Below are 134,316 nucleotides of genomic sequence, written 5' to 3'. Positions count from 1 at the left end.
TGCAAACGTTGTAGAACATATACTTGTGCAAAAAAATCAGTATTTTGTTCCTTATAATATTCTCGATAATACGATAAGTTTTGAAGGAATTTGTTTATATCATTTACATTGATATCGTTATTTATAAAAATTCCTCGTTTTCTGATCGTTCTGGGGGAACATCCGAGTGCGAAGGGTTAAAGAAAAATTAAAAAATAAATTAAAATAAAAAGAAAAGAAAGAAAAGTTAGAATTGAAAAAGAAGAAAAAGAAATTACTACCAAAAAGAAAAAAACGAAAAAGATTACAAAATAAATTAGAATCAAAAGAAAGATTAAAATCTAAAAGAGGAAAAGAAAATTAAAAAAAAATTAAAATCAGAACAAAGGAAAACAGAAAAGGAATTAAAAGAAAGAGATTAAAGGGAGAAAAAAGACAAAGAAGGAAAAAACAAATAAACATGCATTGGGAAATTGTAACGATCCATTTCATATTTATTCCGAGTGAGTGATATCTGTCTGTAACGGGCGTAAATCTACGCGATGTCGGTGTTATAACTGCAAACTGAAATGTTAGTCGATATTTGCTATTCCTTCAATTATCTACGACATTTGAATATTTTCAATCTGCCACAGAATTTGATCTTAATTTCATTGACTCAAAAATCTTGATTAAAAGCTCGAATTAACCTGATACCTCAGGTTAATTCTCTAATCAGTTTTGCTACACAGAATATCGATAAATCGTTTATTGAAATATATTTATTATTATTATAACATTTAATTAGATATAATTAATTACGTGTATGATAATCTATATGTAATATAATGATCCTATCAGTAATGTCATTCATTCACATTGTTAAGCAAGATAAATACCTTTGACTATATTACTGAAATAATTCGAATTAATTTCCATAAAGGAATGATATCAACCAATGACATTACTAATCAAGATATTAAGTTAGAGGAAAAGGTTTCTTCGTATTTCAATGCAAAAGCAAATCATTTTGCGATTGTTTGGAGAAGAGATTATGATCAATAGTTTGAACGGCGCGACAACGGTTGATTCTCCTTCCATGGATCATGATCCTTTTCATAGATTATCGTACATAATGGCCCGTTTCAAGAGTGCATCGGTTTCGTTAGGTCCTAATAACGATTCGCAGACAGAAATCCATTAAACGCTTCACTATTTGATCATATGGAACATGAACATTGGATATCTTTATATATCCAGCATTCTTCAAATGATGTAGAACTGTTTTGTGACCGATGGTTGGTTCCTAGTCTATGTCTTGCACCACTACATCATATCTTCCGTATTGGAAACGTTTGATGTAACCATGTGCGATGTCCATTTATAACGCATCGATTCTAAATTTTTTCAAGAGTTGGATTGGCATTATTCTTTTCCTCGTAATAAAATTTCAAAATACATCTTCTTTGTTCTATCTCACTTATAAGGCGTGATAACTTTTAAACAAATACACGAATTCGAAAAAACCTCTCGAAAAATATTCCACAAAAACTCAACTTTCAAACGCGCGGCGCTTGATAACCGCTTGATAAAGCGCTTGATAAAAATTGATTGTTGGACATTACTAAAGTTATGAACCCGGAATAATGTCATCAGCCAATATAGGAATACGAAGAAACATTTTTCCCGAATTAACTCGACCTAAATAAGGTAGGGACATATAAAATGGAATGACAATTAGGTTTCACCCATTTTTTTAAATTACAATTATGCGTATCTGACATCGTTGCTTTTCCACCGACTACTCTACTCTTACGGTTATTACTGTGTCTACGCGGGACTATTCCTCGTGCATACAATTCAAGGTTATCATCTATTTCATTTTGTCATTATATATGCTCACTAGCGGAGTTATTATGCGTAGAAGAAAAGAAGCTATATGCGAAACGCGTGATGTGCCAGAGGAATAAAAAAAAAAAGGAGAATCTGAAATAATTAATATCTAGAAAGTAGAGTTGCTTTTATAGCTTTTATATATCTTTCTCTAATAGTTGGAACATTTCTAATAATTGTTCCCCTGGTTCTTTATTCAATATTATATCAATATTATCATTCGTACCTTTCTGAGAAGCATCGATATCACTACAGGAGTTGATGCATCTTTGGCAAGTCTTGCCGTTTCTTTTTGTAAATCCTGAAATAATTCAATTGCGAATATACATTACACCATTGCCATACAAGTGGTTGATTGTGTTCGTCACTTTTGAAAAAGCAAGTTTGTCAAACCTCCGGCAACACCAAACAAGTAACATAGGTATATTAGATTTCCAAAATTTAATGCATAGTTTAAAATACAAATAAATTCGAAAGAAACATATCGATAATTTTTGCAAGCTTAAGTGCTCCAATTGTTACAGAAAGACTTGGTCCTACAAAAGACGATCAACTTTCTTGACATTCATCTGTCGCAGCCTCACAATTTCTTTACACTTCCGGTACGCCACGCGCTTCGCGTATAAACTCTTTTTCTTTTCGATCAAGAACTGTCTGTAATAAAATATAATAACAGAAATTAGGAAGCTTTGTAATTCTCTCACAGAAGTAACTTTTACTTCTATAATAAAAAGAAATTGATAAAGGTTATAGATATATAAAGCATACGATGTGAAATAAAAACTATCTTTCTTTAATACATAGGAAAGTGTTTGGTGAAAGAAAATCTGGCCCATTGGTCCTTGATTGACCAAAATGACCAGTCTTTCTCTTGTGAGAAGCATCTACACAAGCGATTGATGCACCTTTGGCTGTGGCAAGTCTTGTCGTATCTCTTCGTAAATCCTGAAATAATTCAATTGCGAATATATATTACGCCATTGCCGTACAAGCGGTTGATCTTAAACATTTTCAATAGACTTACGGACGGTGTTTCCAGAAGGATTATAGATTGACATGTAAATCCTGCATAGGGTAGACTAGCCGTTTTTGAAGAACCAAGTTTGTCAAACCGTCGGCAACATCTAATATGTAACGTAGGTATATTTGATTTACAAAAGTTAATGAATAGTTTAAAATGGAAATAAATTCGAAGGAAAAATACCGATAATTTTTGGAGGCTTAGATACTCTAATTGTTACAGAAAGACTTGATCCTACAAAAGACGCTCTACTTTCTAGATATTCATCTGTCACAGCATCATCATTTTTTTATTCTTTCGGTGCGTATATACGCTTCGCCTATAGCTTCTTTTTCTTCCTTGTTTAATAACTGTCTGTAACAAAATATAATAACAGATATCAGGAAGACTTTCTTATTCTTCAGAATTATCCCAAATTCTCAGTGGCAACTTTTCCTTTTATAATAAGAAGAAATTAATAAAGGTTATAAATATGTGAAGTAATGTGTAATAATATAAAAATTAACTAACCTTCTTTAATAGATTTGTAAGTGTTGCTTGTTAAAAGAAAGTCCGGTTCTTTGGTTTTTGCACCGTGCGATTCCCCGGAGTTACACTTATCTTCCATATCTTTCAACTTGTCGGCAGATGACAATATTAACATTAAATCGCACTAGTTTCTAATCTTAAATTATATACATAAATAATAGTCGCGAGAAAAAACAATAATAAAATTAACAGTAGAAATCAGTACAAAAGCAACCATCCCAGTTATGTAAGATTATAACTGACAATAATTGTTGAAACCTAGTTCTTCTACCCTTTTGCGTCACATTCCTTATTCAAATGTTTCCTAGCATTCTACCGGCTAATGAATAATGACATCCGATATAATTTTGTTAATGTTAAACAATTAATTTGGCAATAGTGCCGCGCGATTATCGAAAGGCGAGCTTCCATCAAGTATTTCGAGCAAGGTCGAATCGAAGAACGAAGAAGATACATTTGAATATTTTATTACAAGAGAGATAATGATGCCACTCCGGCTCTTAAAGAAATTTCTGACATTTATTGACCAATCCGTTATCAATGGACGTTGCACAAAGCTGTATCAAACGTTTCCAATATAGATGGTATCATGTAAGTGATGCAAATGATGCTGTCAAGGAACCAACTGTACACAAAACAGACATAAATCATTGAAGAAGAATAAAAATCCAATGTTTGTGTGCCGCATGATTAATTAATGAAACATTTAATGGATCATATTTTTATTTGCGAATCGTTACTAAAACGGAACGGAACGGAACTGAAGCATTCTTGAAAGGATCCATGAAGCACAATTCTGGGTGAAATTGATCATGACCTATGGAAGGGGAGATTCAACCGTTGCCGTCCGTTCAAACTATTAATTATGATCTATACTCTAAACAATCGTAAATCGTAACCGCTTTTGCATTAAAATGCAAAATAGGAAAATAAAAAGAAACTTTTTTCCCTGACTTAATATCTTAATCAGTAATGTCGATAATTAATATCACTCTTTTATGAAAATTAACTCTATTTATTACAATGATGTAATTAAATGTATCACGTTTAACGAATGATTAACATTACTAATTTGATTGTTATATCATATAAAAATTATCTTATACCTAATCAACTATATCTGATTAAACAATATAATAGTAATAAGTATATTTCGATATATGATTTAATAAATTTTACTCGAATTTTTAGTCGAATTTCTAACAAATTTACTCGATTCTATATTTTTGTGCCTCGTACTGCTTAGAGAATTAACCTGAAATATTCCGTTAATTCGCATTCTCAATCAAGTTTTTTAATCAAGCTAATGAAATTAAAATCAAATCGTACAGCCGATTAAAAATATTCAAATATTGTGAATAATTAAAGAAATAACATATATTCGGTTAAAAGTTGGGTTTACATTTGCGACATCGTTATTACAACGACTCACAGAAATTAGATACAGATATCACTCGATATAAATATGAAATATATCCGTACAATTTCCCAATACGCATTTGTTTGTAATATTTTTCTTTTTTGTCTTCTTCATTTTTTTTTCCTTGAATTCTTTTCTCCATTTTAATCCTTTTTTCTGATTTTCCTTTTTTGATTATTCTAATTCTTTTTCCACCTTTTTTCCTTTTTTTGAATTTTAATCTTTTTTTCGATTCTAATTTCTTTTTTAATTTTTTGCGTTTTCTCCTTTTTGGTATTAATTTCTTTTTTTTTTCTTTTTCAATTATAATTTTTCTTCCTTTTCTTTTTATTTTAATTTATTTTTTAATCTTTCTTTATCCCTTCGCACCCAGACGTCCCCACAGAGCTCCCCATCAGAAAAACAGAAATTCTTACAAGTAACACAAGATATCAATGAAACTGACGTAATCGAATTCCTTCAAAACTTATCGTACTACCGAGAATATTATAAGGAACAAAATATTGATTTTTTTGCAAAAGAATATTTCTTCAATGTTTGCAAATTCGTCTAAATCAAATATAAATAAATCAATTGAAGCTCTGAACGTTCGAGAGGACATCGAAAGCAAGGGGTTAATTTTAACTTTTTCTAAATATCTACATGTATACAGATGAATACAAAGGCAAATTATAGTTATACATCAATATTAATACGTACACACACACATGTATATATGTATTTTTATGATTATACACACATATACACACTTATATACTTATACATATATATACATCTATTAACCCTAAATACATCCTACATATAGAGAGGTTTTCCGTTTAAACATTCGTAATAATTAAAACATATCAACACATGTTCTGTATGTGTATCTCTACATGTGTGTGTGTGTGTGTGTATAGGGTTAATTAATCTGATTCACACATTCACGAGTATAAAGATAAATAGAAAAAGAAGATGAAAATACAAATGTAAATTCACTTATATAGATACATTCGCGTCGTTAAACGATCAAACGTAATGATTTGGACGTAATTTTAGATATAATTGAATATTTACTTTTGCTTAATCCTGGTCCCGTCTGAAAAGAATAAAGAAAATTGAATTGATGTACGTACGTATAAGAGAAAATATTATATAAATTTATCTCTGGGTTGATTAAACAAAAATAAAATGTAATGATTTTACGACAGGATAGCGAACATAATTCTATCTCTTTCTATTGATAATTGTAATTAAGCAAGTTATCGTTTAATAATAATTTTGCAGAATGGTATTCAAGATAAATTTTAGCATATAATATTATATCACGATTGATCGAATGAAATTTATTTTTGTAACTATTCTGATTAATTGCAAAATGAGTCGGTTTTCTGATTTTGTGCAACATGATATAACGGGAATATGGGATGGATTTGCGGAAAACCAATATTTACAGTCATTGCTTCCACAGCAATGAAATTATAATATTGTAATATTATAATATGATGAAAAATTTATAGCAGAATTTTAAATTTCATCGCTATTATTATTACTCGTTATTGTTAAAGGAAAGAAATGAAAATTACTTACGGCATTGCTAGGAATCCATGCTCGTTCTTGCTTATATTACATATGTGTTTAAACAATGTGAGCATTCCGGTCATCTCGTTACGTCCTGGACATTAAACGAAATATTAAGTTCTTACTTAATTTCATTTCTTTCCTTGAAAATTGGTTTCATTAAAAATAAAACATCATTATTCTTTACCATGTGGATCAATCAAGCACGCTCACGGTAGTCAAGGAAAGATACTTTCAGTGCTCTTCAGACATTCTTATTTCGTGTTAATTCCGTATTTTAGTTTTATGAAAACTTTTAATAGTTTCTCCCATCGCCGCGATCTTGTGAGACACTGTTAACACAGTCGTTTAGGAAGAAAAATTATAAATAAGTACGTATTTACATGTACAGATGAATATCATTTGTTATTATTATTTCGATCGATCTGGTTCATAAATTTTTCTAAGAATAAATAATAAATAATAAGCTTCATATAGATCGTATTTCGACATGAGGCGCGTCATTTAAAGGATAATATTAATGATGATAATATTAATAGGACATATTTAAATGGTCGAACACTTTTAAATTACTCTTTTCGAATAATTGGTAATTATTCCAATTACACGATCTAAACGTTGACAGAGCATGCTTAAAAAAACTCTATTAAAAGATTTTGATAACTTTAGTGTTTTATCTTTATTAAAAATACTTCAAAGTCTTTCAAAATGTTCGATAAATCTTTCGATATACTTTCCAAATGTTCTAATTATTTATGGAAAAATTTGGACCAACATTCAGAATTTTATTTTAACTTTACATAGAAAAAATGTCAGAATCTCCTTGAAACTTTTTCAATATTGCACGAACTTTTTCGTATCGTGCAAACGTTACGAAATATCCGTTTAATAATTGAAACCACAACAACTGAAATGTTTAATCAAAGATCCATACGATTCGTTGAGAACGTTAAGGGACCTTTCTATTTTTCTTCTATTTTTCATTTTTCTGTTCTCTTCGTCAATGAATTAAATCATGTATCTCTGTTCCAATTGATTAACTAATCGGCAGAGGAACGATTGAACTAGTGTCAAACCAGCAAATTAGCTAGTATCGTGGATTTCTCAAAGGATATTTTCATCGGGGATTACGAAACAGGATAGAGCTACGCAACAGTTGGCCATATATACGATTATTATAATACGACATATAAATGTATAACAGAAATATCCTAATTCAGATAACTCTAATTATATTTTCCTCTCTCTTTAATATTATGCGATAATACGTCAAAGACAAATTACAGATAAAATAAAATATAATATAATAAATGTAAAAGAATAGATAAAATATAGTATAAAGTAATAATAAAGAACTATGCAATTTTCTTTAGTACATTATAAATTGCTATATCGTAGTATCGTAGTATTGGAGACAAAGTATAAAATAGTGTATAATGTAGCGTTTCCAATATAACTCATATATACATATATAAAATTATAGAATTTTCTATAGCGAGACGTACAAAAAATTTTTAAATCTATGAAAATAAATCCTTGAGTTATGTATTAAATGTTAATATTAAATTCAATTATAATTTATTATACCAAGGCCATGAAGTGTAGAACGTCGGCGATTCTTAACGTCACTTTCTAATTTTTTGGCATTTCTCAGCTACTTCCGTTTGCACACTCGTCTTCCTTTTTAAATCGTTTTTCATCTTTTGGAATCTGTTAGCACTGGTCACATTAGTGTCTCCAAACGGAATAACTTTCGCTGGTCCAACTCTCATCGAAAAGCTTTTACCCCGACTCCCAGACACAATGCAGGCGCAACCCAGTTGAGAGCATGCGTTATTCATTTCCCCCTATTATTTTTCATAGTCCGACGAGAATATCATTTTCTGTAATCTCACCAGTATTGCTAACAAGTTTAGATCAATATAGCTATTACGGGAAATTTTTTTTTGTTTTCAACTTCGTTCTCTCTTTTTAAATATCACTTCTTTTGATTTTCCCTATCTGTCGTTTTCCATATACATATCCTATTCATCATCTTATTATTTAAAAATCGAATTTCGTTTATTTTCCTTTCCGGGAGGGAATTTTTTTTTCTTTTTTTTTTTGAAATTTATTTAGTTTACGTGAAGACAACATCGACATTGCATAGAAAATAAAATTTAAAAGATTGTATTTAGAAGGAATGGTTATTTATTTCATTGAAAATTTGTCTCTCTATGCCATTTATAACTTTTGTTTTTAGCGATGTTAATCGGTTAATCGAATATCTACCATTATCTTAAGGAATAATTAGAAGTAAATATTGGGTAAAGTATTATTTAAGTGCTTTTCGAAGAATTTATTCATTTGGATAATACAATCCGAAATGTTATATTGCTAGAAATATAATAAATGCCATAATAATGCTATGCACATTTATACGTAATAAGAAATAGACGATTAGAGAAATGTAATATTTTTCTAGTAAATTACTTGTTACTTTTGAATTAGTACAGTATGAATTATTAATTAACCGAAAGTATGATTCGATCATTTTTTTTAAATTCTTCAATAGAGAGTAAATTTTTAGGAAAATGTAGTCGTTTATATCATTGAAATAAATTAGCGATGTGATACATAGTTCTGTAAAAAAAAAACAAACAGATAATTAAATAATTAGATAAAACCAATCGTATTATCTAGATATCTGTTATTGTTTAATACAAGGAAAACGAGTGAAAAAATAATTTTTTTATTTTCAAAACATGCAAGATACACAGACGCACGCATATATCTGCGCACGCAGTCTCGCCCGCTTGACCAGAACGCATGCATACGCGTACAAATGCATGCACAGAGGGAATAGGATTATAGGCAAAACGAATAATAACTAATGAAGGTATGTGACGATACATAGGAGACTATGGATAACGAAGACGTAATTTCATTGAATTCCTATTCAAATTTATTGACAATGGAATTCGCAGTATGCTATGAGTTTATTAGTCTATATTCTTATATTTTTAGGAAACGTTGAATATTATGATTATATTAAACATTAATAGTATAAATATTTATAATATTATTAAATGTTATGAATATTTTATTAATATATGTTGTGAATATTATAACAAACAATTTGGAGCATTGAATTTATAATTTCTTCTACGTCGACTTATATTGAATAATTACTTATATCAAATTGATGCAACTACGATTAAGACACGGTAGAGGAAACATGGAATGGACATTTCTCGTATAATTTCAAAATATTCCCGAAGAAAATTTTCTTGAGAAACGGTACACCTTGTTCGATGAAAAATTCCTCTTTGATTCGTGTAACTGCCATTATAAATTTTTTCTCTTTTATCTTCCTCCTTAATTTCAATCACATAACGAATACGATGTGGATTTTACGAATCACTTAAAAACGAAGATGATGTTTGAAAAAGAAATATCTTGCCTTTAAATCCTGTATGTTGATTTATAGTATTAAACCAAGAGTAATAAAAAAGTTCAACAAGCCGCTGATAATCTTCGATAGTATAGTACCGCCGACCGTTGCCATGTAATTTAATTTATGCTTTTGACGCATGAGATACATAGAATTACCCGAAACTTTTATAATAAATTTTGTGCATTGAAAAATCAATAAAACCACCCTTAATTCCCAGTACTTTACCGAATTTTTTGATATATAAAAATTTAAGAATTTTTTTATTAAGTATCCTAAATCGCACTGAATTGAGCTGACCCTGCCCAAAACTTTTATAGTAGATTCTGTACCGTAAAATGAATGGAACCATTCTTTAATCTCGATACTATGCTGAATTTAATTGAAATAGTACAATTAAAAATTTTTTGTTAGGCACTTTTAATCTCCTCTGATTGAGCCGACCGCTTGCGAAACTTTTATAATAAATTTTATGCAACGTAAAATTAATAAAGCCTCCCTTAAATCCCAACAGTTCGCCGAATTTTATTGTATATTAAAATTTAAAGAATTTTGCATTAACACCAAAAATCGCCCCTAATTGTGCCCGCCCTGTACGAAAATATTATAATAGATTCTGTGCGCTGTAAAAAAGTAAAACCACTCTTAAACTCCAGTACTTCATTAAATTTTTTTGTATATTAGAATTTAAAAAATACTTTATTAAATTCGGCAAAATACCATGTTTTAAGGGTGGTTTTATTAAATTTACTGCGCACAAAATCTATTATAAAAGCTTCGGACTTAGCCGGCAAAATTAGTGGTAATTTAGAATACTTAATAAAAAAATTTTTTAATTTTAATATTTGTATTAAATTCGGCAATGTATGGAGATTTAAGGATGATTTTGTTAATTTTACCGTTCATAGAAAGTATTATAAAATTTTCGGATATGGCTGGCTCAATTAAGAGCGAATTAGGATGCTTAGCAGAATAGTTCTTTAAATTTAATTACTGAAGTAAATATGGCAAAGCACATGTGTGTCAGGATGGTTTTGTTAATTTTACGATGTACAGAATGTATTATAAAATTTTGGACAGGTCTGTATCAATTAAGGGCAACTTAGGGTGCTTTATAAAAAATTCTATAAATTTTTATATTGTAAAAGATTCGAAAAATACTTAGGTTTAGTAGTAGCTTCATTAATTTTACAGTGCACCGAATCTATTATAAAAGTTCTGGACTGTCCCGGCTCATTTAAAGGTGATTTAGGGTGCTGAATAGAAAATTATTTAATTTTGTTTATTTCAATAAATTCGGCGAAATACCAAGTATAAGGGATGGCATTATTAGTTCTACGGTACACAGAACTTGTTATATAACTTTCGGAAAAGGCTGACTCAATTAGTATTGATTTAAAGTGCCTAATAAAAAAATTTTTGAATTTTATTATTTCAATTAATTTCGGCATAGTAACGAGTTTAATGGTATTTTTATTAATTTTACGGTGTGCAGAACCTATTATCTAAGTTTCAGACAAGGCCGACTGAATTAGGTGCGACGTAGGGTTCTTTATAAAAAAATTCATTATATTTTAACATCTCAAAAAGTTCGACAAAGTACCGGGGTTGAAGGGTAGCTTTATTTATTTTACGGTGCACAGAAGCTATGATAAATGTTTCGGACAGGGCCATATCAATTAAGGGAGACTTAGAATGCTTCATGAAAATTTTGTAAATGTTATTATTTCGAAAAATTTGGCAAAGTAACGGGGTTTCTGAGTGGTCTCATTAATTTTACGGTGCACAGGATGTATTACAAAAATTTCGGACAGGACCGGTTCAATTAAGGGTGAATCGAAGTTTTGATTAATTCCAGTCCAATTAGCAGTGAATTAGGGTGCTTAATATTAAATTCCTTAATTTATAATATTTGAATTATAATCGGCAAAGTAGCGGAGTTTCAGTATTATTTTAATAAATTTATGCTGCTCAAAATCTGTAATAGGAGTTTCGAAAAGGTCCAGCATAATTAGAGATGAATCAAGTTGCTTAAAATAAAATTTTTTAATTTTCCATATTTCAATTAAATTCAGAAAAGTACCAGACTTTTACGGTTGTTTTACTGATTTTACGAAGTACAAAAAAAAATATTAATTTTGGACGGGGCCGATTCAAGTAGGGAACAATTAGTGTGCTTAGAAAAGAATTTTACAATTTTTAATATTTCAATTGAAATCGAAAAATTGCATGGTTATCGAAATGGTTTTATTAATTTACGATGGATATATAATTCCATATATATTATAAAAGTTTTTGACAGGTCCGGCTTAATTAGGGTGAATTAGGGGTGAATTAGGGTGCTTAATAGAAAATTATTTATATATATTAATATTTCAAATTATATAATATTAATAATATAAATAATATAAATAATAATATTAATATTTCAAAAAATTCGGCAAAGTACCGGTGTTTAAGGGTGGTTTTATCAATTTTACAGTGCACAGAATCGGTAATAAAAGCTTCAGACAGATCAAATATCAATTAGGAGCCATTTAAGATGTTTAATAGGAAATAATTTCAGTTTTAATATTTCATTTAAAATCGGCAAAATACTGGAGTTTCATTCCAGTATTAATAATAACTTGAAATATAAAACATATTACTAAATTATAAAAGAATACAACTATTTAACATATTTAACACTAAAATTTAATAAAATTAAGCAAAATTGAACAAACAAATTAATAATTAAATTTTAATATTTAATAATAATATTTTCTAGTGTGGTATTTGACAAAATATCTAATTTTATATATTAGAATTTTACAAAATCTGTAAATAAAAACAGTATTTTTAGATTTCCTTTTCTATATATCTAGTCTACATTGCTTTTGTAGCTATTTTGAGACCAGAAATTTTTATTATTTCCAAATAATGTGTGTTGATGCCTCTTAACAAACATTGCAGAGGAGCGTTTTTAGTTATTAAATTTGAAATAATTTACGAATATATTATCGGTAATCAGTTACAGATTTTGGCATGTCATTACATTACTGGTATTCAGTTAAATATTTTGAGATAGCCTAGGATTATGATATTAACACTCTCGAATTCGATGTTATCAGTCTCTTTCTTTTCCTTAAGTAATTTAGAAATCTCTAGTTGTATCATCATAAAATCTAAAATGTTGCACATTTTCAAAAATAAGTTTGAACAATAGAAATTGTACTCTATATTATTGCTCTAAAATCCTGGTTCATGAAAAAATGTTTTATATATACTGATAATAATATCATGAAAATTTTAACGATCGTTATTGTTATTAAAATTGATCTATCTAAGCTTCAATGTTTTGACTCAATTAAGTATATTCTGAACATTATTATGGAATAATATAAATTACTTTTCCAAGATTTTCAAGTTTTCTAATTATAAGTACTTTTAAACTTTACTTTTCATTTCTATTAAACATGAACACAAAACTAATCTCACTATAAAATAATTTTTCTTTGAAAATATATCATGCAAAAGTATAAAGCCTTTTCAAAAATTCGAAATAGCGCCGTCTTTGATTAAACGTTCATCTTTAAAATAAGACCTTGTTCATCAAAATCAGTCAGTAACTACGCCTATTACCATTGTAATATGTACATAGTAAATGCTTCTTTCGACATCTTTCGCGAAAAAGAAGTTTTGTACAATGCCTGTTTCAACCTTCGAAATTTGTGGCAAAAAAGGAGCTTGTATACCCACTATTAATTTATATATACACGCTTGAATGGTGTTTGTTTTATTTTCGTGACGATTGTTTGCTTGTTGTGTAGTGGAAGCTGATGATGCTTAGATTTTCTAAACTATTATATTTCAAACGCAATGAAATGCGTTTCACGATGCTCGCACGGAAAAGCTACAGTAATTCACTCGTGCATTTTAATGAGCTTTGGATAAATAATTCTAGGACAAAAATAAGAATATACGAGTCCAATCGTTCATGTCAATAGATCTGTTTCTAAGATACTGTTCAATTTTAGAAAAATTTGTAGTTCCTTCCAGATTTTATATAGAAATGCAAACTTCTTAGAAGTGTGTAGTAGAAGTGTGGCAGGCATATTAGTTTTGTAATTCCGTTATACAGACTTTTATACTATTGTATGTTGTCAAATAAAAATTATTTATATTTTTATAAAAAAAAAGTTTCATAATACAGGGATCGCAAGCTCAATGACCTCTTGTGTTTTTTATTGTACTTATATAACATAATCAACTAATTTATTCTTTTTCTTTCCTTATCTAATAATTTAATAAGATATACAATTCAATCTCTTACATTTATTTTCTTCGCTGATGGTGATGTGAATTTCGTGATGTTTTGTAGTAAATAAGATACAGTAGCGGTACGATTTGGTTTGATGACAAATAGTTATAAAGTATACACATTTATTGATTATTTCTTCAAAAATAAAAATTAGTGATCATACACTTATATATTACATATTATTTTGATAAAGATTAAAACATGAGTTCCATCCACATTACGCATTTTTTCTTCCAGCGCTATTTTATAGCTTCGTATTATTTTTATTATTCACTGATTTTACATTATATTATTACTATTACTATTACTACTACTATTACTATAATAATAATATATAATATAATAATATAGTAATAAGAACAATGATACAAAGAAAAAGTAGAAAAATATGCCTATATGCATCATATACATATATGATGATAATTTATGATAACGGAAAAAGAACAATGTGTTCACTTCACGGGACTCTCAATAAATCCTGTTTTTGATTATCTCGACACATAACCACTCGTTGATAGATACGTGTAATATTAACGACCTATAGTAAGTACAAAATGTTTGTTTTGTTTTCGTCCGTTATTGATTTACTTTGTCTTTTTATCTTAACGTATCTATCTATCTTATCTATCTTACGTAACTTATCTATCTAAACGTATTTGTTTGTAACACATTTGTTTTTATAGCGTTTCTTACTCACAATCAATCATCACGATCTGTAGGCTTAATAATTTTGTTTGGTAAGTGATTTAAAAATGCCAGCAAGAGAAAGCAATATGAAAATAAAAAAAAGTAAGACCAATCCATTGGCCTTGAAAAATTACTGTAGGAAGAAGGGAGAATGAATTTCAGTATTTCAAGAAAAAAAAAAAATAGAAATTAAATTCCAGTTCACCGGACACACCAAGTGGAAATTCACAGAATATATTTTTGAATCTCTATAGATAAGCGCAAATATTTTTAATTTCTTCCCATCTCCTCTATAAATAGAACGTATCAAATATAAATACAGATAAAAATTCTTTTCAATTATCAAGGCGTCGAGTATTATATATTTTATATTCTATAAACATTTAAATGGTGTGGATCTGCAAGTAGATCTTCCTTTTTCTTGTGCAATCACGGATATGTATTAATTTTAAAATCCCGCAATGATTTTATCAGCATTATAAAATTAAAATGTAGTGTATGATAACTGTAGTATATTTATAAATATCCTAGGTCAATATCGAAGATATTAAATTATAGAAATATGTGTTGAATATTTCTTACAATTACACTTAGTCGTCATCTGACGCGAAATGAATCACGGAAATAAAAATAATACATGATTCGACATACACCAATTAGTAATGTTTCATTATGAAAAAAAAAGCAGTACGAGAAGTCGCGAATCTTTTAAAGATACCCAAGAATATCGTATAGGATATTATTAGAGATATCGAGACGAAGACAGAATCGAATTAAAATCTGAAATAAGTCGTCCAAAAATTTTTAACACGTTTGCTACCGTTTTCACAGCGGAGAAGAAATTTCGTTTACAGCCCAGTATTATTTTTGTAAAATTCTTCAAAATATAATACAAGTTTCTATTTATTTCTGCAAAGATAACAATACAACTTATGAGTATATATTATTATACGTACATATATGTATATTATATTATATACATACTTTATAATATATTATTATACATACATATATGTGCGTGTGTACATGAGCAATATACATATATAATCGAGAGAAAGGAGGTAGAGAAAATAAAGAGAAGAGAGAAAATGAAGGAGAGAATTTGATTTATTTTCACGAATGAGTTTTGAATGTATTATTTATTTCTAACACTTTTATTAAAATGTACAGGACTTTTATAAATTTTATCCTAGGAATAATAATTGAATTTATATTAGTATTAGCTTACAATGATAAGTTATTAAAGCTGTGTCTAAATATACATCTTCTAATTAAATATTCGGTTGCTTATACCACAACTTGCTAATCGGTTATGTTTCAACGATATTTTTAGTATAAAAATTGTACAAAATAATAATGGAAAATTGTAGGGACTGCAATAGCAAATCTTACTTTTCTTGATATTGTTTTAAAACAGTACGTCAGAAAATTTAATTGTTGCCTAATATTCTATCTGTTAACTTTGAAACCAACGAAAACAAATGAACTGATCAATAATATTTGAAGTAATAATTAAAGATGAATAATATAATATAAAGATGAATTAATATAAATTTTCTCTATTCGAAGTTTAGACTACTTATTCTGTTTGTTAATAGAAACAAAAATTATTAATAACAATAATTAATTATTGTCTACGATCTTTACTTTGCACTGTTTATCCAGTTATTTCTATTATTAAGAAGTTTTTAATTTTGCTTATATTTTACTTATAATAATTATTGAAAGTAATTAATTGGAAATTTTTACATAGTTATACCATAGGTGACTGCCATGGTCCCGTTAACAAAATAATAGGGCAAAAATAGACAGAAAGTTACCAACTATCAAAGATCCGAAGTCGAGTAAATTTTATTAGAAGATAATTCTGACAAATCTCTGACAAAATTATTCTGTCGCTGGTCTCTGATATTTTTCTGTTAAAGAACTTTTTTACAATATTAGTTGCATTAAAGAAATCTGAAAATTCTATTCCATTCACAATAAATTCATATATTATTACAATTATATATATATATTTATATGTATATATGTTCTATTTTTATCAATTTGTGTGTGTCTGTATATATGTATTACTTATAGAGGTTATAAATTATTAATATTATATAATTTTTATTCCTTTAATCCGATGATATTTAACTGATTGTAATGGAACAGAGAAAAACAAACAAAAGTCATTTCTCAACAATAGAAGATTTCTTATCTTAACAAAAAATTTTCTTTTCTTTGACGAAATATTTGTCACGAATCCCAGATATAACAATCGAATTTATTATTTTTTATTTAATGGAAAATTTCAATCATTTAAAGCTTAATTTTCTTTTTTAAATAAAAAAAAATCCTACACTTTTTATGATATATTAGGAAACAATATGAATTAAATATTTCCGCAATTCACCAACGAAATTACAAACCTTTTTGTATCCTTATGTGTTCCTCCAAATTCATAAATTCATTTCTTTCATGTACATTGAGGCTTTCATCTAATGCTTGCTAATTGCCTACCTCGCTCCAACCTCACTACTTACTTTCCTTGTTCAAGACTAACTCGTTCGCCCTTACTTTCGACATATTTTACGGTATGCTACTATACGTAATTAATTCTTCATAATACAAGATGAAACTTTTTATCATCAACCAGATAGCTTATTCATAACTATAAATTCTGTTGAAATATCAAATTCCCATTCGTGATAATCGTTCGATTAATCTATTCGTTTCTATCAGTTAATATCCAAGGATAATTTGAACATCAATACATCGATTAATATCACTAGCAATAAGACCGATAACAAATCAATACTATCGATATCAGTTTACAAATTATGATGTCGTATCGAATACTAATTCTAAGTCGTAAGTATTATGTTATGAAAATATTCACGTGTATGCGCGCGCGTGTGTGTATATCGAAAGAGTGCTAAGATTAGTATCTATAAGATAGAAACGTAATACTAGTAATATAAATGACATGAGCGGTATGTAAGCGAGAGTATATGACCGATAGAGATGCACGTGAGGAGATTACATGATGTCTAGGACTTTGTTTGAAAAGGCCTAAAAGATATATCTGGATACAAGAAAGCGATAATAAGGGAACGAAAGAAAGAAGCGGTAACTAATATGAGAGACTAGGTACCAATGCAGAGAGAGCAGAGAATACAAGAGATCAGAGCAGAGAGTAGAAAACAATAAAGAGTACAAGAGAGTAAAATAGAATAGTTGAATATTATCGAGTATTGACATTGTCGAGCAAATGTACAAACGAGAGAAAGTTTGTATATCTCCGGAAATAATAGAAAAACTGTTAATATTTTTATTTTCTTTGCTGTATCACGAATATTTATACGGCTATCGATACGTCTGTGGAAGTATTAATACCCGTTCCGTACTTCTATGAAAATATAAAGACGATTTGTCTTTCAGTCTTTCATCTTTCAGATTTTCGTTCGTTAATCCAAAAAATCGCTATTCGTTTGTTTCTGTGTCAATATTAAACATCATCTCCTTTTTATTAAATTATATTATTATTTATTTAATAAAAAATTTATTTAATAAAAAACAATATTAAACATAAGTATCAAACGAGTGTCAATACTTTCATTAGGTATCATCAAACGGAAATTGATTCAATATTATTAGGTATCATCAAACGGAAATTGATTCAATATTATTAGGTATCATCAAATGGATATTGATCCGATATAAACGCTTTTCAACTTGATATCGATTCATTGAAGTATGTCAGTTTCGAAAATTGATATCAAGTACCTACAATTTTAATATATATCGACTCTTCCCATTGAGTGCTTTGATATTGAATTGCTTGGATATCATCAATAATATCAGTATCGATCCGACCATTAACTATTTTATACATAAAGAATAATGAAAGTTTGTAGAAATCGATCTTCCTTTTCGATAACCGATTGAAATCCAATTTTCAATTAACCATTTAACATATAATACTTTGTAAGTAGACCTAATATTTGTTTGACGACACGAGTCCTCTTTATTGACAATTTTATACGCAAACGAGTATTAAATGGACCTGTACTGTTATATTTACTAATCAAATTCTTATCTCTTAAAAAGATAAAGATGAAAGAAACAAGTTACTGTTGCTGAAATGTTTTCAAGATAAGATGATTACGCGCCGTGCCATGTTTCAAGTATCATAATCAATGAATTTTTTATTTCTTTTGAATAGTATTTAATATAAATAAACAACATATTTTTAACAATGTGTTTCCTAATATAAAAAAAATAAATATTAAAAAAATAAATATTATTTCTAAACATAAAATGTTTCCCATAGAATAAATAAAATAAATATGTATTATAAAAATAATATCCTTAAAAAGGTATAATTTAATAAAAAGGAGATGATATATATATATCATTTTGTTAATTGTGACAAAATATTAACTATTAAAAATTCATGTTTTCTACATTAAAATGTCTGTGTCACGCCAATAATAATCATAAACTGGTAATATTACAGTTATTATTGTAAAGAATTTATTATAACTAATTTTTTAATAATATTGTATTTCTTTTAATCATGTACTAATAATAACAAATTTATTTAATAAAAAAAAATAGATAAGAATGCTTCTTTATAATGCCGTTCAACTTCTTGTTAACCTCCAAAACAGCTCGTTGGTTTATTCTTTTTCGAAACCAAACTATTTGACTCCGTAGCTTTTTCTAAAACTCCTTATTCCTTCATGTCAGTAATTAAGTGCTGTTTCTCCTACTGTTAATAAATTTGAAACCTCTTAGGTGTTTATTTAATAGCAAAAAATCATCTGTGTCTATCTAACATTACGTCTCCCTATATCAAAAGAAGATTTGATAAAAATATCTTAATGATCCTTTCTAAAGAATTTTGTTCTATTTGTTTCGTCTTTTTCTCTGGAATTTTTTCTATATTCCTTTAAAACAAACCTTTCAAATAATAAAGTACTTCCCATTCTTTTCCTTTTTCTAAATTCTTCTTTTTGCTTCATAATAGCTTGTTTGCCTGCTATACGTATTTTTTCCTCCCCACCCATTAATTTTACATCTATTATACAATTATTCTTCTTAATAAAATTCGAATCTAATATAATATTCTCTGCTATGTTCGCTAAATGTACATTCTGACTTAAATAAAGTTCCCAATACAAATCTATATTAATTTTTGCCATATACCATTTTCAGCCCCCCTATTATCATCGTAAATTCGATTTTATCGAATTAAAATGCTCTATATCTATTGTCCTGAAGTGAGGCTGACGGATCTGTGAGGAATTTTCGTTTTCTGAAAAGGAAAATAATTTCCTTGTTTTCTGTCCTTCGACGAAACTAGGTTATCCCTCTCGTCCTTACCTCGGTGTCACTTTTGAGCTTCAAATAATTCTTTTTCTTCTTTTAGTATTGCAGATACTAGTTCTTAAAATGTCCTCTTTTTCTGTAACGCCAACATTGCTCTATCCTTGTGTTACAGAATTTCTTTCTCGTCTCGTCCTGCTTTCCTGAAATTTTTTCGAAAATTTGTAGGGACGTTTCATCTTTCTTTCATTTCTAAAAACAGAATCATTGACTGATTTGAATCTCACAGGCTTCAACAATACTTCATCAAAAGAACGGCACTTAAATTAACAGAAAAGAAATTCAGCAGAATCGTCACTTCAATACGTAAATTTGATATTTACATTTATATTTTACAATGATATAAATACGTATATGTATTATTTTTCTAAGTAATATTATTGTCAATTTATTGTTACAACACATTTTTTTAGATAGTAAGAGCAATATGGCAAGATAAACGAAAGATGAAGAAATACAGTACTTTTTGCAATAGGATATAAATATATTTATTAACATCTTTTGATAATATTATTACCTCCTAAATCATATTATTATAATATTATTATAATGAATTGTTTTAAGCAGATGCAAACAAAAAAAAAATGCATTTAGTTATTCGAGTATCTGAGGAGAAGCTATGTCTAACTAGAAGACATACGAAGAATCTATATTGATTTTGTACCAGCTGTTCTGTAAAAATTGATAATTACACTGATATCTTACAATCAGTTTAGTTCTTCAATTTTTGTTGTGAATGTACTACAAAATAATGAATACAAAACGTACTGGCATAGAAGCGTTACTACCGATAAAACAACATTACACAATAAACTGGAGATCACACTAATCCACAAACACAAGAAAATAACACAACTAATTGAAATAGCCATAACAAATACAATAAACATATAAAAGAAAACAGGAAGATAGTAAATATAGGAAGAAAATAGAAAAATACATTGAAGCAGCTAAAAAAATCAGAAAATTATGATATAAACAAAATAGTAGTAGATCATATTATCAACCAAAGGAGCCATAATACACAACATATGCATACTGTCATTATATACAAACATATATATACAGTTACGGCATTTAAGAAAGTCTATTACTCGTATCGTATAATAGATCAGATTTATAATTTCGTAATATCTTTATCGAACAATATTGATTCAAATATTTTATTAATTCCAATAGCAATTTTAAATTACCGAAAGTATTGAAATACTACTGTATTTAATCCTTTTCTAATGTACGCTGCATTTCAACTCCATTCATATTATCTATGTCAATAATAATGTATTCGTTAGTTTTTTATATTTAAATAATTAAATAATTAAATTCTCATGAAAACGCTCCTGAAATATAATATATTCCGACTTGCTTTTTTCAACTTAATAGTAGTTGTCTACTTTTCTTTTCGATTTTTTTCAATAATTTTGATTACTTATTATCTTTTATTTTTTTCCAATTCCGAATTCTTTTTCTACTACATTCTTTTCATCTACATACTTTTCATCTACATTCTTACAAAGATCGATTGTATTTTTCATTCCTCCCAACTATTGCTTTTAGCTTTACCTTTATTTACAACAAAAGCAATATTTGCAGTATCGTCGGTAGGAAGAATCTAATACTCCGAGAAAGCCAAGTAATGTTATTAATCCTCCTCACTTCGATATAGTCAATTTCCTCTTTTTCTTAACTTCTTAGGAAAGGATGAGTCACGAGTAATATCACAATCTCTAAGTGAATTTATCCTATTCAAACTTATGGAACCATATTCTATAAAGGGAAGAACCATAACAACTGACAATTTTTTTAGAAGCTTACCGTTTGTATCAAAATTACTAGCAAAAAGAATAACACTAGTTAGTACTATATGCGGAAAAAATAAATTATTTTATAAATAAAAAAATTTGTAAAACAAAGAAAGATACTATGGCTCGTTTTTCGTCATTACTTTCTAGATGAAATGGGATTGTTCTCACAATTCTCACAATTCGAGACTCTAAGCATTGTGTGTCGGGTCATGAAAAGGAGCAATGAAAAATCATAGAGTACATCAACTCCTTTATAACATTCAGCAAACCAATGTTCATGCAATTGACTATGTTGATTTATCTACTAAATCGATTAGTAAGATTCGGAAGGAAGGTTCCAAATTTGTATAAGAAGAAAAAAATATAAAGGAAAATGGAAAAGGTATTTCACTTTTTTGAAGATGAAAAAGTAAAAATAAGGAATATTATGTATGACTACATTAAATAAAAAATTTTATCAAGTACGTCTCAATTACGAGTACCTATTCGGGAAAAAATACATTTTCCGTGAGAACTACACAGTCTCCAGAAATTCTTGAAAAACTGTTCAAGCAGTGGAGGAATAATAACAGTATCTGTAAAATTTTAAGAAACAGGCCAAATATTTGTATTTCCGTAGCGAGGGAAATATATAAAAACGATTGATTATTGCAGATCTCAGAATAGAAATATGATATATATTGACGAAGAATACGCTAGTTAATAAACAATGCTCTATTTAGTTTCGATAAATATAGACGAACGAAGAAAATGTTTGATGTTTTAAAAAATACAAGTATCTTTCATTGTTATATAGTAGTCCACGATGAAGGAGAACATGGATTTATGGATGGAGCTAAATTAATTTTTAAAACAAATACTATAATTGGCGACTAATATAGCCAAATGAATACGTAGAAGTTTGGAAAATAGATATAAGAAAATTTAATTCCAAAGATCCCAGTTAATTCTGTGATAGAATTCTAGTGATAGATAATATACCGTCGTATCACCTGACTGAAGTTAATAAAGCAATATACTGCAAAGAAAGACATGATTAAAAGACTCTTAAAAAATAAAGTCCCTCATTTATAAAATACGAAAAAATATCAATTATTTGCCCTGATAAATCGAAATAAAAATAATGAAAAAATATTTATAGCCAATGTAGCAGTTCATAAAACTGCATGGTCATAACGTTTTAAGAGTACCTCCGTGTATGTGTAAGCTAAACCCCATCGAACTACTATAGACAGAAATGGAACGAAATCCTTCTACTTTAACACGTAATGAATTGACTGATAGATTAGCTGATCCAAATAAATTTATCATATCAGATAGCTGCAAGAAATACTGTCAGCACACATCAAAGGTTCAGAAACCCTACTGAGATAAAGGCAGTTTAATGGAGAATGTATTAGAAATGTTATCATTACAAAATAATGATAGCGAGAATGACAATAAAAGTGATTCAAGTGACAAAGATACTATTTCTGAAAATTCTGAGGGAAAAGCAATTTACCTCGGAATTTATTTAAATTCTGACTAAAAAATTAATAAACCTTAAAATTTATTTCGACATCGAATTTATATTGAGAATAAAGAGAACTTAGTATTGAAGAATATTTTTTCATTATGTTAATAGCTAGAAATCCGGAACTATATTCATGATTTGACATTGAATTCATCGTTTGCTCTGTCTCATTTGTTCCTGATAGATCTTATTTATTATCTACTAATCTAGTCATTATCGTCACTTGATATAATTAGTATGTCTGACTGTTTCAACAAGACAGAGCAGAAAATATGTGTGAGAAAAGACCTCTCCTTTCATTCTGATCAATTAGATTCATATTCCTTCAGCAGAACTCTCTATCTCTACACAATAACAATCTAAATTTATGAGAACGTAACAGACATTCCAAGTAAAGATCAATGATAGACATTAAAGAAATATGATGAACTTCGGAGAAAGATAACTGAACTCGACGCACAGTTCTGTAATGAAATTATTTTTATTGTCGAACATCGATGTGTTGTTAAATAAATGAAAATACGATGTTGCACGTTATAATTCGTAAAAATCAATATTATCAAAATAAAAATTACAAATCTGGTTTGTTATGAATTTTATGAATGTGGGAGATCAGATTTCCGGTGCCTTATAGTCTCTATGCCAGTTAAAACTGTGTTTTTCGGCTGGCGATTATTTGTTTGCGGTAGTTATTAATCCTTTTCGTACGGTACTCATGGTCGCGATAAATTAAAATGGTTCACCGATAAATTAAACAGCGAATAATGTTACCTAGATAAAAAATAGTCGATCTTTTGCGAATTTTTGCAATATTTTAATAATCATTTATTATATATCGTTTACTATATCTTTTGTTATACTTCTTGTTCCTTTTATAATACATCCTATATTATTTCCTTATTGTAATAGTCGAAGCGTCGAACTCACAATAGTTTTGTCTCACGAATGATTTAAAAATGCCAGCAAAAAAAGGAAATCTGACAAGAAAAAACAGGCGCAATTCATTGGTCTATACCATCCGGTGACACTACGTTGATGCCACACGAAAATTTTCACACAGATGCTGGTAAGACCACGTTGGAATCTGCGAAGCTATCGCATAAATGCCTATAACATACTGGTAGTGTTCTACACAAGGCAACAATTAATTACAGTTTGCAATACGATCATATTAACACATTTTCTTGTTTCTAACTTTTTAATAAAACAAGAAATTCTACTCTCTGATAATAGCAAACGAAGAAGTAAACTGGATAATAATTTATCTGATGTTCCTATTAAATTTTGGGATACATATTCAGATAAGGAACAAAGCCAGAACATCTTCATGGCTCCAAAACCCGAACTGATCCGACTTCGCACCATAAAATGTGTTACCAAGTGACATAGAAGAATCGGATGAAGATAACGATATAAAGTGATAAGATTTTGATTTACTGAAAAACAATAAGAAATTCGAAGACTCTACAGAACCTAATGTATTCTCCAAAGAGGTACAAAACGTGGAAGACTTCGCAGATTTATTTATTGAATCGGAATTGATTGAACTTATTAGCATGGAAACATACACACAGAATTCTAATAAGAGTAAACAATATAAAAAAGTTTTTTATTTTTTTTTATTTTTATATTATTTTTCAAAGTTACTACACGGGAACTTAAAGGTAGGTTGCCTTAGCGATTCTTATGGGATTGATAAAAAATCCGAGGATGAACAATTTATTCGTCAACGAATTCGTTACTGGAAACTTCAATATTTCGTGAAATTATGACTCATAATAGAATTACAGAAATATTATCAGTTTTACATTTTTCCGATAACAACAGTATGCCCAACAATACTGATTGGCTCTTTAAGGTGCAATCCATAATAGATTATTTCTCAAAAAAATTTTGCGAAACCTTTAATCTTAGGCAAAACATTTTCATCGACAAAGGTATGATACAATATCATGAATAAATGAGTTTCGTAGTTTATATAGTCCTTCGCAAATTACTAAATATGGTATCCTCATCTGAACGTTATGTGATTCCACCGTGGAATATATTTCATGCTTCAAAATATACTCGGATATTAGACAGACCTTAAAGAGTACGCTGAAATATGGAATTACTGACATATTTTTTTAAATTGGTATCATTTGTAGATGAAAAATTATTACAACAGCGTTGAACTCGCGGAGAATTTACTTAGGAAAAAAATCGGAAACTGCGAGAATATGTCTCAAAATTAGGATTTCCGACTAAATTAAAGAATTTTTAACTGAATATTTTCCAAACTCGATTACAACAAGTACATGAAAGGAGTGGATCAAACTTTTCAATTTCTTAAGTATTCCTAATTATTATAGAAAAAATATGAAATGGTAAAAAAAAGGCTTTATACCTTTCCAGAGTGCTCTATTCAATTTGTTCGAAATATATCAACACTTTAGTGTAAGAACCAAAAATCTACGTTTTAGTGATTTCTTATTGAAAATATCTGAAATTTCGTTAAAGGATAATTTACCCAATACTGAGAAAAACTTGTAAATCTCTGCAACAACACATCGTGCTTCACATCGTAATTGGACTGACAAACTTTCCGGGCAGCTAAAGCAATACTAATTGACACAAATTACTCAAACTTATAAACACAAAAGAACATGCAGCGCGTATTATGTAAATAAAATAAGCAAGGGAAATTTACTATGTAAATCATGTAAAGTTTCTTTACATTTCTGAGATTGTTTTGCCGCTTACCATTTAAGAAAAAAGTATTGAATATTCACACAAATAATAAACATATATATATATATATATATAATAAGAATGAATCACATTTATTTACATTCTCTAAATTTCGCAAAAATGGAAGGACAGGATTAAAAATGTAGAAATTAGGAAAATAAGACGTCTTACGATCTTTCGAAAAATACCGGTGACAAGCAGGAAAATCTACACGAAACTTATGTATGTCAAAAAAAGAAATGTTAATTACACGTATGAACTATTCAAAGTTAAAAAATTATTATAAAAAGAAGAGAAAAGATATATTTCAAGAAAATAGATACAAGTCTACCTAGCAAATCGTACATCTACAGTGTAATTTCACAGAATCCATTTTTGGAATCTGCACAGGTAATAAGTGTGAATATTTTTAATTCCTTTCCATGTCTTCTGCAAATTGAACGTAATTACAAATAATGATAAAAATTCATTTCAATTGTCAGGCTTTCGAATAGTGAATATTGCATATAGTTATAAATACCATTCGTTCTATAAAAGTGCATGTTCCTTTTTCTTGTATAGTTGTAGACATGTATCGAGTTTCAGAATGCTACAATAGTTTTGTTAACATCATAAAATTAAAACGTAGTATATGAGATTTGATATGAATATTAAGACTGAAGATACATTGGGAAAAAGTTCAAATATTAACGCCTGCATGATATCCGAAATAATATTTACATATATACCATGCTTCTCAAATATTACATGGGTATATACTATGCTATTGTATTTGAAAGTATCTGAAACTTTCCGGTATATGGCGTACAGGTTAATCAGAAGTTGCTAAGGTAATTATTCGTCTAAAAGAAGAAATCGATTATGACGATATTCCTTGCATCGTCAATCTGGAGAAATTGTAGAAAAATATTCACAACACGTCGTACTGTTTTCGGCCTCCATGTGAAATGTAAAGATTGCGGATATCATTGTGTAGTAAAGCAAAAACTAATCACCCACGGTGGATATTAACCGATATTTTTTATGAAATACAATTGGCAATGCATTGTATTGCAGTTAACGCATTCGGTTTAATATAACACGTCAATAATGATGTGGCAGAATTATAGAATTTTTATATTGTCAAATTTATAGGTAGCAAAAGAGTCAACTTTTCCCCATGCGGTTCATAAACAATGTAAAGATGCGGTTCAAACTCGATGTAAAGATGCTCTCATTAGTAAGAATTCCGGTAGTGTGTTGCATCGTGAAATAAATAATAAATTATCCAGTAAAGATATGAGCAACTTTATTTTATAATATATACGTAAAAAAAAAAAAAACCAAGTTCGCTTTTCTCAAAGAGGAAGAAATCGTCTACATCCCGCAAAGAAATTTTATACTGAAAATATCGACGGTGATTATGCAGCAAACGCGTCTTGCCCTCAGACATATGATGTTTGTAATGAGAACTTAATCTATGCTAGAAATTACTTTGTAAAATTTTTGAAAAGAAAAGACCCCTTCAAAACCGAACGCGAAATTAACGAACAAGTAATTTCATTCCATCGAATACAAGCTCGATATTGAAGGTAGTGGTCTGATTATTGATAAAAATCATCGTTGAAGTCAAATGCCCAACTTCAGTGAAGGGTTAAAAATCAATGAAAGGAACTTAAAAAAATTACATTCATGCATATAGATAAAATGAAATGCCGAACATAAAAGACTTTGATAAATACATGTACCATTTGCAAAATCTTTTATTCATGACGTAAAGACAAAAACATTATTTTATTGCTTAGACACCATAAGAAATGGTTGTCCTTAAGATCGAAAAAAAGACCACTTTTTGTCAGCAGAAATAGAAAATAAATTTACGGTTTTTTATCTTGAGTGCTTTTTACCTGATTCGAGAATTGACCCGTATTTTATAAGCACAACGTACTTATAATTAGCAATTGTTGTTTCCTAAATAATAAAGTGTCTACAAAATGAAAATGAGTAGCCTTAAAAAACAAAAATTGTAACATTAACAAAAAATGTTATTACACGATTTGTATAACAATTTTGTACTTATTACAGAATGAAATAATAATCGATGAGATTCGGATATACATATCTATTGTCAAAATTAGATATATTTTAACATGTCGATATGTAGATGAGGACAAAATAAAAGTTAATTTCTTAGATTTTTTTCGAGACAAGAATAATGCATGCTAACATATATACTAATATTTCGAATATGCATTATGTAAACATAATTAGTCGTTATGAAATATTATTCAGATTTCTATTAAGAATGTAAATGTTATATAGAGAAAATACAACTTGTTTGCGTTTGTAGTATAGGCTTCATATTGAAGGCAATTATAACGTTGGTTACAAGAGGTACTAAAGATAGCGAGAAACAAATGAACCTATATGCTGCGCAAATAATATCAGAAGAGCAGCTACATCGACTAGATGAATGGTCTGAAACAAATCCTAATGAAATAAAACAATATTTTGCTCTTATTATATGGATTGAACTAGTGCGATTACATAAATTTCATTTATAAAAGTAGAAATGAAGGATAGAAGAAGACATGTACAAGTACAGTGATATCTAGAAATCAATTTGAATCACTTCTGCAGTTTATTAATTTTAGTAAAGATGAAGAAAACGATCCTAATAATAGATTATTTAAAATTATTCGTATTATTGACATCTAGATGATTATTATTACATCCAGATTACATCCAGAATACATCCATTATTACAATCCAAATGAATCATTAAAACCATCTCAAGACTGAAGAAAATTTCGATAATATTTGATCAAACAAAAATGTCATAGATACGAAATAAAAAATTATAAATTATGTGGTAGCGCAGAATACACTTGTTCCTTTCAAATATAAGCGGGGAAAATTGTAATGTCGTTTTGCAAGGATATATCTGGCAAAGATAATTGGTATACAAGTGTTGATCTGGCGAAAAAATTAATCCCAATACATACGCGTTTAGTGGTTATTCTATGGAAAAAATTGACGAAAAAATCCGCAAGAAGTAGTATTTCAAAAATTAAAACGTGGAGATGTTATGCCTTGGTAAAATAGAAAAAAAGTGAAAGTCTTAAAATGTAAGAAAAAGGGTGATGTATTGTTGTTCTTTACGAAACATTCGGCAAAATGGCTATTGTACATAAAATATCTTATATATATAAAAATCCAAAAATAGTTGTGGAATAAAAATTAGGGAAATCTTCAATCGATTCATCTCACCAAATGATCGCATATAGTTCACCACTGTGTAGACCACAAAGTGATACAGGAAATTAGCAGTAGAACTGTTATTAAATACATGCATTGTAAATGCTATGTTATTATTCGAACAGATAATTCGCAGAAACATTGAAATTCCCGATTTTAGAATGAAAATAGTTTCGTATTCAACGAAATGTCGTGAAGGTAAAATTGAGGATTACATTTCTCCACGTGAGAACTTATTGAGAAAATCAACTCATGAAATGAAAAAATGCCCAAAAATTATGATTACTTCGCCACAAAAAATTTCATCGCAAGTGTTTATTCCAACTATTTATGTTGAATTTTGTACTAGAACAAACTTTATTGATAGCGTTTAATTTTTCTATACGAGTTTAAACTAGGCAATAATGCTGCGATAACCACACACACCATAAACCAGGTATCTGGGCAGGACACTGTAAAGGAGAGGGAAATTTCATTCTAGAGATTTATCACTACTAAAATGAACTGTGTGGAAGATCAAAGTTGTTTGTGGATAATGATGATTTGAAATCATTGATGGAAGTGAATCCAAGTGTAACAATAAAACAACCTTCTGTCAGAATGAAGGATACCATCCCGCTATTGGAAGAATCAAAAAATGAATAAATAGATACCGCGTGAATTGATTGATCAATATAAGCTTAATTGATTAAACGAATGTGTCCCATGACACATCATGACAGCCATCGAACAGACCTTTCTTTATTATTATCAAAAATCCATATTTTTGATAATAATAAAGAAAGGTCTGTTCGATAGCTTGACAGAGATGTGACACTTGCTCATGCTCCGAAATCATCACTTTGCCTATGTAAAATTTTAATGATAATTTCGTGAAATGTGAGTGGAAAGATTCATTATTCATATCTACGAACTGAGGAACGAACTCGGCATTACTGATCGGCAGAACGACAATACATTGATCAAATGTAGAAAAAATTAAAAATCGAACGCCCATTGTACACCCATACTTCTTCACGACAACGTTCGACCGCATACATCGCAACATATAATCATAAAATTGATTGATTTAAAGTATGAAATTTTGCAACATCCACCGCATTCATCCAACCGACCTTTAACGTACTATCATTTCTTTAAACAGTTCGAACTATTTTTACGCAATAAATACTTCAAAAAAGAAGAACGGGATTTATTGACTCAAAAAACTAAAACATTTTTAAGAAAAGCATTAAAAACTCATTGGGAAAAGTTTATCGAAGTAAATGGAGCCTATTTCGATTAAATAAACATTTTCTAGGAAAAGATATGATTTTAATATAAAAATATAAAAATAAAAATCCGACATTTCTTATCCATCAATTTAATTGTACACAGTGTAATCAATCAATACATCGACAGATCCATACTAGCCCTCAGCGAGCATTACATTCAAGAACATATGACCGAACTAATAGCATTTAAAGCATTTCGGTTTCAATATTCGCGACTTACAATTTTTAGACAAGTATTCTATTATCGCCATAATTATAAAATAGCATTGTCTTAATTTGAAGCTCCGATCTTTTCGAGAATTTATGCATTTCCTCGAGCATTTTTGAATTTGCGCTTTGTTTACTTCTCAAATTTTCCTCATAAACTTGTAAACGTTCCTTAAAATCATGCAATTCTTTCGCTCCATACAAGATAGGTTTCTTTCTTTCGCCATCAGTAATTACATGGAATACATGCTTTCTTAATGCCTCATCCTGAATCGTTCCTACAACAACCAACTGTTTCATTACCAAATAGTATTCTCGTTATATTTTTTTCTTTTTCATTCTTCTTTCAGACAGCATTTAATGTAATGAAATATTATTGATTTTAATAGAGAATTCGTACTTCAGAATAGCCTTTAAATGCATATCGCTCAAAATGTGACTTCAACGATAGATACGAAATATAATAAAATAATAACGTGTTAAAAAATGTCCCTTCTCTGGATTTATCATATCCGTGAATGTGCTCGTTAGGTACATTCATTCCCTTCACAACGTCGGAGCACGTGGATTGAAGATCTAAGTTGACAACGAGATATCAAAGAGAATACATGATAATCGATTTTTACAGAACAGCTAGTCCAAGTCAATACGTATTCTGTAAGACAAACGAAACGTATGATTTATACACAGACATTAATGCCCTTGACAAACTCAATTGACCTTAGGTGCAGAATTTTCTTCCATTTGCCTACAACAATTCAAGATATAATAATAATAAGCTGATAACAATATTGTAAATAATGTATTATTTATATTATTATATATTTAATAGTATTGTTAAAATAATTATGATATGTTATTATAAGTATGATATGATTTTAATAAGCCTTGAACAAATGATTCTACAGCCAAAATAAGGAAATACGTATTCAGCTCCTTATGTCGATAAAAATAAGCGTCAAAGATATTGAGATTGTTAAATTTTTCAAAAATTTGTATAATAGTTATCTTCACATAGAAACGTAGCTAAAAACATAAAAATTTCATAAGTAACGTGAAACACAATGGCAATAATAATTTAGGAATTGTGGCTTCAAGGCTATATATTTCTATTAGTTATTCTTTATTGAATAGATGTAAACAAACCTGACGAACTAATTTATCCTTTTCGCAATTACATTTATAATTATATTAAAATTCAAGTTTAAAAACTAATCGCTTATCAGTTTATTGAATTAATCTTGGTTTATGAATTTCTTCGGTCTTATTACGTTAACTAGCTTTGTTATCATATCTGCATGTATATCATTATTATCCCAATATATTATATCAATCGTACTATTTTCCTAGGTCTCTTATGAAATAGTATAAAGTATCTATATCTTGCTAGAAATTACTATTTTAATCCCTTATAATTTCAATAGCTAACTCATTTTCTACTCGTGTGACATCATTTGTACCTTTTGATGCTATTAAGATATTATCTACGTATATAATTATATAGCTTTCCATTTTACTGATCTCTTTTGTATATAATCGCTTTTACCTTTCTTATATCTACAGAAGAAAAAATATGTCATCTTACGTGATGGTTTTTCGCACAAATTCAAAACAAATTATGTCCTTGATAATTTCAACACATAACCATCCATCGGTAGATACATCTAATACTAACTACAAAAAATGACAAATAAGAACCTTTTTTTTCTTTTTGTCCGTTTTAGTTTTTCCTTAGCTTTCTACATTACGATAGTATCATTAGTTCGTAATGCATTTATTTTTATTCAATTTTTTAGTTACAATCATTCAAAGCGTTACTTACAATAAACTTACTAGTTTTGTAATACGTAAATCTACAAATGGCGAACATTCGCAATTAGAAAACATTTCTGTCGTAATAAATATACCATACTTTTACACGAGTAAAATACCACGCTATTTGTATATGAAGATTTATGTGATAAAGACATATAAACTGAAGTTTTAATCTGCACGAGAGAAGGCATCGATTGCTTCTCTGAAAGCAGAGGTTGAATACGACTATATTTCTTGTATCGCCGTCGTCGCTGATGGATAAGGGGTCAAAAGATCGTATAAAATTCGTTATAATCCGATATTAGGTATTACCACAAACGTCGGTTTCGTAAGCAAAAAATTTTATATATTGAGATTCGAAATAAATATGGTTCTTTTTGCGACAGGTAAATCGTGTGTAAGTCGCTCTTCAATCAATGTTGTAAAAAATGTTTATATCAATCGACATTGCGAAATAGAACGCGATAATAGAGGATTGTTTTACCCACATCTAATGGTACATTAAAACGTTGATAAACGTTGCTATTCGGAACATGATATACTGAAACGTCGATATTCATGGTCTTAAATATATCAAATTGATCGGGAATGGGGACAGCAATTTCACAATTATACATTACGAAATTATAATAGCCGTTTGGAGGTTCTTTGTTTAAATAAAAATTACGGTATCGTCATATAGTGGAATACCTACCATCATGCAGTGAAATTTAAAACGTTTACGAACTACTGTTACGGCAGCAATTAAACATCGTAAGGGCCAAAAATCAACTTCATAGTATATAGTAACGTGGAGGAATTGCAAAAATAACTATATAGTAACGTGGAGGAATTGCAGAAAGATATTTGTAATGAGCCTTACCATGTTTTCGGCCATCATAGAAAATGTAGAAATTGCGGGTAATACTAAAGGGATGAAACAAAGCCAATTTGAGATTAACCACTTACAGAGAAGGCAAAGCACTGGCATTGTTTATGAAGTAGAATTGGTAATTTATCGCGATTTAGTCAACGCGTCCAGTTCTACATGTGACGTCGATAATAATGTGAATTATTCTCCTATATTGCAAAATTTATAGGTAGCAAAATGGACTGTTATTAGTATAAATTCCAGAGAGACGTTGCATCGTGAAATAAATAATGAATTGTCAAATAAAAATACAGCCAACTTTACTCTACAATATGTATATAATGAAAAGAGTCCAGTTCGTGATTCGTGAAGTCGAAGCTCGATTTCGACTCGCGACCTCGTGTCCCGCGAAAAAATTTCATTTTCATATTCAAACCATCGATGGTGATCACGGATTAAACACAGTTTGTCTTCAAATATTTATGAGACGAGAACTTAATTTATGCTAAAAACTAATTTACAAAATTGTTGAAAGAAGGAGATCTTTCAAAGTCAATCACGAAACTCGTAGACAAATGATTTCGTTTAAATGAAGTGAACAGTGTCGAAAATGAGCAACTTAGAAGAAATAAACAAAAGCAGACTGCCCACTTCTTATTCAAAATTAGTAGAGTATTCGATATATCTGCTTCAAGGAAAGTACTAATACCAGGTGTGGAACTGAAAAAGTGCTATTAGCAATTAAACAATTCTCCATCGAGTATAGGTCCAATATTGAAAGTAATGGGTTAATTATTGATAAAAAATCAACCGTTTTGCCGGTTACTTCAGAATTACTAATTGACGTCTCACTGAAGTCAAACGCCCAGCTACAGTGAAGGGTTTAACACCAATCAAGATAAACAAATTACGTTCATACTCCGACAAATGATATGCCGAAGATAATAAATCTAGACTTACGTATACCGAGTTAAAGATGTTTTACACGTTACTCAAAGACAGTGTTATTATATTCTTTGGACATCAAAAATAATGGTTAGCGATGAAATTAAAATAAATTACCTCTTTTTAATAAAACAACGGAAGAGAAGCTTATGATTTTTTATAACCAGCGTCTTCCGTCGAAAATAGTTTATTCTCGTAAAACTCAGAAATTCAGATTCGGGAATGGGCGCTTATTTTAGAAAATCTTAACACTAGGTGTTTAAAACCATTAATCCTAGGTTTCAAATAAAAATATGCATTTACTGACTTTACTATTATAATATCGAATGTAAATAATGTACATAATACTTAAATATGTTCTTAATCATATCCTTTTCATTACTATGGGTAACTATAGTCGTTCTCCATAAAATGCCATTGACGTATTTTATGGTTGACTAAAGTTGCTTTACATAAGATGCCACTGATGTACTACGGGCAATTATAGTCGCTTTGCATAAGATGCCACGTATTGTACATATGACGAGCGATTGGAGTTGTTGCACATGGAGTATCTTTTTGTGGAACTGTATCATCAGTCTTTTGTTTTTGTCATTTGTTTCTTATGAGATTGCTCAATCATAAAAGTCGCCATAACAATTTGATTGCGCTCGTCCGAATGTTCGCAACGAATAAAGTTAGTGCCTACTGAAGAAAGATAATTCGCTTTGTATCAACAACAAACACAAAGGTATACTTTGTTATTTTTTTAATTTTTTCACCATTATTTAGATTTAGTACTTTTAACAGATTTTATCCCACCCCTTAAAATGATGAAAAATAAGACAAGATTAAGGACGATACGTCCGAATCTGAAGAAGAAAATTCAACTGAATCTGGAAAAGATAGCAGAGAAATTACATGGACTACCGAATTATTCTAACCGAATATTCACAAATTTCATTACGAATATTGGGAGATATAAACATCAATTGGTTTTCCGGCATCAGTTTGAGAATTTTTTCAAATTATTCTGCTTCGAAAATTTTATAAATTTCATTATTTGCATGACTAATAAGATAAATTCCCGAAACGCTTCTCTTCCAAAAATTTATTGCTTTCTCGCCATAAAATTATTAATGTCGCGAAATAAAAAATTATCATATTATGAATACTAGTTGAATTCAACGATGAATAGTTGAAGAAAAAATTGATAGAGAAGTTATGAGTAGAGATCGATTTTTATGTTTAAAAATTTTACATTTTAATATTAATAAAGTGACTATAGATAGTGACAAATTATACAAAATATGGGAAATTTGTAATATGCTTAGACAAAGATTTCAGAAGGTATTTTATCCTTTCGAAAATTTATGTATCGATGAGAGTTTACTCTTATGTAAAGGAAGATGGTCGTTTAAACAATGCATTCCCTCTAAAAGATTTGGGATCAAATCATTTATTTTATGTGATATTCACCCAATCCGGATTTGTACAAGATTTTATAATTTATAATAAAGCATTGAGTTCTGCAAGCTGCAAAAAAGCTGCATAAAAACCATACATTGTACGTGGATAATTGGTACACAAGTCCGGCTGTTTTTATCCTTCTACATAAAAATGGAACTAATGCTTGTGAAACAGTAAGGAAAAGACGAAAAGGTGTGCCAATTATCCAAAATAAATTAAAAAATGGGTGAAGCGAGTTTCCGTTCTTCAAACCTTTTATTATCAATGAAATAGTGTGACAAGAGGCAAGTCTATATATTGTCCATATATTGTCTATATATTGTCTATATATTTTCATAATGAAGTATTTGTTGACACGAGACGTCACTATCGCATACAAGAAATGATAAAAAAATCAAAGTGTGTTGTCGACATGGTTATCAGCAACGTTCATTCACAACGCAAAAATATGAAGTGGTACAAAAAATATGTTTCTTCATTTAATAGAAATATACATTTGAAACGCTTATTGCTTATATAAATTAAAAACTGGCAAAGAAATATAAATACAAAATTTCACCTACAGTTAATTCTTTTAAATCGGCATTAATAAAGCAACTCTTAAATCATTACCTAGAAGGAAATAACAATAACATTTCAAATAAATCAGTAGAAATCAATCCACTTCGTCTTATTAGAAGTTACTTTCCTTCACTTTACGCAAATGAAAAAGCCAAAACGAAAGAATCCATTGCAAAAGTGTATTGTATGTTGAAAAAATGACAGGAAGAGCGAATAGCGATACCGTGTCGGATTTGCGATGTTGGTTTATGTGTAACATCGTGTTTCGAACAATATCACACGTGATACTATTAATAATAGTTATTATTATCATACTATTATATTCTGTAATTTTATTTGATTCTAAAGTGTAATTAAAAGTGTATTTTGAACTTATAGATACCCCGTTTTGAGGAAAGTTTTTTTTTTTTCAATAAACACCGTCATAGCAACTCGGGTTGTAATGAGACGTAAATGCAGTCACTTTCGATATTTCTGGAGCATCGTGCACATTTCTTGCGCGGTGGTTTGTTCAGTAGGAGTGTGGTGGCGGAGAAATCGCTCGTATCGAAAGAGTTTTTATTATATTATATTAGTAATAAAAGCAATATTAGTATAGATTAAACTAGTCCCACAGGAGAAACCATGTAAAAAAATAATTCTAGCACGTAAGAAGTGTGGAAATAAACTCAAGTTTTAATTTATATTAAAATAATATAATATTTAAATATTCATAAATAATTTTTGACAAAACATTCAAGAAAATTTTGTTTTTTATCGCAAATTTATATACTAGTTATATATATTCCAAATATATTAGTTATTCTCTAAACCGTGAACAAATGCATACCGACATCGTATCTAACACAAATCACTACGAGACCTACTGTCGAAAGAAGATATATACTTGTTGCCGAAGTTAGACACGATTCAAAGGAAAGGTAAGGAGCAATCTAATACGAGTTTATATACAGTTTAATGCGAGTGCATACTGTTTTCTTACTGATATCGTCGTTCGAATAAGCTCACATAAATAGTGTATCAAATCAAGTATCTCCTTTGTTTTTCTATTCAAATCTTTTGGAAATGGTTTCCTTGATTTCTTTTCTTTAATATTTCACATATCTTCTTTGATCCACAGTTTTTTATTTCCAGCCTCATTGAAAGTCCTTTAGCAAATACTTTATAGTATCCGGATTACTATGTCCTAATTTCTTGTGCCATGTGTAAAGTATGTAGAAATCGTTATATTTAATTGCAGTCATTGCACTTATATGATTTGTCCAAAAATGCATATCGTATTGTCCGTAAACATGTTACAATCGTTTGATTTGCATAAAAGCTATGCGCCGAAAAATAAGTCGCTTAATATTAGATCTAGTTGAAGAAGATCCGATGTTATGAGTGTAGAGATGTGTCCGCAATTTAGAAATTCAATATAACATTTATACGCCATCACAGTACTCGAGTTAATTCTGGGAAATATGGTGGTGGGCAATTGCCGATATCCTTAGGTAATTTTATTCAGGCTACTCTTAAACCACAATCAATCCTAAATCGAACCACGAAAAGTCAATTGCCCGAAAAATTTTCTCGTAATTCTTGATGTGCATTGCTATTGGCTTTGAAATTTATATCTGATTGATTAAAATATGATATAACTGGTTATAGGATATGATTGATACAATTAACCTTAGTAAAGTGCTAGTAGATGCTTCGTTATTTGTAGATCAGTTGACTGCATTGTCAATATTATCGATCATCAATGATTGAGTAACTGGTATCATAAATACATCTTTCAACGCTTTTTGGCGCAATCAAAATTCTCTCATTTTTGAATACGCTGTCTTTCACGGGATGCTTTTATACTTTCTGTACTTGCTTTTTCCGACTTTGTTTTAATTATATCAATTAATATCACTTAAAATTAATATAGCATTAACTCTATCATTAGCACAAAAAATTGGGTCCTAAGATTTTCTCAGAAACAATGAACAGGAATAAATTCGCCGAAATTATTCTTCGGATAATTTATTTTGATAAGAAAAATGAAAGAATCCAACGATTACAAACAGATAAATTTGCATTAGTTTCAGAAATGTGGAATCAATTCGTATAAAATAACCAAATGTGTTATAGATCAGAAACTACCATTATAGTTGATGAACAATTATTCCAAACCAAAGCCAAATGTAAATATACACAGTATATAACAAATCAAACAAGCTGAATAAATTTGGTATAAAATTTTGGTTGACATAAGATATAAAAAGTAAATATGTTGCAAATATATTTCCCTACTAGGAAAAGACGAAATGACATTATCAGTACCTTTGGGTGAATTTTTCGTCTTAAAACTTCTGGGACAATAAATTGATTACTGGAGGATAATGACAATAGATAATTTCTTTACAAGTTTGTCATTAGCAACAAAATTGATAACTAAGAGAACTTCCTTAGTTGGCACTATTAGACGAAACAAGAGAGAATTACCTAAACTTGTAAAATCAAAAAAGGATAATATGCCTAGCTTCTCGACAATTCTTTACAAAACAGATAATTGTACTCTTACTATATACAACACTAAACTAAATAAAAAAGTATTGTTACTGAGTTCGAAATGTAAGTCTGCTAAAATAAAAAAAAATTGTAAACTTTTGCTTGAAATTATTTAATAACAACATCAAATTTGACGCAGATATGATAGATCAAATGACAAGAAAATATACTATGAAAGCTGGATCCCAAAAATGGCCAGTATTTTATAATATCAGAATACAATTATAATACTATATTACAAATATTTTATAATATCTTAGATCTTAGGAATAAATGTCTGGATATTATACAAAGAAACAATAGGAGAAAATATTCCAAAAAAAGACTTCTTATTTCAATTAGCTGAACAACTTTCAGGTGACTACAAAAATCTAACCAAACAATTTTCAGTAAAAGCAGAAGAAATATCATCAAGCAGAGCATCACAAAACCAGACACATATTTCGATAAAACGTAAACAGTGTCAAATAGCATATGTACTAATAATAAAACGAAGAATATTTGTGGTAGATGCTCTGCTAAAATAATTGTAACATGTAAAAAATATGTTTGAATTTTATACGTAATTATTTTAAAAATTATTATAGTTATTATATTATTATTATTTAGTTTATATTTAAGTTTCACTGATAAAATACGAAAATATATAAAAACGCATAAAATGCTATATCTTTTCTTAAATAAATTATTAATTGAAAAAGAACAAGTCATTTTGACTCCTCCGGTAGATATAAGTATACCTCAATCGTCGGTTATTCTAGTGTTAAATAAGTTTTGTTTTGCGAATAATTTAAAAAAAAATGCAGTAGAAAAAAAAATCTGACAAGGAGCAAGAATCTAGCAAAAATTAAACATAATCCATTAGCGCTGAACAATTATTGAAGAAGAAAGAGAGATCAATATCAATATTTCAACAAAAGAAAATAAAAAATGTACTCACTACATTGAGCATACAATGCAAGTGCATAAAATCGACGTATGAAATCTGTATAAGGCAAATATTTCTAGTATCTCTCCATTTCATCTGCAAATAGTATGTTTATCGAATATAAATAGAAATGCAAATTTATTCCGGTTCTTCGAGTAGTAAATATTGCGTTTCGTACCTTACGAACAATATTATTTGATTAACAGGGACGCATTTACTTGTGCCCCGCGTAAAAGTATTCAATTCCAATAGTAAAGCAAATTCCTGTAGTAATTGTACTAGTATTATTAAATTAAAATGTATGTAATTCGATTAATATAAATGAAACTGAAGACACATTGAAAAAAATTCGCTACAGTCCGTAGAATTTTTTCGAACATCATAAAAAATATAAAGATCGCATCTATTACTGTAGTGCTTGGGCAAAACTTGTTGAAACTAATAACATACAGAGGATGCAAACCACTGGTATCTTCTATGAAATAGAATCGTAAATATATAATGTTGCAGCTAATGCGTTACAGTTTGATTTGGGAATTAATAATGTGACAGAATACCATAATTTGTATGTCGCTAAATCCATAAGTAGTAAAAATGTCAAATTTACCTTATGTGATCCATATCAAACTTTATCAAGCGAGAAAGCTGTTATTAATATAAACTCTGGTGATACACTGAACTGTGAAATTAGCGATAAATTATTAAGTGAAGCTACGAGCAACTTTACTATATAATAAATAGAAAAAGTTGATTTGTGTCAATTTCATATTCAAACTAACAACGGTGATGATGGAGTTCTCAGACATCCAATTTATGTGATGAGGATTTAATGTATGCTAAAGAATAATTTTGTAATTATTCTTCTATTATAATTAAATAATAATTTTTTTAATTATTGTATATATTATAATTAAATTTTTATTATTATTATTTATATTAGATATATTATAATTATTATATAAGAATAATTTTTTAATTATTCTTCTATTATAAGGAACAGAAGACGCTTTCAAATGTGGGTGTAGTATTCGTGGACAAATTACACCGTTTGAATAAAGTAAACAGTGTCGAAAACTGCTCCAGTATTCAGAGCAATAAGTAATAGAAGGACGAGAACTTGTACAAAATTGGAAAATATTAAAAATTATTTATTGTTACGACTGATCCGTGCCTCCGAATATTATATCGATCCCGAGGAGCTCTTATCTTTCAGGATTTGTACTCTTTTAGCCCTTACCCGCTGCACGCGGTTATGGTTCGAAATTGGTGTTTGCGCAATATCCAACGGAATTGTAGTTCCAGTTACTTCATTGTTGGCTTGAATTTATATAAAAAGGATTCAGAAGGAAAAGTCATAGAATATAACGTTATAGAATCGCAACAGTAATAACATATAATTGAATAAATCAAAACATAATAAACTTTTCTTAACGAATAAATCTACGAATAAGATCACTAAACAAATTCATTAATTTCACTAAGTTAACAAGCTACAATTTAACCGCTATAATTATAGATTACAAGAACAATTGTAACATTATTTTATATTGATTAATACCGAAACGAAGAGCTGAATTTCGACTTTACTGTTCGAGAATTGGTTGAAAACTACTTATGGGTCTCATTTCTCCCACGTAAGTGTACATGCCGCTCTGCATGCGGGCCCGTATCCCCGCATCAGAGTAAATAATAACATTTCAGAAATGAAAAAAAAAAACAAATAACAAAATCAACCATTCGTGGCAGTTTCTCTAGACTAATTAATGCCAATACCCTCATTGAATACCCAACTTCCCTGAAGAGATTAATACCACGGAAAGCAACGTAAAAATTATGCTTACACGCCAGGAAATGGCATATCGAACATAGAAGATGTTGCTAGGTACGTGTATCAAGTACAGAGTTTCTTAGAAACATTAACATTATTTTACTGTTTAGGTACCATAAGAATAAGTTGTTGGTAAGCAACAATTTCTCAATTGTGCAGTCAACCAAAAAAAATGACCGATTTTGATCAGAAAAAATGGAAGAGAGGTTTATGGTTTTTTATTCCCAATGCTTTCTGCCCGATTCGAGAATCGACGCATATTTTAGAAGCGCGATGTACTTACGACCACGAATCGTAGGTTTTTAAATAATAACATACTGAAATAATGGAAATGAACATTAAATAACAAAAATTGTATTATTAATAAAAAATGTTATTAGACGATTGTTACAACAACATTGTGCTTATTACAAAATAAAGTAATAATCGATGAGATTCGGATATATCCATAGTCAAAAATTCGATATATTTTAACCAAACGAATAAAAACAAAATAAAAGCTTATTTCTTAGATTAGTTTTGGGTCAACGATGGTACACCCAAATATTTATACTGATATTTCGAATATGCATTATGTAAGCATAATTAGTTGGTGCATAATATTATTTAGATTTGCATTGAGAAGTCAAATATTATCTAGAGAAAAAATACCTTGTTCGAACTCGTAGTATAAGCTCCATATTGAAGATAATTTTAATATTGGTTAAGGGAACCGATCTTTAAATTTGAGCCAGTTCATTGAAAAATTGCGATTATCTAAAATATTGAAATTATCAGTAAAATACAATGTACAAAAGAGCAATAAATAAAATTGGTTTATCAATATCTTTGTACAGAAGAAAATTCTGTTACGACTGAACACTTATTTTCCATAGCTGAAAATGAACTTATTCTTAATAGAAATAGATTATCTGCAAAAAGACTAAATTAATTTTTCCCAAGTCATTGTAGAACAATGAGTGAAGTTACATATAAATGAACGAAGAGATATGCATTTGTTTTTTAGCTCATCTGTCGGAATAATTGCCAGTACTTTTATTCTTCTCTGTAACAGACTTAATGTGTAGAATCTGATTATAGCAAATATTGGATAAAATGTTAACCAATTTCAAGTATGAGATTATTATTGATAGAATTAAGTGATCGTGAGATAAAACAGGTAAGGTAGTTTAAGAATCAAAAGATGAAAAACATATTTGGATTTGAAACGAACTCCCTACAATTGGACAGAAAGTCCAACGCCGAGAACGATCTTTTCGGTGGATATTCATCAACTTTATCAACATCGTTGCCGAAAACGAAATCGCTGCCGACATCGGTATCGACGGTGATCTTATTGTACTGCACGCCCGCTTTGAGAGCTTACATCATGAATTTTCTTGGACATAGTTCTTGTTCGATTTGGTGATTTGTTTTTTTCACGAAATAATCTTATGGCATTAAAAAAAATGTTATTATCTTTACAAAAGTCATATTTAGAAAAAAAGTAATTTTCAAAAGTAATTTTCACACAAATGAAAACCTGTTTGGAAAATCGTGAAGGATGATCTCATATAGGAACTCTTTCTCTTTCAAATTCATGCTCGATCAACAAAACCGAATAAAAATTACGTTTAGAACTTATGATGTATATTCTTGCAACGCTCTGCGATGAGTTCAAGCTGATGATGTTTGTACAATTACGCTATGTCATATCGAGAAAATAATGGATGTGAGTTACGTCTAATATTAATTTATTATTTCAAAAAATAAATAATCAATAGATTTTTAAATAAGAAATAAAATTATTCTTACAATGAGTAAATTTAGTACTCCAGATTTTTATAATGAACCAAGTTTAATAGTGTAACGACATTTAAGAGCGATATTCGAATAACAAAAATGCGAAGAGCCTTGTACACAGATATAGTTCAGTACTTGAGCCTTGGCGAAACGTATTCTGAAGCAAATCGAGCAACTTTCACACGATACGATGATCATTTATATCCTAGTTTCATGACTTGACAAAGAAACATATACAAAGATCCTCGGATCTAATGGATTTCCCACTCGTGATTAATCTTTTAGTTTTTTGCATGAGAGTTGCAATTTATTCATGCGTACACGTTTAAGATATACTTGTTTATACGTATAAATAAGCTAATGCAGTTATGAAAAATAATTCAATGTGGAGACTATACAGAGCTTCGAAATCCACAAACAAGCCATCGAAACTGCAGAAGCCAGAAAACTGCAGAACGACTCACAAATCCGAGCTCGACACACCTTCCCATCAACCGTAAATATACTTTGCGCCATTTGTGAATCAAGCCACTATACCTTTCGGTGCCAAGCTAATCGAAACAACTATCCAACAGCATAGCAGGTTCGTCAAAAATTTAAAAGTTCACCAGATTTGTCTTTGCGCAGACCATGGCGTGGGCAAGTACAAGTTTATTGTCTTGCAGACAACGTAAGTGCGTTACCATTTGCTTCATGAGGAACTACACCGACGGTTCCTAAAACATCAAATAACTCGAGTATTTCCGCGGCCGCACATGATTGTAAATTGTTACCGATAGCCGTAGTACAACTTGGACGCGGAGAACTTATCCATAATAGTCCAGTTCTAATAAACAGCACTTCTCAGTCGTATTTTATTACAGAAAAAATGGCTAAGCAGCTGAATTTTCCGCGTGAACGAGTTGAGTTACCGATCGGAGTTGACTTTCCGATCTGCGGGGTTCATAATAACAACTATTTTAAAGGAGAACATCCGTAGAGTGTCGGCTCTTATGCTATCTTGTCAAAACTGGAATACGTTACGGAACCATCTATTTCCCATCATTATTAAACGCACGGACTCGGGAAAACCCAAAATTCCCGCAAGATAAGCAGTTTTGCCATAACTGACGTACCCGCAATGACGAATAGCCGCATTGACCTCTGCCGGGTCCACAGGGAACTACAAGGAACCACTCACAGTGTCATGTTCCGTGACATTTATTTCGTAGAATGGAAAGAGAGGATAGGACTGTAGATTGCGAGGTGAAAAAATAGGAAATGGCGTACGAACCCCTTCGATCCCTCCCTGTTCGAAAGTGGATTGACCTGAGAAGGTTACAGGCGTCTATCCCTATCATCAGGAACTCCAATAATTTCGGCTGAAAAGGATCTGAAAACTAAATGCCCTTGGTAGAAAGGGTCTTTCTAGAAAAGTCGTCGAAGAGGAAGAAGACTTCAGCCGAGGGGATAAGATGTCTGGCTACTTCAGTCTATGCTTACGCCTATTATTTTCTCCAGAGGAACTTTCTTCAAAGATCGAACAGTCAAGAATGTAATGCGTGTCCATTTACCACACTCGCACTTCTCGTCTGTGGCAAGACTCGATGATGCGAGTTTGGCTTTGAAAGTGCTATGCCCTATAAAAGCCTATATGTATAGTAGTTTTGAGAGATGAAATGGGCGTTTATTCCCTCTCTGACGTCTGAGAAAGAAACGAATGTGTTTATCCGAAAGCTCCCATCTCTATTGCCAAAGCGCTAAGATTTCCTCATGTGCCTTTTTCACTAACGCGGATTTCCTCTTCTGACTTCTCGCGTCACGATTTGTTGTTTATATCTCTGGTCCCGATTTCAATGTAAACTGCCTGTTTTTCTTCCGCTGTAGAATTCCCGGTGTTTATGAAGTTGAAAGTCAATCGGAGGTTCGCTGGCAAGAATGCATATGGGCTCTGTCGATGCCATGCAGTACGCTAACGTAATCGCTATAAGATTATCCGACTTTGCAGCGCATATTTTCCCTCTCTCTCTGCACAGATCAGACCATCCTGCTGCCGCGCACGTAACCCTCGATGTGAACATGATCCTTGTTAGATCATTTGTAGAGCATCGTCTCGAAGCTCCTATTCCCTGTCCTTTAATTTCGCGTATTCAGAAGTAGGAGTATTTGAATCTCTCTTCCGTGTTTTTTTATAATACTGCCGTTTCACCTAAGGATGCTAATAATCTTCTCGACTCGAAGCTTGTTAGATCGATGCTTATAAACGAAGCCCCAAAACTCCACGTTACCGTGCAATGTTACAAACTTCATCCAGCTATTGAGTCTAGCTCGACGGACCTTCTTGCTGTACATTCGTAAAAAGGAACGGTATTCCTGCAATAGGCGAAGGAGTCTTTAGTTGTTTCTTTGTCTTTGGTGGTTCATAATGACAGTAAAGTGGCACACGATTCGGTCAAGCTCGAATCGTTAAGAACCAGATTTTCAAAAGAAATAAGATATACTGTCAAAATTAAATCCAGCCATACTTTCGCAAGTTTTAGATTGCGGCAAATTAACAACTCCCTCATGTATAAAGCTAGCGGATTCTCAATTTCATAAGCCAACTCCTATCGATGCCATCCTCGGTATCCTTTTATTTCATAAGTTATTTTACTACGGACAAATTTCAGTTCTCAATGATTCGATTATCGCATCAAAAAATAAACTCGATTGGCTAGTATTTAGTGAAATGCGCACTATGGTCCCAAAACAATATATCACGTGCAATACAGTGATAAGTTGCTTAGAGTCGCAATAAAATTCTGGGACAACAAGGAGCCACCAATGAAAAGGTCCAATCGACTAAGCAGATCGAATGCGAGTATTTTAAGTATAATATATATTACGACTCTGAGAGGATGTTACGTCGTCAGTTTACCGTTCAAAAACGATAGACCGTATATGGGTGATTCATATACAATCGTGCCCAAGATATTTCATGCCTTGGAGCACGCCTTCGTAAGAAATCCAGCTCTTAAGAAGCATTAATACCGGTCCCACTACTTCAGACAAAGCTACGCATCGTATTTGATGCATCAACGTATATCATTATAGGAATGACAATCTCTCAATGACAATCTTATGGTGAATTCAACATAGGATGAACTATTTGCCTATTTGACTCGGTTCCGAATAAACACGTATGTATTGATCGCGGACATCGCGAAAATGTATCAGATAATTTTGCGACTGGATGATCGCCAATATCACTAGATATTATGGCATGAAAAATCGCTCCCTATCCATCAAGACATTTGGTAATGTATGGAATTATCATCGACATCTCTTCTAGCTATTAGAACATTGCAATAATTAGCTAACGACGAAAATGCAATCTGTCCCAAAGCCACAAACATTATTGAACGCAATTATTACGACGACGATCTAATCATGGACACTCACATATTCGATGACGCCATAAGAATCAGGGACAGAATACTTGACATCGCGTCAAAGGATGGTTTCGTCTTACGACAATGGGCCTCCAACAAGAAAAGTTTAATTTCAGATTTTGTCAACTATTTAGCGAACACATGTATTTGTCTAAACCTGGAAGAGATCACCTTTACTCTCGGGGTAGTTTGAGTTCCACATCGGAATGATATAATATACCACGTAAAAAATGATAAATTCAATGAACGCGTAACAACGAGCCATCCTTTCTCGTATAGAGAAATTATTTGATCCATTCAGTCTATTTGGCCCGATCATAACTTAGATAAAAATAATAATGCTGCAACTTTGGCTAAGTAGTATTGGATGGGATGAACCAGCCTCCAACTGAAACTATTAATTGCGTATCAAGATCAATTAATTTACGTTGTTAGATGGGCTGCGCCTTTCACGAAGAACAATCGTACTTAAGGATTCAGCTGCACGGATTTCATGACGCAAGTAAAATAGCTTATGACGCGTGCATCTATCTCCGATCTGCAGCAACTGACGAAAAGGTGCAAATATTCCTTTTCTGTGCAAAATCATGCGTGGCGCCAGTAAAGATATTAATCATACTGAGGTTGGTGCGCTCTTCTTTGAGAGGTTATACAACGCGGTGTGAAAGACAATGACAATCGTACATATTATGTAAACAATTTTCTGGTCTGACTTAACAATCTGTTTAATTTGGATCAACATCTTGCCTTATCTTCTTCAGACATTCGTGGCTAACCGCATTGCCAAAATTAGAAGCGTAGATGTCACGTTGATTCGCTGAACAACTCGGATAATTTGATATCACGGGAACTATCCCCCCAAAGATTATTAACAATGTCTTATGGAAGGACGGACGGGTCTATATGGCTATACGATCTAAAGGATCAGTGGTCTGCCTCGTGAACGAAACAAGAGCATGTATCGAAATTACACCATTCTAGGCATTGACTATTGCGAACCAATGTATATTAAAGAAAGAGTTCATTGAAATCGAGGAAATTTAAAGCTGTATTTGTTTGTCTCAGCACACGAGCGGCTCATTTGGAGATAATAAACAATTACTTCGAGGCTTCATCGCGTCCTTGAAATAATTCTTTGCGCGTAGAGGAAGGGCATCTTATATATTATATTTTCGGACAATGCTACGACCTTCATCAGGACTAATCACGAGCTAAAGGAACTTTGAGAGTCAATAAAAGTATCTGAAAAGGAAAACAGTTTCTTAAAGAGGAAGGCATAGAATGGCACTTCATTTCGCCGTGATCTCCACATTTTGGCGAACTTTGGGAGGTTTCCATTAAGGCGTTCAAGCGATATTTCGTACATGTACACTCACCCTCTCACTTAAATCTCCACCGATTCCAATTATCTATCCCTACTTACTCCTACGCATTTCCTGATTTGAAGCTCAATGATGAGCGTATCTAAAGCAGATTGGCGCAAGTGCCAGTAGCACTTTCGGCACGGCGGCACGTCTAAAAATTAAAACAAGATTTCTGGAAATGCTGTTACAAGGAATACTTACGCGGCGAACTGACGGCAAGAAGGAAATGGCATCGTGGAGGAACAAATAATGTTAAGATCGGCACATTCGTGCTCTTCAAAGAGTACAATGCACTACCGATCCAATGGTCGATAGGTCGCACCATTGACACACATCGTCCGCGTAGCCTCGGTTATTCGAACGGCCATGGGCATCTACAAGAGCAACATCAAGGGCTTGTACCCTTTGCCTACCGATGACAGCTAGATGTAGACGTACCTTGATTATATATAATTTCATTATCTTGTAAGTGCAACACACACTAGCTTATAAATTATTCATACAAAACACGTACACATTATACATACGAATTATCATACATGAATCAATGCACAGTACGATAAATTATTAAGCCACTATTTCATATCAAACACTATATCTTAGTGAATCTTCAACGAATGTCTCTCTTCTCTTTTGTTTTAAACACGACTGTTCAAGGAGACCAGTATGCTGACGGTCACACGTGTGTACCCTCGGTAAATTCCAGTACTATCTCCTAAGGGTCATATATCAATATATAAAATATCTGCCCTTAAAATTCGTTGGATATTTGCTCAGAAAACGCATAGACAAAAAACGCATTGCCACCTTTGTCCGTGCTTAGGCATTTTAGTCAAGCACGTAGTTTTCAATAATGCGAGGAATAAATAAATAAATATGAAAGCCGATTCCTAGACAAGACGAGTCTGGAGTTAATGATTAATGTCTATTCTTGAAATGTCCATTTGACGCCTGCCAATCGACACTATCATCAGAACAAAAGGGCACACATGGAATTGTTTAAACATTCCTAACGAACTATTCTGTCCTACCCTCGACCATTAAGCATCTTTCCTTCACTTTCTATATTCGATTTTGACTCAAACTCCTCCTTTTCCATTTCCCTTTTCTAATCGCATCGTCTTCGCGGATAGTTCGAGAGACTCCAAAAAGTCAGTCAACCTACAACTTTTCGATTCAACTCATCAAGACCACCGAGTCTTACTAAACATTACCGGCCATCCCTCTTCCAGAGACCGCCAAAAAACAAGTAATGTAATACAACAAAATACGAAACTCGCAGCAACTGTAACTCTTACTTAGAAATATATTGTTATTACTTCAATTCGCGAAGTATTCTTTCTCGTGCATTTACTTCACGAACTCTATGAGATCCTTCAAAATAAGTGTGTTCTCTAAAAATTAATTTGCAGAAACACCGCGATCGATAATTTGTACCATCATCCTTATTCACCACGATCAATAGATCTATCACTCTGACTATTAAGAAGAAAAGGAGGTCAGATTCTCCGTGAGAATAAACAACATCGCAGGTCAGGTGCGAGGAACACAATTAAACACGCTCTCGTAGTTGCGCCCTCACGACGCAACACCATTTTATATGAATGTAATACTTTAATAATGTCGTCTAAACATCAAAAATAAATTCAAAATGTTAAATATTATTCACATAAAATGTATACATTTTTACAGTAGTCCTAATCATTAAATTTTACTCAATTTAAATTTTACAAAATTAACTCAATTTTGTTAAAAATCCGAGTATTCCAAAGATTTTGATATACCATCGGAGGAAACATTATTATAGAGTTATTTTTACCGATGGAGAAAAAACAAAAAGAAAACAAATTTTAAACTTATACAATCGCAAATAGTCAAATAATAAAAAATAGTAGGAGTCGATCAGTATGAATTATATGTGGTATCGGTGATTTTAATAAAATAAAAGATTTATTGAAAAAAAATTAATAAAACCTATACTGAAAAATGAAAAGCGTTTTCAGTTGCTTCCTTTTTTTTTGGAACCGTCCTGTTTCGATCATTACGTTCGCCTTCTCTTTTGTTCTTTTCTTCGAGAGCCCAACCCTAATTCTCTTCCACACACACACATTCATTCACTTTAAAATAAAGCCTTGTAAAGTGACCGATACGAGGGGTGATACACTTATGGGTACCAACTCGCTCACATTTCACACACAAAACATTGACCAAGATTCTTGATACCACATATATGTCTGTGATTTTACATCAGTCTTGTGTCAATGACGTTAATAAAACAACTGCTCGAATTATATTTATCATTACTATCTCAACCCCTATCTAAATTATTGGAGCCCTTGTCGAACGTATCGTCTATATCAATCGCCCAATTTTGATAGCTTATTACTGGTATTGCCATTGCAGCTGAAATCAATTTACTATTTATGTTACTAAACTTTCCAGTTAATACTTGCAAGGAAACAATTTCTGTGTATTTCTCTCCGAAACCAGCAATTTTGGCAAAATTTTTTAAGAGATTTATTTGAAATTTTGTACAATAACATAATTTGTCATAATCCAAAAGCAATAATTTGTGACCTATAAACTAAAATTGTATACACCAGAGTAAGCATATGCGTTAAATAGTAAACTTATATGACGGATAAAATTAAACGAATTTTCTTACCATTTCCAAGGAATGCGTTTGATATTATTAAAAACTTGACCGTTTGATATTATTGGCAATAAAATATGAAATCGTTCGATTAAAGTTTTATTACCACCTGCTATTATTGAAGAAATAGTCAATAGTCCCAAGTTTTAGATGAAAATATCTCTGAAACTAATGATTTTTCATGTAAATGGTCTAATATTTTCTCATAGGAAATAAAGAGCTGAACCAAAGGGTTCATTAAAAAATATATGATTCGATGTTAAAAAAAAAATTTTTTTCATACTTTCCTTCGCTTGAAAGCTTCAAACAAGAAAAAATTGAAAAGAACCCGATTGGTAAAAAACTTTATTTGGACTATTTCCAAAAGGAAAGGCAATCCATGCAAGCTTAACAATAATGTGATGTGATGTGAGGGTATTCAGAGAATGCAGATTGTTTTCAGAGTTTAGGAATTATTTACAAATCAAGGCAAATAGTTACCTAACGAAAGCTCACTTAGTAAAAACATGTTACGCGAACGCTACAGACTGCTAGATAAGTTATCAAGAAGCCAACTTTTTACATAGCTATAAATAGTGTTAATAACTGCTCACATTTATATGCGAGGCAGCAAGACATTGTTCCTTTGCGCAATAAGTCGTACAATAACTATGTTGAGATTTCTTCAACGACAATTGACAATTCATTTTCATCACTTTTTATATTACCAGCGTCATCTTTCTTGCTACCGATATTTCCACGGATACTTTTTTTCTTCTTTCACGTCACGTTTATACGATCTTTATTATTTCATAAACATACATCCCTAAACACTTTATTTACCGTTCATTACGTCTACTACTTTTATTTTGTTAAATCACATGGAGTAAAAAAATATTCCGAAATTGCAATATTAATAGCTATAATAATTAATGAAAAACTTTCACAGAGAAATAAAGATTTATAAAAGAACACTACATTGTTCAATTTGAAATATTTTCTATAATCTTTTTGAAGATGTACGTATATTTACTGGAAAAAAAAAGAAGAGAAGAAGAGAGTGAAAGAGATGAAGAAATAACGAGATAGAGTGAGAGAGGGAGAGAGAGAAAGTAATACGTATGCGAGTGTGTATATGCATACTTATTTAACTCTTAAAATAATGATTAAAAATAAATAATCTATTAAGAAAATTTATAATAATCTTCGAAATAATGCTATAATAATTTTATTTAAAATATTTTGTTCTCATATCTATTAACATAAATATTATATAGGCACAAATATACCTATGAGAAAAAAAACACGTGGGAGTTAAAATTAAAATTATTATTAATTTAATTAACTACAAGTTGATAAAGAAATGATACCAAAATTTCAAAATGATACTATAAAGTTTCAATGTAAATGTTATTTTCTTTCCTTTTTGCATCCCTTTCCTTTTGCAATAAGAATACACACACACATACACACACACATTAATTCAATAAGAAAGAACTAGGGTAGTGTAGAACTCATAACCAATAAAATCTCCCACAATCACTCTAGGACAATCTTTTCTGAGAACTACACTCCCAATATTATATTATTAAACCACGAGTATTCACTAATGGAATTCTCCAAGTCGCGAGTTCATTATCCTTTTATACATTATCCCTTTGTGTTTGCGTGGAAAAAATCATAATAGCTAGTGACCAAATCTAGGAAATACAAAAGGGCCCATCAACTCCATAGCACATCCACGATAAGCCTCTTTAGGAAGATACCCCTGGACCAACATAAAACAGGCACATTTAGTTGATACCTGATAAATGATCATGATGCATTTCCACCACCGCGACTGAACGGAAAACTGCTTCACACAAATAATATAAATTGAATCATCTAGAATGACGGATACTAACATTCCTTAATGCTCATGTTACCAAGCCTACAGCTCTACACACAATTATTACAAAAAGAATACAAATGTATGAAATGTGCCAAACAACACGCGTCTAAAAATTGCCTCAGCAGGAATAGACTAGATAAACCTATCTACAGAGAATGCAAATGTGTTCACCCTCCAAATTATAAACGCTGCTAAGTGAGGAAAAATCTAGTAATTAAAATAAATAAGCAAAAAACTCGTTATCCGCCCCCAAGAGCAAACAGATAATCTATATGCAAAGATCGAAAATTTTACAAATAGCAGTTACGTCATAAGCCTCTCAAAAAATTCCTCAACCACAAATCCTAAGAAATCTTACCCAAACACTACCAAAATATAAACAATAACAAAATAGTTATAGATAACAGTTTCAAAGTACTGGTCAAAAAATTATTCAACAAAATATCTCTGTTTGTAGGATAAATGATGACTCAATTCAAATTAATCATAGAACTTCTAACAAAATTAGCAATCAAGAATGGATAAGTTCAAAGTAATATTATAGAATTGCAACGATCTCTAACTAAAAATCGACGAATTAAAGACATTTCGATATATGTCTGCTGCAAAAGACATGTAAAACAGATAAATTCTATAACAAGAAGACGGATACCAAACTTATACAACTGCTTCTAAACAGACAAAGCCCGTGGATGCACTTATATTCTCATGAAAAATTTTTATACAAAAAACGATTACCCACATGATTAATGGCACACGGACGGATAAAATGCAAACAACATCCATAATAGTGATGATAAATAAAACCTAATTAATATCCATCTTTAGTTAAATCTCCCCTGCAAAAAATGTTACAATACGGTACTGTCAATCTTTTTTATTGTAACACGGGAAATACATAATCGCCGACGATTTCAATACCAAGCAAATGGATTGGAGCTCTAGATTAATAATAGCAAGAGGCCTCGTAATAAGAAATATCATTGGAATTCGCGATAGCAGAACTTGAGGACTACTAGTATCCTCGATAGAGACGATTAACGATTTCTCATCTGATTTCTCTTTACCGAATCTCATTTACCAATTCTGATGAAAATTAACTTGCGACTACCTTATAAACAACCTATCGTAACCTATCTTATAACTACAAAACTAACCAACTGGGACGAATTCAGAGACATGATCAAGTCCACACTTACCTGCAATGTCAGACTTAGAATTATCGAAGATATTGATACTGTACTCGAAGATTTCACGATCCTTCAAATGACAGTGTACAGAAACACACTAGCTACCAAACAATTACTATATGAAACTAAAAAAATTCTTGAACATATTTTATAATCGATAAAAGACAGGAGACTAACCATTAAACTTTGGAAAAGGAACAGGAACAGACATAATAAAGCGTGAGTAAACTATTTAACACAATAAATAAGAAAATATTTACACATCTTCCGAAATCAAACATTCAATACTATTCAGAACATATGTATGGGCAGAAAAACCTTGTGAAGGATTATGAAAAACCTCAAAAGACCAAAGAGAAACATTTCTTGTTGGAACGACAGAAATGGCGAAAAAATCAGCGACCCAACAAAAATTCTAAAAGTAGCACAATCTTATATTCAAACGATTTATACGAATAGTGGAAACCCTGCCTATCAAGATCAACCTAAAATAATATCACTAAGTACAACATTTAAGGAAGTCAAAGATTTAATCAGTAAGCTTAATCTTAAGAAAGTACCTGAAGCAGATCTAATAATTGGAACGCTTTTACAACTACCTGATAAAGCAACTAGGTCCCAACCATCCTATATAATACAATGTAAATCTAAGCTACTTCCATAGATTAGATGGAAATGTGCAAAAATTATATTGATACCAAAACCAGGAAAACCACCAATTACATTGGTTAACTATAAACCTATATTTCTCCTTTCAACTATATCTAAAATCTTGGAAAAAATAATCTATTTAAGAATGTATGATAAATGTCAAAATATTCTAAACCACTAGTTTGGATTCAGGAAATACCATAGAACTATCGAACAAATCCACAAACTAGTCACAAAAAGAGAGCATATGCTTTCTTGGACAAGGGGACCTATAATTATGTCTTTCTCGCGTCAGAGAAAATCTTCGACAAAATATTGCATGATAAACTAATCCAAAACCTCCAAGACAAATTACTAACGGATACATCATCAATCGTAATTAACTATCTTGTTGAGAGCATATTTTTCGTTGAAACCCTAAAGAAGATATAGGATATGTAGGTATCAATAGGCAATGCTTCAAAAAAATATATTTGGCCCAATCCTATTTTCTATCTATATAGCTGTGCCATCCCAAATAAGAAATAATGTCCTCACCTTTACGGATGATACAATTCGCACGCAAAATGAAAACGATCAAGACTCATCACAAAAGCTCCAATAATCGAATCTTCTATCTTCTCAAATTTTCGGAAGAAGAGCTGGCACATACAGTTTGCTCGCAACAAAAACGATCCAACATCTATTAAAATAAACAATGAACTCTTTCTGGTTAAAAATGTAATTACGTAACTAGAAATGGTCTTGAATAAAAAGCTTACATGGAAAGCGCACATACACCTGATCAGAAAGAAAACTTGCACAATACTTGATAAAATATGATGAGTTATATGGCGTAAGTCCCAACTATGTACCAAGAATAAAACACTGATGTATAAAGTCTTGATAAAACCAATATAGACGTACGGCATAACATTATGAAGCACAGTCGCAAAATCCAACCAAGTCAAAATAAAAGGGTTACAAACTAACGTTATGAAGAAAATACTAAACGTCCCTTGGTAAACCAATATCGATGACATGGAAACCGCACTCAAGCCAATTCTCAGTTAACTCTGAAATTGTTAAGTATTGGAAACGTAACTGGGAAAGATAAAAAAAAATATCCAAACCTCATTATACTCAATTGTTTTCGGAAACTACCAAATAAAAGAAGGTTAGAATAAGGTATCCGCTGGATGACTAGCTTTCAACTATACCTTAAATCAATGGACTGAGGGAAATAGAAGAATGAGAATTTAATATTACTTTTACGAAGCGTCAGAATTCCTCAAACATTTAGCTGTAAGAATCATTCTATACCTAAAAAATGTAAAACTCCTTTGTAGTTATACGTGGTAATAAATGATATTTGAAACAAAAAAGAAGTAAAAGAACTCGATCAGCGTTGGAGTGTATAAAGTTTGCATTCATGCCTTGTACGAATATACATAGTCATGACAAGTGTGTCGTATCGTTTCTCTAGTAAGTGTTCAAAATCGGTGTGTAAAAAATGCAAGATGCATTATAAATATTCCGAAATTGTTGATTAACGCAAGAAAGAGAGACAGAGAAAAAAACAGAGATTCATTTTTGGAAACTTTACAGGAAATACTCCATTCTTTCTTCTTTTTTTCTTATCGAAATAACTATCTTATCATTCATATTTTTCTTTGAACGTAATTATGAAGTTTAACCATTGATTAAATTGATTTCTCAAACGCACACGATTTAGAAATAAATAGAAGAAAGAAAAAAGTGACGAAGTACGAAAAATTATTTGACCAGAAATAAAGAAATAAATAAAATTAAGAAAAAAGTAAAAAATAAAAACACAAAAAATGAAGAAAAATTATTTGGGAGTATAAGCAATATCTTGTTATATTATACATTCTATATTATTTTTAAGTGTATCTTTCGGCACAGAATTACTAATAAATATTAAAATTATTATATATGTCCATATATCATCTGTTTGTAAACAGAATTACTTTATACCTAAAATATATAAAGAAAGAATTCTTGACGAGAGACACTGGTGAACCTCCACGGTTAGCATTAGATTATTGTAAACGATTTGGCCATGCATATTTGTGAATTAATTACCAACACAAGAGGTTAAATAAAAAAAAACAAATGTAAAATAATACGGCATTTCATCATGAAACTATGTATTACATCTCCATATATGTTTGTAAAGTATATGTATAACGATACAATATATAGCCTTATTAATTTTATACATATATTGAAACGAGAGATTTAATCAGATTACCTGCGATGAGGAGATTAACCCTCCATAACATTATGTAAATTTGAAGTCGCACACTAAAGTGAATAGAAGAGAATTTTTCTAACATTATTCCTAATATAAAAAAGCATCAGAAAAAAAACGAGAAAAAATAAAAGATGTTGCTGGTATTGAATAATCTTCAATTGCATCGCGTAATGAAATTGAATAGATTAACAAATGAAATGTTTCTTCTTATGAATTCTCCAGCAAATGTAACTTCATTGTTCTTATTTACAGATCAGGATGTGTTTTAAGAAAATGAGAAGGTTATACGAAATATGCTTATTTCAACAAATATTGCTTGAAAATAATGAAAACTTCTATGTAATGCTATTTTTTTAAAATTTAACATTAAAAGACTGTTTCAATATGCTATATTAATCATCGAACTTATTGACAGAGGAAAAATCTCCCAAAAGGATGGAAAAAATTTGACTTTCATGACAAAGAAATAATTGAAAAAAGATCTAAAAGGAAAAGCTGCAACAGAAAGAAAATTTTCAATATTCATGAATTTGTGAATCGTATCTCATATTGAAGTTATGAAAAAACACAGTTTAAAAGAAGATACTACCTATTCTTACATCTATCAACCAATCTAAACGATTAGATCACTATACTTCAATACCACGTTTGGAATTATCTTTTTATGATGTATCTATGAAGGAAGTTAATTGTTATAAATTGGAGCACTATGAACAAAAACAAGGAAAACTTTATAGAAGATCGCCAACAACATAAGGACTTTGATTCTAGAAGTTTATCAGGAACAGACACAAGGATAAAAAGGCTTGTCGAAACTATTCGAAATCCTCATCTCAGGAAGAATGTGGCTTTAGCCACCTCTGAATGCCCAATTTTAAATTAAGTAGTACATAAATCACTGAGAAACATATCAATCAATGATTCCATTTTTAGAAACGAAAAGGAACATCGAATATCCGATTTTAAGAAATTCTCAAGGACACAAGAATCAGCATGTAATAAGAAGATGAATCCGTAACACAAGGATAGAGGATGATATTTTGCAATGCTAAAATTATGAATAAACTGATAATTCGAAGAATTAGGATCCACAAGGAAGAAGAAAGTATCAAAAACCGAACATTGATGCGGATACAACAAGAAATGCGATTCCATAGAATATAGGCAAGTACAGAAAGGGGAAAGGAGCAGAAAAAGGCAAAGAGTATGGCCAAGTAAGAGTGCACAATTTTTTTAATTTAGTACATGTATTTGTTGTTTATCTTTGAACGAATAAGTAATAAAATTAATAAATAACTTAAATGATATATGGATTGTTATATAACCAAATCTATGTTAACTCTCTAATATAATGGCATGTAATGTTGAAGTCACAAACCTTGTATGAAAGTCAGTATCTTATATAAAGGTTCATGTAATAGTTCTCTTTTTTATTGCACTTTTATATTGATTTTAATACTATTTTCACATAACTTTAATCGTCGTATTCACATAACTTATAACATAACTTTATAACGTCCATGTCACATCAAACTATAGTTAGATAGTATATCAAATGTTATTTTTAACATAATTTATTTTACTATAACATTATAGACCTAAGATATGAAAACTGAAGTGTTAATTAAGAATTTTTCAAGTCTAGTTATGGTTAGCCACAAAATCTATCATTTATAGGAAATCAGATATGATAGCTATTACTGATACAATGAATTTAATATAATAAAAACTAATTAAATCTAAAATACAATTTTGAGGCAAGTTACGTGCTGACTGAAATTTCGGATAGGTCTGACTCAATTAGGACAAAACTGGGATGCTTCCAGACAAATTTATTAATTCTGGACAAGTTCGGCTAAGTTCGGTTATTTCCGGGTGGTTCTACGCATTTTCATATTTACGCGATCTCTTTTAAAAGTTTTGGACAAGTCCAACTTAATTTGACTAAAATTCAGTAACTTCTAGACAAATTTATTAAATCCGAACAAATATCGGGTAAATTTAGCTAAGCTCGGGTGTTTCCAGGTGGTTCTATGAATTTGCGCGTTTACACAATTTAATTTAAAAATTTCGGCAGGTTTGCTTTAATACGACCAAAATTTGATAGCTTCCTGACTATTTTATTAACTTAGGGCAAGTCCGAATAAATTCGGCTAAGTTCGATTGTCTCCGAATGGTTCTATGCAATTTTACGTTTACATGATCTAATATGAAAATTACAGACAAGTCCGACTCAATTCGACCAAAATTCGGGAGCTTATAAGCTAATTCAATAATTTCGGAAATGTTCGGGTAAATCCGGCTAAGTTCATGTGTTTACGGATAGTTATATACATTTTTGGATATATCCAATCTAAAAAATTTTCGGATAGGACCGGCTAAATTCGACTAAATTCGGTTGCTTCCATGCTGATTTAAAAAACAAATTAAAACACGAATTAAAAAATGTAGTAGACATTTCAAGCGACAAAAATAATAAAACATGTTAAAAATTTAGATAAGTCTAAACTTAAACAAATTATGAAAGATACATTTTCGGATAATTTTTTCATATAACAGGATAATTTTTCAAATAATTGTAGTCCAAGAGTCTGAAGAAAGTCCTAAGGAAGCAAATAATGCTGAATACTGAAAAGTTCTATATCTTTTTTTTATATAATAATCTAAATCATAGATTATCTCATCTGAAATTACTCTATACATATATTCTGTATATAATTGAGATAAAAATAAACAACTATAGAAAACTCTATCTCATTGCCTTCTATGGAACAAACAGCCATAAAAAGGAATTTATTTAAATCTTTGAGAACTGTTTTAAATTTCTAGAATTAAATGAATATAATAACTTTTACTTATTGATAAGAAAACATAGTAGTTGGAATAATTTTTACAACAACAAAAAAGGTGGACCTGTAAACAATTGATACATGAAAAATCAAATTCATTACAAAATCAATCTATACAATCTTATAATTTATATTTTCCAAGCAGAGGTTTGTACTTAGATAAACTAAGTAATAGATTAAAGTTTTATAAAACTCTATTAATGAAAATCTTGTTAAAAAAAACAAATTATCTTGAATTTAACAAGAAACTTCCACAATAAGATATATGATAAGATAATTTTCAAAAGCAAGGTATTTCGCAAAAAGCAAACCAATCACATTTAACAATGCAGGGTAATATTAATATGGCTAATGACTGCAATCTGTACAAACATGAAATTGAAAAATATATGTTCAAAAATTAAATAATAATATAAAAAACACGATAGACCATTCTGTACCTTAAATATAATACAATTTCAATTTCAAAGACACATTTCACCACAAATAACAAAAACTAAAAGAAGAAATAAATTGATTTATCGCTCCAATAAACAAACTTTATTATTTAGAAAACTCATCTACACATTAAAAATATATTTATGGCTGTAGGACTAGAGAAAGCTTTTGAAGAATCATAATCATAAAAAAAAAAAAAAAACAATATTTAATTAACAAACCAGAAACCTTCTAAACATAAGTGATATTGGAAAGTTTATCCAGAAATAATAATAATAATAATAATCTAAACAACATTAAAATATCATATATAAATTATATAAAATACAAATCTTAATTTAAACTATTATAAAACAAGTAAGAACAAAAATATAGTCTTAAACGATATTAATGATAAACTAAACGTAATGAATACATATCTGGAAATGGTACATTAGATAAAGAATCGATTATCTGGACAACAAACGATTAACAATTAAACATAAAATAGACATCCTAATTAACGAAATGATATTAGATAGAAATAACAACAGAACTTTAATCTTTCAAACATATTTGACAATTTTAAAGTCCCATTGAATTCTTTCATTTTTCATTACATTCAAAAATCTTAGTAATAAAAAATCGATTCCCAAATACCAAAACTTCAATTGTGATGAAATTTCAAATATAACATTAAAATACCTATCGAGCTAATGTTCAGAGTGAGATTTGTTAATCGAAATACCTGAATATCTCCAAAACAATCCATTTTTAAAAGAAAGTTTGAAAAAAGAATTGTTTGGTTTTGAGGACAAATATAACAGCATTATTTCTTTCTAATCTTTCCATTTTTTCCAATTTTTAAAGCCATTTCAAGATCAAATTTATTCTTCTAAATAGTAACCTAATTTTATATTTTAAGCAAAAGTACAATTTCTGCCTAAAATTCATATTTTTTTTATCCAGCCTCAATTTTTTATATTTAACATTATTTAGACAAAAAATTTACATAACTTTGAACAATAGCATAGGGTTCATTTATTCAAGAAATCGTCCCAGTTCTCGTTCAATTTTGTATTCATCCAATCCAGATTGCCAGAAATCACATTACCACCGTTGTTGATGAATATTTAAATGGCATTTGAAATCGAAAATCTTTGTATTCGATGCAGGAAGAAAATTAAAAAATTAGCAACTATCGTGTAAATGCCTTATGCAACAGATTGGATAGTTCCAGATTTATTTCATTGCAAGCTATTTCTGACAATGAGTTAGCTTTCTATTTCTCATATGATTTCACCAAAATAAAGGCAATACTGCAACATTACGAGATTATCTACTTATTTGAGATGGCGTCCAAATATGAGAAATATTTCATTTTATTCTCACTCCATGGCAAATCATAGGGTTTTATAGTGGATTCTGTAACAAGCTTTTTTTTGCTGGCAAAAAACAATTTGAATAATTTAGATTTAAATGTGCTTTTAGAAAATTCAAATGTTGCTTTCAAAAATCGCATTCAAAAATCCTATATTGGCAATATTATTCAGCTTAAGGAAAAAGTGCCTGCAAATGTCGTATATCAAAGAGAGCAAATTTCACATCTTTCCACTCAGCATGCACTACTTAGCAAATCAATAGATAAGAGACTGATATTGAGCTGCAATAGATCGATATATAATAAAAATAAAAAATTGATCTTTACCATCTCCACTTCATTCTGTAAATTCATTTGAAGATATTTTTAACAAATTTTCGCCTATATTTTAGGAAAAATTCAATATAAATTTAAAAATCGCGCTTCAAACTATCTTCACAAGAGAACAAAATCTTCATATGTACTCCAGGGATATGTGGATAAGGAATTGAACTCTAATGAAACGAAAAATATCATATCTCCAGTTCTCATCAGTAATTGAAGTTCACTGCTAATAGTGCTCCCAAAAGCAGATGAGAGTATTCGATTATACATCAACTATAAGTTTAGTGTAAATGAAAGATTTTTTCAGGCAAATTATCCAATCTATCGCATTAATAATGTCCTTAACAATCTTTATAACACGCATAAATTTAACTTTTTTAAGGCTTATCTACATGATAAAAGTAACATTATCTAAACGATCTCCACATATCGTAGCACTTATTGTATCAATTTTAAAATCAAGACACATCTACCCAAATTCCATTCGTTTCACTTTCATATTTTCAAGAAACTTCCAATAACAGAATAATATTTTAATGACATAATCATACATGATTCAATGATAAAAGAATACATTAAAAACTTACAAGCTTTCCTGTAATTGTATAAAATTCAATCTTTATCTCAATAAATAAAAAAACATTCTTCAAAGATCGAATCGAGTATTTAAGTCAAATAGCACAATTCGACAACATTAGAAGATTTTTAGACTGTCACATATTATTCTTGATTTGTTCCATATTTTTCAACGATCTTTTATCGTCTTTGATATTTATTACAAAAAAAGTAATGATGATGCTGAATAGCAACATGTGAAATAGTTTTTCCAAAGTCGAAGGCTAAACTTTGGAGCAACTGCATTCTTATATTGTTCAATTTAAGAACGCAGTTTATCTCTCATCATTACAAGTGGATATAGCTGCTGTGGTACCAAAGAAATTGAGAGGCTAATCATCTATGCTTCGCTCTGAACAAACTTATATCCAGTTTAATCGAGAAATGCTACTTATCATTATTCGTAAGATCAAAATGAAAACTAAAAAAGATCCAGATTTCGACAAAATTGTTCAAACTCTGAGTAACCCATCTGAAGATTCAGAATATACATTGATTAACGGCATACTTTTTTAGAAAGATAAGATTGTAATCTCTAAGCATGTTTAAGATACAGAATACTTGAAAATTGCATAAAATATATTTAGGAATTATTCAGATTGAACAGCTTGCTCTCCATTATGTATAATAAATTGGCTCGTCATTGATTAGGACATTGAATGATTGATCATTGAATGATGTAAAAGCTGTACACTAAGAAAATCAAATCTTCTCAAAGCTCCTATTCATCTGTAGAACCTGCCCATAAGTAATTGGAAAGGGTTCAGATCAATTAAAAGACTGTTTAAAGATTGTTACTTCCTGATATGATAGACACAAAATCAAAGTAAATTGAAATAAAAATCATGAAAAATATACCAGCTAATTCCATGACAATTACACAGTTGGAATATATTTTTGCAACACATAGTTATTAACATTCATTATCTCAGATAATGTATTCTCCAGAGTGAATTTCATACATATTCTCAATCAATGATCTGGCGTCTCAACATCTGGCGACAAATGGATTCGCAGAAAGAAGCATAGGTTGAAGCCTGCTGCGGATAACTATACAACAATTCTGTAAGTATCCTGAATATTTCCAGAATATTTTATTTCAAATCAGCAAAAAGATCAGAGAAGAAACACGGAAAACAAATTGTTGAATGCAGAAGGAAAGATGAAGAGCATGAAAAAAATGGCATCTTCGAAAAGCAAACTCGTCGGGAGATGAAAACGGGAACATGGCATACATTGGAAGAAAAGGCAACTTCGTAACTACGTATTTACTAGACTGCGACCATAAACGCAGTCTAGTCTAGGATTTCTACATAAACGCAAGAGTAAAAGCAGATATCTGCTACCAGTGAGTATCATTAACGCAGCTAATCCAACAAACGAAATAACGAATTGACAGACATAGATGGAGGAAGGGGTGGCCAACATCAAGAAAGCACTGGAAATCCTCACGAAATGGGAAATTCTATGAAAAGAAGAGAACTGGAAAGATTTGAGAAGAAGACCAGACCACGCTGCACAAAAAAGAAACTCAGAGAGAAACAAAAAAAAATTGGTCCATACAAACATCTCATGATGGATCAATGAATGCAGATAGAAGAAAAAATACGTAAGGAATTATTCTATCTACTTAAGAAAAGATTATTCTAAAAAAAAATGACATAAGATAGCGAAGAAAGAATACCAGCAATTTTGTAATAGAAAGGAGGGAAGAAAGGTGGCAGAAATAAAGGAATTGAAGAAAATAAAAACAGAAGTCAAAGCATGAAAATATATTACTAAAGAAAGAAGGAAAGAAAGAGGAATGAGCAACAAGGAAAACAAACAAAAAGCAAAACAAACAAGGAACGAGCTCATTTTATTAATTTCCTATAAGAGTTAAAGAGGAAACCAAGAACTTTTTCCCTGTCGAAACAGGTAGTCCCAGTATCAGGAGAAACCGAAAATCTAAGCGAAAAAGAGATCAAAACACAAATTTGTTGAAAGTCACAAATTTGAATGGAATTAAGAATGAAGCTAGAATGTACTAGGGAGAGTATACTATGGAGCAACGTACAGATTAACGGAAATAATCAAGAAGATATAGAAGAGTAGGAATCTCCCCTCACATTGGAGATTAAGAATAATAGCCTCTATATATAAGAAAGATAACAGAGAAACTTTTTGTTTAGAATGTGTAAACTCTACGCAACGATCCTGAACAATTGACTATGCAAGGAAATAAAATTGGAAATCCTTTTAGAAACCCAAATTATATTCAGAGTAGGGAGAAGCGATATAAACCATGTCTACATCCTGAACTATATTGTCAGAAAAAGTTAAAAAAGAAAAGAGGGAAAGTATTCTCCTTTTTCACGGACCTTAAAGTCACACTCAATACAATTAATAGAAATAAACCATAAAAAATAAAGAAAAAAAGAAATATACAGAAAAATGAAAAGATGTGCAACCTTATTTTAGCGAGAGAGTGGCATATGTAACAGTTTTGGTGAGTAATAGGGTTAAGAAGAAAGTACCGTTGAGCCCAATGCTGTGCGCCATATATATCTGTGATCTAGAAGAAATTGAGGTAAAGATTTGTAAGAAGCCTGATCATGGGAAAAAAATTTTAGTCTCTAATGTACATTAATACTGTTTTCAAAGGATCCAGAATAGTTGAAAAAGATATTGACAAAATTTGAAAGATACGTAGAGAAGAACATACGACAAATCGAATTTCTGTATTAAGCGATACTTAGTTAAAACATAGAGAAAGGTAATGCATTGTTGAACTTATTAAGTGGATATCTAAAAAAAAAAAACAAAATTAACGAGGTAATGACTTAAAAGCTTTATTTTAATTCTACAATATTAAAAACAATCCATGGAGATCTAAAAATAATAATAATGAATATAAACTCTTGCTGTGTATATATGTACATGTACATATGCTTGTATGAATTAAAAACACAAACTGTCTAATTGTATTATACAATTAAATATATACAATAATATATATTGTATATAACACCCATCATCTCTTTACACCAAAGGTACTTAAGGTGATGAATAAAAGAAAAGATTGGAAAAGGAAGAAAACCATTACCAAGAAGAGGCCAACATATTCTAGCTTTTGTTTTTGAGAGATGTTTAGTTGGGAAACGAAACAATATAAGAAATTTGACAATGTTGTCGCTGAGATATCCTAATGTTGTAAGGATATCCTGATATTTGGAATGAGAAAAAATAGAGAGAAGCTCGCTTGTTAGGACGACAATTTCAAAGAGGTAAATGTTTTGTGAGTAAGGCTAAGAATGTTCTGAATATGTTCAGATGAAATAAGCTCTTTCCAGACACCCAGAATTTGTTTACAAATTATAACAAATGATTGTCTTTGACAGGAGCTCAATTGAGGAAGACTTGTCGCATGAATAATGTGAACTAAATAAATTACCGATAGGCTAAATTATATATATAATTATTAAATTTTAATAAATATTTGTTAATATTTTTTTCGCAAATGACATATAAGATCTCTTCAATGAACGTGTTTTTTTTTCAAATAATGAAAATTCATAATAGGTGTATGTAACAAATAAATATTATATGTAATATGAAAGTTGATAAAAATAGCAATTATTAAACAAATTATGGTATAAACTAAACATTGACATAAACTTTTTAAAATATTAACAAATTACCGATAAAATAATGACTCGAAAGTCATCGCATAGGTAAAAATCGTCACATAAGCCGAACGAAAAAATCGAACGCTACGAAAAAGGCTGGCTGATTTAATAAAGAAGAACATAAAAATCAATTAAATCTTGTTTCAACAACTAATCGTTTATTATATGGCTCTGGAATCGATTTCATTGTAACTATAAAAAAAATAATTACTTATAAATGCAACACCAAACTTCAAACGTATTTTTGTTGAAACAATAATTTGCAAAACTTCAGTAACCAAAATATTTCAAAAATCACTATATCGATTCATTTGAAATTTTGAGAACATTATCTGCGTATTAAATTAGTGTTCCTGTGAAACGTTTTTTTTTCTTTTTTTACTTTTTTTTTAAAAAGGTACAATTTTTCTTGAAAATAGTAACGTAAGTCTCCCATTTATATAGAAAAAAAATTTCAAGAATCTATTATATAATTTCAAAAATATTAAAATTTACATTTTAACATTCAGTGTTTTATTAAAAAAAAGTTTAATCATATAAATAATACAGATTTGTTAAAGAAAAATAGGTGTTTCTCTTTACTGTTTGAAAGTTACATACATCCTTAATAGCAAAATTTTACCATACCTTAGGTCAGAGATTTCCAAAATGAGAATCGCTTTAAATATTAAAATCTGAAGTGGTTTACACGTTCATTAGAAATGTTAATTTAAAGATAAGATAAAAATAACCATTCTCGAAAATAGATCTCAGCCCATAAAAGTTTGGGATATCCTATCTTAGGAAATATAGTTATTCACAGTCCATTATAATATTACAAAAGTGCGGAGTAATGCCTACATTCAGATATAAAATTCAGTATTTATATAAAAAAAATTTATGAAAAAGTAGTTATTATTTTATAATATTGTAACACTAAAAAATAAACAGATTGAATATATTATACAAAGTATCTCCATAACACTACAAAAAAGATGAGTAGTATATTTTATTTATCTTTTAAGTAATATTGACTTTTTCTAATATTAAATATACGTGGCAAGAAATATGAGACACGAAACATTTTATGCATATGTACATATATATGTATAACATATTGTTCCGAATGTTAGAAATGTTCAGAGAATGCTCAAAGTAAATAGGATATTTTCAGACGTGTAAGATTTGTTTACAAATTATTACAAGCTATTATTTTCAGTGGAAGTCTGATTGGAAAAAACATTATCGAGAAGTCAAGTTGCATATCATTGTTAATAGTTTTAATAAAATTCTATTAACGTTTCTTCGCGAATATAGCAAATTATATATAAAAAATATGAAAGTAATTTATTATAAAATAATAGAGTACGAAAAATAAAATTTACACAATTATTCCTACTTATTTTTATTGTCATTGTGACGACCGATTATCATTCACAGAATAATTCTAGAAAAAATACAAAAATTAGATAAGGTATAGGAACATTTTTCAAATGAAATAAAGACCATTCTTACTTTTTTTGCGATCTCCATGAGTGTTGTTGCCATTGTAGAACCAGTTTGTTGTACCATATGATAAAAGTAACTATTATTTTGTAACAAAACGTAAGGATGGTCAAATTCCTAAACAAAAAATATTTAAAAGAAAAAGTAACAAAACGAGGGTTACATTTCATATTAAAACGTAATTTCAATGCTTACCACCAAATGGCCAGCATCCATCACGAGTATCTTATCACTATCCATAATCGTATTTAATCTATGTGCTATCGTAAGAACTGAGCAATCTTTAAATTTATTTCTAACAGTCTGCTGAATTAGCAAATCCGTACGAAGATCAACATTTGCCGTTGCTTCATCCAGAACAATAATTCTGTTATTCCTAATGATAGCACGAGCCAAACACAATAATTGACGTTGTCCGACACTGAAATTCATTCCTCCCTCGAATACTCTAGAATTCAATCCAGCAGCCATTTCTTCGATTATATCTCTTAACTCGACCTCCTGTAATGCTTGCCAGAGTGCATGATCAGAATACTCTTCGAACGGATCCAAGTTACGTCGAAGACTACCACTAAAGAGAATTGGTTCTTGAGGAATAATACTGATCTTTGAACGAAAATCATGCAAACTTATTGAACTGGTAGGAATACCGTCAATACAGATTTCCCCTTCTACATTAAATAATCGAAAAAGGGCATTGATTAAAGAGGATTTCCCGGAACCAGTACGACCAACAATACCAATCTTCTCTCTTGGACTTATCGTGAACGTTATATCCTTCAAAACATATGGTTCTATCGGTCCGTACTTTAATTTCACATTTTTAAATTCCACGAGGCCACACTTAGGCCAATCCTTCGATGGTTTACATTTTGGATTATTATCCAACATAGGTTCTTCCTCTAAATGACTATACTCGAGAATTCTCTCAGTCGAAGTCATTAAATTTTCCACCTCAACCGATTGTCTCACACCCCATTGTAAAATGTCGATGAGTGTAGTAATTTGTGTAATCACCAATCCAACATCACTGACTACGGTATCCTTCAGAAAAAGGAAAAATGCGATTATAATCGCGTTGTAAACCAAAGAGACTAATTCGATATAAATGCCGAAAGCTCGTGAAGCCGAGATGAAGATGAACCAAGCAGAAGAATGAAGATCTTGATGATTGTCGAACTCGCTGATAAGAATTTCCTCAGCATTTAATGCTCTGATTGTCACTAGACCTTGAAGCGTTGCGCTTACGTGATCAAATACTGGTGATCGAGCTTTCGCAAAAACAAGATGATAAATAACTGGTTAATGAGAAAATTTAAACATTAGCATTTTATAAAATCTACTCACTTATTCCTTCCAATCGTTTAACGCTACGACTGGTTGCCATATAAAAATTTCGTAAAAAATATATAATTATGGTAATAAACACGACAGGTATCAGCAGCCAAGGATTTACGCTTCCTACTATCGTTATTACTGCTGTTAATCCAAGACCAATAATTATAATATCGAACATACAAATAGGCATTCTTGTGTCAAGGGCACCAGTATCCTTGGAGAATCTAGAAAAAGACAAATGTATTGATGTCGAAAAAGAATATTTAATAAATTCACCTGTTCAAGATACGACCAAGCGGATTGTTATTGAAAAAATACATGCTTGTGCGTACAATGCTACGAAACATGCTAGCATGTAAGTTTCTGGAAGACCGCATACAGACTTCATAAAAAGAAAACATTTGTAGAAAGGCTGATGCAGCTGTTAACGCAGTAAGCCCACTATAAATGTAAATTACTTCCATGCGATTAAGCGGTCCTTTCCATTTGAACAGAAGCGTATCATTTTCTGAAATGATCCAGGAAGTTTCTTCGATGTTGACCCAATAAGCGACAAAATAATCGCCACCACTGGCTGCCATTTGATAGGAAACAAAGAGTGTAACCATCAATAGCAACAACAAAACACTTCTACTTGCTTTAAAATAGGAGACGTAAACCTTAGCAGAAATATGACCAATCGTTCTCATTTCTGCCACAACAGGTACCGATGTTTCGTTCATATGTTTATTCGCCGTGCCTTCAAAATCATCGATTTTCCCTTCATATATAAATTCTTCATTCTTTTCCAGTTTCGTTTCCCTTTCCTCAATGACAAACTTGTTAAAGTCCATGCCAGAAGCTTCGAGAGTATTAAAATCACCTTTAGTCTGAACCGACCCGTTATGCATCACGATCACTTGATCGGCACACCTTAAGAATTGCAACTGATGAGTCACTAAAATTCTAGTTTTATTTTTTAGATATCCGCATATGCAATCCTCGACAATACGTCTGCCTACTCGAGCGTCTACTGCCGAAAGTGGATCGTCCAATAAATAAACGTCCGCATCAGCATAGACTGCTCTAGCAAGATTGATACGAGCACGTTGACCACCGCTCAAACTTATTCCTTTTTCACCAACGACTGTTCTATCACCGTGAAGAAACGAAGCAATATCTTCATTTAATTGGCAGACCTGAATAGTTTGCTCGTAACGAGATTTATCCATACTACGTCCAAAGAGTATGTTTTGTCTAATCGACGAAGCAAAAATCCATGGCTGTTGACTAACATAAGCTATCTTTCCACTAATTTTTAAAGAGCCTTTCTTCAATGGTAATTCTTGAAGTATTACTTGTAATAAACTGCTTTTACCAGAACCTATCTTCCCCACGATTGCTACTAGGCTAGCAGGTTCAATTGATAAATTTACACTGTTCAGAGTATCTTCTTTGCTCTCATCGCTCCACTTTGCTGTTACGTTTTTCAATACTACTTCGTGTGATCCAATCTCCTGAGTTTTTTCCTTGCTTTTCTCAATTTCTGTATGCATCATGAATCTTTCGATACGACGCATCGATGCCAAACCTTCGACCAGTAGATGAATACCTATGATCAAACGATATTGCAGATTCATAAGATTCTTTATTTTCATAAAAATAACAAATTTCCTTACTCAATGGAAATCCAATAGTCATGGAGTTTCTAATAACATTGAAGAATGATGTTATCATGAAGACTTTCTCTGCGGTAATGTAATTACCAGTAACAACGTATGTCAAAATCGAGATAAATAGACAGATTCGTGGTACATAAGACTCGAATGTCATTCCAATCTGCTGCACAATTGAGTATTTCTTTATTGTGTTCATTTCTTTTCTAAAAAAGAAAAAACGATTTACAATATTAAACAATATTAAACTATAATAAATAAATAAAAATATTTTACTAGCTTTAATGAGTACTGTCATATATTTTGATATACACATATATGTATATAACATTAAATTATTAAGATTTTTGATAAATGATGTAACATTTAAGATATATGATGTAACTGATAAACTATGAATTTCCTAAATGACCATGTTCATCAATGTAATTTCTTACTTCCTGGTTTTTTCGACGATTTGTGAAAAAGGTATTTCCCAGGCATACATTTTTATAATCTGTACACCAGCAATTAGTTCGTTCATTAGTCGCAATCTTTCGTCTGTTCTTTGGGCTGACAATAGCATCAGCTTTGCTGCTCTTTTTCCAATATACCCTAAAATTATCAAACAAAGGTCATTTTCTTCAATATGATCATTCTCTAAATATTTAATAGAAAAATATACACACCTTGAAGGGGAATAAAAAACAAAAACAGGACTAAACCTGCAACTGGTGCTGCTCCTAATTGCCAATAAAGAATACAAGCAATGATTAATGTTTGGATTGGACCAATCCACATATAATGAATACTTTGTGTTATATAATCTAATCTGCTAGCATCGTTACTCATGAGATTAATCATCTGAAAAAATCAATATATTTTATAAAAACGTTATAACATTTTCCGTCTTATAAATTATTATTTTATTTGGACAATTTGATCATTAAAATCATTTCGCATATTTCATTATAATAATTTATAATTATAATCTATTGTTTTTAAATAAATTTTAACCTTACCTTATTTTTAATTAAATAAATTAGCAGAGAAAATATTAATACTTCTTACTTGCCCAGCTGATGTTCCATCTTCAAAAACTGAATTAGACAATCTGAGCATTTTTCTATAAATCAAAGTACAACAGGCTACTTTCATTTTCATTCCAAAGTGCATCAATTCTTGTAAAGTTAAATGGAAAATGAAACAGTCCATGAAAGGAAGTAAGATGAACACAATGGCATAATAATATATTTCTGGATCTACTTCTTCTTTCTTTGTACTCAAGAGATGTAACAGATGTCCAAGTATCAATGGTTGAGCAATTCTGAAATGTTGACAGTAATATCATTAATATAAAAAAAAAACAAAGAAAAAATTCATTTTTAACTTGACAAAATTAACATTTTTCACATCTCATTTCCTCTTAACTTTAGAAGAAGGAAAATAAATTGCACAAAATAGTAATCTGAAATTACTTAATGGAATATATATTAATCTTTGTTTTACCTGCTAATAAACTCTATGAATGCTAAAGCAATACCAATCAACATGATATTTCTTCCAAAACATTTTGTCAGTACTTTATACAATCGTGGCGTAGATCCATTCTTTTTTGTTCTACATTTTCTCTCTTCATCTTCCCAGATTTTAACGATGCAATCTCCTAAAAGATTACTTTGATGCTCTTTCAATGGAGAATATAGATCAGTCTCTTGTAACTCTCTTTTATATCCAAGTAGAAAAGTCTTAAATATCCACCTGAAACAATTTGTATTTTGTAATTAATATTAACTAATAAAAATAACTATTAAAAAAATAATTAGTAATATTAATACTGTTGCAAAGAAATTCAATAACACAATAGAAGTAATCTGAATTTTAAGTACAAGCTTCTTCAAGTTTTTCTGTTTTACTTTAGAAATCATTTATATGTTGTGTCATAATTTGATTAGGCATTTCCGTTAGTTCGTCTAACTACATTTTTATTGAACTTTTTAATTCATGTATGTCTTTTAATTGTTTCTATGCATATCTTATCATTATCATTTTGTTCTTCTTGATCATATTGAATTGGTTCTTTGAAATAAATGATAGAATTAATACAAGTGCTTTCTTATCATTATTTGTCCATTGATCTTAGTTTTGTCCGTTTTAATTATAATTCCACTATAGTAATTCCTTAGATCATAACATATCTATACACTTTTCATCTGTAATTCCCTTCATTCATGATCTGATTGGTTTAATTTTTCAATATCTTCAGTATTTTCTATAAAGGTTTTATTTAGAAATTAATTCTCTTATTTCATTTACATCATTTCATCAACTTTTAATATACTAATTTTGAATTCTTTGAAGACCATAACCTATTAGAAGATGTAGTAAACAACACATGGCATAATATGATATATTATAAACACTTATTATATTAATTAAACTATTTAAGAACATATTATATACTTCTGCGTTCCAGAGAAAGAAATTCGACAAATAAAAAAAGAAACGAAAAATAAAAGCAGCATTTATTCGAGAAATAAATACAATTTCTAACAAATACTAATCTAAATATTTAAACAAAAAATGTATATATTATTTATCTAATTATTTCAATGATAAATCTATTATTTAATTATTATTAAAAATTAATTAATGTTAATTTAAATAATATCTAAATGTACATTATTTAAAAAATATTAATACCGAAATTTATTATATAATTCTTATTTTATATTTTAGTATTAATCACTATTTTATAAAAATCATTACAAATTTACTTTTAGTAGTATACTTTTCTAGATACTATAGTATATAAATATTATAATATTATATTTTTAGGTTATACATATAGTAGTATAAACATTATTGTATATTTCTACTAAACTAATTAGTATAATTATCAATTCAGATCTTTAGATCAAAAAACTTTAATATAAGAGATATATAAATTAAATATCGATACTAGTTATTATTACATTTTATAAAATGTAACAATTTCAGTTTATTTAGTTTTTTTATTCATAATTTAATAATTCATGATAATTAATAATTGAAACTAATAATTAATAGTAATTAATACTAACAATTTACCAAAGAAAATATTTTTTTCAAAAGGATAATAAAAATAAACATAATAAATAAAGGTACCTATAAACATAATAAGTAAAATAAATAAATCTTTTTTTACTCACTTGAACGTAACGATCGAGAGAAAACCAGCTTGTTCCCGTGGATTTTTTACTTTACTTCTCTCATTCTTATCCATGGTAAGATGTCTTTATCAATCGAGCTCGTTCTCTGTTTATGCTTGCTCGAGGTATCTGTTATCAGAAAATTAGAACAATGTGTGAACACATCTGGAAGCAAGAAAGATTTTATATATGTATATATCTTTCGGAACTTGAAATATCATTGTAATACTATCTCATTCGCTTAATTACTTTAGTTATCTTGTATTCATCGATAAATTATCATTTTTCTCGGTGGTTGATAGCACGAGAACGGTTACAAAAATTCTCCTAAGTTATTTCTAATAATTTCATCAAATTGTGCAAATACAAATCATATTTTCTGTACATATTTAAGAAATGTTATTTCATTTAAAGCAATAATATCGCTGGTGTAATACGAAAATGAACATGAATTGCATCACATAATAAAATGTTATGTAATTTATCGGACTTTTACTAAAAAATAAAAAATCTCTTTAACACACAGGAATAAACTATTAAAAGGATCATTGCGAATGTTTCTAAAAAGTTTACCTTAGAAATAAATCATTTTGTCTACAATAAGCGAAAACAAAATTTGACATAGAAGTACGAAACATTCACAAGTACGTTTCTGTATATATAATAACGTTTAAACTATTCATCATCCCTGGTTTTATAATGGTTTACACCAACAATAAATTTAAACCATAATATATTTAATAAATCAATGTAATTTTTGATCGATTTTAATGAACAAGGTCTCATTTTAAAGATGCAGGTTTAAACTTCAAATTTTTGAGAAAGCTGCTTTTGATAAAAATCGTATTAAAAAATGGAGTTATTGAAAATAATTTATGCATAAAAATAAAGCTTTTTCAAAAAAGCTGTTTTTTCTTTTAAATCTTCATGTTCAAAATGAGACCTAGTTCATAAACATCAATAAAATTGTCTAGATTTATTGTTGGCATAAATGCTGTTTTCAACATTTTACGTGAAAAATAAGTTCATATAATGACCCCCCTTGAAATCTAATCTAAATAAAGGAGATAAACGAATATAATCAACTAACTTATTCTTTTTGTAATTATATTTAAATTTTAAATGAAATTCAAAATCAAGAATTTAATCACTTATCAGTTTGAAATGTTCCTTATCACTTTTATATACCGTGATTCTGTACATATGTATAAATATATATATATATATATATATATATATATATATATATATATATATACTTATATATATATATATATATACTTATATATTGTTTTTATAAAAATGAAAACGAATATTTATTTCCATACTATAGAATAGAACTCCCAGCATTATTTCTTTCGTGATTTCCACTATAAGATTAATCGCAAATTTGTATTCTAGTTATATTTATTATTCTGTATACATTTACGTCATGCATCTTATTTACGTAATCACTATGAGACGTCTACCATCATCAAAAAAATATATAAATATGAGAAAATGATAATTGTGAGTTCACCCTACTAACATCACTTACTCTACCCACACTAACTTAATTGTTATTTTACGCATGAAAGGTGTATAATCTAGACAAGTTTATATACACTAATACGATAGGCGCATAATAAAGACATTGTCCCCTATTCCCTTCGTAATTTATATTTGTCACTATTATAACATATGCTTTGAGCAAAAAGTAATAAACAGCCTTAAAAAATTCTTTTTAAATGTTTAACGTTCAAAATAATGCGAAATACTATTCAAAAGATTCTTATAGAGGGATATTTGAATTTTTTTGTTTTTGTTTAATCACCCGCTGGAATTCTGTCTTTTTTTTTTTCATTTAAGTGTTTGTTATCTCATTTAACTTATATTGTGATTTCATAAAAAATACTGTTATTTTTCAGTGAATCTACCTAATGGCATGAAAATGTTAATATGGAAAGGGATATTTGTCGATATGGAATGAACATAATCTTTAAAGATATACTATTCGATATTTCCTTTCATATATCTAGTAGTTCACTGTACCGATGATATAACCAATTATTCAAAGAATATCAATTTTGTTAAGGGAAACATTACAGAAAACATGAACATGTTAAACTTTTATAAAAATCAAAATTTGTAAAATACTCAGCATAATCCTTTAACATTTTTAATCTTTTTTTATATTTCATAAACATAAAAAAGGATTTTAAAACTACAAATTGCAAAAATCGACAAAAAAGTTCACCTTTATCGGTTACAATACACTATCTTATCTATTGGCTGTGATACCATTATCTTGTAAAGATATCATTGCAATAATGAATTTCTGAAGGTCGTTGGTAACGAACATGAAAATTTATTTCAAGTAATTATTTTTCCAGTTTTTACTAAAAAATAACAACTTCATATTAATGTTATCATGGATGATATTTTAAAATTATATTATTTTTTCGTTAAGAAACGAATAAGAAAAGCAAATACGATAAGAAGTTTTATTAATTTAATATCGAATGAAAATAATAGAAATTAATGTTTATAATTACAAATATAAATTTCTTTCGCGCTCCATATTTCTTATCTTCTAAAAGTGAAATTTCATTGTAATATATTATTCTTTATTTTACAAACTAACGAGAAAAAAGAGAGAGAGAAAGAAAGAGAAATGTGATTTAAATCTTCTACTTTATTTTTATTTATGTCATCCAATTTCTACAGGATAAATTTATTGATAGAATTCCACCATTACATACATACATTTGCAATCTTCAGTAGCAATAAAAAAAAAATTATATCAATATTGTTATGAATGATAACAAATTAAAAATAGACGAAAAGAGATTATTTTCATGAACAAAAATTTCATTAAACTTCTGACTGAATCGTCATGTAATTGAATAATCCTAAAAATAGAATATCTGTCGACAAAAGTCATTAACCACTCCGAAAACATCTTATGACGGACATCCATTAAATTGCCACTTCCATTCCTGTTCTCCGTTTTAAATTGATGATCTTTTTTAGGAAAGTTAAATTACCACTTTACAGAAATAGGTAAGGATATAAATGGCAATGTTACGAAAAATTACCACTGATTAATATAATTGTTTCTCATTCGACTAATTAAAACGCAGAAGCTAAAAGCACAAGAAAATTTAAAGAGTGTGAAAATATAAGAAGCATGAATGACTTAAATTAGATTGATCAATGAATAAAACAGACTCTAAAAATTTACTTATAACACAGAATACAAGAATACTAGAAAACCATTAGAAAAAAAATCATTATAGATGTGATAAAAATAATCATTACTCCAGGCAATATCCTAAAAGGGAAAATATTCCTTCTTCTAATGCTTAGTAGAATGCTAAACATATCGCTAATTTCAATTTATATGACAAAAAGAAAGCGAAATTAAGAAGTTTACGAAGGACTCAATTTAAGATTCAACAAATATTAAGAAAATCATTAAACTTTTGATGAAAACTATGAGTATGTAAATAAGAAACTGAAATAATATAATCGGGATCGTTATTATATTAATTTATCTATCGGAAAAATATATTTTATCTTATTGAAAAACACGAGAAAAGGAACGGATAAAAAATACGTTTTCATAATTGTACCTAATAATTTTCATATGGAAATGAACAAGATAATCAATTGTATCTTTTTATTAAAAGAAAATACTCTAGTTGATATAAAACAGATAATCATAATATTTGAAGACAAAATACGTTCTCTCGCTATAACTTTTCATAGAAATAATATTATAACGTACATTTATTTCTTTCTTTTTCCACGATTAATATTTTCCTTGTTCAAGATTATAAATGCATAACTTCTAAAGATTTACTTAAAACAGGAAATAAACCGATGTTTTCTCAGCCTTTAGCAAACGTTCGCTATACTTTACATCGCGCTGTTATCGACACTATAATATTTTGAACTTCAGATCAACGATACGTTCGCCTGATACCTCCAGAAACATAAACAGTTTAGAGTATCTTTAATATCTTTGATTATAAAAATGTATTTCGATAATTTTTTTGAAATTTGCGTCGATCTTACTTCATAATCCAAGAGATTTTTTGTTAAACTTCAAACTAATCAAAATCATAAGCGTTAATACGTTCATCTAATAGAAAGAAGAGATAAAAGTGAATGTTTTATCCTCAGACAAGATCTTTATGTAACGAATTATCTGCAGCTGAAGAAAGGGAAGTCAGAAGGAATCAGTTATAAAAACCTAAACAGTATTCATTAATCTGTAAACCATTATTCTATAAAAAAAATTATTCTGTAATTAGTTAATAAGTCTGTTTAGTTCTTAAGCTGTTAGTTCTTAAATCTGTATTCTGCATTCTGTAAAACCGATAACTAATTAATAAATCTGTATTCTATATTCTGTGAGACTGATAATTAATTAAAAAGTCTATATACGGCATTTTGTGAAAACAGTAATAAACTAAAAAGATTATACAAAAGTCAGTCTATAATAAGTTGAATGGTCTGTATTCGCTCATAACTTTCGCTAAATGTTTTTCGCCTATCATTGAGACGCAAATCCATTCTTGAATCATTAAAGATAAGTAACTTGAAATTTTTAGTTTTAACATTAACCGTACCGGTCATTTGACCGATTCATGATTTCATTATAAATTTATACATATATATTATTTTTTCCGATTATCATCAACTATCTGTAAAGTTTTAGATTTTCTTGTTAATTAATTTCTCACCTTTGGTTTCTTTTTTTTCTTTTGCTTTTTCTGAGAAAAATTTTTCACCCCCGTTTCTTACCATAACCGGTCATTTGACCGATGTACAAATGTTTTATCATTTTCTAAATTTTTTCATTTGGGATCTTATCTTTAGGCTCAAGTATCACAACTATAGATAATTGCATATATCTTAACATGATTTTGCTCTAATTTTATATATAATAAACAGATTTATTGAAAATAATCAAAATAATTACAAGCCTGATATGAATCTGACTGTTGATGTGCAACTATTCCTTACAAAAGTAAGATGTAAATTTACACACTACATAGTATATATAAGTAAGCCTAATAAATTTGGCATCAAGTTTTGATTAACATCGGATGTTAACAGTAAATACATTACAAAGAGTTTTTCATATTTGAAAAAAGAAGAATCCCGACCGTCGTCAATACCACTCGGTGAATTTATTATCCTTAAAATAGTTGAACAATTTACTGGATGTTGCAGAAATATTACGATGGACAACTTTTTCACAAATGCATCACTGGCGACAAAATTATTAGCAAAACGAACAATATTATTTGGGAGTATTCGGAGTAACAGAAGAGAATTGTCTCAGTTAGAAAATCTGTAAAAGACGAATTGGAACGTTTCTCAACAGTACTTTACAAAACAAATAATTGTACTCTAAAATTTTATAAATCCAAACCAGCCAAAAAAGTTACAATACTAAGTTGAAAGCATAAAAGAATAAAAATTAATAATATTAAGCAATAATGATAGAATACCTAAAACAGTTGCATATTATAACAAAACCAAATTTGGCTTCGATGTCACCGATCAACAAATGGTAAGAAAGTATAGCGTCAAATCAAAATCTTATAGATGGCCTGTACAAGTTTCTTTCAATATACTTTTGGTTGGTATAAATGCATGGATTCTTTTTAAAGAAACAAGTGGACAAAATATATCCAGACAATAATTTGTACTACAAATAGCAGAAGAGCTAGCCGAAGAATATCACGAATTTCTCCAAGAAGAAAAAGAAAACTTACAAGAAATGTTAAGTGACCAAGACAATATTTCGCACTTGCAAAAAATGTCAGATACGATTGTGCAAAAAAAACAAAACAACTAAATCTTGTATAATTAGTAAAAAATATGTTTGCGATAAATGTATGAAAGAGAATCCTATCATTTGCAAAAAATGTCACTAAATAAATCAAAACCATCATTCATTTATTTTTAAGTAAAGTAAACACTATGATCTTCTGTTATATACATACATACATACATACATATATATATATATATATATATATAAACGAAAATATATGAGTGGTTATTTTATTATTATTTAAAAGATATATTGTAAATATTATTGCTTACAATAAATTGACCATTCCAGTTGAAAAAACAACATTTATTGCGTACAATTTATGCACCGGTCAAGTAACCGGTTATGGTAAAAATCGGTATAGCAAAACACCGATACGGTTAGTATTAATATATAATATTCTCTGTTTTATTCGTTTTCCAGTCTATTTATCCATCAAAACTCCTATTTTATCCTATGTCTCCTGCTTCGGTTTCACGACCAAAAACTAACCAAAACCTGAAATATATACATATTTGTACGATTCATAAAAAATTAGGCCCTTGGATGATTTGTATTAGAATTTGAATCTGAGCCTTCTTTCGTTTTCCAGATAACTGCTTTGAATCACTATTGTAAACTATTCAAGCCCTTAGGCCATCTTTTCCATATATGCCCCCTTTAATAAAAATGGAGATTTTCGTCCCTACATATTGTTGTTTATTATTACCTGTACTTATAATAATACAATTAAAATAGTACAGACAAATATATTTTTGATTAAATTTATAGTAACGGTAGTAAAATAATAAGCAATACACACACACACACATGCATATTTTGAATAATAGCCTGCTGCTTCGTGATTTTATTTTATAATAAAATGTGATATTATTTGACAGTGGAAGTGTATTGTCTAAAAAAGGATAGCAATTATATTAAATCATATTAAAAATAGATGATATTACCATGTATAATATACTAAATTAAATTATATTAATCAATGAATAGTAAAAAATTTATTATAAAACATAGAATAGAAGGTTAACAAAAATTTTGTGCCATAAGTGCTATCTGAGAAACTTGCTTGACTGCCAATGAACTATATTTCTATTTACAATTATACTTTACATAAATAGCTATAAAGCTATTTATGGAAAATACTCAATATTTTGGTAAAAAATTTTAATACATGTTAAGTTATGATTACGTGAAATATTAATATTTGTATTTTATTTTAGTTTTTTAATATTTTTACTAGTAGCATTTATGGTAATTCAGAAATAAAAGGAATCAGCGTATTAAAATTTCACATTTTATTAAAAATAATAAAACAAATTAAATTCAAAAAATTAAAGATTATTCAGCCTAAGAAAGAAACTATAATATGCGTACATTGAAATTTAAATATACTTTACTATTAAATATATATATTTGATAAATTATCAACAAAAAATTCTTTGTCATTGTTTGAATCCATATTATATATTTTAGAAAAAATAAATATATTTTATAAAATATTATTAATTTCAATTTATTTGATATTAATTTTTTAAATCAAAATTTTTATATTAAATGTGAGATTTCAAAGAATAATGGCAATTTAATATAAAAAATGAACGATAAAAAAGAAAATTCAATAGTTATTATAATATTATAATTAAAATAACTTTTTTTATATTTACATATGTATAGATAAAACTTGATGAAATTATTATTTATTATGTATCACTAAACATTAATTACACTATGATTTCAATATTTTACTTGAAATATAAAAATTAATTATATATGTATATATTGTATATATATATGTATATATATATTAAATTAAATTATATTATATATTATATGTATTATATATATAATATAGTACAATATAGTATATATAATATTGTATTATATATTATATATATTGCGTATGCACGCATTATTTATCGTAAGATACAAAACACAAATACCATACATCAAATCAAATATCATATCATAAAAAAGTATATACTATATCGGTATATAAACACATATCTATAAATGTTTCAAATGTATAAAACTTGCGAACTACAACACTCTAATTACATCGAGATAAAATATTTATTATAAAAGATCAATGAATCTAGAATTTTAGAAATATATATATAAAAGAATGAATTTCTGCAAATTGTAAATAAATCAAGAAAGAAGCCACTTCTATTATCACAATACTTGCAATTTTTCTTATCGCTTTGACCATCAGATTTAAATATATGAAGAACAAAAGAAATAATGTTTCTAACATATATGTATATGTATATCAACTTTGATCCAATAGGTAAACGCATTTACTTATTTTCATTTCATAATAATCTTTTTATAACACAATTTCTAAAACAGGAAAAAACTTATAAACTATAAATAAACTACATCTTAAACAAACATTTCTATAATCATTTCTCTAATCATACATTATCGGATTTCGAATATGATTTCATAAAATCATTATAGACTCAACGGAAAGATATAAACAACGAATGCTCACAATTAACAAATGATATTTATGCACATATGAACGTAACAAATGAATATGACATATAATAGGCGAATGTAATAATATAAACAAAAAGATGTAGAAAAAAATCTTTTAAGATATTACCACATTATTGATTAAGTAAATGATCAAATAATAGTTAAAAAATCATATAACATTAAATAACATTATATATGTACGTAAGCGAACAAAGGAAATGTTACTCGATAACTGCATGTCAAAACTTATAAAATCTCATATCATTGGACAAACCATCGATTACTTAATTTTAAGAAATGCGTATTTAAAAAATATGTAAATAAATAAAATATTTATAAAAAAAGCTTACCCAACTAAATAACAGTAATTACATTAGACGAGGAACTTGAAATTCTTTTCTGTAAGCAGAAAAACCACACCTCGCAAAAACTCAGCCGCGAGTAAACTGTAGGTCTTAAACGACGTAACAATAGTTCTCTCTCTCTCTCTCTCTCTCTCTCTCTCTCTCTCTCAACCCCCCCCTGCTGTCCACCATCTCTTTACTTCCAAGAAAATCTTAATAGATTGTGTTTGGTTTAGATCTATTATATGTACGTCTTAACTACGATCGATAGCTTAGCAACGTACAACTTATTTTTAAGACCCAGCGCAAGAAATACTTTATTTCATAGTTAATATTACGGTTTACATTAAATATATTTATTTTCACTTTTATTTAACTTATCTTAAAAGCAATATAGATAATAGTATAATTTCAGTTAGTTTATTAATAGATGTGTTTGAAAAAATGTAGAAACTTGTGTAATAATTTAACAAGTGCTAATTTAGCACTACAAAAACTATTTTTTTTTAATTTATTACATAATATTTTAATAAAATAGTCTTAGATAGTCTTAGATGTCTAGGTAGAGAAAAACTTAAAAAAATTTAATAAGAAATATAAATGTCATATAAACTACTTTAACAATGATTATAGAAACATCTTTTTTTTAACCTGTTGTAAAAATAAATCAATAACATTAAAAACCATTAAAGAAGCATAATAATTCCATATACTTGTCTTTTAAAATTACAATAACTCTTTGTTAGATTCAAAAGATTCCATTTTTGAAGTGTTTCATGAAAATATTAAATATATTTCTACTTCTATGTCATTTTCCTTATTTTTCTCTATCGTATTATAATAAACATTAACACCAATTTCACTTATTTTTTACGAAAATATTAAAAAGTAGTATAAATTATAATAATTAAAAGATAGTATTAAGTAGCATATAATCTAATAGAAAAAAAAACCTCCCATACTCACTGAATGATTCTCACAAAAATGATTCTTTTTATATTGTCTAAAATGTAACACTAGCTTGTTCTTCATTCCAAAAAACTTTTTCAGAGCTATATTTAATGGCTATAGTTTTAATGATATTGTATGGTATCAAATTTTACTAATTAATTATTTAAATTTTAAATCCCTCATTAAATCATTTATTTATATGTTTCAGTAATGATCCAATCACCAATAAAGGTTTTAACAATTTTTTACTCCAGTAAGAATGATTTTTTATGATATATTTATTATATATTGATTGAAAACAATTAAACCTTCATTTTTTTTAATAAATTAAATGTATATTTAAATCAAAATTATAAAAATTTATATCAATTTTGAATAATACTTTAAGAAGCAATCAAAATATAATTGTGATTTTTTCTGCCATTATGGCAATATATAACATTATTTTGCTAGTGATATGATACACCAATGAAATGTTAAAAAGTAGAACAATAAATAAAAGAAAGGACTATTACTAAATATAAAAAGTAGTATAAAATTAAACAAAAAAGTATATGTGATTTATGACAGGCAATTTTTGTTTGTTATCAATAAACATATTCAATGAAATATTATTACAGTTAAATAGATAATTAAAAATATTGATTAAGCTACTCCAAAAGAAAATTCTTATTTATTTCTGCTTACCAGGAAAAAACCGAAGATCAGTTGTAAACTCCATGCAACCTGCTTAAGGACTTTCCATCACTGCTGCGAATACACTTGATACAAGCTAAGCACTCAATATATTAATCGACATTAATACTACAATAAGCAACAAACACTTTTATTTTTAAAGTTCTCTTCGGTTAAAGGGTAGCGGTGCTTGAAGGTTTTTCTTAATGTTATAATATCAAAAGATACAAAGTTAAACTAGGTATAAACTTGTGAGTTCCTTATGATAGTTGCTTTTTAAAGTACTCTCAAATATTGCATCCATTCAAGAATGAGTTCAAAAATTTTTACTCTCAAATAGCCATTAGCACGCTAAGAACTTACTATCAAACAGAATTCTTAGAACCGTCTTCATTTGAAATTCGTCTATGCCTATTTACGTTCACATATTCTGTTTTTATTTGAAATAAGAGTGAGATGACGTCTACATTCATCTATCCAATATTATGATTCATATCTCATATATTAATAAACTTCATATATTATGATTCATATTTCTGAGAGTACTCTTTAATACTATAACAATATTTTTTTCTTATTTGAAAACGAGCTACAACGCGATCGCTCTTCGATTGTTGAAACATATTCTCAGATAATGATTCTTAAACACAAGAAACACTCTCAGCAACAACTCGCGATCATTTTACTCTCAAGGGAATGTTTATCCTTATAAAGTTTAAAAAAACACCAGCTAGGATTCACATGTTACCATGATTAATGCAAAGTTTAGAATCATTATCGAATCATATTTTTGTAAAATCTTAAACCCATCAGCCAATCAGAACGTTAAGTATTATTCCCAGCACCATCTATGATATTTAGATTCAAAAACTATATGAGACTATAACTTCATAATATATACATATTCTAAGTCTTTAGATAATAAATTGAAATTGTGTTAGACACGTAGAAGTCATTCTCGTACCTAAAGAATAAAGATAATTTTTATACTTTTCCTCATTATAATATTTTCCCATTCTGGCCACATCTGTACGCTTTAAGTGATATGAATTTTATACTATTAATATGTGATAGCGAAATTTTATACTATTGATAATAATTTTATCATTGCATGGGTCATATTCTATTGGCATTTACAGTAATCCTGGATCATGTCTACTTTATCAATAGCTATAGTAAATTAAAATTAATCCGTTCTTTAATCTTTGTACTCTGACTTGAAAAGATCTAATGTCGCGAACGACTTTACTGATTGGACGACGTTATCATGTCATGTGGCAAATTTCACTATTCCTGGATTCTCTTTATTGGGAAACTGAGAATCAGGAACAATGAAAACAGTGGGAATTTATTTAATTAATAAAATATAAACTTTATAAAGATCCTTTTGTATAATACTCTATAAAAGGGCCACTTTGACCAAGCTCGGTTAATTTTAATAAATGATTATTGTAATAAGATTTTAAATAAGACAAACATAAATGATTATTTTAACACATATTTGTATTTGTAGCAGTTTTAGATGTAAAATATTATGCTGATTATTGCATTTTAACTAATCTTCCTGTCATGTTAGTCTATTGCTTTCAATAGAAGAAGAATTAAATACAATAGTTATTAGAATTGGTTAGAATATATGATTAGAAGTTGTGATAGCAAGTGCAGCAAAAATTCTTATCAAGTGGTAACCAAAGAAAAGATCATTCAACAGCAAGGTGGCTTGATGATATCATCAAGATTGCACATATTATCTGACTGCATTTTGGAATGGAGGTAATTAACAAAAATAATTTTTTAACAAAATAGTAGATTTATTTTAAAGTAATTAGGTAAAATATAAATATTGTCGTAAATAATTATTTAAATTTCATTTAAATTAATATATGTTCATATAAAGTTTATAAGACTTTCATTCCTATATAACTTTCTGTAAACTTACCTCTCTTACCATTTATTCTACCTTTTATCTTACAATTCTTACAACTAATTTACAGCTATCTTATTTACAAACATTTACTATCTGATTCAGAAACATGCATTCATTCCTGGCATCAGCTTGCCCACTAATACCTTTTTCTCTCTCTTCTATCTCTTTTATCTATAATTTTTTTTCATAGATCATTAAGTTTTTTCGCAGATTATTTCATTATATTAACTTTTATTAGATGTTTAAAGTTCATTGATCTAGGAATGAAATTCAGTTATAAAAAGGGAATAATATGAGTGAATTTATGGTATTGTTATCAGTTATTTTCCATGTATATGTTCTGATCGCTCTTATAACATAGTTCTCAAAGCAATTCTATGGAAATTGATACTAATTGTGCTACAGACTGGCAAGAAATTTGTTACTATAAAGAAAAGCTTACTACCATTGATCGTGATCACATACCAAAGCAACCACTTTTGCAGATGCTTGCATCCTTTAATTATTCTGAGTCTCCTCAGATTCCATCTTCTCACTATCATATCAATCTCAATTAATTAGGATTCCTTCGAGCCACCATTATTTCCATATAAACTAATTTGTTCCTGTCTTTCATATATAACCATGATAAATCTTGACAGCCTTTTATTATGTAACAGCTTTTCTCAACAACTTCTCCAAGTTGCTGTAAATATAGAATTCTTGCAACTATATTAACTATTCTATAAACTTCAAGAGCACCAAAGATTGAAACAAGAGAAGTGAGCGAACATATTTTACCTATGTGCGCACATGAAATGCATACATAATCCTTAATCAAAAATTATAATTGTGCATACAGTTCATTACCAAAGAGCAAAACTTCTTGCTTTTGCACCTTGCTTCTTTGGTTATGGGATACGGTTCTTATTAGCAATGAGCTAATAGATAATTGTATTTTATTGTATGTTACAGGCATACTATTTGTACACATTGAATCAACTATCAGATCTTCCCGAACTCTCCTGCTCACCTACAACATTAGATCTCTCTTTCATTTATTAAGGACTATAGTACTCTCGTGCATTCTTATACTTACTCTCTGATTTTCATCATGTATTTTAATAAAATTTGTATCATTATAAAAATAATCCTATTTATTCTTTCGACTAACTCTGCCTTAACTGCGAAACAAGAATTTAATAAACCAAATTCTTAATCAAGATTGATTCACACATTTCAGTTCAGTCTTAGTTCAATCCTCTTTCCATAGGAAAAAAATTAGTTCACATATTTCAGTTTAGACTCAGTTTCGATTGCTCTGGTACAGTGATTTTTACATTATTGTATGTAATTCAAGTATATACATTCACTCATTTTCGTTTAGTCTCGCAATTAGTGTAAGAGAAAAACTCATAAGAGCAATGGAAGAATTATCAGCAGTTAAATTTGGAAGGTAATACAAATATAATAATACAGTTCTCCTTATAAAATTTATCATTTACGAATAAACGTACTATACGAAATTCCTAAATGTCATAATATAAATATAATAGATTGATTACTGAAGAAAAAAACATGTTTAATAATATATTTTTTTGATATTAGCTCGATTATTTTTATGAAAATCGAACGGAAAATTGCTTGCTAATGATTGAAGACCTATCTTAAAATTTTTAAGTAATAAAACAATTTTTGATGGAGCTTGTCATTGAAAGCATTTTAAATAAGAATTTTCAGAGCGATATTTTTTCAGGATTTGAAGCATTTGACTCTATTGGGGTCGACATTCATGCTATATATATTAAAAATATAATAAAAATAGCGAAAAAAAGCATAGTAAAATATTCTGCGAATGTAAAAAATTAGTAGGTGATTATTCTTTCTAGATTATTCAAAAAATAATAATTCAAAAGTAAGAAGTAATAAAATAAATCATAAAATCATTTTTTCGGTTTTTTGATTTGGTCTTCTGTTATAATTATCGATATACACACACATACACACTCTTTAAAAGTAATAAAATATTTTTTAATTATTTCAACATCTAATTATTGTCGTTTTTAGAAAAAAAAATATATACAATAAAGAAATACTCTATCGTACAGCCGATTAAACTGACATTTTATTAATATATATCACGAATTTGTCTATTCACATACGTTGTTAATTGGTAATTATGTTATCACAGAGAAAGTCTTCATGATAACGTCGTTCTTCAATATTGTTCGAAGCTCTATGATTATTAAATTTTCATTAAGAGAAGACGATATATTCTTATGAAAATAAGGAAGCAAAATATCTTATGAATCTACAATATCGTTTAATCATAGCCATCTATCAGCTAGTCGAAAGTTTGGTATCGATGCGTCATATCGAAAGATTCCTGATGAATGCAAGATTGAGAAAAGCGCGAAAAAGATTCAGAAAATTGGATCACACGAAGTGATATTGAAAAACGTAACACCAAAATGATTTGATGAAAGGAAATATTCTAAGCAGCGCAAATTTATTAATCAAATCTGTTAGCTTAATAGCAATAGGAAAAAATAGATTCTGACAAATGCAATTTACTACTTCGCTAGTTAATTAAATTGATATTTGAAAAATTATCAGTGAAGGCAGCTTCTTATAAGTAAATAGAAAAGTCGATTATGTTAATCACTAACAGATTTTTGCTTCGTGGATTCGATACAATATACTCTTTAATTATATTATAGATAAATCTCATTACGATTAATTTATTCAAGACCGTTCAAGCTATTCACAACTGCTCGAGCGCAAAACAGTTCATTATCGTAAGATAGATTCGGGCGACAACGTGTCGTTAGAAGCATTCCATGTTAAAATAAATGTCGACAATAAAAAGTATCCAATTTTAATAAGAGTTGTGTCTGATTTGTTAAGCTCGTACAATTTAATAATTGGCACAGACTTTTTATACTAGATAGAAATAATAATTCGAGATGGCAATATTTGTATTAATTGTATAATCCAAACGAATAACGAAATGTCGGAATTCTTTCAAATAAATAGAAGTTACCGAGGTGAACAATATCGATTTATCTCACATTACCGATTTTAAGACATGCGGTATGATTCAGGTGTGTATCAATAATTATGTTCCAACAGTGACGAAAGAGGTGAGTATAAATGTATAAATGTCCATCGTAGTGAAAGACTAAAAGACAATCTATCAATGAGTTCTCGATATCAGAGAGAGAACAAGTCAATGAATGAATTAATGAGTAAATAAGCGATGGGATGATGCATCCATTACTTTTGGAATGCGCGAATCGTGTAATCCCTATGAAGAAAAAAGATGATTCGATTAGATTATGCGTTGATTATCGACAATTAAATAGAAAAATAATTTAAGACCAGTATTTGTTGAAAATTTGTAGATCAGCTGGATGGATAGCAGAGTTCGAATTTCTTTAATATTCTAGAGAAACATTTTTTCATATATCACGAGTTATCTTGAAAACTGTGTTTCAACGATTTATAAATGCTGTTTTTAGAAATTTGATTTAAGACAAAATAAATTAGACAATCAGCTTATACGGATGATTTAATCGTATCATTAATAGATCACGATTATAACTTAAAAAGACTGAAAGCCTTGTTATTAATTGATTATAAACTGACATAAGATTTCTAGAAAAGACAATAGTTTTTAAGGCACATCATTGATGGATGCGTTTATTCTTATAGACATAAGATTGAAGCAGTGTGTGAAGAGAATTGACTGGATACTATAGAAAATTTGTACTACATTATTCCGATGTAGCCTGTTGACAAATTTGTTAAAAAAGGATGTAAGATATCAGTTCGGAAAAAGTGAGAGGAAAACGTTTTTTACATTAAAAGAGAAATTATGTCATTAATCAGTGTTGCATCTATATAGAGTTGGAGCTGAAAGCGAGTTACATGGCAATTGACTTTAAATTACGAATTTGTGTTGATATTATTGCAGCAAAACAAAACGTGAACATTTTACCCCATGTATTACGCAAGTGATAGAATGATGTCATCCAAAGTAAAGTACACTAGCTACGAGTTAAAGTTTCTTGCGATAATCACAGCATTTAAGAAATTTAAGATTTATTGATTAGGTCTACAATTTAAAATCGTTACAGATTGTTGAACCTTTATGCTCATTATGAATAAAAGAGATTTCTATATGCGCATGATTTATTAACATTAGAATAATTTGATAAGATTGAATATAGGCACCGTAAAAGTATAGTCCACGTAGACGCATTGAATCATTGCCCGTTACCTTGTATTTAATAATAAAGATTCTTTATGGTTGCAGGATGATGCCAATGTGAAGCGTATTTTTAATTTTGCTGAAAAGGAAGAAAACGTCAGATTTTTGAAGGAAATTTATTATTTAACGAAATAGATGACAATATATATTTAGTAGTTCCGAAACGAATACAATTTTGACTATACGACGATGTCATGAGATAAGAAATTATTCAGATATTTTTTGGGGAGGAAAGCAAGAACTGTTTTAGTGGCTATAGACAAATGTGAAGTTCTGTTTAACACATTTAACATAGATTATCTAGCACCATTGCTGTCAATGAAAAAGAATTATAACTATGTTTTTGTAATTATATATCATCTTTGAAAGGCAGTCTCGCAGGCAAGATATTCGTATCGCTTACAAGTTATTTACAAATAAATATCACCAGTTATAGCTTCAAATAAGTATAAGTGTATACAAATAAGCCATTGAGACTATTGTTGTACTAATCCATGACAGGATATCCACATCAGCATAAAAATTGAATCAAAAATGTTACCAATGCAGCTAAAAATCTTAAAACTGGGAAATACATCTCATAGAACATATCTAATACTATAATCAAAAACGTTGGAATCGACTCAGGTAAACCATCCAATACTGCAATAAATATCATTATTAACAGAAAAAGAAAAATCCATCCAGATATCAAAGCTACAAATACTATGTCAAGCTCTCATTCATACACACATCCAAATATGTGGTCATAATATGTGTCTACAAACAATTTATTTAGCTTGCTAATAGAAATAGAGGATACTCCAATCGACATCACTAATATAATTGAAAAAGTTAAACCTCCTCTCATATACATACAAGCAAAAACTATTGAACCATTGAGTAACAAGCAGGTAACAACAATTGCATCCTGAAACAACTAAAATACAGTAAAATAAAAATTCAACTTAATTTACCAACAAAAACCAATGCAAATAAAATCGTAGAAGGGTTAATGCAATACAACAACAACATGATCAGAATAATAAAAAGCATAGTTAAGTATGACACTGAATAGTCACTATCCCTTTTTACTATAGAACTCGAGTCAAACATTAACAACAAAGATATATATAATATAGAGAAACTATTAAATACCATTATCAGATTTGAATCATCAAGGCCAAAACGTGATATACTGCAATATTATTGCTGTCAAACATATTGTTGATCACACAAAAATTTACTGCAACAAACTTCTAGCTTGTGTAAAATGTATAGGCAATCATCCTACAAAATCATGTCCACAGTAAGCCGAAATTGAAAATGTTAAATGTAACAATTGTCATGAGAAACATCTCATAAACCAAAAAGTCTATGCAGTCTGTAAACAATTACAATAGAAATTCCTAACGGAAAAGAATTGAACAATCTCCTTCAGAAATAAACAACAGTTATTCATCGAATACTGCAGCATACAATTTGATACATATACCAACAATTAGTCATGTTCAATCATTATAATGAACAGAATGCTTATAAAAGAAATAATTAATACCTACAAACAAGTAACAAAAGAACACAATATATATCAACAAAATCATAATCAATTCCCCAATATATACCCTAATTACCGAAAGGACAGATAAAATGCAAAATTAAAACAGCTGCTAATCCGATCAATTAAAAACACAGAACTCATTTCCAATATGCTTTAACAGAAACTACAGTGTTACAGTAACAAATGCATCAACTAACTATGATAGAACTGCTAGCTGAAATTATCAATAATAACAAATAATGGATCATACAATCAAAATAATAGTATGGAATAACAACAGGCTAAAAAAAAGACTGCAGGAACTCAGGGTATTTATCTACTTCCATGGAATTGACATTGTGACAATTTCAGAAACTCACTTTATATTAAAAAATCATATCAAAATATCTTTCTACATCATATACGATACTAAGCATTCCTCAGAGAAAGCATAAAGGGACACTGCCATTATTATTATTATAAACTCGCCCCTGAACAATATATAAACTTTTTTAAAAACTTAAAAATCAGTTTTATAACAGCAGGGGATTACAATGTCAAACATAGACATTGGAATTCCAACAAAATAACACCCAGGGATAAAACACTACTTCAAGTCAAAAACAGGTTGTCTTTAATGCCAATATCAATTGAAAAACCCTTTAACTGGTCATCAGCAATCAGGATCTTATATATTTTGCTATCACTAAGGGAATAAATCCATTTTACATCATCGTCAAGTTCAGAATTGAGTTTTGATCATACTCCCATACTGTTAAAATGCAAATAAAATTCATTATAAATAGAATATCCACCTACTCTGTACAATAACACCACTTGTTGACTAGAATAGATTTAAAATACAAATTAATGAAAATCTAAATTGTAATATCCCAATAAAAAAACCTGTATACATTAAAAACACAATAGAATACTTAACAAATAATCCAAGAAGTAGCTTGCATATGCACTACTTCTTTCATGGTCAACAGCACAATGGGCCTCTTATATCCAAACTACATATTACAGAAGATAACACAAAAAAGGAAAGCAAAATAGAAATAGCAGCAGTATAAAACAGCAAAGAACAAAAAACAACTTAATTCACTTATCAAAAAAAGTGCTAAAGGAACACCATAGTAAAGAATTCAGTCAATATCTCAAAAATTTTACACTAAACGAAGATACAAATTATATATTGTAGAAAGCTGTAAAGAGACTTAATAAACCAATAGTGCAGATACCAGCATTAAGAAAATCAGATGGTTCTTGGGCAAGGAGTTTCTCGAAACAAGCTTCAACATTTGTAAAACATCTTCACTAAACTTCTCGATCTAATGTAATAACAAAATGTGCAACAACAACAACAATATTAACAAATGGCTCCACTGGTTATAGAGGACAATATATCACGATATAAAAAAATAAATAAAACGATTGATAACAACAATTAAAACTAATAAATTCCCAGGATTCGATTTAATCAATGGCAAAGTAATAAAAAAACTTTTAGACAAAGTCATCATAATGATTACTATCGTATCCAACACCATTTTCAGAATACAGTATTATGGCAACTTATAGAAATTGGCCAAAATAATAATGCTAAATCAAATAAAAGCATATACATTCCCTCTTCATACAGACCAATCTTGCTCTTACTAATACTAAGTTATACGAAAAAATCCTCTAAATTAAAATCAAAGAAATAATTAACAATAAATAGCTAATACTAAACCACCAATTTGGTTTCAAAGAAAGGCACGCTACAATAGAAACAAGTACACAGAATGATAACAAAATTATGATTGCTCTTGAAACCTGTAAATACTGTACATTCCTATTCCTAGACATAGAAAAAGCATTCAACAAAGTATGAAAGCTTTTTGTTAACTATAAAATAGTATTTCTCAAAAGTATCAGCTATCTTATCTTGAAAATAGAATTTTGTATGTAAAAGTCAAAAACTCGATATACAAATCACAAATGCAGGTATATCAAGAATATATTGGGTTTTATACTTTACATTTTATATACGCCAAACATCTCAATAACTCCAAATAACACAACACGCATATTCGTGGATGATACCGGAATAATTTTAATTCATGAGAATCCAAATGAAATCAATATTCTACAAAGTTGATGTTCTATAAAACCATATAAATCTACTGGAGGAATAGCTGGAAAAGAAAAAAATTAAAGTAAATTTAGTAAACGTAATTACATGACTTTCACTTTCCGCAAAGGCATCATCCCAAAATCCGTACTTCATAGGCAAATTACATCAAATATCTAAGATTTCATGTAGATGTAAAAGTACTTGGAAAAAACACATAAATAAAAAAATTCAACAAATTAGAATTCTAAGAAAGGACATGTATCGTTTAACCAATGTTCGAAACTAAATGCAAATAACAAATTATTAATCTATAAAACCATAATAAAACGTCTGGACGTATGGCATCCAACCATGGGGTACATCAACAGAAAGCTATATCGACAAAATGAAAGTCAAACAATTAGTCATAGTAATAGACGCACCATGATATATAAAAAACGAAAAGGTTTACAAATCTTCACTGTAGGAGAGGAAATACAACAACTTTCCAGCAGATACAAAGAAAGAACAATAAATCATCCAAAAAAACAATAAATCGTCTGTTCCTGTTAGCCGACCCTGTACACTGCTAACATAAGAAGATTGAAGAAAAACAAGGATCTAATAACCTTAGTTCAGATATGATCATTGCATCAGTGCTACTTCATTAGGAATAGCATCCATGTTGCTCTTATCTGCCAATTCAATTTGCTGAATATCTCCTTCAACAAATTGCAGGGATTTTAGTTTGGAGTTAATAAAAAAAAATAAAAAGAAGTTTTAGATAGGTTTTCAAAATTTATATGGCATTATTCGACTAGGACTACCACTGCGAACGAAGTAATAAATCGACTTCGAAAATAATCCGTTGCATTTGGAAATTCGCGAAGAATAATTTCCGATAGAGGAGACGCAATTACATCAAAAGACTTCAAATTGTGACGAGAATATTGAATATATGCTTATCACTACTGGCATTTTCAGAGCAAACGAGCAAACGAGCAAGTAGAACATATGGATTATACGCTGATCCGAGAAGAGAAGAATGGTATCGTTACCTTGATCATACATAATACATTTTAAACCACTGTACATAGAAATATACTTTTATTGATTCATCATATTGATGTAGATGACTGTGTAAGCGCCTAACATTTTTCGCTTCGTAAATTGTAGAACTGCAAAAGAAAGATTCCCCAATTGGAAATTCAGAAAATTATTAAATTTTTGGGATATGTATATATATGTAGATAGGTATTACTTATTTGTTTGCTGTTTAAAGTCATTCAGAAGGATTAAAATAGCCGTCTAAAAATTTAGCTTTATTTCGATTTTATTTTGTAATTAACAAATAGTAACAGATAGAAAAAGACTTTTCAGACTAAAGTTACTTTTTATTTTTAGAACTATAATTTTGGAAAAGATTTGTCAATTATTTATATAATTATAAATAAAAATATTAATAATCTTTTATTTAAATAACTATAAAACGACAATAATTTTTCAAATACAAACTTTGTTGTATTTATGAATTTTGTTTCACAAAAATCAAAGAATTTCTGTATCCTATTCTATTATATATATACTACAGAAGAAGCAATGTTTTTTCAACATTTATTATGAAATAGTATGGAACATTAATGGAGGAAATAAGATAGTTTATAGAGTACGGTACTTCTGTTTATAGTCTACTATAAGAGCTTACAGTAAATGATTGTTGATTTTGTATCAAATGTAACATATAGTGTTAAATATGACATCCATAAACCCTATAAATATAATTCGTTTACTTATAATAACATTTGAAATTATGAATAATAACGAAACATTTAATAATAAAAGAGAAATAAACTTACATGATGTAATAGAAGATTTGTTTATTAAATCATAAGAAAACTTTAATCTCAATGAAAACTGATATGTTATTAGAATTTTTGGAAACATTTAGATCACATTCTGTGAAAGTTGCATATTCATCTACATGCTAGGATTTTTATAAATGGTAAAAGCTAAAAAGAGCAAACCAAGAGAAATGGGTATTGTGATTCTAGAATACAAAAGAAATGTTGTTGCATTTTGTAAGAATAGAAAGAGAAAGCAGTTTTCTATAGGTCAAACGTAGTATCAAACGAAAATTTTTAGTAATTTCATTTGTATTATAATTCTATGGTAGGTGATTCATCAACGATATGCTGTTATGTTAAGGTAATTTATATCTACTTGTTTTTTATTTATGCATAATTATCTTATATAAATTAGAAGGGAAGAAACAGTGAACAGAAGAGAGACACAATAAGAAAAGTTATTGCAAATTTCTGAATATCTTTATAATAGGTTTGTGGATGCAATTAAAATTCACATCATTATTTTGAAAGTAATTTGAGCTTTCAAAATTGAGCTTAAAGTGTTAATGAAGAGATAGGTTTGAAAGATTTTTAAGCTAAAGATTCATTGTCAAGGCAGTTTTAAGAGAACTTGCAAAGAATTATTTCAAGAAAATAAAAAAAACTTATTTAAAATTTATTTAGTGCGATCATATGGTGCGGGTATTATAGTAAAATGTAATTTTACTATGAATACATAGTAAAATGAAACAGCTTCGATTTTTGTTAATAATGTAAGATCTCATATCAGAAATATCCGAACAAGAAATACATTCAATGCTGATGAAAATAGATTTAATTCATATTTCGACTGTTCTTTAGCTGCACAAAGAACAAAAAAGATTACAGTAATTGAATAATCTATATCCTCTTTATTTTAATATAGGAAGGATATAGAGAGTATTGTATAGCCATCTAAACATACTCTACTCCCTATAATATTAGCTTTTCGAAAACTATTTTTTCTGCTTTTTATTATTCTAAAGAAACAAAGTGGTAATTTTCATCCACGTATGTAATAATATTTGTATCGGCTATGATTCACAACTTATTACAAAAGCAATGAAGTGAAGAAGATTAAGTTGACTTTCTTCTTTTTTTCTTTTACTTTTATGTGACAACATAAATTGAGAGAAAGAATGTTATCTAGATTTAGAGAAAAAATGATATACACAATTATTATTATATAAAAAAATTCACGATTCGTCAAGTGTTTTACTATCTAATGTTTTTATAATTCATACGTTTCTTACGTTCATTAATATTTCTATATTTTGTAGCGCGAAAATATAGGGTTATTCCTGACGATAACCATAAAGGCATATAGTATGAGGAAGATAAAAGACAAATGAACGTAATAAGTAATTGCATGATGTACACGAGTTCATTCACTGCGGATGACGATAAAAATTATTAACATTTTTTATTATGTATTTATATTCAATTATGTTTCTCCTATTTATTGAAACTGTGTTTATTTAAAATTTGTGTTTTATTTAAATCACTGCAAGCTCAGCATAATTTTATGAACTTTATGTATACGTAAAATAATTTTATGAATTTTATATGCATATGTACAATAATGTTATATTACATAATTAGGATATATATGTAACTTATTGTTATTAAATTAATCGAATAATATTCTTTTACAATGGAAGTTCAATATCTGCAAGAATAATAACGTAATTACTGAGGCCTTTTCACAAATAAATCGTCTAAGGTACCAGAGATTCATGAGGTTCTATATGAATATAAATTTTTTTCCCTGTTATAATAGATAAAAGATACTAGTAAGATAAAGTCAATTTTTATAAAATCTGTTTTTTGGAAAATGACAACATCTTAAAAATATAAGTGCTATTTTCTATTTAAATTTTTATTTTTTTGTTAATAAAAAAAAAAAAAAAAAGTTTCAAAAAATGCTTTGACAAGTATTAAGTAGTAGTCTTAGAAATTAATTTGTCTAAAATTCTATTTACATCGGTTCAATATCTCTGCAATATTTCCAATATTATAGAGCAATTTTGAAAATCATGTTTAGAGAAAAATCTGTTAAAATCTTCAATTAGTTATTTCCATTAGAAATCGATAGGAATTCTAATTAAGTTATTTTCTTTCTTTTAATACACGTGCACATACATTATGTGCATTATCAATGTTAGAGTCATAGAGTTTTTTACTCGGGAAGACAATTTTAAAATTAGAAAAGAGAAATGAAAAACATGCATGAATGATACTTATTAGTCGCGAGCATATTAAGATAGTTCGTTCGAAATGTTTAATCTTAGGTATGGTCCTTTGTTCTGTTGACCATACTGATTCATGAATTGAAATTGATTACCTTAAAGGTAGATTCTACATAATCCTACAGCTTTCTTTATCTAGAAGTTTAATTTCATTATTTATTTATTACCTGACTCGACACATTATTATAAGGTGTGAGTTTAGACTAGAGTATTTGGAAAATAATATATGCGCTCATGAAAATAAAGATATAAATAAGTTTTCTACTATCTCTATAAAACATAAACTTCCTCTTGTCTGTACATTCACTTCGTACTCGACAAAATTCAACTATTCTGTTCTATTCTGCTTTGTTCAACTTCACTCTCTTATATTCTTTATCACTTTGACTGCCATGCGAATTTATAAGAAAATCTTCCTTAGGCCACGCACGCCGCTATACCAAACATACGTTTAAAATTAGAACTTGACTCGCTAAAAAAAAAAGAGAGATTCTAAAACTTATTCTTTATTGTTTAAATAAGTATATTTTTGTATTAACAAATATTATATATGTTAAAATTTCTATCCTAATTTTTTAAAATGTTAAAAAGAAAAATCGAAGTGTCATTTCTCAGTAATACTCTCGGTAATCTCATATAGCAACGAAGAAGAAACTTATTATGAGGTTTACAAAAATTCGGATAGTAGTGATGAGGAAGAACTGAGATTTCCCACAAAGAGAAGTATAAATAGAATTATTACCTCAGATTTTGATTCGGATATTAATAAATACAATAGTAATGATAGTAAATGTAATATTGTTACTATTGATCAGATTTTGTAAGAATTGGTTGTTAAAGAAGAAAACAAAGTTGATGATAACAAAGAAAATGCAATCCAGTTTAGTGAATGAAATGAATTTAATGATTGACAAAGATAGTTTTCTTTTATTGAAACAACCTGACATTAAGCAATTAGCACTATCAATCCCTACGATGTGTTTGCTTTATTCATTAATGAAATAACATATTTGTTTGTATTAGAAACAAATAGATTTATGAAATAAGAGAAAACGTAAAGATGACAACAACTTTTTGTCCAAATTGTCCTGAGCGGCCACAACTTTGTATACAATGTTCTAAAATTTTATATTGAAAATAATTTTTTAAATAAATCATGTTTTTATATTACTTTTATAAAAATTTAACAGAAACTTATTATATCCTATGGAATATTCTTCCAAATACCTACTAAGATTTTTCGTAAGTAATCAATATAAACGTTACCTATATATGGATGACGCGAGCTGTTCAGAACATGCTGTCACCCAAATGTAGTCAAAGTTCTACTTTATTTTATTCTACTTTCTGTACTCCACTCTGCTGTTATACTCTGTTCTCTACTCTCTGATTTCTCTGCACTGACGTCCAGTTAGACATTATCCCTCGCTCATTATTGCTTTCTTTCAATCATGTATAACACTCATATAGGACGTGGACCTATGAACTGCATTTAGACAAAGTACATTCAAGTAAAGTCTTAGATGTCGCCTAATCTCCATACATGTATAAATATTCACCTCTATTGCTCATATACTCTGGCTCACAAATCGTTCATATCACTCAACTCCTAAGCTTAAGCTTCTATCTTATAAATATTATTCCTAGCATTCCTTCGACACTTACACATACATCAACATTTTCTTAATCCTATTTATCAAAGCTATGTGCATAATTAAAAATGTTTCTACTTGGATAATGGTAAAACATATTTTTTTTATCTAAGCATTTTCTTAGCGAGTGTTCAACAATATCCCAAGGATAAATATTCTCAATAATGATATATAATCCTTAGGAGATACTACTGTAAACCACTAAGATTCAGATTTCTTTTAAAAGATCATACTATAAAAATATGCAACTGTTTTATGCGTTGCAGTATGTAAAGTGCCAAAAATAATTAATTATAATTAATTATAAATTCAACATTATATCTTTCTCTTAGGTAGTAAAGTAAAATCAGAATAATTCTATATTTTACTAAATAAGCAATCTTTATCTTACAGGTTCCAAATTATATCGATATTTAAATTACATAGTTGCCATTTACAGGAGAGAGTAATTTCCTATAAATGGTGATTTAAAAAGAGGATAAGTTGCCTATAATTTATTTAAAATTTCATGTATCTTCTTGTAAAAATTATAAAGTTGAATTCATTGAATTGAAAGTTTGTAAAATTTAAAGTTCATTTGTTATTCCAATTTAAATATACTCCCACTTAAATTTATTACATCGTGAGTATGCAACTACCAGAGCGTATTTAACTGAGTTTCTTGCATCTGATCAGAGATGTCGTTTATTCTTACGGAAAATTTGATTCCCATCTCTTCTTAATAGTCAGAGTGATACTGGTTGCGGTGAATAAGAACGGCGGCACAAGTCTTCGGAAAGTATTGAAGATCTTCGCCAAAATATCAATCGCCATGTTCCCGCAAATTAATGGAAGAATGCAATTTATTTGAAGGACCTCGTGGAGCTCGTGAGATAGATGCAAGTTAAAGAATATTTCTTGAATTGAAGTTATAACAATATATTTTTACGTAAAAACCATACAATACTGTGAGTTTCGTGTTTTATTGTATATTGTTAATTGTGCGGGAAGCATTTGAAGTTGGGATGTTTATCAAAACTGTGAGGTCTTGGTGACCTCGGAAGTCCGGTTAGATATCTCCGATTGAAGTATAGTCAATAATGTTAGTAAGGTTGTCTTACTGGTGAGTGTAAATGCTTTGATTTTTAATTTTTCTCGAACTATCCGCAAAAACAATAATGAATTAAGACAGGAAAATGGAAAGGGAGAAATTTAAGTAAAAAGTTTACTTTCGCTGTTTATTTATTGTCCAGCTCATTATTGAAATACATTATTGAAGACTATGTACTTGATTAAAAATATTTAAGCTCGGACAAAAGTGTCAATACGTTCTTTATCTATGCGTTTTCTTAACGAGTACCCAACAAATTCCCAAGGGCAGATATTCTAGATGATATATAGTCTTTAGGAGAAAGTATTGTAAATTATCAAGGGTACGTATGTGTATGTCAACAATACGTATTTATAGTAAGTATTTGTTTTAATTTTTGCTTTGATTCTTCTTTGACGTATCTAATGACATCACTACAAACAACTCACTGATTAGAGATGTATGCAGATACCCGTTTAAATCAATAGAGTGTGTTGTAAAGTGGCTTAACACATGAAATGGAATGATATATTTGATATTTGAAACATAAAAATATTAAGTATTTATTATGGTTTGTTGATGAGTATATTATCACAAAAGATAAAAAAGATGAGAAAGAATAAAGGAAAAGGATAACGATGTAAATAAAACGAAAAAAATCGAATGCAAAGTAAAAAAGTAATGGAAAAAAAAATAGAGAAAAGAAACCAATTATGTAGTAATATATAAAGAATTAAGTTATCTAATAATGTATATAATGTTTGGAAACTGCCTCCCAGAATTTTTTCGAAATGGAGCTTTAAGAAGTTTGAAAAGAATTGGAGAGAAACTTAAAAATATCAGCTTAAAATATAATGAAAAAATAAAATTCAAAAACTACTATCAAATTTCAACTGTGGAATATTAGTATAGCAGCAGGTATGGCTCATCTCTCTTTTTTATACAAATAATATGTTATAATTTATTATTTATTAGTTATAATTTATAAATTATGAATAATGATATGTGATGTGATCTAGATGATTCAATAAACCAATTAAATAAAATATTGATTCATAAAACATAAAGAATACGATATCATTGTCAAAAAATAATAAACTAAAAGTAGTTTAGTTTTTCAGATAGTTAATTTCATGTTTAACGACGAACTTTGCAATCATTGAATGCTACAATTGTAATATTTTTTATTTCCGTTTTGGATTTTCGTTAAGTAAGGATATTTGTTATCGTTATGGAAAGGAGGAAGTAAAATATCTTATGAATTTGTAATATCATTTGATGGGCAACCAACAGTTGGTCAAAGGTTTAGGATTGATAGGTCTTATCAAAAGATTTCTGATACACATAGAGATTGAGGAAAACTGTGATAGTAGATATAAAAATATAATATGGTGGGGACAACGTTCCTCGTTCGTATTCGTAGTTCATATTTTGTCTATATCTATCATTTCGAGCGAAAAGTGATGAATAGCCTTAAACAAGAACGTAAAGAAAAAATACACCAACACAAAAATTATTCCTTCAATTAATAGCAATAATTATAATTCATCTTTTTCAGGATACTTTAGGAAGACAACAAAACGGAAACATTTGAAAGAAACAAGATATGGAAAAGAAATAAAGAAGTCAAATGAAATGATTATTATTACAAAAAAGTACGTAAATGAAGAGTATTAAATTAGTAGAAATAAATAACACACTAGAAGCCATCGAATAGCTGTATCTTCTATCGAAATAGATAACACGGATGTTACATATAAGCTTCTATACGAAAGTGAGCATCTTGAGGAAAGTCAAGCCCAACAGCAACGAGTCAAACTTCAATTTGCAAACAGTAACATAGTATTCCAAAATCCGTATAGTGAAAAAAAACAAATAAATTATATACCAAATGTATTATAAGAAATAAAAACAACTACTTGACCAAGTGCTAAATTACAGATTTCATTAATAGAGAAAACGAAACCATTGTACAATCATATAACTCAATTTTAGATCACCTCTGCCTTCGGAAAATAATGACAAAACATCGAACAGAATTGTTAGAAAGAAATCGCAGTAAGAAACGTTATAAGAAACATAAACAAGTCAATCAAAATTAGTAGCCATGGAAATAGAAACACCAAGAATCAAATTAAATATTCGATCACTATCACAAAAATCACAAGAATCAGGTATTACTACGATTCTAGAGACGAAATTAGCAATGAAAATTATCAATTAATACAATACTACAAGAGACACATTACACAATAGCAATATATCTATCAACAAGAATGCAACAATTGCACAAAACATATTGATTAACAATAACATAACAATAACACGATCACACTTCCTGGCAAAAAAGAGAATAATCTAGGTTACTTCTTATTAGCTGATTGCTTCACAAACACAATAGCCATTGATACATTATTCAAAAAGAGAAAAACTCAAAATTTGCTTCTAGATTGTATTCCACAAATTGAAAATATATGTATTTATAATTGATCGAATAGTTAGATATTATTTCAAAATGATTTGCAGAAAAAATTGTGCAGATTCAAAAAATACAAATTATTAAAAAATGCATAAAAATTTTGATACAAATTTTAAACAAGCTCAAATATACAATTTTAAAAGATTCAGAAATCATTAATATATTTTTACAATTGTATAATTTAAAATCGAATTAAAATCAATTATAATATGTGGAAGACTTTTGATTATTCCTCCTCCATAAAATAGAATAATCAAATAATACCATGGATCCAAAATTGGCGAACATAAAGGAATTACCAACACAATCAACTAAGATTTCAATATTATTGGAAAAGAATAAAAACTGATATTCAAAATTGTATAAAACATTGTTCTGATTACTAAAAAAATAGACTAGTGCGAATAAAAGATAGAGCATTAATGATCATAACAAATTGAATACAAAACTATTTAACAAAAGAACAATAGATATATGCGAATTTCTTCGAAAAACTATAAATGGAAATGAATACATATTGACAATCATGAATTTATTCAGTGCAAACCTTTTTGAAAAACTCTTCAACAAATAGCATACGAAAAGCAAGTAAAATTTAAAGAATGCACTGAATGATATTACAATATAAAACAATTAATTTCTAACTCAGATAACTTGTGTTTCTTGTATGTGAATCAAAAATAAATAAATTATAAAGTAATTATGTAAAACCATTTAAAATAGCAAATTTTTTAAGAAATAATTTAACTTTGGCATTATTTTTTCAAAAATAACAAAATCAAAATAATACACAAAAATCAATGTTACAAATATAATATATACTAAATATACAATATTAAATGTTGATGGTGCCAAAAAAATCATACCATTACATTACATCAGAACCCAGTATTGTACTCCAAAGCGCTAGGCATTCTAAAATTATTTCATATCGCCTTTTGCTCATAGCATGTGTGACTAGGTAAATATGAACAAAATATGAACTATAAATCCAAACAGGGAACATTGTCCATATATCTATCTTATTAGTGTTTAATTTGAGTAGGTTATAAACCTCTTACGCGTTATTGAACCCCTCTCATAGTTATATTTCTCTTATATAACAATCAATTTCATATGTATTAGAGTTTGTATTCTAGTAGGGTGTGAATAATGTCTCTATAGTAGGGTATTTTTCAGTCTTTCATATGCATATCTTTTTTTAATTTCATATGCGTCTCGCAATATCGTGATCCATACTATATATGACGCATTAATCCGCATTTGTTTCACAGTAAATGTATAAAGGATAATAAATATGATTGACATATAATAACTAATATAATCAATCTTTTAATTTCCGTATCTCTCCGCTATTTTGGAGATATATAAATATAAAAAATCTTTTTACATTCAATTCCTTCTATTAGTGTACCTTTCATTAAAGCTGAACATTTGACCAATAAGGGTATCTATCAATAGCCTGTCGAGAGAAGCTGCTAAGAATGGTAGAATATTATCAATATATCAAATGAGTATTTTCAATATAGAGTCCATATTGAGAATTGTCTAATTACCAATAGCTCTTTTTTTATTCTCTATTTGATATTATTATTTTTCCTTGAAGTAGGAATATTGAATTGATTTTATTAATCATGAACAAGTGCGCAATTTTTTTTTTACATATTTTTCCACATTGAAGCAATTAGTTATTTTCGAGGCTGCTCACTCTATTCAAGAAAGTCATTTGCCCACAAGTTCCACGCATGATTTTAAAAGGGTCTTATTTTTTCAACAATTCTACAAATTGATTTTTCGCATACATTAAGTTCTCATTATGTAAATCGGATGTCTGAGGACAAGCCGCTCTGGTCCATAATCACTATCGATATTTTGAATATGAAATTTCTTCGCAGAACGAATCTCGCAGAGGCTTTTCGTGAATCACGAATTCGACTTTTTTTACTTACATATTGTAAAGTAAAATTATCGTATCTTTTATCATAAATTTGGCAATATAGAAATTATATAATTCTATCATTTGTCCTGAAACAAGTACGTATCGATATCGTATCTGTATACGTATCACTGCAAGATGCAAGCACTATCAAAAAAGATACATATATATATATATGAAAGATTGGAAAGTTGAATTCGCAGTCTACTAACATTACTTACATTAATCCATACGAAACCGTTTGTTAGACGCGTGAGTGGAATATACTAACTAAGCTTATGTACCGACACGATAGAGCATGGTGGCCCCCACTTGCTGTCTAGCTTGCACTTGGAGTTTATATTTTGTCCATATCTGTCGCTGAAGTCGCATATGCTTCGAGCAATAGGAAATAACAGCCTTAAGGCTGTTCATCTTTCGCTCAAAATATGAATACAAGCGTAAAAGATCATGGCTCCACCATGCATCTATTGTACCGGTGTATAAGCCTCTCTAGGTATATATCCCTCTTCGCATAACAATCAAATTAATATGGATTAGAATAAGTAGTTTAGTAAGTTGTGAAATCACACTTTTCAGTCTCTCTTATTTATATTTTTCTTTGATGGTGGTGCGGGTCTCGTAAGAATGTGTCCTAGATATGACGCAATGATAGTACTTATTTGTTTTACGATATATATACATAAAGAATAATAAATATAATTAATACATATACTAATATATAGATTTGCGATAAAAAAGCAAAATTTTGTCGGATATTTTGTAAAAAATAATTAGTGAATATTTATATATTATATATATTCACTAATTATTATTTTTGATAAAAAGAAATGAGTATATGGTCGCCATGCGCGTTAGATATGGAACTTGTGGAATCGATTTAATTATGCATTTATTTTTTCATAAAAATATTTCAATTTAATGTAATAATATTTATTTACACATATTGTGTTTATATTTCTTTTGTATTTCTTTATATCTCTTTACACGTACTATTACTTTCCGGACGTGTCTATTTCATATAATCTAACAAAAAGACCATTAACTTGTGATAACTGAAATATGATATATAAACTACAAACTTTAAATTGTTTAAATATTCGGCGAATACTGCGTTGATTATAATTCCAAATTTTGTAGTTGACACTGCTAGATTATTATTTATATATAAATTGAATTTCTAATGGATTGCTCCACTTTAATTATAGCACAGGTATCAGTTCAGTACGTTTAAAAGTTTGTTAAAATATATTGCACAGGTGACTGAGGTATACATCTAAAATATGCATCTAAAAAAATCGAGGTTACTTTCTAAGAAATGTATTCTTCTAATTAAATTTGCTATTACGTTATATTAGAATCTTTATAGATATGTTTAAAAGTAATTATAAAAGAATCATGAACTTTCAGCCACATTTTTCATTATCATATAAAACAAATGATATAAGATTACTCCACAACGATCAGAAAGTCTCATTTCACTTGTAGTCATCATGAAAGTATTAAATATTGGAAAAGTGGGAATATATCCATGACGTAGAAATTAAATATAGCATTTATACATCATCACAGTATCTAAATTAACTCCTAGGAATTCTACGATCAATAATTGGTCCTTGAGTAATTTTGTTGAGGTCTCTAAATTATAGACTGCCAATATTAAAAATCATATTGAGATACATAAGCTTTTCAATACCAACATTAATATTAATAACAAGAATTTGTTTATTTTCAAATTTACTAGCTTGTATGATAAGTTGCCAACAACTTTGCTAAACAAAATGCTAAACAAATATATAAACAAACCTATAGAATTAATTCCGATATTACCACATAAACAATACTATAGAGACATTATAACTATACTAATTGGAAACACTTTAAAATACAATCCGCAAATGATATTGATAAAAGCATTATCATATTATGAACATAATACTATAAAGTAAAATTATAATTCAAAACAAAATTATAAATATACAAATATTAATCAGTGTTAATTCCACACACACACACACACACACACACACACACACACACACACACACACACACACACACACACACACACTACTACACATATATTCTTGACATATACATCATAATATGACTTTGTATGTATATCCTAACATTCGTTATATACATTATCATGTATACAGTTAAAGCTAGTATTACAAAAATCCCTGGTTTTATAACGGTTTATGTTAACGAGAAAGAACAAACGTAATTTTTAGTCGATTTTGATGAACAAGATCTTATGTTAAAAACGAACGTTTAATCCAGGATTACACTTTCTTAAAGTTTTGAAAAAACTTTATTTTTTTTTGAAAAAATAAAAAAAAATTAAAAAATTAAAATATAAAAATTAAAAAATGGTATTTTTTCGAGAATAGTTTATTCACAAATATAAAGCTTTTTTAAAAGTCTGAAAACAATGGAGTCCTAGATTAAACCTTGTCTTTAAAATAAGACCTTGTTCATCAAAATCGATCAAGAATGTTTTCATCATAGGTGTAAACCCGTTATAAAATCAATGGTAATGAACGGCCTTAAGCATTACATAAAAATTCACTAATAATATTAAATATGACAATGATAAAGCACAATTAAAATTATTTACTCTGTGAAACAATAAACTATGATAACTAGATGATTATCTTTTATAATATAAAAATTTATGAACATTTTTTTAGCTTCTGTAAATAATAAAATATTTTTAACTCTCATCATTTTGATACAATAAATGAATAAGACTGTTACAAGTATAACATAAAATTACACATATAATAATAGCATAGCAAAACTAAGGACTATAATACATAATGATGAAGTATCAATTTTTGTAAAAAGAGATGCAACAAAAATTGTATTCAATTATAAAGAGCTTTGGCTAATCAAGAGTGCTCACTGCTAAAAAATGTAAAACATCCTAAAAAATAAAGCATCTGTGCTTATATTCTTTCAAACTTCTGAATGAACCGGATCTAGACGGTCGATTCTTAAATAAACTATATCTTTTATATAACTTCCAAAGAGCTATCAGTTTCTATTGTCAATAAGAAAACACATTTTTGTTTCTTTGTGTTTCAACTAATTGGATCATTTGTCAACATTACAACATAACTTAAGTATAAATATCTATCCTCTGAATCGCCAAACAGTTGAAGTCAATATACGTTTCTAGTTTGACATTAGCTTTGGTAATCTATAATTCCACATAAATACTGTAGCACGTAGTGTTGATTTTCTTTAATGATTTACAATATCTGGATTATTACAAAATCGATTCAATTAACGCATTCGCGACAAACAATATCTAGACTTAGATAAGATAGACTTATTAAACTATCGATCAATTCGTGATGTTTTCATCATTTCTAATGTTTTCATTTGAGTGAGTAGCTGCTTTTATTAATTTTGCATTTGATGTTTAACAGAGTTGCCAATGGCTTGCTATTTTCCAAACCGAATTTTTTCTAAATGTTCAATGTATCTTTACTATCACATTCTTATATTTCCATTATCTCCATTTCTACATTCCCAAGAAATTAACCTCTTCTAGATCACCTCTAAAATTAATAAAACTAATTTCAATAAATCTTTAAATCTAATCACAATTCTCTTTGTACATTATCTATAACTTTCTGTACATTATTTGTTAGAACATACTGATCATTTTGAACTGTCACTAATAAAATATATAACTTCCTTGGTCTGTTACGTTTTCCAATCCTTTGAATTTTGAGTCACGTATAGTCTCTCGTGGCTTGAGTGGTTTCAATGCTAGTATCAGCTCTTGTATATTGTCTATATTATCAAAAACAAATATTTAAATAATTTGAAAGATCATTTAACAAAAAGTGCAGAAGTGTGTTTCAGTAATAGATTAAATTTTATTAAGGCAATGATGTAAGACACAAATCTCGAATTGTTTAAAAATATTTATAATAAAATTGTCTCAAAGCATTATATCTTTTTCTACATTCACCAGACCTAAAAATCATAGAAAACTTATAAGATTTATTAGATTGTTACATAAAATACAGATAAGAAAAAAAGAATTGAGAGCTTACTTAATAGAAAAGTGAGGATAATATTACAAAATTATTTATTTAAAATAATTTTTAATATGTCCACATATATGAAAAAAATTATTCGACAAAACGGATAGCCAACAAAATATTAAAATGTAGTATTATTAAAAGTAGTTATATTTTGTTAAGTGTCAAATTTTTGAGACTTCAAAATTGTGTTTAATTTTGATTATAATTTATTATGTATCAAACAATAAAAACTGAAATACTTGTTTTTGTATGTATTTGTTCTGGAATAAGTGTTTAAAGTCATTACAGAATAATAAATTCAGTAAACATATAATAAATAAGGACATAAAATGATAGTTTTGAAACTAATATAGTGTAAATATGTATGAAAGTAATTGTACAATTGATTAGATTCTTCATCTATTAAATGGACTATAATTCATCTTTCATTGTACCTTACGGGAAAATGAATCCATTTTTTCTTTTTATAATTGCAATATATTCTTGATATGATGCTTGATACTAATAATAAATTATTTTGTAATTCTGCTATAAACATTACATATCTTTATTCGATGTTATTTGCTTCCTAATCTAATAATTATACCTTAATATTATTATTAGTTTCTTTTTCCTTTTTTTTTTTTGAATTTACATAATTTTCTATTGTATATATTCTACTATTTTAGTTTTCATCAGTGCTTTTGAATTTCTTCCTATTATTGCTCATATGTATCGTTGCACTACAGTCTAACAAGACAATCTCAAGAGAACTAGATTTTTGTACTTTTTTATATTTACAACATGTGATCTGCACTTCTATTTTAATTTGATGCATATTTCTCATTTTTGAAAAAATCGATTTTGCAAAATAACAATTTGTTTATGACGAATATGTGCAATAGATGTTAACATTTAGATATGCTGTATAATTTATTGCAAAGTGTTTCAGATTATTAATCATGAGATTACTGGTTCAAATACTGCTGTTTTTTTTTTTCTTTTTTCATTATTTTCTTTTTTCATTACTTTCTTTTGCATTAGTTTCTTTTCTGTATTTTTTTATTCGTTTTAATATCTACATTATTTTTATATGTCGAATTTATCAAATCTATACTAATTAACAGATATTTATCATTTCTTTTATAATGAATGGACATGTAACTTTGTAATTTCTCGTAACTATATTTTTTGTTTTCTTTCTAATTACTTTTGCTACATAACTTCTTTATCCATATGTCCGATACTGCATCAGATCTCCTGTTTTCTAATATATTATTTCTGATAGTTCTCATTTGTTTATTTCTTGTTACAAGTTTGTTCCTATTTAATAATAATACTTTTAAAGATAATATTTCTTTATTTGGTTGGCATTGCCAATTATTTTCTATTTTTCTGGATTTAATAGTTATGCAAACTATTTCATTAGGATATTTGGTGATTGCATTTTAAATTCATCCAATTATTCTTTAAACAAATTGATTTGCATATTGTGTCATATTTTGGTTTATTTCTTTCTTCAATTTGTTTAAAGACTATACGTTGTCTTATAGTAGGAACTTTGTATTTATAAATATTTTTGATCGGTTCTTAAATTTTTAATAATATTTGTGCCCGTTTTATATTGTTGAACTTGCTTGATTTAATATTTAATATAATTAGGCTATGAGTTTTTAGTTTTTTGTTTTAGTGTTCACATAACTGCATTCCTTTGCTTTTCACAATGGATCCATTTATATGACCCCACAATTCATCGTATCTATGTTATTTAATTGTATACATAATCTTTAATTTTTCAATTTGTTGCACATTTACGACATTCACGATTTTGTTTGTGAAAACGTGAAACATGATGAAATCTAAGAATTAACCTCACTTAACTTCATTATTATTCACAAAAGTATCTGCGCTCATAACCTATCGCGAGACGTCTCTATCATATTGATTTAGAAGAGGGCATTATGGCAGCAAGAAGCGCATACTACACAATGCATGGACAAAAAATATAAAAGCAATGGGGTAAACACACCGACGTTATATATTTTCATAGGCGCAGAGATAGGTTACTATTAGCGTGAATTTTAACACTTTTTAATACAATATGCAGATTTTAATGTGGTATAAGATAGTTTTTTTCATAATGTAGAAGTACAAAATTACTTAAAAGCTATTACAATATTGGAAATATAAGTTATTTTACTAAATTGTACATATAAATTAAAATGTCTATTTTTAAAGCAATTAAACTATCACAGAAATATTTACATGAGACATTTGGTCTCATGTACATTTTTTTACAGATTATTTTTATACTTTTATAAATAAATTATTGTCTATAACTTTTATATATATATACACACACACGCACACGCGCGCGCGCACACACACATACACATGTATGTAAATATATAAAAAATTAAGCATGATTTAACTAGCTTACCTTCATTATTTCAATTTAACCATTTTACAAAAATACATAGGACCCCAATTATAACCAACAGTGGGTATGACAATGTGTCCATGTTTCAAGCCAAAATTTCCAAAATTAAATAATGTTTGCAATGGATCTAATGCTTCTGACATATCTCTGTAAATATAATTTATCATTTTTATTAATTTTTGTTTAAATTTCTAAGTAGAAAAATTCAAAAATATTAATAAAAATATAATATAATTTTTTATAAATAACTTACTTTACAACTATAACAGTATTACTTTCTTCCCACATGCGTTTTAGTGCCATTTGTATAACCCCATCATTTTGTATAGGGCTAAGAGAACAAGTAGAATATACGACAGTACCACCAACAGTTACTAACTTTAGTGCATTGCTACAATATTAATAGCAGTAATATAGTTATTGGCAAATAAAAGTATATTCAAAATATTTACGATACTAACAATAAAATATCTGCTTGGATTTCTGGCATTCTTAACCTTTCTTTGATTCTTGTAGGTTTAAAAATATTGTTATCATTTTCATGTAATACATGTCTATCTGTTGTACACGGGACATCAACAAGTATCTGTAATTAAAGTTAATAGGAAACAATTATAACCAAGAGTATTGGAACTGATACATATAAATCATTTTTTCATACTATATATAGTTTTATACTATAAACATACCTTATTATATACATCTTTATCATTAATTTTACGAGCATCTTCTTCTGTTACAAACAATCTGTCATCCAACTGTCCTATATCTGCTATGTACTGATTTAATACTTTTTTTATTCTATATACTCTAGACTGTGAAAGATCATTTGCTACCACTAAATTAGGCATAAGTGTTTGCAAAATTGTTAGAGTCTTGCCACCAGGTGCTGCACACATATCTAATACAAAATCACCTAATTGTATGTCAAGAGCCAGGACAGGTAGTATTGAACCTCCATCGAAAAGATAATAATCTACAAAAAAGCAATAGAATATATTGAAATGTGAAGCAGGTAAAATATATAAGTAATAGAATAAATAGATTTACTGATAGAAATAATGTTATATCAAACCTAATACTCCAGTGGATCCTTTCTTTGGGGCTGGAAATTTTTCTTCGCTAAACTCTTCATATGTGTACAATTTAAGATGTTTTGGAAAAGACAAAATTTTCTCTTTTTCCACAGGTATTTTGAAATCACTTGCCTTTTGATAATATTCATAATGTTCAGATTCTAAAACCCAATCTTCCATACCTATATTAAAATAAAAGGAAAATTGAAACACTTTCTGCAGATATTTTTTATATATACATTAAATAGTATATCTACGAACCTTTTAATTTTGTTACTGGTACAAATTCATAAAGTCCTGTTAAACCATCCGAAGGAAGAACAATACGATTGCTATCAATGTTCACATCGTTTGAATCTTCTGCTATAGATTTTAAATGTACTGACGGTTTATTAATATTGATATTCTTATCATTTTTCTTTGTAGAGGTCAATGAATCCGGAGATGATTCATAATCATTTGGATAAATTGACTGTATCTCTGATATTTTTCTTTCCGATATTATATTATGCATTCGAACATTTAGGTTAGCAGTTTTCTTTAATTTCCTTTGAAACTTTTGATCTTGTATATTTTCCACGAATGCATCATATATTAACTTTATATTTATTGCTCCAGAATTCTATAATATATAAGTATTGGCAAAAGAAAATTCTTTAAATTTTATATAAAATGTATATAACTATTATACCTCCAAAGTTGTTTGTATTCTTTCCATATCACTAAAATTATTAATCACTGCTATATATTTGTTTTCCTCTTGTAGCAATGCAGTTCTTATGTCATTCCATGCTTTTCCATATACTTTATTATAGAAGTCATTAAAATATGCCAATGCTCTGTCTTTATGTGTCTTTTCTTTCCTAATTACAGACTTTAAGATACAAAATACTTATAATATGCAATAGTATAATAATCGGAACACGAGAGTAACAAATGACAAAGTTGGAACTGAATAAATTATATGAAATTCTTACCCAATGATTCGAACCGTGTTTATATCTAACAAATACTTTCAACAATTCTTCGACTTTCAATCGTTTAATTAAAAATGCCATTTTGAGATGATAATAATTAGATTTGGTCAAAAAAGTTAAAATTTTAACTCATAATTAAAAATTATCTTTAATAGGTTATATCAACAGAAAGAAAAAATGCCTTATATAAAAATATAACACACATCGAATAGCATGTGATGTTACTAGAATTAATTCGCTAGATGGCGCGACACGCAGAGATTTAGATCGATTGGTCAAAAAAGTTGTCGAAGTCGATTAACCGTTAGAAGATTGCAATGTGGTAAGAGGTATAGAAAGAGAAGGGCGCGAATCTACGGATGAATACGAAGAAAAAGAAAGAGAGCAAAAGGCAAATGCGGATACGAGAATGGGAAGTACGATCAACCCCATCTTCGAATCGCAACTTGTATATAACCTGCTAGACGATAGATGCTATCGAAAGGCTCGATCGATTATACGCCTACTTTTTTCCTACCTTGGTTTTAACAAATTTCATGGAACGAACACGAAGCTCCCGTAAAAAGTAAAACAAGTCCATCAAATATACATACATACACAACACACACAGCATACATAAACACAAACATAAACACACATATACCTACGAACTCACATATGTGGTACTTTACATTATATTTACGTTTATGCATGTACATCGAACAAGATCATCGAGCTGAAGTAACATAGGGATGACAAATTCGACGTCTTAACGATTCACGTCGAGAATGGAAATGGAGCCAAACAATTTATATTGGTATAAATGGAAAGGCAATGAGTTATTATTCGCGCAAAATTATGTAAATATTTAAATGTCGCGCTTTTTGCCATGAAAACGAGTTAAATTTTTTTTATCAATCTATTTTTTACGTTAAGAGTTAGCCATGACGCGATTTAACGAAGTCGAGATATTAAACTTTCTTTCGATAATTGTTTCGATCATTAAAACTCAGAATAAATCACCTGGTCGCTTGACATCCATTTTGAAAATTCTTTTAATTGTTTGATTTTATTGAATTTCATATTGGACAATTACAAGAAAATTTGGTTTCGGATTATGTAAGTGGAAATGCAAATCGTATCCTAAAGAAGGACGTGCGAACATTCAAAAAGGAGGACGAGAGTGCAACGTGAAGTCACACCGCCGCATAAATTCCGCGCCAAAAGCGTAAGTCGTAAAAGGAGAGAGAACCCCGGATGATAACCCTGTAGCCCTCCGAACTGGCGTGGTATCTCTCGGTGAAAGTCTCTCTCTTTCTCTCCTTTTTCTTCCTCTCTTTCTTCTCAACGAGAGAAAGGAGATGGGAGAGCCGACGAAAAGTGTATAAGCAGAGTTCACCGTATTCTCAAGAGGGACGTAAAGGAGAACGCTCGCACGGACAAGACGATCGTCGTCGTCATCGTCATTTCACCGTTGCCGACGACGGCTTCTCCTTCGAAGAGAAGGAAGAAAGCCAAAAAGAGCGAACGGGGTGCGGTGTTGTACCCTCTTACTCTCTCTCTCTCTCTCTCTCTCTCTCTCTTTCTCCCTTTCTCTTCCTCTCCCCTCTCCCCCCTCTCTTTCTCTCTCATATGCACATATAAACGCACATACGTAAAGATAGACGGACGCAACCCATACATAAACACACACACGTGTAGACGTTATGATGCGTGTATTTGTGTGTTCTCGCGTCCTCACGCACACACGCATACACACGCATGTACGAGTCGAGTTGACTCCTCCTCCTCTTCCTCTCTCTCGAAGAGCCGCCGCCAAGCGACGACCCGAATCTCTCTCGACGGCGAAGCTGCTTTTGTGGATCTCTTCATGAGAAGCACGTTGGACGCGATTTGTCGGCGTCCGGGGTGCGACGGGAACTCGGGGAAGATCGTAAGGCAATGCACTGTAAGGAGCTCACTTCTCCTCCTTTTCCTCTGTCTCCCCACCCTCCCTCCCTCCCTCTCTCTCTCTCTCGTTCTCGCGCCCTGCCCGTTTTCTCTACGTTCCACCTCTGAGCTCACGCTCTCTACCCCTCTTTCTCTCTCTTCCTCTCTCTCCTTCCTCGATCTTTCTCTCTCTCTCTCTCTCTCTCTCTCTCTCTCTCTCTCTCTCATTCTCTATTTCTTACTTTCTTTCTCTATCCTTCTAGGAAAGGGCGCGTTAGAGCGGGTGCACTAGTCGTGATATCCTAGGAAGCCATTTCCAACATGAACGTAGCCATTACCTTTCACTGTTGCTTTGGTTGTCTTCCAATGCACCCTCCACCGTTGGAAATCTCGATGAGGGTTTTCTTCGTTGCAGTCGATGGATATACCGACGATGCGTAGCGATGGACAACACAGGGGAGAGCAGAGACCAAAGGACTCGGAAGTTACGACGTCCGGTGCTGAGCGATACCAAGTCTCGTTTCCTGTTGTCGCTGACCCTTGCCTCCCTTTTCTTTTTCTCTCACCCTAACTAGCTAGCGTGACCTCACAAGATGTCGATTTCGATTGAACGAATACACGTGAAAATACAACGAGTTTCGATCTAATTATTTCTGAGTTTTATTTCACATCCAAAAGGTTATTATTCTTTTTATTATTATTTTATTATTCTTTTTTGTTAAGTATGAAACTTTTGTCCAACCTGTTTCGAGGGAGAAAGATCATGTCTCGTGATATGGGATGCGTAAAATTTTAGAAGAAATTCAGCTCGTAAAGAAATATTAAGTTTTAAAATACAAAGACAAATGAAACTAAAATATTATCACATGATTTTTAAATGATTTATTTTTAAATGATTCTTATTCGAACGAATCAAATTAAATTTATTCGTGAAAGGTTACATATGACATACTAACATACAGACAGAAATAAAAAACAAAACAATATCTGAAAATTTCCCTGTGGCCATACACGTTGTTCACATCGTCGTCGTCGTCGTCGTCGTCGTCGTCGTCGTCGTCGTCGTCGTCGTCGCCGTCGTCGTTCTACAGTTCACTTTCGTTCCGATTCTCTCATCACGTGCGTGCGTGCGTGCATGCGTGCATGAAGCGATGAGCGAGCGTCATGCAGGGTCGTTGAACGAGCAAGGGGTACCGAGGACTACAGTAACGACTGTACCGACCAATTTCTCTCGACCCTATACGAGATGCATACATATACGAGTACAGTGCCTCGCAATAATCTTCCCCAAGGGTGTGACATACCTTTACGTACTTGAGATTTTATTATGAGCCAGTCCATACCCATATCTTACTCCATAATAATCATTAGTCGAGTATGAGTAGTCCTTAAGACAGCTTTCAACGAAATGATCGAAATGTTGGATATTATTTTACATAAATGATCATGATTTTTATTACTGCAAATGTTATAAAAATTCGATGGAAAATTCACACGCTTTTATATTTGTTTGAAATTTTTATTCTGGTCTCCCTACCTCTTACAAAATAATCTCTTTCAATATTATCGGACGATGTACGAGGAGGAAAGTAGGTAGGTAGGTAGGCAGGTAGGTAGGTGGACAGACGGAAGTCAGTTTAACGGTATCGTTTGAGAGCTCCGTAGCTTTTCTTCGTGGTTAATGTACGTTGCGTATGTTTAATAAAATTTATGATTATTTTCTTTTTTTTTTTTCTTTAGAGATGACCTTCTACCAATATGTTGGTACATCGAACTAAAAAATTTGAGAACAGGTGTATTATGGCGATTTAAACAAAAAATATATTTTATCATATAACAAACATAACTTTCTATTATTTTCAATCCAATTTTCATTAAGTTGCGTTTGAAATATTAATTTCATACTATTAATATCTTTCTTTTCTTTTTCAATGAAAACAAATCGATGAACTTTAATAATAACAATACCGTGATACCAATCCATTATTGATTCAAAATACATTAAATTATTATTAGTAACTGAACAATAAATAGCTTAGTTATTTCGATTGTGATAGGGTTGTAGGAAAATAATGGATATTAGAAAGACGGGGCATTGACCCCCAAAGAGCCACGCCGCTCCCACACTGCATTACGTCAGGCTACATCCAACGCGTTTTGCCTGTATTCTTCTTTTCTATCGTAACATGAAGTCTTCACTTTCGATATTATTTCGCGATGAGACTGAAATTAGCATGGATTTCTCGTCAAGTTTTGAAATATACAGAAAAATATTTCCTTTCATAATTTCTAAAAAAACGAAATACTTTTATGAAAAATATCTATATAGACTACTGAGAAAAGAAGATATAGAAACGATACACATGTATACTCGCACCGAACTGTTGCTCCCCTTTTTTGAAGGATGATAACGAAGATAAAAATATATTGCTTTATCATTACATGGTAAGGACTTCTACAAGGTATTTGCTACATAAGAATCTGATATCTGGTATAAAGAAAACAGAGAAGAATTTTCAAGAATTGGATTTTTATGGATTAACTTTACGGTCAAACCTTGTAGCAGAATTTATGACATCACTTGTGATATCAAGAGAGGATCGCCATAAACTTGCTTATTCGAGCTACAGGTTGCCAACAAAAGGGCAAAACTGTTCTCTCGATCTTTCCTCTCTCTCTCTCTCTCTCTCTCTCTCTCTGTCTGTCTATCTCTCTTCCTCAATACTTAGCCACGAAAGGAAGAATTGAAATGTATAAATCTTTGGGACTGACTTTGTTCTACAACAAAGCATAGCTGCACGATTATGGGGACCACCTGCTGGCGTACATTAAGGGGTTCTGCATACGAGAATTGGTCGGCCCATTCAGAGGGGGTAAACGGGAATTCTCGACTTCGTTGGTAATGGTGGTTGTGGTGGTATTGCTACTGCAACCTGTTGCAACCACCCCGACAGACAGACCTAAGGGGGGAGGTGTCTCTGACCGGTCTCAAGCATATTGCTAACTTTATTATAACTATAGAACTTTTTATCTTGATATAAACTGTACAGGTAATACTACGCCCCTTTACTGTTCGAATAATGAAAGTATCTGGTGCATAATGTTATAGCTAATTGCCGATTTAATCGAATCCACTTTTTTCCACCGTTAAATCAAAGAGAAGTTAGTTCTTTGTCGTGCAAATTATATCTATGGGAATCGTTCACTAATTAATGTGAGACGATTATATTTTATAAAAACAGTTTCAACGAACTTAAAACACCATCCCCCTATTGTGAACAAATTAATCATGCAAGATTTAGAATAAATCAAGAATAAAAGCGTTCATTCATATGGAATTAAGAACCGATGATACACCACTCTTTCAATTTGATCGATTTACAATTTTTTCAAGCAGAAACAAGGTCGAGTCTTCTACTCTCTTTGAATCGAATCGAAATCAACTTTGCCACTGCAACCTGTCTACCTGCTCGACCGCAGGAAACACGGGGTGAAAAGGGAGACAAGAAAGGAAAGGAAAAAGGGAAGGAAGGGGAACGAACGGTCGAACAAAGCGGTGTATTCACGCGTCAGAAGTCACCATAGCGTGACGGTAGGGTGGTCTTACAGTAAAGAGAAAAAGAAAGAGAGAGAAAGACCTACAGGACCTTCTTCGGTATTTCACTGTCGCAAGCACTTGTCGCGTATTTATCCCCCGGGAGTAGTCGTCCGGTGTAAAGCCCGACGTCTGCCCCTTTTACCGTATAAATTAAAAGGACGATAAAGCGTGTTACCCTATACGTTGAATGCTCTTTTTAACTGCACACGTCGAGAGTAGAAAAAAGTAGTCGTCATTTCGTATACGATAAACACATGTGTATGTATTGTATTATGTCTAACTTATAGCATATGAGAACATGTAGTGTGTATACACACACACACATGTATGTATGAATTTTATACATCATATAATAAACTTTGTACTGTGCCGTACACAGATTTTATATATATATATGTATGTATGTATGTATGTATGTATGTATGTATGTATGTATGTAGCACGTAGAATTTATTTAATGTATAGTGTAAAATATATTGGCATATTCGTAATAACCTTTTTCTTTGTTTTAGATAAATATTTAATTATTCGATAGATTAACGGATTAAGAATGTAAATGTGTAATAATGTAGGGTAATATGAATGAATGATTGAATATACAATACATATACATATGTGCGTGTCTATATATACTTTTTTCTTTTTTCCGTATAATTTAGAATATATAAGTACTGCTTGATGTATACGGAAAAGACAGATCAGTGAAAGAACGCTAGAAGAGAACTTGTGTCTTTAGTAGGTCAACGCCGATGTCTTCCTTCCCTTCGAAGATTGCGTCACTGTGGTACTCGACTCGCGCCCGCACAGTCAACAGTAGCACGTTCGGCATCGTTGGTATATGTGAAGACCTATCGCGCGTATAGAGGAACTTTATTCCAGTGTGCGCATATGATCACCCACTAGTCCACCCACCTATAAAACTACGAGCTACGTGACAATGTGACCATGTCAATTATCATCTTTTTTCAAAAGAGATACATAAAATATGAAATGTATACTTGGAAATATTTAATTTGTATTTAATAATATTTAATAATATTTAATTTTTACAGTTTATCTTTAGTTAATATATGTATTTGCTTATTTACGTAGAAATATCGAGATATTCAAAGAAATTAATAAAATTCTGAAATACATTTTCGATTGATAACTTATCAGCTTGTCTTTGTGTTTCTTGAAGAGGAAAACTATTTTCTCTATTTTTTATACTGATTCCTCGATCGATCTGAACAAAAGGATAGTTCTAGAAGTTCCCTGATGTATTAAACGTGCTGAAGAGTTACTTGATAATCGATATGAATATCTGTAAATAATCATTTGTTAACTCGTTAATTATTTTTATTTCATTCAAACTGTAAACTCAAAACTATCAATTAATTATTATTGCACGGGAATGAGATAAAGAAAAATGATCTAGGGAATTTTATTCGTATAAGAAAAGAGACGACCTCGGTAACCGACTTGAAGATCGATGAACGAAGGAAAGCTTTACGTTCACATGTAGACGAGTGTTGAAAAAGAATAGGAGGTAACAACGGTAGAAAGGCTATGCGGGTCGGGGTCGAGTCATGTATATCGATGCTCGCTCGCATGAATTTTTCATAATTTCTTACGATTTTGAAAGGCCTGTTGGACGGCATGCATTTATAATTCTATAAATCCTGCAACCTTTAGCAAAGGTTCATGACATTCGATCTCTTAGTTTAAAGTTAATTAAATCGGTTCTACAATTGATCTCAGCGTATGATAAAGAAAAAGAAAGTAATAATACATCTAAAATGTACGAAGAACGAGTGAAAGCTTAAGTCGACAGAATAGAAGATATCGACGTGGAAGAAGTAAGTACTTTTTCTCTTTAAAATACCACCACCACCACTACTATCACCATCACCACCACCGCCACCACCACCACCACCATATTAAAGCTACTGACTAACACGTGCACCGTGTTTCTTTAGGTCGTTAGCAAAGGCGCGATAAGCAGCGAACAATCCTGAACTGAAGAGGTATCGACGCGTGAAAAAGCGAAGGATAAAATAAATACAAAGGACGAAGGAATATAGGAATGAGAAAGGAGTATGAGGATGACGATCATCCTGAAGGTAGAAGGAAGCTATGGTAAGAGGGGAAGAAAGGTGGAAAGCAAGGAGTGAAAGATATTGATAATCGAGGAATCCGGGAACTCAGAACTGTTTGAACGGTTGGCTGCCGCAGACGCAAGGTCGTTGTCCTTGGGGGATCAACGACCCCTCGACGAGGGATGCCGTGGTGGGGATATGCGTATGCCTCCCCGTCCACGACGATGCCGCCGTCTGGCTATAAGGGCGCCTCCAGGTTGGGTTAGACTTAGGGTTAGACTTAGAAGTCAGAGAACAGGGATGCGGACAGTCACGTAGGTTATATGGATAGATGGTCGGGTAGTAGTCATGAGAAGGAGAGAGAAGGGGGAGGGAGAGAGAGAGAGAAAGGGAGAGAGGGAAATAGAGGAAGAAGGAGAGAGAAGAGGAGAGAAGAGAAGAGAGAGGACAAGAGAAACGGAGAAGGAGAGAGGAAAGAGGGAGGATGGTGGAGAGTGGAGTAGAAAAGGGTGGGGAGGGGAGTGAGAAAGGGGAGGAAGAGTGGGAGGAGAAGAAAGACTCGAGGAGCGAAAAAGAGGTTGAAAGCCAGCCCGGGGATAGAAAGTCTGTACCGTGTGACGACGCAAGAAAGGTGCGTCGAGGTAGGCAAAGGGCTATGAAACATGGCAAAGGCGAGTTTCGCTACGACGACGAAAAGAAATCTCGATATGCCCAATAAAAAGAGCTGATGATGTTATTTTTCTCTTTAGATCAAATTCGCTCGAGGCCGTTTACTGGGGTAGTGTATTTTAATAAGTTTCGAAATCATCCGTGAAAATTTAGTTTTATTTTATTCTCTTTCACATTCTTTTTGCAAGCAGTATATTTATTCCTAACAGTCTTTGAATCACGTACGACACTCAACAAGAGTTCTGGAGTAAGAGGATTTCAATGTTAATAAACGATACTTCGTACGTGAGAGGAATTATAAGTAGATAGCACTCGCTATAAACACCCTAAGATACACTGCATCTGGAATATAGCGTGATATAGCCTCTGGGAACATAACGGAACGTCTTGGGACGATTATAGGACACATGTGGAACATTTGAATAATAACCTGAAGAGAATAAAACACATTATTTTCGATACTTCGGTGTGTGTGTGGGTGGGTGGGGAGAGAGAGAGAGAGAATCCGCGTATTTTGCATTATGAATATTTTTTATCAATGGAAAATCACCCAAATTTCCAACGTATTAAAATTTCAACGATATTACTAATATAAGCCTGATTAAAATTTTTTTTTCATTTTTAATCGAAGAATTCAATGTCGTTGTTTTTTGGAAATAAAGCTAAAGCTAGTGCCAGAGATGTCATAGTTCATAGAAACCGTAAGAGAACACAAGACGATAGGTGAATCCTTTCTGGACGCTGTAGATCGGGGCAACTCGGGCCAGGGAGCAATGGCCCTTCCAGTCATCCCCTTCCTCACATGTATAAGTAAGGTATGCACACCGTTACTTGCAGTTACGGTTACCAACTTTTTTCCTGTTATCAAACAAAAGAATTCTTTAACGCTTTCTTTTGAGCTTCCTTTCTAAAATGTCAAATATTTCGGTTCTTCTACTATGTCCTTTCTAAACAAAGAATATATTTATCTATCTGAAACTTATACTAAGAATTTTAAGGATACGTCGGCATAAAAAATAAGAAAAAATATTGTACAACCAAAGTACTTTTCATTTCACAGAAAATAGAAATAAGAATACAGAAAGAAGGCTATCATTCTATTTCCTTCTAACCGTGGTTACTCAGAATATCCTTTGCGGTCGACGATGGATAAGGATATCTACCTTGAACACTGGACAACCATCCAGTCGACGAGCTAGAAGACTAAGAACTCGATGAAATCTTGACTCGAAACTAGCTTTTCTATTTCTAGCCCTTTCTATTTGACCTCTCAGTAAAATACTTTGCCTCGGAAGGGCTACCACGAAATATTAGAGGGAAAGTATCGTACTTTTATGTACGTAAGAATTGTAAGATTGAATATCGTTCACGTCTTACTCATAGTATAACCAGTTAGATAAGATATAAACACGTGTTACCACTGTTAGCGAAGTTCTTGTTTTTTCTCCAGATATACGTGACTTTATATTGTGTAAAAAAAAAAAAAAGAAAAAATGAGGAAGCTGGAACTTTCCATTTCTATATTTTCTCTTTTAATAATCATTACTTAGATTTTTTTTCATTTTTTTTTAGGTTATGGGTGCAAAAGGCGCGACATGTGTGTCGTTTATATCGAAGTGAAAGAATGATAGGGATCGTTATGTGTAGCAACGATGCCGTTGAACGATGAATTGGAGAAGCAACCTCGCCCTACAACATCTTATTCCATCCTTCGCTTCAATAGTCCTAATTAGGTATATAACGAAGATACGCGTTACGATATTGTACAAGCACCCAACGTGGCCATGAATGGGAACGTTATCTTAACCTCCTTACAATATTTGTCTTTCTAAAATCGGTACGATCGAGAGCCTTACTGTATTTATACGATTAGTTGTTTTAAAAACTCTAGATTGTTGGAAAAATTTGAAGAGAAAAAAGAAATACCCATGATCTTCGAAATGTAGATTTTATTTTAGCTATCCTTTCAAAAAATATGTTATTCGTAGAACATAAGTACAGATGTGTGTGTGTATAGTATTTGTACGTATAAGCTACAGTTACATAAGTTGTAGCGAACGTTGGCCTGCATCATCGCTTACGGTCGCCTGAAACATTAATGTGATCCATCGCACTATGTTCCTCGTCCGACAAGGCCATAACGTATATACCTAATATGTACAGTCATAACGTTTCTGTTCACCGAACATTCATTTGAAACAGGTTCTCTTTCGGTATCCTTTGTCAGGAAAAAAAAGAAAAAAAGAAAAATAATATCTTTTTTAATTGAGTGAGCGTGAAAACTGTTTATGGTTTAACATTTATTAATATCTTTTTCATCTTTTAACGGAAGGCGATTGAAATTCATTTCCTGTTCTTTTATTTATTTTATTTATTTATTTATTTATTTTTTTTTTTTATCAAGCAACGTAAATCACTATCATCGTTTAATTCAAAAACATGAAGAGTTCTCAAAGACGCTTAGCTTAGAGTTCGTTCGAAAAGTCATTCGGTTCGCGTCGAGCTCAAGCACTTGGCCATTTCTCAACCCTTTCTCAGTTACGTCACGTTAAAAAAGCTATTTGGGGTCAACACCCCGCCGCCGCGACACGTGTAGTACTCTTCGACTCGGTCTCTCTCTTCTCTTTCTTCTTCTCTTCTTCTTCCTCGCAAACGGCAGGCGCCATAACTGCCACCTCCTACTCTAGTATCCCTTCTACGAGACTTGGCTTCCATTGGATCTCTAAGCTCCCTAGATACCACCGTTTGGGGCCACATCGAGGATCCGGGGATCAGTCGATGTCGCGACACTTCCAATCCTTTTCTTTCTTTAAATCTCGTTCCTAAGTACTTACGATAAAAAAAAAAGATTTCGAAGAATTAATTATGACCATAATATCTTATTACATAATTCTATTCGAAATGTTATATCATTTATGAGTAATCATACGGATCTTTTCTACATCCTAACGAATTTTCTACAAAAGGAAACTCGTTGCATTCATCAGGATGGAACTTTTCCTCTTTTTTTGTCAACGGAGAGACTAAAGCAAAGAACATGCCTACTTTTCTTTATACCGAGAGAGAAAGAGAGCAAAGAATGCTCGTAACAGAGGAAAATGATACAGCCCTGGCAGTGGGCGCATACGACTGCACATCGAGTTTCTTAGAGTGCGCACACGAGCGTCAAGCTAGAATCAGCACGCTAGAGGCTTGCTAGAGCTAAACGAAGGACACGAACGACAACGACGAGAGAGAAAGAGAGAGGTAGAGAGAGAGAGAGAGAGAGAGAGAGAGAGAAGGAGAAAGAGTCAGAGTCAGAAGAGTCAAATCATCGCGACGGCAGAGCAGCGAGGACGGCGTTAGTGGCAGTGGCGATGGTGGTGACGCTCCCCTTTACCCGGATTCACGTCGTTTACGTGCACGTCTGCACCCCTCCGCCCCGTCTTCCAACGGCAAGCGCGTCGTATCCCTCTCACCGTCTCTACACCCCTTAGCAGCCAAGCTCGAGCTACGCTCTCCACTCGGTCGCTTCGTCCTCGCTCACTCTCTCTCTCTCTTTCTTTCTCTCTCTCTCTCTCTCTCTCTCTCTCTACTTCTCCCTCTCCCCTTTTGCCTTCTCTGTGCTTATATATCTACTGCGTGCTTCATGTGTGTCTTTATATGTATGTGTATCCGACCTCCGAGTCTCTTCCCCTCCCAGCGGCTTTTTTGTCCGTATACGCCTCGTCGTCCATTGCGACGAGCCAGCCTCCAAGCCTTTTTATCAGTCGACCGAAATGATATGCGGGAATTCATCCGCAGCGGAGAGACTAGAGGCTACCCCTCGTGAAACCCGCTGGACAACGCACCGCACCATCCTTGCCTGCGTTTTCCACCTTCCTTGATGCTATATCATTTTATTTTATCCTTCATATATATATATATATATATATATATATATATATATATATATATATAATATATCTGTAGCGAATCTAGTCTGAAATTTAGAAAAATAAGAAAGTGCTATTATATTTCCGAAATCATTTTAATTTTTAAATTAATTTCAAGGGATATTCAGCCTCCTTGTCATAATTTGCATTGTGTACATAGTTTCACCATTAGGTTATCGATTTTTAGACTGACGAATGATCGAAAATGGAAAAGCTAAAATTGAAATTTCATCTGCGCATTTAAGCACGCATGTCGGGGTAAACGTGTCAAGGTGCCGATAGACGTAGCGACGCGACGAATCCGTCGCGAGATATAGTAGCGAGGATGGACTAAGGCGAAGGAAAAGGAGAAAGCATGAAGGAAGAAGCAGGACGGCAAGACGCACGCCCGACAATGACGACGACGTACGATTCAAAGTGCCCGCGAACGGAAAGATCAGGCAGGTTCGCGCGTCATTCTATCCGAATTATGAACTTTAAACGGAAGAAATAGTCAAGCTTCTTTCTCTATTTCTTCTCTCTTTTTGTTATATCTATTTGATTCTCCTTTACCTTCTTTCGTCATTACATTCATCTGTTTACGATTTTGTTAACAGGAAAATTTAAGAGGATGTAATCTGCTCGTGTCCTGAATTAGCTCGAACGATATAAGGTGACCTAATTGATTGAAAATTTCTTGCTTGACGATTTTCGTTATCGACAATAAAAAAATGTTTATTTTGTAAAACTTGGAGAGTGGTAGAACAGATACGATTTATATACTCTCACAGGTTCGTTAAAATCTATAAAAAAAATTCAAACGATTATATCGTATTTCATGGAGTATGATAATAAATACATTTATCGCATTATGTGCCGTTCCAACAGTTCGTAACAATCTATTTTCTAATTACAGTTTTATTCGTAATTTTGTTCGTAATGGAAATAAACTTTATTCTCTGTATCTCGTTTCTTTCTCGCAATTTATCTACTTTTCTCGCACTTTTGTGTCGCTAGACGCAAATGAGGTTGGTAATTGTATACCCTACGTTTCAGTCGCACTGAGAAAACGATCTCGAAACGAAAAAGAGTTTCTATCTCTCTCTCTTTCTCTCTTTCTCCCTCGCTCATACGGTAACAGCACATCCGCGCGGAGGATATTGCGCAGACGCGCGTATCGTACATACGCACGCGCGCGTCCTACTAGCGGACGCGCCTACTCTCTCATATCTAGTCGCCCTTCTTCCTCGTTTCTCTTTTTCTCACTTCCTTTCCAGGATGAAAATCTTTCTACTTAGACTAATTAGCAACTTTTATTCGATAGAAATTCGTTTGCATGAGAATCCCTTTTTGAATTTGATAACTCGCCCTATTGTTATCTCGTTACATAATAATGGATATTATCAGGAGAGTCCCTAAAAAACGATAAAGTTCACTGATCGAGAGAGAGAGAGAGAGAGAGAGAGAGAGAGAGAGAATCTTAGAATAGACCATAAGGGTTACGACCCTCCCAAAACAGCATTTTCAATACTACGATAAACTTCTCCCTTTTCGAACGATTACATTTCGTTCTGAATTTAGCGACGTTTTTTTACATTTTTCTTTTTCTCCCTCCCTCTTTCTCTCTGTTGACTAATGTTCGTAGTCATCCAACGATAAATGCCTCCGCGATGAAACGGAGCGTAGAGCGAAACGGCTCAAATTTCTTTCGGAACATGTCCAATGATCGATCGTGAATCGAGCTCGATTAGAAAATAAATTATTTGATAATACTCGCCGACGATCTTAGAAATAGAATCTGTGATAAAGTTAATAAATACGTTTTTGCATGACAACAGTGTAATATATAGAATAAACGTACGTGATAAATCATCGAAACCACATGTTTACTCCTTCTTCCTTAAACATAACCTCGAACATTGAAAATAATTTAAGACATGTTTTTGACGAAAAAGCATCCTAAGACAACTCAAACGATAGAAGACGTTATAAAGCAAATCGTGGGATTTACAAGATATCGTCCGCGAAAGGGTAACGATATCGCAATGAAACGGAGCATACGATGACGCAGACGAGAGGCGAGAAGGGGGAGAGCGCGTGAAAGAGCGGAGAAGTTTGGTTACGAGCGTGAGAACAAAGGGGGCGAAAATAAGCGCCCCTTTTGGAGGGCGATCAAGGGTGCGAGGGAGCGAAGGAAAGGGGCCGACGTGGCGAAGACACATACATAGACTCGGGAGGAAGAGAACATAGACAAGTCCGTCGAGCGGGACGGTCGAGAGAGATAGTGGCGTGAGAGAGAGAGAGAGAGAGAGAGAGAGAGAGAGAGAGAGAGAGAGAGAGAAAGGCAAGAGCGCGACGTGAAGGTGGTGGAAGAGGGGTACGTCGGCGATACGCGTAGTCGCGCGCGCAGGATAGCGCGAAGGCATCGAGGGTGCGGTGGAGAGAGACACGATGAAGGATGGAGAGCGGTTGGGGAGGACGAGGGGATGCAGGGTGGGGGAGATAGAGGGGGCGTCTCCGTCGCGTCGACGACGAGCCGAAGAGGGTGGAGTGGGGTGGAGAGAAAGAGAGGTGCGGAGGTAGAATTGTTGAATGTTGCTTGTCTCTCTCTCTCTCTCTTTCTATGAATCTATCTTTTTCTCTCTCTTTCTCTCTCTGTTCCTCCGTCCGTTCGACTTCGGTGGTCGGTCGAAAGAGGGCGCTCAAGAGGGCGGCGGGTGTTATCCAAGCGGTATGACGATGACAACGATGACAACGAGGACGATAACAATGACGATGATGACGAAGATGACGAAAACGACGCAATGACGACGACGACGATGACGACGAGGAGGAGGCTACGACTACGACTACGACTACGACTACGACTACGACTACGACTACGACTACGACGACGACGACGACGACGCTGAAGCAGTGAAGGGTACCAAGAACGGAAGGCACGGCCGTGGCGCTATGCGGGCGTAGGCGAGGTTCCGTGACGGCCGTTCGGTGGCGCAGCAGGAATTCCCCAGCACGGGAGGCGCGTACCGGGTTGGTCGATTAGGTGGTATGTGTGTGGCTCTCTCCCTCTCTGTCCATCGGTCGGTCCGGTCGTCGGACCGTCTTTCTCTGTCTCTCTCTCTAGCACGCTCTTTCTCCTCCCTGGTACTCCCTATCGGTGGACGCGCGGGCGCGCGCTTGCGCCTGTGTGCGCGTCGTGCGCGTATCTGCCCCGAGTCCGCGCCTCGACTTGCTGACATGGCGTCCTAGCGCTGCACGGGCCAAGTCGCACGTCCTCGGTGGAGAGGCTCTCAACCCCGTCGTCGTCGTCGTCGTCGTCGTCGTCATCGCTGCCGTCGTCGTCGAATCGAGTGCATCTCGAGGATGCCAAGGTAAGTCGACGTACCTTCATCGTTCGCCGCGTACATTCCTACGAACCTTCCGATACGACGAGCCGTGTACGCACAACGGATTCCTCGAAAAAGAAGCGAAACGCCACCGCGGCAGCAACGGCGACGACGACCAACGTCGAATCGTCGTTCGTTCGGGTGTCATCGGGAATAACCGGGCGGTGTCGATATGCCGAAAAATACATCATCTCGCGCTTTCGACTCGACTACGATCGAGAGGGTCGTTGCCATCAGACGACAGTCCTTTCTAGCCGAATCGATACTTTGCTCTCTCTTTCTCTCTTTCTTTCTCCTCTATCTCTTGTAGGGGGCGAGACACGATCGGACGACTCCTTGCCGCTTCATCCCTTTTTCGCCCTACTTTTACCCCCTCCTCTTCTCCTCGTTTCGTTTTCTCCATTCCTCTCTTCCTCCCTTTTCATCCAGCTCTCTCTTTCCCTCTCCCCTCCCCCTCTCTCTATTTCTCTCCTTCTCTATGGCACACTCAAGCAGGATGCTATTTTCTTACGATTCCGCAAGTCTACCTTCGCTCTGCCAACCTCGCTTATATTCGTCGATGTATACGCATGCGCACTCCTCGTTTGCGATCGCGCGTGGCACCGAGGGGTTAATTTCGAAAGAAAAAGAAAAAAAGTAGTATGAAGGAGATTATTGTGGGGACAGAGGGTGCAAAGGATAGAAACAGGCAAAAGGAATTAGAAAAAAAGAGAAAACGAGTGAGAAAAGGGAAGGGAAAAGAGAAAAGAGAGCGTAAACACAGGGCGGAAAAGAGGTTAGTTTCGCGCTTCTTAGAAAAGGATCATTGAACGAGTCAAGGCGGGCGTGTGTGCGAAAGAGAGAGAGGGAAAGGGTACTACGTGGCTTATCGAGGCGCATCGACAGCAACGTGCATCGACGTGGATTTTCACTCGGTACCGAGAGAGGGTTGCGTAAATCTTTTCCTCTCCCCGTTCTCTTCGCCCCCTTATCACTGTTTCTCCCTCCCTCTATCATCCTTCCTCCTCTCCTTTCGTCGTGTACATACACGGAGGAAGACAGAGAGAGAGAGAGAGAGAGAGAAACACATAACATATACTCAGCAGGCAGTGAACAGCACGCACGCACGCACGCACGCACGGCGTCGTCGTACAGTGTGGCACGGTTGGTATATGGTGCCGTCCATAGGCGCCGATACGCCCTAGGGTGTCCAGCGAGCCTTGCCTCTTTTCGACTTCGTTCGACTCTTTTCGAGTCGAGCCACCGAGTGGAGCCGAATCACTACGAACTGTACCGAATCGTACCGAAGGAAAGTCGAGTCGAATCGTGCCGAGTCGGTAGGACTCGAGTTGAATCGTGTCGTCGTCGTCGTCGTCGTCGTCGTCGTCGTCGTCGTCATCAGTTCGTCCTCCCTCCCCTTCTTGAACCCGCTTACTCGTCCGCCATCCATCCTCCCTCTAGTGTTCATTGAGCCACACACGCTCGCTAGTTACATGAGCTCGCGGTTGAGTCCTCCTTCGTGGGAGAACGTCGTTATCGCGCTTCTCTTTCTATCTCGTTCTTCTCTTTCTCTCTCTTTCGTTGCTACTACCCTTTTCTCTGATTACGCATCTTTTCGCAAAGAGAATAAAACATCGTGCCACGCGGTTTCTCTCTATCCGTCCATCTTATTCGCTTGTCCTTCTAGCGCTCACCTCTTAAATCCCCTACCACTAACATATCACCACAACACCGTCCATAACAGGTGAGTCGACTTCGAATCTTCTTCGTGTCGTCGTGCCTTACAACCATCACGCATATTCCTGCTTATCTGAAAGTTGTGCCTCGAACGTTTGTTATGTGGTGAAAAAGGAAAGAAAAAGAGTCGAAGTTGTGTGATATGTGCCAATACGAGGATGTCGTCGTTCGTGACGATGATCAAAGTGTTGTTTGCTTGTGATGGACGGACAAAAAAGTGAGCCAAAAAGGCAGCCGAGAAACAAGGTACGTAGTGTGACGTCCCTCCCATATTCCTGTTTGTCGTCTCTCTCTCTCTCTCTCTCTCTCTCTCTCTCTCTCTCTCTATATATATATATATATATATATATATATATACATATATATGTATATATGTTTCTCTATTTCTGTCTATATCTCTCCTTCTCTCTCATATTTTGTTTTCGTTTTTCATCATCGGAAATTATAAATTCGTAATAATCAAATGACGGATAATCGCGCGTGTTTGCAACGTGTACCGACTGTTCACATCTGGAGCGTAGGAGAAAGAGAGAAAAGTGTGCGCGTGTGCTATGTATATGAAGGAGGAGTGTAGTCAGGATGAAGAGTCCAAATCTTCGATAATATCTGCTATAAAAGTCACGAGGACGAGTATTTTGTCATCGAAGGCGTGGTTCGTTTAGGGAATCTCGACATCATCGTTTTATCTTTTCGACATAATTTTCGTTGTTGCGTGAATATTTCTGCTAGATTTTTATTAGTTTCCTTCTTTCTTTTCTCCTTCTCTCTTCTCTTTCTGTCTCCGTCTCTCCCCCACTCTCTTTTTTTGCTTCTTTTATTTCAAAACTTTTTTCCCTACGTTGCTGAAATTATCACGTGACACTACGTCCATATCGGTTAAATATCTTGTCTTCGCGTAAATGATGATTCGTTTTGAAATAATTCAAACAGGGAATTCAAAATTGAAGGATAAAAAAGAAAAAAAGAGGAAACAATCTTCAGCGTCGATTCTCGAGAATATTGGTTATCTCTAGGAGGGATTCGCCTTATCTTTTATAGATACGCATATAAGTACGCGACCGCGTGGTGATCAGGCATGGCTTCGTGCGAGTTCTTCTAACCTACCAAAGTACAAAACGCACGTCGTAAGAGATTAGATTTGTTCCACTTTTCCATGATTGCATACCATCCGGTGGGGTGCACGCTTTCACATTATTCAGAATTTTCTCGTGAAGCTTCCGTCTCTCGATAGCAAATTAGTCGAACCAAATTTTTTTTATACATATACATGCGCGCGCGCGCACCACACACACACGCGCGCGTCTTTATTCTCCTTTGCGTTGGCTTCTCATAGTTTCAACAAAGGGAGTGGGACTAGTTTACCTACGCGTAGCAAGAAGTGCTTGTAGTGACCACGTGGTCTGACGAATAACACGTCACACACCTTATTTTCATCTTACGCGAGTTCTCTCTTTCTCTTTTCCCCTCTCCTCTCCGTTCCTCTCAAACCACTCTCACATGCTCGATAATCGTACCGTATATACGCCCTTCTTCTCGATGAACGATCTATGTAAATATCTACGCTCTCGATACGCACGTGTATCGTTAGTGCCTTCGAAAGTTTCGAATTCATTATGATCGCGATAAGCAGATAAGTTAATGGGCTTCTTTCGAGTTAAATATATTCTAACCTATTTGCAAGTATGCGTCCGATTACATTTATACAATTAAAAGTGTATTCTTATTAATATTTTTTCGTGTTCCTTCTTTTTCTTTTAATTTCTCTTCAATGAAAATACGTCATTTGTTTCAACTCTAATAGACATTTAGAGACCAATTGATGATATCGACTCTTCCACAGTAACAATAAAATTGTTGATACTTGTATCGCACCGTTATGCGTTACGTACCTTAGTAGCGGTACTCGGTAATTCGACAGACAGCGGTGAAATGGTGGTGGCACGATAATGTGTCTTCTCGGTTTCAAACCCAACGGTACGCAAGTCATTTTTTACCAAATTTTTTTTCCAAGATAGAGAACGTGCGGTCTATATCCAAGAGAGAATACTCTTATTATGCTAGTTGCGCTAATCTCGCATAAACGTGACTTTCATAGAGTTACATGGCTTTTGATTAGAGTTTCTGCAATATATTTTCTTCCTTTTGTGCGTGACAAAATTATTGTTGATTTATAAATAATATGTTGCGCGTGCATATATGTGATCGAACGGAGATACAAAAGAAAAAAGTAGAAATTTAAGATTTTGTTCGCATTTTTGATTATGTTCGCATCTTTTTTCTTTCTTTTTCTTCTTTGATTAAATTAGTTTCTTGGTTCGTCGATTAAATGCTGGTATATTTTTCGCAACGCGTTGGTAGTATATATTATATTATGTCGGAACGTTCGTAAAGAAGGATATATAAATGTTACGTATTTTTCTGCAGGTTCCCGGTTAAAGGAAGCGTAACGATTTTATCGCAGTACTTGAGAAAGGGATTGTAACGTGCCGATTATGATACAGTAACAACGAATATAACCAAGTACCCACGAGAAAATTCTTCGGCTTACTAAAAGATAATATTATAGTTAAAAATTTTAACTATAATGATAGATTTCGATATAAAAAAAATAGCAATCGATCGATTCGAATCTTCCGCTTTAACAAGGCCACGTGACTGCTTATTACCGCGGGAAATTCAAAAAGAGCGAATCGACTTTTTATAGATCACTTCATAAAAAGCACAGTATGCTCTTAGCGCCACACAACGGAGAGTCTGGCGTTAAAAGAGGTGAGGCTTCTCCTCCACTTACCATCGCTCTTCGTCTATTCCGACTGTATACGTAGAGCTATATATATATATGTTTGGCGAATTCCTGTTTGTAGAGTTAGATAAGTGCGTTATTAGATTCTTTCGCGCATTTTACGAAAAATCTTTTCGGAGACGAGCTAAATATATATATATATATATATATATATATATATATGTGATACATGCATGTATCGGTCAAGGTACATGTGTGTGCTGAAAGATAAAACGCGAGAAACGTACGCGTTTATGGTGATTTTAAATGCGCGCCTCGTGTAACGGCGATGATGATGCACACTATATCCCCTCCACGAATTGGTTTTATTGTGCGTGCAAGCTTCTATAACTGCGTGTTTGCAATAATATATGCGTTTATAACGTATATGCAATACACGCGCGCGCGCGCACCTCTCTCTCTCTCTCTCTCTCTCTTTATCCTTCTGTCGAAGGAATATCG

General features: G+C 30.8%; 3 protein-coding genes and 4 long non-coding RNA genes across 27 annotated transcripts in view; 4 read left to right on the top strand and 3 right to left on the bottom strand.

Annotated features, from left to right (window-relative positions):
• The first annotated feature begins 2,704 nt into the window (after positions 1 to 2,704).
• LOC127064986 (uncharacterized) lies at positions 2,705 to 3,879 on the top strand. The gene is made up of 3 exons (XR_007781881.1): positions 2,705 to 2,987; positions 3,095 to 3,172; positions 3,780 to 3,879. It is a non-coding gene; the product is annotated as an uncharacterized LOC127064986 (long non-coding RNA).
• Positions 2,757 to 3,782, bottom strand: LOC127064985 (uncharacterized). The gene is made up of 4 exons (XR_007781880.1): positions 3,383 to 3,782; positions 3,056 to 3,226; positions 2,876 to 2,975; positions 2,757 to 2,796 (listed from the first exon to the last, which is right to left on the bottom strand). It is a non-coding gene; the product is annotated as an uncharacterized LOC127064985 (long non-coding RNA).
• Positions 3,880 to 66,750: 62,871 nt separating the features above from the next.
• Positions 66,751 to 109,278, bottom strand: LOC127065277 (probable multidrug resistance-associated protein lethal(2)03659). 9 transcript variants are annotated; one of them, XM_050997384.1, is made up of 12 exons: positions 84,232 to 85,048; positions 73,936 to 74,064; positions 72,254 to 72,505; positions 71,816 to 72,071; positions 71,434 to 71,608; positions 71,203 to 71,359; positions 70,769 to 70,971; positions 69,387 to 70,701; positions 69,120 to 69,334; positions 67,968 to 69,070; positions 67,782 to 67,889; positions 66,751 to 67,713 (listed from the first exon to the last, which is right to left on the bottom strand). In XM_050997384.1, exons 2-12 carry the CDS (start codon positions 74,007 to 74,009, stop codon positions 67,678 to 67,680), a joined length of 3,894 nt encoding a protein of 1,297 aa, XP_050853341.1. In that variant the 5' UTR covers positions 74,010 to 74,064; positions 84,232 to 85,048; the 3' UTR covers positions 66,751 to 67,677. The 9 variants fall into 9 exon arrangements, with proteins under 9 accessions (XP_050853341.1, XP_050853337.1, XP_050853336.1 ...); XM_050997380.1 differs by lacking the exon at positions 84,232 to 85,048 and adding an exon at positions 105,508 to 109,278 and having other exon boundaries at positions 66,751 to 67,889; XM_050997379.1 differs by having other exon boundaries at positions 66,751 to 67,889; positions 73,936 to 74,100; positions 84,232 to 85,056.
• LOC127065278 (5-methylcytosine rRNA methyltransferase NSUN4) lies at positions 85,227 to 114,041 on the bottom strand. 3 transcript variants are annotated; one of them, XM_050997388.1, is made up of 9 exons: positions 113,822 to 114,041; positions 113,536 to 113,718; positions 113,106 to 113,466; positions 112,844 to 113,026; positions 112,458 to 112,744; positions 112,230 to 112,354; positions 112,022 to 112,159; positions 111,769 to 111,915; positions 85,227 to 90,477 (listed from the first exon to the last, which is right to left on the bottom strand). In XM_050997388.1, the coding sequence occupies exons 1-8, from the start codon at positions 113,900 to 113,902 to the stop codon at positions 111,774 to 111,776; spliced, it is 1,500 nt and encodes a 499-aa protein (XP_050853345.1). In that variant the 5' UTR covers positions 113,903 to 114,041; the 3' UTR covers positions 85,227 to 90,477; positions 111,769 to 111,773. The 3 variants fall into 3 exon arrangements, with proteins under 3 accessions (XP_050853345.1, XP_050853344.1, XP_050853346.1); XM_050997387.1 differs by lacking the exon at positions 85,227 to 90,477 and having other exon boundaries at positions 109,922 to 111,915; XM_050997389.1 differs by lacking the exon at positions 85,227 to 90,477 and having other exon boundaries at positions 109,922 to 111,915; positions 113,536 to 113,707; positions 113,822 to 113,977.
• On the top strand, positions 100,480 to 102,806 carry LOC127065280 (uncharacterized). Of its 7 annotated transcripts, none has more exons than XR_007781989.1 (3): positions 100,521 to 100,904; positions 100,970 to 101,789; positions 102,430 to 102,806. It is a non-coding gene; the product is annotated as an uncharacterized LOC127065280 (long non-coding RNA). The 7 variants fall into 7 exon arrangements; XR_007781988.1 differs by having other exon boundaries at positions 100,522 to 100,904; positions 101,035 to 101,789; XR_007781993.1 differs by having other exon boundaries at positions 100,523 to 101,214; positions 101,340 to 101,789.
• Positions 114,042 to 125,300: 11,259 nt separating the features above from the next.
• On the top strand, positions 125,301 to 126,860 carry LOC127065204 (uncharacterized). The gene is made up of 3 exons (XR_007781968.1): positions 125,301 to 125,436; positions 126,234 to 126,432; positions 126,585 to 126,860. It is a non-coding gene; the product is annotated as an uncharacterized LOC127065204 (long non-coding RNA).
• Positions 126,861 to 128,330: 1,470 nt separating this feature from the next.
• LOC127065199 (protein tramtrack, beta isoform) overlaps positions 128,331 to 134,316 on the top strand; it is a 47,021-nt gene continuing 41,035 nt past the window's right edge. The window contains exon 1 of one of the 5 annotated variants that reach the window (XM_050997228.1): positions 128,331 to 129,341. The gene's annotated coding sequence lies outside the window, so the exon portion shown is untranslated. Of the gene's footprint in view, positions 129,342 to 130,833; positions 131,319 to 134,316 lie in introns of those variants that run through there. The other 4 variants (XM_050997222.1, XM_050997229.1, XM_050997227.1 and 1 more) reach the window with 4 other exon arrangements.

The sequence above is a fragment of the Vespula vulgaris genome, chromosome 7, assembly GCF_905475345.1.
Source record: "Vespula vulgaris chromosome 7, iyVesVulg1.1, whole genome shotgun sequence".
Taxonomy (NCBI): domain Eukaryota; kingdom Metazoa; phylum Arthropoda; class Insecta; order Hymenoptera; family Vespidae; genus Vespula; species Vespula vulgaris.
This window is presented reverse-complemented; position numbering and strand designations above follow the sequence as displayed.

Bases quoted from the DNA above. Each gene is read 5' to 3' on its own strand.
- LOC127065277 (XM_050997380.1), bottom strand. From the start codon at position 74,009: ATGGATAAGAATGAGAGAAGTAAAGTAAAAAATCCACGGGAACAAGCT. The intron at 72,072-72,253 runs GTAAAACAAAGA...TCAACATTTCAG, and splicing joins TTCATAGAGTTTATTAGCAG to AATTGCTCAACCATTGATAC. The intron at 69,335-69,386 runs GTGAATTTATTA...GTCTTTTTCTAG, and splicing joins CTTGGTCGTATCTTGAACAG to ATTCTCCAAGGATACTGGTG.
- LOC127065278 (XM_050997388.1), bottom strand. From the start codon at position 113,902: ATGGCATTTTTAATTAAACGATTGAAAGTCGAAGAATTGTTGAAAGTA. The intron at 113,719-113,821 runs GTAAGAATTTCA...TGTATCTTAAAG, and splicing joins AACACGGTTCGAATCATTGG to TCTGTAATTAGGAAAGAAAA. The intron at 112,355-112,457 runs GTATGTTTATAG...CTTTAATTACAG, and splicing joins ATAAAGATGTATATAATAAG to ATACTTGTTGATGTCCCGTG.